Genomic DNA, 144,179 nt, shown 5'->3' with positions numbered 1-144,179 from the left:
AACTCATATATTAGTAAGGGGAAATAAAGGAATAATTTAGATTACTTAGCTATAGAGAAGAAACTGTTTTTGGAATTAAAAGACATGCAATCACGGGGTTAAATTATTCTGAGTTTTTTTCTCAACTTTCTCTGGCTTTCCCTGGTTTTCCTGCCCCTAGCCCTCCTCCTCCCTTTGGGCTCCCTATTCCATCTTCCTTAATTTATATTTCTTTCTAGCATTATCACTTTCTAACTTCCTATGCTACTTACTTATAAATTTGGTTACTTATTTTTTGCCTATCAACAGAATGTAAATCCATGAGGACTGCTGTTTTTTTAAAATATTTTGTTCACTGATGTGTCTAGATAGAGCAGAGCCCAAATGAATAATTTAAAAAATTGATCAGTTCAATATTGTATTTATAATATTTAACATTATTGAAATAGACTCATTTGATGAAGAAAACCCCCTAGACCCTCAGGAGCAGCAAGTCCATGGCACGCACGCCACTGCTCCCCCATCCTACCTTATGGCAGACTTCATAACGTTCACAAAATTCTTTCAGTTCTAATCAAGCACAACATTCTTTCCTATTAAACTTGGGCATAGCTACATAATGCTGGCTAAAAAAGTGTTTTAGACAAACACTACCAATTGAAAAGAGTTTGTACCCATTTGCCATCTAGTTCTAGAAGGAAGATACATACTTCAGGGTTATCTTACCTATAATTGTGGGAGTTTTCATTTATTAATACATTTGCAAAACTTTTATTGGGTACCTACTGGTTTTATTACTCACTTAAACATTCAGGATACGAGTGTTAATATTTATTTAGTGCCAACCATGTGTCAGGCACTGTTCTAGGTTCTGGGGATATGGCTATGTTGTGATGTAAACAAATAATTATGCTATATTATAAATATAATAATAGGTACAAGGTGCTATAGGCACACATTGGTGGGTGTTTGTGGGTAGATGAAGTGAGGAAATGTCAGTGGAAGAAATGATACTTGAGCAAAGTCTTGGAAGATGTAAAATAATTTTTCCGAACAGGCATTTTCATAACAATTTCAATAGGTGATAAAATAAAAGCCATGATTTCATTTATTTAGTCCTTACAATAAACAACCCTTACATAGGCACTTTATCTGTGTTGTCTCATTTAATTCTTACATTAGGGCTCCCTAAGTATTCTATTTTATATATAGTATAATCAGTTACCCATCTAGGATGTGACAGAACAGACTGAAACCCAAGTCTGCTCTTACCCACTGCACCATTCAGCAGAAGAGTAATTAAGAAGAAATAGCAGGATTAAAAACTGAAAATTTTCCTAAAAGGCCTTATGTGTCTTGATAATCTTTGAACTTTATCCCCTAGGCAGTGGGGAGTTATTAAAGATTTAACCGATACTTAATTGAAAACCCAGAGGAGAGTAGTAAAGAAACCGAGAAGAAAAATATTTGAGTGCTTGCTACATGCCAAATAATTCACATTCTTAGTTTATTTTAATTCACAAAACAGCCCTTGTAAATGCCATTTTATAGAAGATAAACTTGAGACTTGCAAAGACCAAATAATTGCCCTATGGTCACACAGCTCAGAAGTGGTAACAGTAGGATTCAAACCTAAGCCTGACTTTAAAGCACCTGCTCTTTAAGGTATGCTCTGATTCTTCCTAAGAAAGTCTAACTGATGAAGGTGGAAAAGTAAGCAAGAGTGAGTAAATGTTTGCCATTTGGCCATTTCTGCTGAATTATAGTTCCAATTAAACTTTCCCAGTTGGTATTAAATGATTGCCACTAAGTATGCTTTTATAGATGAGTTGTCATTAATATACTTTTTAAAAATATAAAAATATTTTCCCCCAATATATTTTTACTTATTGCTTTTAAAGTGATTTTTTAAATTGTACCACCAAACATTATTGATTATCTACTACTATTCTTATAGCAGTACATTTTTCTCACCCTATACAATGACTATTACAAGATGAGTTGATTTTCTCCACAGGTTGGAGAAATAAAATAGGAAAAGACAAACCTTTTCTGTCTTTTCAAGGATAGAAAGAAAAGCCTAACCTATTTGCTACTTGAATTCTTCTTTGTCACCTATGTGATTATTGACAAAGGAATTTATTATAATTTTAAAATTTCTTTACTGAAATATAGTTGACATAACAGTATTATGTAGCTTCAGATGTACTACATAGTGACTTGACATTTACATCCATTATGAAATAATCACCACCATAAATCTAGTAATCATCTGTCCCCATACAAAGTTATTACAATATTATTGACAATATTCCTTATGCTTTATATTACATCCCTGTAATTTATTTATTTTGTAATTGGAGGTTTGTACCTCTTCAGCCCTTTTACCTATTAAGTACCACCACCACCACCCCCACCACTCTTCCCCCGCCCCCGACACACACACCCCTCTGGCAACCAATTGTTTGTTCTCTGTATCTGAGCCTGTTTGTTACCGAACTTTCAGTCAGGCCCCAACAAGGGTCCTCCTACCTGGTGTCGTTCGTGCCAATAGATGGAGACCAAGTTCAGTTCAGAAGCAAAGGAAAGCCTTGTTCTTTGATCAGAAAATCGAGAGGTGTGAGGTCACGCTATACAGCACTTACTCTCCCCAACAGGCCATGGGCAGGGCTGCTTTATACGGATCTCGTGGCCGGGGGTGGGGAGGTGGGAGGGGGCGGGGTTCTTGCAGGGCGGGCACAGCTGCGCTGCTCACCTTCTAGATGGCAGCGCAGAGCACCACGCCTCCGCACGCAGCCCGCGGCCGCCATCTTGAATTGCAGTATCCGTGCAGGCCAGCCAAGCGGAGGCGTCAGGCGCAGCGGCTCCGTGCTGGGAACCCTAATCCAACGTGTGAGGTGCAAGGCCTCTGCACAGGCAAGTGAAACCAGATCATACACAGAATAAGAGGTTAGACCTTATCTTATCACCTAGATTCCGTCCTATGTTTCCTGGGAATTGTTAATGGGCTTTGCTGGTGACAAATCCCTCCTCTGCCTTTTGTCCTGCGCCTCATTCTTTTTTTTTTTTTTTTTTTTGCGGTACGTGGGCCTCTCACCGCTGCGGCCTCTCCCGTCGCGGAGCACAGGCTCCGGAAGCGCAGGCTCAGCGGCCATGGCTCACGGGCCCAGCCGCTCCGCGGCACGTGGGATCCTCCCGAACCGGGGCACGAACCCGCGTCCCCTGCATCGGTAGGCGGACTCTCAACCACTGCGCCACCAGGAAGGCCCGCGCCTCATTCTTGAGGGGCACTGAGGGTGCAGTTTCAACTTGTGTAACTGCTTCCTGCTGAGTGTGGGCACCGTCATACCCCCAGGGAGAGGAGCAGCACTTCTCCCCAGCTGGCTTTAGACATGTTTGATTGTCCCCGGGCCTGAGCCCTGATGGTCCGTATCCCTGAGCACGCACCATTGGTAGTTTTATAGATTCTAACCTTTTGGAGAAAAGGACACCACGCAAATTAAGGTACATGGGCCCACATATCAGCAAGAGAACAATGGTTATTAAGCATCCCAGGAAAGGTAGAAACTAAGTGACACAGGAGAGGGCCTGTTTTACCCTGCTCCACATTTTTCGGCCAGGTTGGGCTGGCTGCTTCTGTTAGCCAAGTTGCTTTTTCCAGGAGCCTGTCTGCACTTTCTCCAATCAGGCCACTTGCATTGATGTAAAAGCAACATGATGTATTTTTGGCCAGTGCACAGATCCCTCCCTGGTCAGCGAATAGATCATCTAGGGCAATTCATTTATCCCAAAATCTCTACTGCTTGGCAAGGCAAAGAGGGTTACTTATCTTTTGTTGTTTTTCGGAAAAGGAGTTTTAGGTCCAAAAGAGATTCACAGGAGTAACCGGGGTGGGGGTGGGTGGGATGTCCATTGCCCCGGGTTGTCTCTCCAAAGGTTGGGGCCTGGATGCCCTCCTCACTCAAGTATGATATACGCATGGAGTGGTCCCCTGCAACTTTAGGGCAGCATGGGTGGTTAGAATCACCAAGTGGGGTCCGTCCTCCTAGGAGTGAGCTGATCTTGCGGGCTGCTGGTTTTCCAGGTTTTTAGGTTCCCTCAGTCTCCTGGCCAGAAGGGGTGTGCGGCCAGGTCAGTGGGTGTAGGTGGCACCTGGTTACCGAATTCCGTGAGAGATTTCATGGTTTCTGCTATGTGAAGGGGCATATTTGAGTTGTTTCATTTCAAGGAGGTTAAGGTGTCCCTCCTCTCAGGCTTGGGGAACGGATCTATCATACATGAATTCAAATGCACTTACCTTTAACTTTACCTTTAGTGCGCTTACCCTTGGGGCCAAGCGCATGCAGAGCAGGGCAATCAGAAGCAATGTAATCCAGCTTTCTTGAGTTTCCTGACATAGCTTGGTTAAGGCCCATTTCAAGTTCTGATTGGATCTCTCCAGTTTCCCTGAGGATTGGGGTCTCCAGGCTGAGTGCAAGGTCCGTTTTATGCTCAGGGCACTCGTTATCCCCTTCCTCACTTGAGACACAAATGCTGGACCATTATCACTTTCTAGGGATCCAGGGAACCCAAACCTGGGGATTATTTCTTTCAGTAATGCCTTAACCACTTCAGCTGCCGTTTCAGTTCTAGCAGGGAATGCTTCTATTCACCCAGAAATGTGTCCACTAGCAGCAAGAGATACGTGAAATTGTCCAGTACTCTCAGCATGACAGTGAAATCCGTCCGCCAGTCTTCTCCAGGATATGTCCCTCTGGTCTGCATGGACCTTATTTGGGGGCCTCTGGGGGGTGTGGTTTTGTTCCTTGTGCAGATGGGGCATGTCTCCATTATCTGACTGATTATACTTTTCATGCCAGGAGTTACCATAACCTCTACTGACTAATTTTATAGGGCTTTCCTTCCATAGTGAATTCCTTGGTGGGTCTCCCTGATGGCTTGGCAACCTACAGTTTGGGGAAAGAAGTGTTGTCCATGTTCATTAACTAGCCACCCATAGCTCCCTAAACTTCTAGTGAAGTCCCATTTTGGGTCTTTGTCTAATTCTTCCTTTGTGTAGATTGGGGAATAATTGAATGGATCTAGCCTTTGAGCTATGAGGGGTAGATGCCAAAATCTATGTATAGGTTTTTGTTTTTTGATTACCATGAGATTTACATATAACAATACATTTATTATATATATATATTTAGGTTGAATACCTTTTAAGTTCAAACACATTCCAACAACCCTACAATTTACCTTCCCCTTTATGTTTAATGTTTTTGATGTCATGTTTTACATTTTTTTTGTTTTGTGTATCCCTTAACTAGTTATTGTGGATATAGATGATTTTACTACTTTTTTCTTTTAACTGTTCTTTTTACTTTATAAGTGGTTGATCTATTATCTTTACTGTATGTTTGCCTTTACCAGTGAGATTTTCCCTTTCATAATTTTTATATTTCAAATTGTGGTCTTTTCTTTTATGCTTAGAGAACTCCCTTTAACATTTCTTATAAAGCCGGTTTAGTAATGCTGAACATTTTTAACTTTTGCTTGTCTGTGTAACTGTCTGTCCTTCAAATCTGAATAATAATCTTGCCAGATAGAGTACTCTTAGTTGTAGTTTTTTTCTTTCACCATTTAGAATATATTGTTCCATTTCCTTATGACCTGCAAAGTTTATGCTGAAAAATCAGTTAATAACCATATGGGAGTTTCCTTATATGTAAATGCTTTTCCCTTGCTGATTTTAAGCTCCTCCATCTTTAATTTTGACCATTTTAATTATAATATATCTTGGTGTGGACCTGTTTGTTTTCATCCTGTTTGGGACTCTTTGTGTTTCCTGGACTTGGATGTCTGTTTTCTTCCCCAGGTTAGAGATGTTTTCAGTTATTATTTCTTCAAATAAGTTCTCTGCCACTTTTTCTCTCTCTTCTCCTTCTGGGACGCCTGTGATGTGAATGTTAGTACACTTGATGTTGTCCCAGAGGTCTCTTAAACTATCCTCATTTAAAAAAATTCTTTTTACTCATTTCTGTTCAGCTTGGGTGATTTCCACTACTCTGTCTTCTAGATCACTGATCAGTTCCTTTGTATCATCTAATTTACTGTTTATTCTTTCCATTGTATTCAGTTATTGTATTTTTCAGCTCTGGTTCTTCTTTATATCAATATTTTCTAACTTTTGTTAAACTTTTCACTGTGTTCCTCTATTCTTATCCTGAGTTCAGTGAGCATCTTTTTGATTATTACCTTGAAATCTTTATTGGATAGATTGCTTATTTCCCCTTTGTTTAGTTCTTCTTCTGAGGTCGTATCTTATTTCTTCATTTGGAACATATTCCTCTGTCTCCTTATTTTGCCCAATTCTTTGTATCTATTTCTAAGTGTTAGGTCAGTGGGTTACATTTCCTGATCACGGAGAAGTGGCCTTATGTAGGAGAGGTCCTATGGGACCCAGCAGCATGCTCCCCTCTTGTCACCAGAGTTATATGCTCTAGGAGTGCTCTTATGTGGGCTGCATGTGCCCTTCTCGTGGTGGGGCCAACTACTGTAGGCACACTGGTTGGCAGGCCTGGCTCCCAGCCCAGTTGACTACAAGAACTTGACTTTATAGTGGCTGCAGGTCCATTAGAAGGTGAGGTAGGCTTTCCATGTGATTGGCTGAATGGATGGGCAGAGGGGTAGGAGGCGCATGTTGGTGCCAGCCTGCTAGAAGTTTGGGCCAGGTCCCCGTGTGACCTGGGAGGGGTATATGGAGCTGGTGCTAGCTAACTGGTGGGTGGGGTTGGGCCCCTGCATAACTGTCTACGTGGCCCAGAGTGCTCTGGGCTGGTGCCCACTTGCTGGCGGGGTAGGTAAGCTCCTGGTGCTAATTAGGCTAGAGGGAGGATTCCAAAATGACTCTTGCCAGTACCAGTGTTATTGCTGTAGAACGAGCTTCCCAAATTGACTGCTGCCTGCATCTCCGTCCTCAGGGGGCGTCCCAGGTGTCTCCTCTCTTTGGGAGAGTCTCCAAGATGAACAAATGGGTCTGACTGAGGCTCCTTTCAGACTACTTCCCCTGCACCAGGATTCAGAACATGTGAAATTTTGTGCACACCCTTCAAGAGCAGTCTTTGTTTCCTGTAGCTGTCTAGCTCTCCTGAACATAAGCCTCACTGGTTTTCAAAGCCAGATGTCTTGGGGGCTTGTCTTCATGGTGAAGGACCTTTATGCTGGGGATTCTGATGTGGGGCTTGGAGCTCTTGCCCCTTGGGGAGGACTTTACAATTGTGATATTCCTCCCATTTGTGGGTTGCTGACTGGGGTCCTGACTATACCACGTCTCTGCCCCTCCTATTCATCTCATTGTGACTATGTCTTTTGTTGTGGAAAATCTTTTCTGTTAGCTTTCAGGTTGTTTTCATAGATAGTTGCTTTGTAAGTAGTTGTAATTTTGGTGTGTCTGTGGGAGAAGGTGTGCTCAGGGTCTTCCTACTCTGCCATCTTGACCGCTGTAACTGTTAATATTTTTTAAAAGTTCAAGGGATTTCTGGTGTTTGTTGGAGTATTTATGGGCCACTTAAAGATCTGTCCCTGAAAAGTCTGAGTTCTATCCTTGCTCAGCAGGTCTACCCCTATGTTTGCAGGCCTGGGGCAAGAGTTCAAATTGAGGTCCACTAATCATAAGTTTAAATACTTAAAAGTTATCAAACTAATAGACTGTTGCATAATATATACTCTGTAACTCCCTTGACAAATATAGCTTCATAATAGTTTGGAAGGCCAGGTTATAATTCTTGGACTCCTTGGTGATATTGTGGCCTGCCCTCCTTCAGTTCCCACCTCCAGTTCCATCCTGCACTGCAGGGACCTTGTGGTTAATTCTATCCTTAGTTTAAACAAAACAAAACAAAAATAGCTGGCTTTGGCCATCTGTTGGTCTTTGGTTTGTAGTCTTCCTTTAGGAGGATAGACCTAGGAAGAATCCCACCCACGTTCTGGAAGAGAGCTTGGGGTCATTTGGGCAAGGAAATCTGGGGTTCTGGGTATCCAGAGTGTGTAGGAGTGGGGACATGGGTTCCAGAAGGGGCATACTCTATTTTTGGGTAGATTCCTTGGCTCTGGAGGAGAACCAGAGTGTGAGGTCTACAGTGTGAGGTCCAGGTCATGGGCCACATCTGCCCTGGCCAAAGAATGGTTCTGCCTTTCAGTTTTGCATGGCAGTTTTGCATGGCCATGACAGAAGCAGACTCTGGCCAGTCACAGGTGCTGGCAGGTGAAGGACAAAGTAGGGTATAGCTAGTACTTTTTCCTACCATATATTACTGAATAACTAAAAAAAAAATTATCTCGATATGAAGTTTCTGGCAAAATTCTCAGCAGGTGTTTGGAACCTCATCACCCTTCCTTCGCACTGACTCTCTTAGCCTGGAGCTCACTCATCAAACTGTGAAATTGCCTGAATTATTCCATTGTTTTGCTCTTCCTTAGCTTCAGTTATCTTGATAATTCAAGAGGATGTAACTCTTTAATCTAGATTTCAGATACTTGCCGTTCAATCTCCTCTATTTTTTTTTTTTTGACTTGGTTTGTTGAATAAGTCTTTGGATTCATGATTTTCTCTAGACTTAGAATTTAAAGGAAGATATTCTTTATCCACTTTTTTAAGTTTCAAGGTATATTTGCCACCATGGAAAAAGACATGTAAATACAGTTACAGAAAAATACATCAAGAGTTATTTTGGATATTATGTTGATTGAGAAAAATAAAATTTTATTTCTCTAATTTAATAATCATTGTTTATTTCATTCATAGAGGAGAAAAAATTAAGTTCTTGTGTGCTAAGTTTAAATATACTTTAAGGCAAAAAATTAATGTATAATATTACATTATATTAATATATATCAGTCTTTAACTTGAAGATAGTTAAAAAGCAAACTTGAAAATATTTGCTTTGCTGTGTAGACTTTTCAACAGTTATTTTTAAAGACTGAGGAATTAAGCACCTGTCATTTTTGCCAGCTGGTGTAGATGTTAAAAATTACTGTCACTCTTCCGCCTGCTACTCTATTTTGCACCTGCTACAACTTGAGTTATGGGCATCTTACACATGGTAATTTAATAAGGGTAGGTCCCATGACAGTGTACTAGATTGTTATCCCATGGGGAGTTAAAGCAGTTTTATGAGGTCTTGAGAGAAAAATATTAAATATGAAGCTTGAGAACAAAAAATTTAGTGCCTTGTAGACATCACGTTTTTCTAATTGAAAAGTGTTAAAGGAGTGTAGAAGATGGGAAATTTAGCCACATATTCCAAAGCAAAAATTACCCTTTTATGATTGGACTGTTTGTACCAGTCAATTTCTCTACATGCTGACATTTATAATTTTTAAAAACACATTTTATTTCCTGATGTAACAACCAAATATAAATATGTATTGAGAGCTACTCTGTTCAGCATGGTATGCATGAGCCACATGTGGCTGTTTATATTAATTAAAATGAGATACAATTAAAAATTCAATTCTGCAGTCACACTAGCCACATTTCAGTCAACAAATGTGGTTAGTGATTACCATACAGAACAGTGTAGATAGAAATTTCCATTTTTACTGAAGGCTCTATTGCATAGTGCTGTGTGAAATATCCAATTTCTGGTCTTAGGCAAACTTAGCCTTAAAGATCTTGAGGCCATAGTAAATTCTCCTTAAAAGAATGATTGTGATGTCCCAACATCATCTTGGCTACAGAAACTTAGGTCAAAGTCAAAGCTGTTGGCTACTGAAATCTGAGTGACCCTTGCTAAAGATAGGAGCATGATGACCTGAAGTGCCCGACATCAGGACAAAATTGTTTCAGGTTCCAAAAATGTATAGGCAGGCAGGTAATTTTCAGAGATTTTGAAATCCCATATATTTTAAGGATATCTTTTTAGAGAGTGGGAGAACTATTTATCATTTCATCTCTTCTAAATATCCAACTACTAACTTGCAAATTCTGCTTCTATTCTAAAGGAAAAGTGATACATGATAGCAATATGATATGATGAAGTGAGTTTACACTATAAACTTGTCTATCAATTAATCTTATCATTTAGAGCATGTATTTAAGATCGGTGCTTTGTGACCACCTAGAGGGGTAGGATAGGGAAGGTGGGAAGGAGACGCAAGAGGGAGGGGATATGGGGATATAGGTATACGTATAGCTAATTCACTTTGTTATACAGCAGAAACTAACACAACTATGTAAAGCAATTATATAATAAAGATGTTAAAAAATAAAAAAGATAGAACCAAGGTTTTGGGGACATGGACATGCAAAGTAGAGGAAATCATAGCAGGAGAGAGAATTTTAATAGACAGGATCTTGAGTTCTTGAGCAAGAGTCTCATTCCCAGAGACGTTTTTTTAAGTAACAGCTGAAAGGTCACTTTAAATTTTATCCTTGAAGACATTCGGTGAGACATATCAAGGGCTTATTAGAATTTTCTAATAGGCCAGACTGTCACTAGAAGTGAAATAGGTCAAGCTATGTATACAGTGATTTACACAAAACTGAAGAAACCTGCTTTCATCTTAAATTGCCGGATAGCTTATATTAAACCATCTCTGATCCTATCTGAATTTCCTCAGTTTTCTATTTTGCATTTTCAATGATATATGATTATCATTATTATTCAGTTATTGTGTAGACTATAATTATTCTCTTAAAATTTTATAATTCATCAATATTCTGTACATTAACAAAAGAATTGGGGTTTTAAAAATAAGTTTCTCTAAGCAAGAAGATAAAAACAGTGCGACTTGAACATTCCAGACTGACCAAAATTATTTATTGATTTATTATTTTAAGGATGTTCTTTGACCCATGGTAGAAAATAAAGAGCAGTGCTTGGATTTGAGATTGTCAGTATTTTATCCTTCTTGTCTAGAGCAGCAGACACTTGGTTTGTGTGATATGAATATAATTCAGAGAGAAACGTAAGGTGTATAAAAATTCAGGGAGTCCTTCAGTCTAAAATGGTCCAAATTGTTTTGTTTTTCTGAATGATGGTAAACAGATTTGGACAGTTAGTCATGGGTGTTCTTAGAATAAGGTTCCAGCCAGTCTTCATAAACAATGCTTGATCTGTAAAGGAAAAAGAGTTAGATGTTGATTGCATCTTTTCAGAAAGGAAATGGGGAAGGAAATAGTGTAAAGTGAAAAAGAAGAAAAAGCACAAAATGAACCATCACTTCCAAGGTAAGGCATTTCCTTGCTGCAAGAACCTGGTTTCAAGTGCTGCACTTTGGACTGTGATAGTATGGTTTTCTAGAGCAGTAATTGTTAAAAACTACTTCAATTTTTCAAAGAATATAGGCTAATGCTTTTATTATTGTTATGTTCCAACTAAATTAATCAGCTATTCTCTGGTTTGTTGAATCTCCACTGCTTAATTATAGTACAGACAAAGATAGGATCTATACGTGAAAGCAAAAACCTCAGAAGTTTTTGCTTGTACACTTTTACAAAAATGCTGTATTTCTAAATAACCCATATCAAGGAGATGGGTTAATATAAATAACTTGTTAGTATTAATATAATATTAATTATATTAATGTGTTCTGGTTAATATAAATAACTTCATTAAGAAGCAATACTAATTATATCCACAGCATATAAGTGAGGCTGTTACATTAAAAAAATACAATATTGAGAAACCCTTATATATTAAAGAGGAAACAGATACCTTGAGAGCTCCATTTAGACAGACATGATGTGCTTGACAAAAGCTGTAGGGATAATACAGTTTAGAGTTAGAACACAGTCAAATTTAATAAGAGAGCAGTATAGTAAGTTAACTCAATTCTAATTATTCCTAGTTATAACTCTAGAGTTTATTTAAACTCTGTATAGCTTACTGTTCTTAATACTGGATTTATGGCTTTTCCCCGATTTTGTAAGTTTAGCTTTCTGAGTACGTGTTATGTTCACATGGTTAAAATTTTTCCTTGAAAGTATGAAAGAGTTTATAAAAAAAAAATGTTCTTCACCACTGTCTCCCAGCTATCTAGTTCCTCTCTTTATAGCAAAGTTGGTAGAGCTATTATGCATGTATAAGAAAATACAAATATATGTTTGTAAAAATCTTTTTTACACAAATGGTGGCATGTTCTACAAACTCTTTTGCACTTGCTTTTCTCACTTCATAATGTATCTTAGAAATATTACCATAATCATAAACAAGGGTGTCCTTGTTCTTTTTTTAGGTCTGTAGGGAAATTCACTGTGAAGATGTACCAAAATCTATTCGATACATCGTACATTGATGGACATTAAGTTGTTCAAATATTTGGCTATCGCGAGCAACACAGTAATGAATAATGAATATGAATAATCATATATCACTCATTTCACTTGAGTGCATGTATGTGTAAAGACTACATCCCTTGAAGTAGATTTGCTGGAATTAATAATTAATACCACATCACCACATAGGGATTTTAATGATTTATATTCCCAACAAGAATGCATGAGATCACCTGTTTCCATACACTGTCCTCAACCTAAAGTGTGGTTAAACTTTTAATTTTGGCAATCAGTATATATAAGTGTAGTGTTAATCTGCATTTCTTTTATTATTAGTGAAGTTCAGCATATTATATTCATATATATTTTTATTTCCTTTCCTATGAATTGTCTGTTCATGTACTTGTTAATTTTTCTATTGGGTTGTGGTCTTTTTATTAATTTGTAACTTTTTTTAAAATTAGGCAAATGAACTTTCTGATGTTGATTGCAGACTTTTTTTTCTGGTTTGCTATTTGTCCTTTGACTTTGTTTCTGGTGGCTTGCCACTTAGATAAAAAAAAGAATGTGGTTGAATTTATTGAAATTTGTAATACCTTCTGGGTTTTGTATCAGTGTTGGAAATGCCTTCCCATTCCAAAAGTTATAAATAATTTTCCATGGGTTTTATACTTTTAGCTTTTACATTCAAATGTTTGACTCATGTGAAATTTATCCTAGTAGGAGATCGAGATCTGCCTTTATTTCCTAAATGACTATACCCTTGTCCAAACAATATTTATTGAATGATTCTTCTTTTATCTAATGTACTTATGGCAGTACCTGAATGTAAAACATAGTTTATAGGAAAAAAGTAAAGTTTAACCAAGATTGTCAGTGAAGATATGCTTGGCTTAGTTTTTTCTTTTCTCCTGTTCTCTTTTCTTCTCTCCTTTCCACTTCTCTTCCCACCCCTCTGCTTTTCTTGTCTTACTTTTTTCCAAGTTGTTAGACTTTATAAGTCCATATTTATATCAAAGCTGTCAACATAGCTTTACTGAGATGTGGTTAGATTAGTTTTTTGGGGGAATGGATAAGTTTTTCAATTTTGTTGCAAAGTTTTAAATTTACAAGTTATATCATGCAACTTTTTTTTTTTTTTTTTTTGCGGTACACGGGCCTCTCACTGCTGTGGCCTCTCCCATTGTGGAGCACAGGCTCTGAACGCGCAGGCCCAGCGGCCATGGCTCACAGGCCCAGCTGCTCCGCAGCATGTGGGATCTCCCAGACCGGGGCACGAACCTGTGTCCCCTGCATCGGCAGGCGGACTCTCAACCGCTGCACAACCAGGGAAGCCCTATATCATGCAACTTTATCTTGCATCTTTATTTTGTGTGGTGTGTTGCTTTTCAGACCCTCTGGGTGAAGCTGCTATAAATTGATGGCAGAAAGACATGTACCACAATGTTCATTGCAGCTCTATTTACAATAACCAGGACATGGAAGCAACCTAAGTGTCCATCAACAGATGAACGCATAAAGAAGATGTGGCATATATATACCATGGAATATTACTCAGCCATAAAAAGAAGCGAAATTGAGGTATTTGTAGTGAGATGGATGGACTTAGAGTCTGTCATACAGAGTGAAGTAAATCAGTTAGAGAAAAACAAATACCATATGCTAACACATATATATGGAATCTAAAAAAAAAAAAGGTTCTGAAGAACCTAGGGGCAGGACAGGAATAAAGACGCAGACATAGAGAATGAACTTGAGGACACGGGGAGTGGAAAAGGTAAGCTGGGACAAAGTGAGAGAATGGCGTGGACATATATACACTACCAAATGTAAAATAGCTAGCTAGTGGGAAGCAGCTGCATAGCACAGGGAGATCAGCTCAGTGCTTAGTGACCACCTAGAGGGGTGGGATAGGGAGGGTGAGAGGGAGACACAAGAGGGAGGAGATATGGGGATATATGTATATGTATAGCTGATTCACTTTGTTATAAAGCAGAAACTAACACATCATTGTAAAGCAATCATACTCCAATAAAGATGTTAAAAAAAATTGGTGGCAGGAAGTAGAGAATTGGCCACTATGAGATAAATTTAATTTAAGCAAGAACACTAGAAAAGGAGATATAAATTTTAGCACCAGGTTTGCCATTAATGATGTGACCTTCACTAAATAGCTAAGTATCTTTGGCCTTCGGATTCCTCATTTTCATAACTGCTTGCTGTAAAGGATTTTGAGATCTCTCCAACTGTAATATTAAAGCATATTAGTATTTAATATTAAAATTTATTCTGACACAAACTCCATCTTACAGAGGTGTTGTGAAGATCTAACAAGAAAAGATAAATGTGAAAACACATTTTAACCTGTATAATAATGCACAGGAATGTTAAAACCCACTGAAGTAAATCTTATGTATATAGTCAGGTCCTTACAAGATATCTTTTTAGAGTTATTATATAACTGATTGATAATAAGTAACATTTGTATGTTCTCTTATTGAATAAGAGAGATAGAGAAGATAAGTTGTTTTAAGCTCAAAAGTTGTCCATCGTCAACCCAATCAGTTCAGAGTTGCTGTAACCACCAGAGCATGTGAGATTGTACCTTCATAGTTGATGCAGCCGTTGGAGTCTTCTTGACCTGCCATCAGGGCTTCCACTTCTTCCTCTTTCATCTTTTCACCTGATGAAACAAAACTCTTTCTTCAAAAAGAAAACCAGAGAATATTTTCAACATTCCACTGTAAGTGATCAGTTTTGGACTCCTGGAGACTATAACCTCTCGGAGGATAGAAACTAAGCCCTTCCTGTTCTCTAGCCAGAAGGTTATCAATAAATTGTTTTTGAATAAATGACTTAAATGCACACTATATACCTGATCATCCAAACTCTATCCTGTAAGAACTACAATGCTGCACATTACTTATTCAATACCAATAATTTAAGTTATCATTTCCCCCAAATAAACTCATTGACATTGAGGTTAATTGATATGGTCATTAACTTTTGACTATTCTTTTTCATTTTCTGTTTGTAGTCTTTCCCCCTACTTATTTTGGTTATAACATGATTGCCCTAATTCATGCTCTTTCCTATATATTCTGTCCTATTAAGTCCACTGAAATGAATATTTCTTACCTAGTGTAGCTAGTACATGACGAAGTTCAGCACCCATAACGGTGCCATTGCCTTCCTTGTCAAAGACACGCAGACCCTCAACAAAGTCTTCATAGGTGCCCTGGTCCTTGTTGTTGGAAATAGATTGCATCATGGGCAGAAATTGTTCAAACTCAATTTTCTTGGCATTCATCTCTGGAAGAAATTGCAGTTTGGAGAGTTATTATCTATCATTAAATGCCATCTCTGAGTCACAAATTAAGCTTGAGAGTTCATTCTAGATCATCTGAAAAATCTTCATACAGCTTAAATTTCAGTTGGTAAATGACTGATGACAAAATGTTTGTAATAGATAATAGCATGAGCTCTGGAGTCGTAGTGCTTAAGCTTTTATCCTCAGCCCACCATTTACAACTGTGTGATCATGGGCAAGTTTCTTTTTTTTAAGTGAGCTATTTATTAATTTATTTATTTAATTTATTTATTTTTGGCTGCCTTGGGTCTTCGGTTGCTGTGTATGGGCTTTCTCTAGTTGCGGTGAGCGGGGGCTACTCTTCGTGCGGTATGTGGGCTTCTCATCCTGGTGGCTTCTCTTGTTGCAGAGCACGGGCTCTAGGCATGGGGGCTTCAGTAGTTGCATCACGGGAGCTCAGTATTTGTGGCTCACGGGCTCTAGAGCGCAGGCTTAAGTTGTGGCGCACTGACTTAGTTGCTCCACAGCATGTGGGATCTTCCTGGACCAGGACTTGAACCCATGTCCCCTGCATTGGCAGGAGGATTCTTAACCACTGCGCCACCAGGGAAGCCCCATGGGCAAGTTCCTTAACCTCTTTGTGCCTCAACTTTTTCATCTCTCAAAAGAGATACCTTGTAGTGGTAGTGTGAGCATTAAATGAGATAATACATGCAAAGTCTCTTACAATATCTGGGACAAACTGAGTGCTCAATCAGTGTTAGCTACTGATTTTATTAGTATTGTCAATTTAATATTTTCTATAAACACTAGGGAAGCAATATAGAAATATACTGATAACAAATCCATTAACATATAAATGTAGCAAAACCTAACTGAACTTTAATATATATTCCACTTTTGTCTGAGCTTTTGTAGAGCCTTCAATTTCTTTAAATTTTAAGTAATTCAGAAAAGAAGCCTGTGAGGAGAGTGTGTGTGTTAAATACTTTGCGATCTCCTGATTTCTCTGCAGTTTTAGAGGCCTGGAGATAAGAATTTTTTTTAGTATCTTCTGACAAGATAAACAGTATTCACAGCAAAAGTATAAAACAGACTATCCTGATGTATACAAATGGATAAAGTTATGTACCCCTAAAATCAAAATTCCCATTCAGCAGTCTTTCCTTATAGTGTAGAAATCTAGTACATTGAGTAATATTAAGAAGATTAAATTTGAATGCTGAATAAATGAACATTTACCTAATAATTCCATTAAAGATTAATGTTTGATAAGTTAGAAGATGGCATTTAAAGATGAATTTGGCTTATTACGCTCTTCCTTTATCTCATGCTCCCAGCTACTTTTTGCATGATTTACTTGGACATTTTCCTCTGAAGAAAATGAAGTTTGAGGAAAATTCCTGCAGACTGATTTAGAGGTAGGTTTTTTGAAATCAAATTTTTTTTCTTTTGTAATAAAGGAAAATGGTCTTTTCTGGAAAAAAAAAAAGATTATTTGCCTTCCCCTCCTTATTTTCCTTATGGCAAGGATAAATAGCCCAAATATCTACTTGAAAAAACTTCAATTTTGTCTCCTTTTTTTTTTTGTTCAGAGTGGTATTTTTCAATAGACTACTATACTTGCCATGTATCATGGGATTGGAAAAAATTTCCTTGTTCCAGACTAATGACTGGATTACTGTATCCAGCAATGACTTCTTCAATTTTGCCTCTTACATATCAGATCACTGACTTTTGCCTTAGGATTTACTTTGGGGGACTGAATGCAGATTTTGGCTTAGGTTTTTAAGTCTTTTTACAGTTCTTAGAAACAGAAAATAGTTTTATTAAGGTGTCATCTGTGTGTTCTTAAATTAGAAAGCTGAGTTTCCTTTAAGATGGTTTTTTTTTTTTGGCCGCACCCCGTGGCAGGCATATGGGATCTTAGTTCCCCGACCAGGGACCGAACCCATGTCCCCTGCATTGGAAACGTGCAGTCTTAACCACTGGACCACCGGGGAAGTACTGTAGGGTATGTTTAGATAACATGGTGATGATGATGATATCAGCATTAGATATCATTTCCTTTCATTAACATGAAATTATATCATGCTTACAAATTCTAAAGGAAGGTTAACTTATTTTATGAGGATAAAAACTAAGACTCTAGATGGCCAAGAGGCACACTTACCATAAAAAGTAAATTAAACCCTATTCTGTGGAACTTCTCTATAAATCTCTCTCTCACATAAACACACACACACACACACACACACACACACACACACACACACATCCCAACTTCTTGGAAAAACATGTGTTTACCTTCATTGCTGGGGTTTCCCAGAACCGCCTTGACCTCTGCATTGGTGGGATTTGTGCCCAGAGCCCGAAGGACATCACCAACCTGGCTTAAGGTGATCTTGCTATCGCCTGTTCTGTCATATAGGAGAAATGCCTCCTTGAATTCTGAAAGAAGCAAGAAACATTAGGATGCTTTTTTCCTACTTCAGACCAATAAATTAATCCAAACTTCATCAAGGATCCAGTTCAAACTCTCCTCTACAGCTTTTGCCAGTCACTTAAGTTTTTATTGTTGGCTCTCCCTTTTCTAAGCTCAACTGACAACTCCCTTCGGACATTTCTTTTGGGGTCTATTTTAAAGCAGGATTTCCAATTTCAAGTCATATGTTCTTATTCATCAGATATGGAAATTGAAACTGCTAGTCATATTTATTCATATCTCCTTCATCTGCCTGGGACACAGGACTGGGTTAAGAAATTCTGAGGCCTTGAGAAATCTTAAGAATTCCTCATAAAATCCCTTATATAATTAACAACGTTAATAAAATTTCAAGAAAACAAATTTTTCAATCGGGGTTGTGTCATGTGAGGTTAAACCAAACTTCTTAACTTATACAGAAAAACCTGCTCTTGAGGTACAAATTGCCTAGGCTCTTCTCTTAACTAGTTTTCTTCAGGAGTAACTTCATTTTTCAGGAAAAAAAGTAGATGAGGCCAATTTCTAAGTTCTGTAGTGTCATTTAACCACTTCAATGTATGACTCTAATAGGCTCCGAGTATAACTGATTCTGAAGACTTATTTGTTTGAATCTATTGCTATGGTGATCACTTTAAACTTTACTCTTTTTTCATATAATAACGTATGATAACATGTTGCTGTATTAGCTTTAGAATGTAAGTACACGTTTTAAATTAAAATTTTATGGAGATAAGTATAGATTCACATGCAATTTTAAGAAAAAATACAGAGATCTCTTAAGTACTCTGTCTAGTTTCCCCCAATAGTACCATTTTACAGAATTACAGTACACTGTCACAACCAGAATATTCACATTGATAGACTCCACCTATTTTACTCAGATTTCCCTAGTTTTACTTGTATTCATGTGTGTATGTAAGCACATATTTTAAAAGTGTTGTCTGTTTTTATCACAATCACTCTATTGTTTACTTTCCCTAAATTTTGTCATTCTCCTTTGATAGAACTGGTTTTGCCTTTCAGGATTACATTAACAAGGAATTAAGAAGTATACACCAAAAAGACAAGAAGAGGTGCTACTATGGATTTAGGGGCAAGTAAAGATATTTTAATTGAACTTTTAAAACTTAACTAAATTAAAATTTCTGGAGAACCTAAAAGTACTGATGGCAGCTTGTTGGAGTTAATACCAACAACATTCAAAAACCCATTTGTGAATGAACTGGTAGAGGTGAAAACATTCTTTTTAGTCCATTAGTGGTCTCAGATCGAGAGATGCTATCTAGATAGATTACTCAGCAAAACATCCTATTTAACTATCCCTTCATCCCCTAATCTAAGATTGCACCAGACATTATGTTAACAATCAACTATAGATCATGTTATCATTCTTTGCTGAAATTTCCGCCTCAAGTTCTATGCAAATTGACATCACAGATCATTTCCCCAACTTAAAAGGCATGCGGCAGGCACTGTGGGGTCATTAGTCAAATATTATATTTTATCTTTCTACGGGACGTGTGAAACTGAACTATCTTTATTACTGGCTCCAGGCTTTCATTCAGATTGCTCGGAGGGTTCACTATTACCCTGGTCAGATCTTGATGTAGAAATAGGGTTTTATGAGCTGTAATAGAATCTCTCTGACATGAACCCTTTTGTTGATTCAAAGGCCAAGGCCAGAAAAATGTTGCTCTTCCTACACCAGATTTTTAAGGCTTAGTTATTCTCTTGAAGAGTCTAAAACATGGGTTAGCAATGACTGCCTACGGGCTGGCTGCCTGTTTTTGTAAATAAAGTTTTATTGGAATACAGACATGCCCATTCATTTATGTATTGTCTATGGCTGTTTTCATACCTCAGTGACAGAACTGAGTTGTTTTTACAGAGACTGTTCTGCCAACAAAGCCTAACATATTTACTATTTAGCTCTCTAAGAAAAAATTTGCCAGCCCTTAGTCTAGAACAACACTGTTCTAGGGCTTTTTGTGATGATTGAAATGTTCTGTATCTGGGCTGCCCAAAAGGGTAGTAGTTACCTTCCACCTGTGGCTTTTGAGCACTAAAATATGACTAGTGCAAAGGAGAAAGTAGACTTTTAAATGCATTTATTTTTACTTAATTACAGGTTAAATTTAAAGAGCCACATGTGGCTAGTGGCAACTCTACTGGACAGCACAGGACTTACACCTTTAGAATGCTATAATTTTCTAGTGTTTTTTTCTTTACCCCAAACTTGTGATACATTCAAGTAGAGCAGCCATGAGAAAAACTCTAATCATTGAAGAAGGAAGCAAACAAAGTATGTCTTTATTTATTTCTTAAAATGTAATATTTCCTTTTAATTTAAAATGCTTACATTTGTTTTCCTGGCACAGGAGAAAACCAGTCCACCACACCGATGTTTACTGAACCTCTATATCTAAAACCTATTTTACAGATGGAGTAATGTGGTTAATGTTCAGCACCAAGTCCTCTGTCTCTGAAAGGGTTTTTAAGTCTTCTATTGCTTGGTGCTACCATAGTTTGGCAGTCATAATGACACATAAATTAGATATTTAAGAGGACTGGGGTACAGTAGCAGATAATGTAGCAGCATCATTAGTTAAAATACATTAAAAATCAAACAAATTAGAGTAGAATTACCAACTGTTTTCAATAAGAAAAATTAGTCCTTTGTAGTATAATTTCAAATGATCATGGGTTCTGAGTCATCAGGTCATCTAATTTGTCTGCATGAAGGCATTAACCATGATGTGGATATATATGAGTCTGTACAATAGCAAATATCCTTTTTTTTCTTAACTGATTTCCAAACATGAGATATTCCAGACACTGAAACAGGCTGAAAAATGTTGAATCCTTTAGATAGAGAACTGAGTATAATTATAATTATGTACCTATGAGTATTATCACAATTATTTATATATTATAAATCATAACATATATACATACTTATCATTATGACCAATATTCAATTTATACAATATTGTATAACTGAAATTTTCTTCCATCCCTTCTATAGATGTATTTTTGTCTCAGTTTATTTAAATATGTGACTCTTTCACTTCATAAGACATTCTGCCCTACACTTTCCAGTGAAACAAGAGTCTTAGGGCACAGGATCTCTTGGATCCAAAGACCTGAAGAAGAAAAAGTGGAAGTCTTAGGGAAACTATTCATATTCTTTTGAATCTCCAGAATTTGAAGTCTTCTAGTTAGAAACTGTTTCTATGAAATAAATTTCTAATTAATTTAAAGTAATATTAGATTTTGACCCTATCACTAATTCTTTGGATCTTCGAGTCAGTCTCAACACCTCTCTGGGAGCCTGTCCTGCATCTCTAAAGATGGACCAGGAGATGGCTAAGGCTCCTCCCACAGTTTTTTGATAAATAATTTTCCCCTCATTTTCTCTGACTGCACATTTTTTCTATATCCACTTCACCTGCTATTTCTCTCAACTCACTATGGTGCCCACTGAAATTATGTGTATTTGGTAATTGGGCAGTTTTAGAATCAATTTTGTTTTCTAAATTGAATAATTTAGACCTGCCAAATCACTCTTTAGGGATTTGATTAACAAATTAGCCATCCAGACTCCACATATTTTGGGGGGGTATATGTATGGTATTACCTACTGTATCAAATTGGTTCTATTTAGAAATCAGTGAATACAAGAAATTATTTTGTGGTATTTAGCTTTTGTTTGCCTAAACTTTTGATTACTGAGAAGGGTTCATGTTGAGAGAATTTATATTTAGAGTGATTGAGAGCATTTCTATTTAGAGTGACAACATCAGTGGGGATAATTAGAAAGAGCTAATCTCATCTCAAGAGAGTTGGTTTTCTCACATGCCATCTTTATGAGTGTGCACATATTATATCGTTTAGACTTACCATCCTGCTGTTGCTGAGAGAACTCGATCTGTTAGAAAGAAATTAACCACAAAGAATATTTTAACCAAACAAAAATGTCCTGATTTTTAAATGTATCCCAGCTCATTCCCTGAGTAATCTTCAAAGTAAGCTGAAACTGTATGCCTACTTTTCAGAGTTCAGGCATAGCTTGGATACTAAGAGGTTGAGCCATGCAGTAACATGTCTTGGAGATGAGTGATATTTCAGAGGCTAAGAAGCGCTCTGCCTGCCTCTGGAATAGAGAAGCTCAATTCACTTACCAGCAATCTGGTCAGCACTGAAGGACTGCAATGGCGAGAGAGAGGAAGAAAGAAAGAAACAACTAGTACTCTTTCAAATGCGTTGACAGAAGAGAGTGCTCTCTGCTCTGAGATTTTTAGGAAGCTATGTAGGTGTCATAGAATAAGAAGGTTGCCTTAGGATACTTTTGAATCTAGGAAAAATAAAAAGCTGTTGCAAAAGATAGTTAGGGAACATCTTTCTATATCTTAATCCATGAGTCAATGATTTAACAAATGCTAAATCGAATTCTTTCTGGAATAATATAATAACCTATGGTGTATTTAACATATGTCTAATATAGACACACTGCATTAAAAAGGTCATTTGAAGTCTTTCTTCTATTTAACCAGTATATTTTTACCCAATGCATGGAAAGTAGTTTATTTAATTTTAGTTATCAGCATCATTGGATTTTTTTTTAAGGTATAGTATTTTGCTATAGTTGCAGGTTTTTCCCTAAATTTAAATATAATAAAACTTATGTGATATAGAAAGTTGGTGAAGCATAAAGTACTGTTTTTGGGAGTAAGACATATTTTTCCAGTTGGCATAATACCTTGAATTAATCTCTCCTGTCCTCAACCCACTTTAATAAAAACCAAAAGTAGATTCTACACACATACTGAATATGTTCTCTCCTCAATTTTATTCCTATCTACTGTCTATATCTGTCTATAAATTACAAGTAGTTTTCTCACAGGACCCACCATGATGGAGCTTCTGGGCTGCAGACAGCGGCGAAGCTGAAGAGTGAGTTGAGGGCTGCTCCAGTCCCTGAGTGGGGGCCTCCCTTGCCGAGGCTGCCTTTTATTTCTGGAGAAGCTGTGACCTCACAGCTAGCATCAGGTTTCAGAGAGAAGTAGGCACTCCCCTTGGAGAGTTTTTTAGCTTTCTTAGGGCAAAGGGAAAGAGGGATCTGTACCCTGAGGTCTATTTTTAGGAAATCAGAACCTAAGAGTGGACAGCCATGGTGAGACCAATGCCTATCAGTACTTTTATGGTCTTTATCCCTGAGATGTTTTCTTGAGCATCTTCCTTTAAGAAACTTCCTATTTGTTCAGTGGCAGAGGAGCTTAGAATTTCTCTAAAGGCTACAGCTGATCCCTTCTCTTGGTGAATTATGGACTTTGCAAACTTCAAGTCAGCAGTTTTGGTATAAATGGAACTTTCTGGATGGGACTGGTTTGGGGTTTCAAATGGCAACTGCTATAGAAGAAACACTCTCCGCAGCTCTGTCCCTTATGGTAAAGTTCAGAGGACTTGAAAGGGGTACATACATTTTGTGTGTTTCTTGGGTCTATCCAAGTGAAAATCTGGTCAGTTTGTGAAATCTCCAATTAAAGACCACTCTTTGTACATTGTATTTTCAGGAGTATAGAGTTTATCTAAGCCAGGAATGGTTTTAATCTCCATTTTCAGCACTCTCCCTCAGTTTTCTTACATTAGGGCCGGGTATTTGCTTTCCCACCTGTTATCTTTATGGTGGCTGACTAGTCATATTTTTTGAATTCATGAAGTTCTTCTAGGAGGGATAGCTGATGGACCATTTTGTGTTCTTTTTCTCTCATTCTGTACATGTTCTTTTAAAATTTAAAAATGTTGCTTATGTTCTTACCAGAATGTGCTGATTCCCTTTCTGCCATGTCAAACATTTTATGACTCAGTCACCAGACTGAGAACCAAAAGAATACAAAGCAGGTGTTGTGAAATGCAAAGTTGTACTTTAGAATTTTAAAGGTATCCATGGCATTGGCTGGTAGTAAGTTTTTATGACAGCTTACCTGAAAATAGGGGACAACGCCCTTCCTAGAATGGTACTGAGAAGAGACCAGTCTAGTCAGAACTAAAGTTCAGACATGTTTATCAGTTTTCTACATATTTAAAGCAGCTCAAAGGCATAAAGAATGTTAGAGATAAATTCTAATTTAAGTACTGTTTCAGCAACTATTTTTAACGGAATGGTCACAAAAAGCATAATCTCCCTCTGCTAGGCAGATGTATACTTTGCAGCTTTTCCCCATGCCATTTGGAAAGAAATCAGCATTTAAACGCATATCATTTTTTGTCCAAAGTTTATAAGTAGTGAAAAAGATCTCATGGAGTCTGAGTCCCAAAATTAGAATTGAAAATATAACTTAAAAAATATTAGTAGTTGGGGCTTCCCTGGTGGCGCAGTGGTTGAGAGTCCGCCTGCCGATGCAGGGGACACGGGTTCGTGCCCCGGTCTGGGAAGGTCCCACATGCCGCGGAGCGGCTGGACCCGTGAGCCATGGCCGCTGAGCCTGCGTGTCCGGAGCCTGTGCTCCGCAATGGGAGAGGCCACAACAGTGAGAGGCCCGCATACCGCAAAAAAAAAAAAAAAAAAAATTAGTAGCCAGGTAGACATATCTTCATGAATAGATTGACATTTTGAGAGGTTGTTGGGAAATGGAAGTTCATAGAAAAAATTTAAATCCTTTGACTCATTAGGGGAAAATGAGAGGGAGGGACAAAGGTAGAAATTTGTCACCTTTGATAGTTGTGTAATTTGGAGTCTCATGATTTCTGATGCAAAAATTAAAGCCATTAGAGCAGACCGTGTTTCTTTGTGTTTTACTCTTGTATTTAGGTATTGTGTCATTAAATTTGAATTGCCCTATAATCAGTATTGAGCACTAGCATATATCTTTGGTAGAATTGATAACTATGGATAATACAAAACAAACTCATCAAAGTTGTCTTACATAATGCCCATCCCATCATATAACCTACATAATGCTCATTTTCATTTTTTTCAGATAGAAAAATGTGTCCTTGAATACATATAAAATACAATCAATTTGTGTCAAATCTGTCAAGTAAACTGGAAAGTCGTTTTAATAGCTGTATTTACGTTATAAATAAGCTATTCATAACCACTTGCCTATTATGTAAAGGTTTATTATTTATTAAAATATAATGGAGGCAGTTAAACTATTTCACTCTAGCTTTTACCTGTATCTTTATCACATAGAGAATGAGAGTGTAGATTTTTTTGTGCTTACTGAGGATCAAAGTAAACATTTAAGCAAGCTATTGACAATGGTAGAGAAGGCTACAGTTTAGTCTAGTCTAGACAATAAGCTATAGTTTAAAAGTAAGAAGACCTAGATATTGTGCCCATAGAATAAGTGGGAGATGCTATTTATTCTCTGGTACACTTTTACAAATGGCCAAAACATTCTCTTGTATCTCTTCCTGGGTGTTATAATGATGAAGTAATCAACCCTTTGAAGATAGGTGTGATATGAATACAAAATGTCAGCTGATTTGGGACTCAGTTTGCTATGTCATCATTTGGTTTGTTTTGAAAATTAGATTTTAAGTCTCTTCTATCTGGAATGTTCTCCTGTCATTTCTGCTTCTTAGAAATTAACTATCCTTCAAAGCCCTTGAAAGAACCTTTACTATTTGCCTAGCTCCTAGGATACTAGGAGCTATCCTTTCTGCCACTGAAATATGTTTTAACCTTCCTGGCTGTAAACTTTTGGGAAGCACAGGCTGTTACTGGAGACCATTTCCCTTGGTCCATGATGTGAACCCAAGTGTGAGCCTCTCCCTCCTGGAATGCTACCCCTGCCTTATACTTAGATTGTATCCCCCATAACTCTATAAAATACCTTGCCTATATTATATGCTCAGCAGAATTTTAATTAAATTAAAATCTTTAGAACAGATGTATAGTAAGTTCCTCCTTCAAACAAGTCTTCTCCTCTAGGATATTATCTTTTAAAAAATTTTTTATTTTATTTTTTTCTTAAGATTTATTTTTTAAAAATTTATTTATTTATTTAACATCTTTATTGGAGTATAATTGCTTTACAATGGTGTGTTAGTTTCTGCTTTATAACAAAGTGAATCAGCTATACATATACATATATCCCCATATCTCCTCCCTCTTGCGTCTCCCTCCCACCCTCCCTACCGCACCCCTCTAGGTGGTCACAAAGCACCAAACTGATCTCCCTGTGCCATGAGGCTGCTTCCCACTAGCTATCTATTTTACATTTGGTAGTGTATATATGTCCATGCCACTCTCTCAATTCGTCCCAGCTTACCCTTCCCCCTCCCTGTGTCCTCAAGTCCATTCTCCACTTCTGCGTCTTTATTCCAGTCCTGCCCCTAGGTTCTTCAGAAACCAGTTTTTTCTTTTTTACATTCCATATATATGTGTTAGCATACGGTATTTGTTTTTCTCTTTCTGACTTACTTCACTCTGTATGACAGACTCTAGGTCCATAGGATATTATCTTCCTTGAGAGAACGGACCTTGTCAGTTCCTTCAAAGAGCTTACATTCTAGAGTAGGGGCACACATTCTTCTTTGGTGCTGTATCTCCAGCACCTAGAACTGCCATGCATATAGTAGGCATGCTCATTTTAAATTATTGATGTATATGCCTTTATATTTCCAGAATCTTTCCTTGGATTTTATATAAATGTTATGATCAGGACTTCTAATTTGCCAACCCCCAATTTGTTTTTTTAAAGGGTGTTTCCATTTTAGCCTAAATACTTATCTTAGACTGTTGGTAAAATAACTGCCTTCCACATTTTTACGATTTATGTACTATTTAGTATTGGATTTAGGTAAGTAGTAGTCAGCAAGGTACTGGTACTAAAAAAGATTTTTATTGCAATGTTTTCAGATTATTTTTCACTTTGTGAAGTACTTTTCTAATAGTAATCATGAGGTTTGGTTAATTGATTAAAGACAAGATAAAATTTCTGGTATATAGAAGGAATTGATTTATAGAAAAATATTAAAATGCATTTAATCAAACAGGCTCTGGAATTGATGTATCTTAAGCTTTAGTATAACAAGAAGAGCTATAATTAAAGACGATCTGGAAGTTATGTGATGTTGAATACTGAGGGCTAATGCCCTAGGAAGGAACATAGACTACAGTCTTTAAAGAACTTCATCATCACTGCTAGATATTACAATAGGGCTAATGACTGGTGAGGCTAAGTAAAGACCTTAATCTAACCAGGGCCAGTTTTCAATCAAGAAAACATTGCTGCATGTTCTTTGATTTAATGCCTGGCAGGGAGAACAAAGACCTGGATGTATGCAAACCCTAACAAAAACTTAATAATTTTCACTCCAATCTTAGAGTTATGAGGAATCATTGTAAAAGGCTAGCAGAAGTACTATTTTGGAACTCTGAGAGTTTTGTGCTTCAGAACAATTCACTTAATTTAAAGGAAATAGATATTTTTATTGCAGTTTTTTATTTCAACAAAGGATATATTTAGGCTGGTGACTCTAATATGGTATAAAAAGGAGAAATTAAGATCAATGAGAATACAGTAGCAGCCCAGGTTGTCTAATACAAGAGAGAATAGATGGTTATATTGGATAAACTGATCTGAATAGAAGAGGAAATGAGTAATTCTGTGGTTAGGATGCCTAGACTAGTCAACTGAATTCAGTCACATTAGAGCAAAGGCTGAATTATTAAAATAATACAATTTAGACCCACAGGAATTAACAAAGAGGTTTAAGTGAATTTTAATAAAAATGTGACCTAAGTCTATACTACTTTGGATTTCTCATCAGCTTTCCCGTGAGAGTTGCACCTGCTCTACTTTGTGCATTTGTTTGTATGCAATTTAATTTAAAAATCCAAGTTGTGTTTACGTTCTTTCCTTCCTCTTTTTATTTTTAAAATAAAAGCATTTGTGAAAAATGCTTTGAAAAATGCTTTGTGTAGGTGTTTTAAGAAATTATAAGTATCTGCTTTTTCCTCCATATCTGGAGTAGAAGTTCTGTTAGTGACAACAGGGATATATGAATATTGATATTACTATTTTGGAGATTTCAGGTCTTTGATATGGTGGAAAGAGACTTAGATGGGGATTGAGGTATTCTGAATTTTGTTCTGGCTCTCCTGTAACAAATCATGTGTCTTTTGATTAAATAACTTCTTTTATCTGGGTTATAGCTTTCTCAAATATGAAATATTAAACTGCATGATTTCTGTGGTTGCTTATGGTTCTATAATGTTGTGAGTTTTCCATCCTTTTGTCAGTAGTATCTATAGCAACTCACTTTTTTTTAATGGAAAAGGGTAATTTGCCTAAAAATTTGGTAAATGATATTATTTTGAAGTAGTTTAGATAAAGAGGAGTTAAGCAAAATAAAATTTCATAACACTGTGTTCAGATGAGTATTTTATAGCTCACTTATATCAGGAGATGGTATATCATTGGGTACTTACTAGGTACAAAGAACCTCACTTGCCACAGTGGAAGGAAGAAGATAAAGTTGAATAAGATGTGGTTTTATCTTTAGGAAAAATTTTCTGCTCTGGCTTCAACTCACTATTATTAATTTATGATCAGAATAACAAAGATTTATCATCCATATAATTTACATTTTAGCCAGTATAACTGAAGCCATTACTACTAGTATATTGCAATTTTTGCCCTCCAGGTTCTGATTTGCGGGGAGAAACAAACCGTAGAAGTTGATGCAGAAACAAACTACGGAAAATCTTATTTTCATAAAAAAACTATTCCAGTATGAAGAGAAGCAGAAGAAAGTGTAGTATCAGCAGACTAAATATAATCCTTTCCACAGTTTCCATGAGTCAGATGGTGCTTAATGCCGGGTAATTATGGAAAGGCTTCTAAAGACAACTTGCCAGGGGGTTCATTTCAGCACTGAAATGTCGAGAGGCTAAATTTGGCACTGTCACTTTGTGGTCTCCTTGTCTTGCACAAATTTCATTATCTTTAAAATTAAAAGTGCTGTTCACTATTAATTGGTGAACATACATATTCCTTTCCAAACTGCCTTTTACATTGCAAAGACATTATCCAGTTACATATTACTTAAAATATAATTTTAGACAGAGTTACAGAATGCCCTTTAATATCTTCCCACTCCACTCCACCTGCTCTCTTCTTTTACAGAGTAGATGTTTCAAAGTGGAAACTTGTTACTGATACCTAGTGATAATCTCACATAAATTTTGGTTTGCTTCTGAGGTTATAATCATGCCACAAATGGATGAATATCGCAATTGGTTGAGATTTTAGTTGTATTAAAAATTAGTCTGTATTAAAAGGCCAGAGTAAAAGAAGACAAACTCTTAAAATTATATAAAGAAAACTTAGAAACAACTTATGTCTTCACTTATTTAGACATATGTCTTCACTTCTAATTAGAAATTGACTATGTCTTCTATTCCTATTTCTTTTCCTCAGATTAGTTAAGATTTAATCATTATACACGTGGCATTATATTTCTATATATGACTCCAAAGAATATTTGTTGAGATTTCCAGTTTAAATCATGCTACTTATTTGTAAACAAAATAGAAACCCATCCCATTCTTAGAATATTAACCTGATGGAAAAATTTGGAGGTCATGTTTGAAATATGTGTATGTTTAATTAAACAAAAGCAAAATTATTTTAAAATACAATAAATTTCACTACATTTAACAATATTAAAAAATACTTTGGTATAGTTTTTTTCAAGCTTTATTGAGATATAATTTACATATAATATTGTATAAGTTTAAGGTGTACAACATGATGATTTAACACATGATAATTTTGATATGTGAAATGATTACCACAGTAAGGTTAGTTGGTTAACATAGCCATCATACTACACAGTTATATATATATATTTTTTTGTGGTGAAAACTTTTAAAATTTATTCTCTTAGCAACTTTCAAGTATACAATATGGTACTGTTAACTATAGTCACTATGTTGTATTTTAGATCCCAGAACTTATTAATCTTATAACTTGCAAGTTTGTACCCTCCGTTCACCTTCACTCTTTTCTTCCATCCCCACCCGACCCTAGCAACTACCAATCTACTCTCATAATAGCATTTTTAACATCCATGTTCCATTTACAACTTGTTACAGGAAGCTGGAGCAAAGTGCCTGGGGGTCTTTCTAGTTTCTTAATATCTCACCTTCCATCTGTAAATGAGAACACCCAACCCGTCAGCAACAGGTGCTAAGATAGGGGGAAGCTGAGGAAAACAAAACAGTAATGAACTGCCAAGGTCAAAAGTCTTGATGACCTAGCTCTGATGTGTGCCTCTCACCTTCTGGCTACCGAAGGGCTGTGAAGGGCAATGTGAGAATCACCCTTATATTGACCACTCTTAACCTCATATCCTTAAGAGCAAAAAAGGTTCCTTTTCACATTCTTGGAAACAGCAACTTCCCTTTTATAAACAGGAGGTAGTTTAGGATATGGTTAACACAATTGACTCTGGATTTGGCCTGCTAGGTTATATCCTAGCTCTGTCACATACTTGTTATTTGATCATGGGCCTGACATTGAACCTCATTTAGGCTCAGCTTCTTTTCTTGCAAAATGAGGCTAAAAACAACCTTAGTGTAATGTTTTGTGGATTAAATAAGATAATAAGGCACAGAGTAAATTCATAATAAATACTGATTATTATATTACAAAAAACTTTATAATTTTCAAAGCCTTTCATGAGCCATGACCTCATTTGATTTTTACAACAATCCTTCTAAGTAGGACTGGGTTTGTATCAGCTTTGTTAGAGATGAGAAAAAATAATTTATAGATTAACACAAAAGGTCCTATACCTGGACAAGGACAAGTCAGGTGTTTCAATGAATACATAATATTTGCCTCCACTGAATACTCATCAGTAAGTAGATGTATTTATTGAGAATACTATATTTCCACCTTATTAACTGAAAGTTTAAATCTTCCCAAGCATATGGTCAATTGTTGCTGTGAGATTTGTTATTTGATGAGTTTCTGTCAATGCATTCTGTACCGTTACCACTTTTTGTAATGTCGCCCGCAGTATCTGGTCAGGGATGACCTGATTGAGTGGTGAATACAACGAGAATTAAAATTTAAGCAGCACAATGACAGACATGATTCAAAGTCCCATCACCTCAGAGCAATCCTGACATATCAGCTAAGGCATGCATCATGCAAAAAATTTGCTTAAACATTGAAGATCTTTTAAAATCTAGGCACATGGTCATCTCATACTTATTTACTTTTGTTATTTCATTTGGTTGCAGTTTTGGGCAACAGGTGTTAATTCTTGTGTTTGTACTTGAAACTAAACTTATGCTGGGTTTTACTTCCCACACTTGGCGATTCTGTCAGGCTTTAGTCTGGGCATTGTTGCTGGAAGTATCAGCTCTCTGAAAGCAAAGAGTGCTTAGAACCACCCAGGACGGTAGCTTTAATGTTCAGATATCAGCAGTATTTGTGTTTTTGAAAAGGATATTCATAGAAAATCCATGGGGCTAGGACATCAGGTAAGCATTCCCTCAGAAAATATAAAAGGTTTTATGTCAGAACAACCAAAGAAATGTTCTAAAGAAATAACCAATAAAGCAGGAAATCAGGTTGAAAAACACATTTAAAAAATTGATAAAACTCATTCATATTGTTTAGAGTTTATGCAGAGTCAAATATGTGGCTAGTAACATAGTATATTATAATATGGAACATAGATATTAATTGGGATAGTATTGAGGGATTAAATACTATGATTGTAATGACTATAATATTACACTAAAATAGTTCCACTTAAACGTCAGCCCTACTCAAAGTGTAAAGAACAGCTAGATTTCCAATCTTATATGATTTATGAAAGAAAGTGTAAAATTCAATTAAGTTTTGTTCTTTATCGAGTTTTCAGAAAGTTAATGAACACATATAACAACTCGATTAATTTCTTTAAAGTTCATTTTCTCTGCTTGAAAAACGTTTATAACTTATATGAGGTAATATATCTAGAAATATCACATGATTAAAAGCATCATAATATGAAATGTTTTAATGCACATTTTAATTAGTCTTCTTACCTATTGGGATGAAATTAGATTTTATAAAGTTCTCAAGTTGCATCACATTCTTTGGCTATGTTATAATATCTATAAATATGCACTGATTTCATATTGTTGAATGCATATCATTAAAGCCATTTAAATTCTTTTGCAAAAATATGCTTCTTTTCTTTGTTCTCTTTCCATTAGGAACGGGCTCTCTGAATGAAAGATAATCTGTTTCTTCTAGATTCATTTAACTTCTCCTTTTTTTGGTTTGTGTCCCTTATCAACATCCATCACATCTTTAATTCTACAATGAAATAGTGAAGATGGAGCATATCCCATCTTTACAGAGACTCTCTAGGAGTATTTCCTTCTTTTGCTTAGCTGTACTAGTTCACACTAGCATTAATTCAAGATATAGATGAAAGGATAAACCAGTTTTCAAGATACAGAAAAGCATCACTTCTCTGCTATGCAGAAGCAATCAGTTTATTTTTTTGGATTTAAAAAGTGATTTTTTGTCTTTTCTTGGAGACTTCTTACCTGCCAAACTAAATTTTTATTTATTTACTTATTCTTACTCTGTTCCTTGGGGAAGAAAATTAATGCCTCTTTTCATTAGTGGGATACTTCTTTTTCTCCTTAAGAAGACACATTTTTTTCTTTCCAAATGCTTGTAGTCCCAGATACAAAGGGATGATATTGTCTTATAAATCACAGTAAATATAAAGAGGAATAGCTTTGACACTGATTCATAAAATGGGGAGTCAAAGAATAGAGGCAATTGGAATTATTGCAGTGGCTATAATCATGCTTATTGTATAATGTAGTCAGTGTGCATCTATAAGATATTATTAACTAGTATTGCTGGAGATGAAAAATTTGATTTCCTCATAATGAACTGTATGCATGCAGTCCTCAAGACAGAAAAACATTTACTGGAAGATATGACATTCATTTTTGTCTCCTAAGTGGATATAAATTAGGAATAGTTCCTGATCAATATTAGATTCTACGACCAACTATTTTCCAAATATGACTTCAGTTACCTACTAACTCAAGAGAAAATGTCTGTCAAGATCTACTTCTACTCTGAAACATAAAATTTCATGTTTAATTGGAATGCTATAAAAATTTGGAATATATTTACTTAATATCATCATATACATCTAAGGGTGATCTGATTCAATATTTATGTCAGGAATATTTTTAAGAATCTACAGTTATACTCAAATAGTCAATGAATTATTTATTTATAGGTTAGCTTGGCTGTTGCAAGTAAACAGCATATTAAATGTCAGCAAGTATTAAGTTAGCAAAATTCAGATTTATTAAGCACAGAACTATTGGCTTAAGTGAAATGATCACCTCCTAGGCACTTTCACCCACTAGTTTTCCATATAAGGCAGGGTTCCCTACATGAAGATTTTCAAACTGTCATTCAGACCAATCAGAGCCCAATGAATGAGGAGATGGTGCACATTTGATGGGTCACATTGCCAAGAGGAAACAGGCACATCCATGGCGTCATTCTTCCAAAAGCGGATAATCTTTTGGCAGTGGAGAACTTTGATCACAGCAAAGTGTTGACATGAAAATCAATCACATTCTCTTTAGTTCAAGATCAGTATGCAAGAGGTCAAAGACATAAGCTCAAAACCGTATAACTAGCAAGTTTTACCATATTTGGGGGGGGTTAGTTTCATTTAGAAGCAACTCACATTCTGAATTAAATAATGTATATATAAATAAACAAGATGACAGTTATAGTCACTGAAACACTTGAGTGCGTAGTTGTCTGCACTGGGATGTCATTTAGTGTGGTATCAAACTTTATTAAGCAAAGCTGGAGGGGGAATTGAATTGCAAAAATCTCTTTTTCATATGAAATAAAGCAGATGTCAAATAAATACATCTCGGACAACTGGGTCATCAGCTGTTTTTAAACTTTTGGAAACAAGTAGGGACTAAAACTTTCCTTTTGATGTAGCTTTAAGGAAGAGATCCAGTTTCCATAGAGATTTTATTAAAAAAAAAAAAGAAACCACTGGTTTAAATGTTTATAAAATTATACATTTTGCACTTTGACAATTTAGGGAAAAAAGGAAACAGAAACAAAAAGTAGAGCAAATACAGGTTCCAAATATAATGCCATACTCATAATAATTTTAGTGAAATTATATGCTACAGTTTATTTACTTTTTAAATCAAGATTCTCTTCTACCCAAATCCACCAGTTTGCTTAGTAATTCCATTCCTCTCAATGAAAAATATGCCCCTCTGAAAGTTCCTAGTGTTCCCTACTGTTGAAAGATGTTTCAGTGACCAAACAGTTCACCCTTTTCATTACCTTAATGGCAGAGAGGTCAATCTTTGCTTCTTTGGGTGGGGCAGGTGCAGGTGCAGGTGCAGGTGCCGGGGCAGGGGCAGGGGCTGGGGCAGCAGCGGCAGCAGGTTTCTTCACGTCCTTCTTTGGTGCCATTGTGTTTAAAAGGATGGGTTTAAAAAAAAAGAGAAGGAGAACCTCCTAAAGAACCTGTCAAACTGATTCTTGGAAGAGGAGTGGTGGTTTGCCTGATCCACAGACTGGTGTCTTGAAGGTGGACCCAGAGCATTAAATGGTATAAGGGCATGCATATATAGTTCACTTAGTGCCTAACAGCATCTTGACACTTGAGGCTGGATTGGACAGTTTGCTAGTCCAGGGGGATGGCATTCCGGCCCAGACTATAAATGGAAACTAAAGGGTCAGGGCTTCATCAATTTTTTTAACTCCTCGTGCGCTGTTCTTCCCCCCTCCCTCTACCTCCGTGTATAAAGGAGAAAGAAGTATGACAAAGCCAGCCAGATTCAGATCCTTTGGTGAAAGTAAAGTAGATTGACTGATCCTTTCTCTTGGTAGAATGACAGTTCTGCTGAAGTTGTAAATCTTTTTTCCCCCCTATGCCTAAGAAACTTTCCTGAAGGATTTGATTTCAACTTGGAATTTTGGCAGAGGCAGTATCACCAGCTTTCACGCAGCTTATTTTCTCATGCCCCTCCTCCCTTGCCATAATTTGCAAGAAAATGTTTGTCAGCAAAGAGGTGATGGTGTTTAAAAATAAAAAGCAGACGTATAAGGAAAGCCCATTAAGTCTTAAAGTGGCTTCCCTTCTACGGAGTACAAACTCTGACTCTCTCTCTCTCTTAAATGGTGGTGAATTGTATGCTAAGAAAAATAATTAAAAACCCCTTCCTGTCACTTAACTTTTTTCTATAATGAAAAATATCAAATGGGATGGAAATAACAGGAAGATTTACCCTCTTGCCAAACACTTTTTCTAAGAGTTAAGTAACTTTCAATCACAGTAGATATTTATCCATTTTACTTCCTAAATGGAACTAAGCCTAATTAGTTATCACCTAAATTTTTTATCCATACTAGGGAGATAAGATAAAATTTTAAATTTACCTAAGTGGCCAGAGAGATAAAGAGAGAAAAGGACTTTATCAGTAGGTGGAAATTTTGGTGAGTAACTTGAAAGTTTTTCCTTTTCTGTCCTTGGCTTTCTCAGTTTGCAAGACTAGACTTTCATATGAAGAAACACGTGATTAGCCAATGTGCTAATCCTGTAATTAGCCAATGCACAACCCTCACTTCTGTTAACTTGTGAGATATATAATTACTGAGTAGTCATTAATCAGTAAAAAACCAACAAACAAAAACAAAACCAAAAAAATCCAGTAGCAAGTTTGGGATTTTTTTTTTTTGCGGTACGCGGGCTTCTCACTGTTGCGGCCTCTCCTGTTGCGGAGCACAGGCTCCGGACACGGACACGCTGGCTCACCGGCCATGGCTCACAGGCCCAGCCGCTCCGCGGCATGTGGGATCCTCCCAGACCGGGGCACGAACCCGCGTCCCCCGCATCGGCAGGTGGACTCCCAACCACTGCGCCACCAGGGAAGCCCCAAGTTTGGGATTTTAAAAGAGCAAATTTACACATTACATATATAAGAATATATAAACATTATATGTATGTTTACTTATACATATAAAGTATACATATATAAGTGTATATGTGTAAACACACACATTATATATTCTAATTGTTGAATATAATTATGTTTAAAGATATAGATTTATTAGCCATTTACTTTTGGTCTGATATAAAAGCATTCCCCAACTTGGGGAAGGTCACTATTCCTCTCCATATATTATAGCTAAGAGGGATTAAGACTCATATGAGCAATCATTCATTAAGTCACCACTGACCCGCAGTTAGTCTGATCTCACACAGTGGCCTGATCTACTGGATTATGTTATCCACATAGGTTCAGGAGAAGCTTTTTTATTAGCTCCCTCCCCCATGCTACCCCACATCAAGGGCTCAATTATTACCTAAATTAGCTGCTCATACTCATTTCTGACATGTAAGACAGTCATGAGAATCAGAACATATTTCACCTAAGCATATTCCTTGTCTCAAATTTAAATAATTAGAATTAAGAAAATAACGCAGTGTTTTATAATAGAAACTGTTTTTGTAAATAGCAGAAATTTGTCCACCAGTTTGTTTTCCTTTGGATTATCAAATGAATTACTGAGTGATGGCTATGCTGTAACTTTAACTCACAGCCTATATTAATACTTTGCTCCATGTGCAGACATCCCTTAATATCTGTGACAGGCTTACAAGTAAAAGAGCTTTATGTCTTCTGAGCAAAACGATTTGAAATTGGAACACTTTATTTCATATTAAGGGGGGGAATGGCTTGATCTCACTGTATGTCTAAATCCTTTGTGTTAGGAAATAATGTACCGTAGGTTTATAAATTCACAGAGGAAAAATATGTTGGTGTAAAGTTTTCTTCTTGAAAAGTGGAAATCACAAAGGTACAGTGCCATTCATATCTTATCGAGGGTACATGCTATCAACATGACATTACTCTTGATATTAACCTTGACCATGAGGCTGAGGTGGTGTTTGACAGGCTCCTCCTCAAAACCCACAACATAGTCTAATCATGTGAAAAACACCAAACTGAAATTGAGGGACATTTTACAAAATTCCTGAGGAGCACTTTAAAAAATAGTCAAGATTATCAAAAACAAGGAAAGTCTAAGAAACTTTCACAGCCTAGAGGAGCCTAAGGAAACATGACGAGTAAATGTGGTATCCGAGTTGGAATCCTAGAATAAAAAAGGGACATTAGGTAGAAACTTGAATAAAGTTTCTAAATAAAGTTGAATAAAGGAAATTTGAATAAAGCATGGACTTCAGCTAATATTAGTGTATCAATATTGGTTCATTAATTATGACAAATGTACCATATTAAAGTAAGATGATAAGAATAGAGGAAACTGGGTGTGGAGTACATGGGATCTCCCCTCAACTTTTCTATAAATCTACAACTATCCTGAAAGAAATAATTTATTTAAAAAACCCATGAACTAAAAGAAGTAAAACTAATCCACCCTGAAGCTTCAAAGAAAGGAGGTGTAAGATCTCATTCCTACTTAGTCAACAATCTTTATGTTTTGGCCAGGCATATTATAGAAGGAAGGTCTAAAGGTGTACACAATTTATAGCACTGAGGCCTTTTTTGAGATGGTTAGTCCTATTGGACACGATATATCACTAAATGTTACTTTGTTAGGTGTTACTAGTTACACACAGAAATTATATGCAGAGAAAGAAGAATTTAGAGCCTATCTGCAACTATGATCCTAAGTAATTTAATATAATAATCAGAATCAAAGTGGAATTTCTCTCTTGACCCTTCCTTTTTGTAGGCCCATGTGACAAGTCTTACTTGTGAGGAGAAAGAAGGGTAACAGCTGAGGAATCATGTTCTTAGTGGCAGCTGATTTGCCCTGTGCTCAGATCTCCAAGTGTTTCTCATGCTTAACTGTACCATTTACTGTATACATTTTTCAGAGTCTTATCAAAGTGCAGGGAATGGCAGAGAAAGGGCAAATTCACTACTGAAGGTGGTTCATCACATTCTACCTTCTAATCCCTTTGTATTTTTTTTTTTTTACTACATGGTCAAGATTCAACACACATCAATCTTTTTCTTAAATGATTGTGTAGGTTTTTAGGTTCTTTTTGGCTAAGATAAAATATTTGTTTTCTATTTGGAAAGTTTGGGCCTGGAAAATGAGAGCAGACAGTATTTCCCCTTCACTTCCTTATCACAACCTAACATGATTATCCACTGACCAGGCAACCACAGGGATTTATTTATCACACATATTGACCACCTATAATACGCTAGGCCCTGTTATAATAGCATTAGACTTACTGGGTGAACAATATGGATTTGGTTCCTGTTCTCTTGGAGTTCTGCTGAAGATTGGGGGCTGTGAAAGACAGTAATCAACAAAATGAAATGATGGCAAATTGTCACAACTGATAGAGAAAGCAAACCAAGTGCTGTGAAAATATTTATTTGAGATGGGGTGGACACCCACTTTAGATCTCTGGGGAGCTACCATTTTAGCTGAAAAGGAGACCCTTTCCTAGTACTTGGTTTATACTTTTAGATTTTCTGAGACTTGGAGCAGAAGAAGTAATGATAGTACAAAACTTGTATTATATGGAATTTAACCATTTGTAAAATGAGTTCAAAATGTAAAATGTATATATCCTTCAAGTCAGCAATTCGAATTCTTGACAATTAGTAATGACTCTCTACCCTGGTTGGATATTAAAATTACTTAGGGAGATTTTACTAAATCCCCATGCTTGGGTTCGACTTTCAGAAATTCTGATCTAACTGGTCAGGTTGGGGAGGGGAGCATGGGCAGCAGTATTTTTTTTTTTTTTTTTTGCGGTACGCGGGCCTCTCACTGCTGTGGCCCCTCCCGTTGCAGAGCACAGGCTCCGGACGCGCAGGCTCAGCGGCCATGGCTCACGGGCCCAGCCGCTCCGCGGCATGTGGGATCTTCCCGGACCGGGGCACGAACCCGTGTCCTCTGCATCGGCAGGCGGACACTCAACCACTGCGCCACCAGGGAAGCCCGAGCAGCAGTATTTTTAAAAGCTCCACAGATGATTCTTATGTAAAGCCAGTTTTGAGAAACATTAGCCATAATGAAACACTCATGCCTATGAGACAGGATCCTGTACAAGGGTGTTACTACAGCATTTTTTCTAATAGGCATTTTTGTTGTGATCTTTTTCCTATCAATGAATGCTGGTTAAAATGACATGGTACATGTGTTTTTTCTATGCAATTCCATGGAATAATGAGGTAGGTAAAAATATACTGATATGGAAAAATCTCTAAGACATGAAAACAGCAAGTTGCAGAATATATATAGTATGACACCATGTATATAAATATACCCACAAAAATCTACATAATTCCATATGCATGTATGAATACAAGTCTAAGTTGGCTACTGTTCAGACAGGCGAGAAAGGAGTTTGGGAACTTCAGAAAGATCCAAGCTGAGTGTCGATCGAGAGATCATAGGGAAAGATTAGGAAAACTACCTCCCATGCTGCCTCAGGACACTGAAGCATGATATCATGATTTAGGACATGAATTTGAAAGACGATGTTACTGTGCTGCTCAAAATGCCCATGGCTGTGTATGTTGCAACAGAAAGGTGATAGTATAAAGGGGCTTGGGATTTGGAAAAAGAAGCTATCAGGACTCACTTTCACATTCTCCCTTGTGGTGCTCTCTCTTTGATGGCACTGTCCCTTCGTCTTTCTTATTTGTGCCCGAGCTGTGGATCTCTGGGACACATACCCAGCACACACACACACACACACACACACACACCCCTATAATGACACACAGACTCACTGACACACACACACACACACACACATACACCTTTCTTCAGTAACCAAGTTACTGAAGAATTAGATCATGCTAAGAGCTTCTTACTATTTATCAAAGGAGATGAGTTTTGAGTGCTTATAAACTATAATATTCTCTAGGAGTGAAAGAGAGAGAGGGAGAGACTTGGGAATTTTGAAGTATTAGAGAATGAGATGATAAAAAGTATTGTAATAAAGGTTGTAGTGAACTAAGTTCTTGGACTCTTGATGTTTTAGAGAAAGAGAAGTGAATGAAATGTAGAAACTGTTGTCTAGGCTGGATTTCTTTAATTGTGTCAACACTCAGTGTTGTGGCTGATTTACATTAGATGCTCAAAGTTTATGATGAATAGATAATTTTGGATAATAACATGTAATTGTATTAATTAAATGAGTTTTATTTGAAACCACAAGGAAAAGCAAGATGATTTTTATAAAGTCAATTTAAATTAAAAATGTGTCAACTAGCAAGTGAATAAATGGCAACAACTTTTTTTTTTTTTTTTTTGCTGTACACGGGCCTTTCACTGTTGTGGCCTCTCCCGTTGCGGAGCACAGGCTCCGGACGCGCAGGCTCAGCGGCCATGGCTCACGGGCCCAGCTGCTCCGCGGCATGTGGGATCTTCCCGGACTGGGGCACGAACCCGTGTCCCCTGCATCGACAGGCGGACTCTCAACCACTGCGCCACCAGGGAAGCCCTGGCAACAACTTTTAATAGAATTTTTAGATTCCTCTGATTGGTACTCCTAATTTGGTACTCCTATTTCTTAGGTATAAGATAAATCATTGCTAAATTCAGAGTCAGATCTTTCCATAAGCCATGGACAGAGAGTAAAGATTTACTCTATTCCTGTTTTGGTGATAATACAGGATACAGAGCCTATTGTTTGTACTGCTATGACTGAACCAGGTTTAGAGCAAGCTGTTCTTGTTAAAAAGGGATTACTCACTTTAGATGTAGAATGGGTAAAAAGATATTACTTATGAATCTTGAAAAATTATAGCCATGCAAATGTGTAGTAGTTCCTTAGTGTCGACTTATTGAAAGCCATGCATTTAGCATATGCTACATCTACCTTATAGACAGCACTGAATAAAGATTGGGGATGCAATCAAATTAGGTTAAAAAAAATATCTGTTGTCTCAGGAAATTTTATCAAACAAACATTTGTTAAATATTCCCATGTTCTGTGCACTGCGCTGGGCACTGCGAATACAGTTGTGACCAAAAACTTGAGCTTATAGTCTGGTGAGGGAGAAAAGCACTAATGAATCATCACCCGAATAAATCTAAAATTACACTGAGATGAGAATTTGAGAGAGTATGTAAATGGGGCTATGAGACCATGAAGTTGGAGAATCTTGAGGGCATAAACGAAGTTCTCCCTGAGGAAAGGATAATCGGGTTCAGAACAGGAAGACAGGAGGTAATAGGTGAAGGAGAGGGGATGAGGATTCTAGCCAATGGGTGCAGCAGTGTATAGGACATCTTAACAAGGGTTGCCATACATAATAAAACAAATAAATATTAAAGCAAATTAGAAAAAATTAAATGGAGGTTAAAATTAAAAAGGGATTGAAAGTGGCTGCATCAGTTGCCCTTCATGACAAATCAAAAAGACATTTAACATGTAAATATTTGCCTTCTTGGTTGAGTCTGTATCTGCAAACTAACTTAGAAATCCCATCTGTCCAGCAAACTGGAATAAAAAGTAGGTGATAGAAAACTCAGAAAAATCTTGAGAATGCAAAGTGTGTAATGGATTTTACACACTATCTTTCCTCTTGTGAGGAAAGGAGGAGAAGGTAGTAGTATTCCAACTTCATAGCTAAGACTTTGAAAAAGATGGACGTTGACCTCGTCAGCTCCAGAAACTCAATGTGTTTTTCTTGCCCCTTACCAATTATTCTGCCCAAATAATTGAGGTTTGTGTGTGTGTGTTCCCTGCAGATATATTTCCTCAAAAGCATAGACACTTATTTTGTATTTCCCCACACTAAAAAGTTTTTAGTAAAGTCTTACTGAATTAGAATGGAATTTGTTGTCATAACCCCTTTATACATTCCTGAAGAAAAGGAGTTGTTAATCAATTGAGTACAGTTGGCTCTCCATATCCATGGGTTCTGAATCCTCGGATTCAACCGTGGATCAAAAATGTTTGAAAAAAAATTCCAGAAAGTTCCAAAAAGCAAAAGTTGAATTTGCTGCATGCCAGCAACAATTTACATAGCATTTACATTGAATTAGGTATTATAAGTAATCTAGAGATGATTTAAAGTATACAAGAGCATGCGCATAGATTACAGGCAAATAACTACATCATTTTATAGAGGGGATTGAGCATCTGCAGATTTTGGTACCTTTGGAGAAGGAGGGGTTCCTGAACCAGTCTCCCTTGGAGACTGAGGGATGACTATGTAGTAAACAATAACTGTGAAAATTTGAAGTTCTCCATATGAAACGTGTTTTTCATTTGTGATAATTATTTTTTGTTTGGTGTGACAAAGTATTAGGTTTAGAAATTTGTCTCAATTTCCTTTGATATATCTCTTTAGGTAAAATATATGTGTGAAGAATTAATGTGTATATGTGTGTGGGTAAAGAGCATGATGTTAATAATCGTTCTTTCTGAGTGGGAAAATTATGAATGAATTTCCTTTTGCTAATCTATACTTTCTGTTTTTCTTCTGTGGTTGCCGTTTGCTTATGTAATAAGTAAATAATAAAATAATTTTAAAAGCCAGCAATAAGGATTAGATATGGGTACAATACTCAGAGTTCATGTAAAAGCCCACTTGTTAAACTTTCACTAAAGGTTCAGGATTTTTTCGCTTAACGCTTATATAGCTAAATTCATGTCTGTGTGATAACTATGTGAAAACTTGCCAGTGACAGGCACTTGGAATAAGTGGGCTTCACACAATTCCATGCCCCAACAGCTACTTCTCTAGATGTTAGCCCTTAGTTGACATATCCACGAAGCCCCAATATTTGCTTACTACAGCTCTTCTATCGCCTACAATTTATTTCCTTGTCTGAGTTTTGTCTATAAATTACAGTCCACATTTGGTGGGTAAGATCTGTATGGAAATCACATCTTCTTATTGTCTTTTCCCACTTAACAAATTGAATAAAAAGTAGAGTTCATGTTTCTGAGTCTCTCAAGCTTTAATGAGTAGCATTTATTAAATCATACACTACTCCAATCACAGTTTGCCCCATCAGGAATAAGACTGTATCTGTGATTTATTTAAGTAATGACTGTGTGGTTCCTATAGCCCAACCTCAAAGCTAAAGCCAGCAGTGAATAGTTGAATTATTTCTCCATGAGAATATTGGCTAGGGAAATCTGGTTTACTTCTAAGGAAGGAAGGAAGGAAAGAAGGAAGGAAGTTACCACTGACAGTTATTTTATTTTCAGAAAGGCTTAAATACAAAATGAGAGAAATTGATAAGGTAAGATCCATCATCTCTTTTTACTGCAAAGTTCTATGGTTTTTGCTTGTTGAACAGCATTATTATTAGTGGCCATCTGCTGAGGATTACTGTGTATTATCTCCATCAAAACTTACAATTCTGAGGTAGGGATATAGCCTACTATCCATTTTTCAGACCAAAAAAACTCAGACAGATAAAGTAATGCACTAGGTACACACAGTAAAAGTGTCAAAAACAGAAATAGAACATGGTTTTGATAATCTAAAGCCTAAGCTCTTAACTATTGCTTCCTGTTGGCCGAGAGAAGAATAATTACATGTGAAAAACTATGTGGATTGCACCTCAGCTGTTCAGTTATGTTAGAATTAAATCTTGCCTTGTAAAAAATGATTGATCTGAACATTATGTTTCAGAAGAGGAGCTCAAAGATGGAAGAGAACTACCAGGGGGCTAGAGATGCCAATGGCAGAGAGACCTTGGGAATACTGGAAACCACAAAGTGGAAGAGAGTACACAATAGTGATAGGATCAGATAGGATCATACTCTTGGCATTTACTATCCAGGGAAAAACATATATACGATCTTTCATTAATGGAATCATTACCCTATGGAACTTGCAAGATGAACTCCTAACAATGTTCAACAAGGTGGATTTGATCTGGTTCCCATCTGCCTCCCCTCACTGCTCTCTTATCTTTGCAGATCAAGCTGTAGTCACACTGACCTTCCCATCTCAGGGCTGTATCCTATTGTACGTAGGCTGTATCCTTTGCCTGGAATACTTTTCCACACACGTTTTCATGTCTGCCTCCTGAGATCATTTAGAGTTCAGTCTAAGTGTTACCTCTTCAGAAAGACTTTCCCCAGTCATGTTATCTTAAGCAGTCCCTATCCCAGTCCATTATTTAGGCCAGCATTTGGTTTTATTTTCCTCATAGCCTTTATAAGTTTCACATTTAAATTTGTCTTCTAATATATTTTAGGAAGTGTGCTCCATGAGATGAGGGACTCATCTGTCTGGTTCTACTCTGAATCTCAAGCTCTCAACTCATAGTAAGTTCAAAACATTTATTTATTTGTTTGTTTGTTTATTTATGCCTGCGTTGGGTCTTCATTGCTGCGCATAGGCGTTGTCTAGTTGCAGTGAGCGGGGGCTACTCTTTGTTGCGGTGCGCGGACTTCTCACTGCAGTGGCTTCTCTTACTGCAGAGCATGAGCTCTAGGTGTGCGGGTTTCAGTAGTTGTGGCACGTGGGCTCTAGAGCGCAGGCTCAGTAGTTGTGACGCACGGGCTTAGTTGCTCCGCGGCATGTGGGATTTCCTGGACCAGGGCTTGAACCCGTGTCCCCTGCATTGGCAGGAGGATTCTCAACCACTGTGCCACCAGGGAAGTCCCAAAATATTTCATTTATTTATTGAATGAATGAATAAATAAATGAGTGGTATGGGTTTTGGTGTTGGTTAATTATAATTAAATGACTCGACAATTTGGAGCTCTAATTTTGAGAGCTAGGAAGAACTTGGATAGCTAGATTAGAAGAATGGCAATGAGTAGATAATTGACTACTAGAACCCATTCTGAGATGATAAAGACTTTGGCATTATTTAGTGGAAGGAAGGGAAAACAGTGGCTTAAAAGCAATTTTAATTATGTAAAATGTTACTGTTATGAGACTGTTCATCAGTGGTTCTTAATATGAGACTAAGTGGGGTGAGTGAAGAGATTTTCTGTTAAAAATGAATAATTTACCAACTGGGGATTATGAGATACTCTAAAAGTGTTCTGAGATGTTGTAAACTGTTTCTTCTTAAGAGTAAATAGGTATTTAAGTGCAAGTATGCTAAAGGATTAGGGGTGGATAATAAAGATAAATTTTTTTTTGATATTTACACTAAGTTTTTAACCAGTGTTATTTATTTAACAGTCAGTAAATCCCACCCTTGTGTAAGTAGAAGCTGGTGGTTTTTTCTCCTTCTGCTCTTAGAGTTACCTTCTTAGAGGTCATGCCACATCCAGGGCAAGCTGGGGTCAGTGCTTAGGAATCCTGTCTTCAGAGGAAGATGGTGAGCTATGTGGAAACGGAGTCAGCGTGATTCTTTACATGGTTAGCATGCTGCTTCCCTTGGAGGTGGGGTGTAATGTTTCTTAAGGAAGGACATTTATAGTGATTAAAATTGCTCAGAGCTTGCTTCATTGTGTAATTCTGATACTGTAGTATGTGATTTCGGTAAGAGGGGAGTATGAAAGGGACAGAAAATCCCAGAGGGTAAGGTCATGGAAGGGCACATGGTATGGATGCTACCTCAAGCAAAGGGGCTGTGGCAGCAGGAGAACACTCGCTGATTGGTCAGACTCCCGGTCAGAAATGCTTTGTGGTTATCTCCTGAGAAGGACAGCTGAGAGCACAAGTGCCCAAGGACAATAACTGTCTGTTAGCTCACTATCATTCTATAGTATTGAGCATAGCTCCAAGAACAAACTGGCCAAAGAGGAGGCATTGGAGAGTTGATGTTTTTCTGGAAGATAAAGTGCAAAGTATCTTCCAGGGCAAAAATATTAAGAAGAAGTTCTAATTATGTGCATACCTTAAAAGCCAGTAATTCTACTCCTATGCACATGCCTTACAACAATGTCTACATATGTGCGTAAACATTCTTAGCAACATTATCAAAATAGCACAAAGCCGAAAACAATTCAGATGTCTAATAACAGTAGGAAGGATAAGTAAGGTGTGGTATATTCATATAATGATACATTACACAGCAATAAGAAGGAACAAACTACAGGTACGTGTAATAACGCAGATCAGTCTCACATAGTGTTGAGTTAAGGAACCCAGATTAAAAAACAGTATGGATAATATGATTCCATTTGTATAAAGTTCAAAACCAAGTGAAAGTAACTGATGGCATTAGAAGATAGGGTGGTGGTTAACTCTGAGAAGAGAGTGGGGAAGTGATGATGAGTAAAGAGGCCAGTGGTTACATGACTATGTTCACTTTGTGGTTATTCATCAACCTGTACACTGAAGATTTTTGCACTGTCCCAAATGTATGTTATAACTTAACAAAAGGCTCAGTAAGGAAAAGAAGTAATACTGCCCTCCAAAGTAAAGTGACAGTAGATGGAATCAAAGGGACTGAGGGACCCTGTTTTCAAGTGTGTTTTAGGGGCTTCAGGTGGCATGTGTGTGGCTGTCTCCATTTTGAGGATGGCCAGCAACTTCAGGGACAGGAATAGCCCGTGGCTGACAGTGCATTTGCTACTTGTCATCCTGGTCAAGGTTTTCTAATTCGTGTCCAGGAGAGTATCCGTATCTCTAGGAGGCCACAGTGTGGCACGTTAAGCATTCTCTAGGGACTGGCAGCCTCAGCCCGTGCATTTGGATGAGTTCTAGAAGAGAGGACAGCACAAAGGGCATGCTGGTCCCACTGTAAACCGGCACCAGGGTCTAAAAAATGCCAGACACCTGTTCCCCTGTAATTAGAAATTTCAACGTGAGATTTCTGGCTTTTTAAGTACCTCATACATTCTTGTATGTCAAATAATTGTGGGCTTTTCTGACATGGGGGAAGTTAGGACCATGAAAGCTGGGAAGAAGGCAAAATGGAGCTGCCGGCTTCTTTCTCAGTTTGTAATGAACTATTTGTAGTCAAGACCAAGCACTCGCGTATTGATTCTCATCAAGTGAGATTCTTTAGAGTGAAAGCATCGCCTGCCCTGGAGGTGAGCCCCATGGGACCGTTCCTGCTGCACTCTTTCAAATGAACAGATTAAACTCCTCATAAGATGCTTCTTCTGACACATCCACACTGTATATATTAAAATCCCCTCAGTGTCCTTTTGGCAGTTAGGATGCTTGTGAGCTTCAGTGCACTGCAGCTTGTGTACCAGCTGGCAAGGTGATCTTTTTTTTTATCCTTCCCTGGAATGTGTAAAGGAAGAATTAGATTGCTGTTTGTTGAAATAGACTGTATATCTCACAAGTCCCATTTCAATAATCTTCTAGAGATGAGAATGAATTTGGGATTGGAAAGGGCATTACTATGTGGCTAGATAAATAGCATGGGGCCCCTCAGCACCTGGCCAGCAAGCAGTGCTACAATGTGACTTCCAGCCTTTACATTTCACAGCCTCTTTCTTCAGCAAACAGTCTGAAAGGTCTTACAGAGAGACAGAATTTTAAGTCTGAACACTCAGGAAAATTGATCTTCAAACTCCAAAGCTGTCACACAATCCCCTGAGAAGTGCCAGGAACTTTTCAAGTAAACTTTTTATGTCTCCAATAATTGTTAAATCCAACATGCCCTAGGTTTCCCCTCAAATTTAGTCTTTTGAGCTGTATACATATTCCTGTACATTTCTCCAGCATTAAGACTGGACTCCACCTTCATAGGGGTATGGAGACCTTCTATAGGGACGTGCATTGATATTGCAAGTCTAGAAATCCAAGATATCCTGGCAGAGGGACAAAGACCTTTGGTTGGGGCTTGGAGGAGTGGGAAATCTGAGTGCTCAAGTTTGATGCGTGGTTTGGTCCCATGTCTTACCTCAGTCTATATTTCTTTAGGTGTGAAGGAGAGGGACCATCTAAAGCAGGCCTTGTGTGTGAGTGGGATTATTTTCATAGTGGAAGAAAAATGAACGAGCTCCTACCTTATCTCATGTTACTGTCCTCCTCACACATTGGACTCTGGTCATTCTGGCTTTTCAGTTCATTCATTATGTCTCTGTACCTCATGACCTTTGGGTATGCTATTCTCTCTTCCTGGATTGACCTTCCCAGTTTTCTTTCAGTGACTATTTTTTCCTGTCCTTTAAGTGTTAGATGTCATCTCCTCAGAGAGGCCTTACCTATCGCACTATGTAAAGTATTTTATTTCCCCCATTCCACATTGCAACACTCCATTTGAGGGACTCCTGGCACTTATCAGAATTTGAGTTATTTATTTACTTGCTTACTGTGCATTTTACCTATTATAATGTAAATTCCATGAGGCAGCATTCATGGCTCTCTTGTTTAGTGTTGTACTTCTCTAACTTAGCATAGTGTCTGACATATATAGTATTATGCACAGTATTTGTTTTTCTTTTTTTACACACACACATTGTATTATATTTTTACAAGAGATAAATGAACTGACACCAGGCATTGTAAATGGATGACCACAACAAAAGCAACAATGATTGCAATTACCAAACACGAAACACACTCATACTGTGTCATAATATTGACATTCGGTCCAGGAATCCTCCACTGTAACAGCTCCTTTACTTTGCAGTGAAAATTGATTTGTATATTTTTTGCCTCTGAGTCCTTCTGGGACTTTTTTTTTTATTCAAACAGAAAGTGACAAAAATTATAATCATCCTCATCAGTTCACTCAGTCCCATGTAATTATTTTTTTTTATCTTGATCTTTTGTTAGCACTTATATGAATTCATCAGTTTTCCATTAGAGTTCTGAAAATGCTTATTCATTCAGTTCAGCAGTATAGTCAGTTACCAGAAACCTGTACTTGTCAGAGTCTTTTTTTTTTAACATCTTTATTGGAGTATAGTTGCTTTACAGTGGTGTGTTAATTTCTGTTTTATAACAAAGTGAACCAGTTATACATACACATATGTTCCCATATCTCTTCCCTCTTCCATCTCCCTCCCTCCCACTCATCTAGGTGGTCACAAAGCACCGAGCTGATCTCCCTGTGCTATGCGGCTGCTTCCCACTAGCTATCTGTTTTACGTTTGGTAGTGTGTATATGTCCATGCCTCTCTCTCGCTTTATCACAGCTTACCCTTCCCCCTCCCCATATCCTCAAGTCTATTCTCTAGTAGGTCTGTGTCTTTATTCCTGTCTTACCCCTAGGTTCTTCATGACATTTTTTTTTTCTTAGATTCCATATGTATGTGTTGGCATACGGTATTTGTCTTTCTCTTTCTGACTTACTTCACTCTGTATGAAAGACTGTAGGTACATCCACCTACTACAAATAACTCAGTTTCGTTTCTTTTTATGGCTGAGTAATATTCCATTGTACATATGTGTCACATCTTCGTTATCCATTCATCTGATAATGGACATTTAGGTTGCTTCCATGTCCTGGCTATTGTAAATAGAGCTGCAATGAACATTTTGGTATGTGACTCGTTTTGAATTATGGCTTTCTCAGGGTATATGCCCAGTAGTGGGATTGCTGGGTCATATGGTAGTTCTATTTGTAGTTTTTTAAGGAACCTCCATACTGTTCTCCATAGTGGCTGAACCAATTCACATTCCCACCAGCAGTGCAAGAGTGTTCCCTTTTCTCCACACCCTCTCCAGCATTTATTGTTTCTAGATTTTTTGATGATGGCCATTCTGAATGGTGTGAGATGATATCTCATTGTAGTTTTGATGTGCATTTCTCTAATGATTAATGATGTTGAGCATTCTTTCATGTGTTTGTTGGCAATCTGTATATCTTCTTTGGAGAAATGTCGTTTAGGTCATCTACCCATTTTTGGATTGGGTTGTTTGTTTTTTTTGTTATTGAGCTGCATGAGCTGCTTGGAAATTTTGGAGATTAATCCTTTGTCATTTAGTTCATTTGCAAATATTTTCTCACATTCTGGGGGTTGTCTTTTGGTCTTCTTTATGGTTTCCTTTGCTGTGCAAAAGCTTTTAAGTTTCATTAGGTCCCATTTGTTTATTTTTGTTTTTATTTCCATTTCTTTAGGAGGTGGGTCAAAAAGGATCTTGCTGTGATTTATGTCATAGAGTGTTCTGCCTATGTTTTCCTCTAAGAGTTCGATAGTTTCTGGCCTTACATTTAGGTCTTTAATCCATTTTGAGCTTATTTTTATGTATGGTGTTAGCGAGTGTTCTAATCTCATCCTTTTACATGTAGCTGTCCAGTTTTCCCAGCACCAGTTATTGAAGAGGCTGTCCTTTCTCCACTGTACATTCCTGCCTGCTTTATCAAAGATAAGGTGACCATATGTGCGTGGAATTATCTCTCGGCTTTCTGTCCTGTTCCATTGATCTATATTTCTGTTTTTGTGCCAGTACTATACTGTTTTGATTACTGTAGCTTTGTAGTATAGTCTGAAGTCAGGGAGCCCGATTCCTCCAGCTCTGTTTTTCTTTTGCAAGATTGCTTTGGCTAATCGGGGTCTTTTGTGTTTCCATACAAATTATGAAATTTTTTGTTCTAGTTCTGTGAAAAATGCCAGTGGTAGTTTGATAGGGATTGCATTGAATCTGTAGATTGCTTTGGGTAGTAGAGTCATTTTCACAATGTTGATTCTTCCAATCCAAGAACATGGTATATCACTCCATCTATTTGTATCATCTTTAATTTCTTTCCTCAGTGTCTTATAGTTTTCTGCATACAGGTCTTTTGTCTCCTTAGGTAGGTTTATTCCTAGATATTTTATTCTTTTTGTTGCAATGGTAAATGGGAGTGTTTTCTTGATTTCACTTTCAGATTTTTCATCCTTAGTGTATAGGAATGCCAGAGATTTCTGTGCATTAATTTTGTATCCTGCTACTTTACTGAATTCATTGATTAGCTCTAGTAGTTTTCTGGTAGCATCTTTAGGATTCTCTATGTATAGTATCATGTCATCTGCAAAGAGTGACAGCTTTACTTCTTTTCCGATTTGGATTCCTTTCATTTCCTTTTCTTCTCTGATTGCTGTGGCTAAAACTTCCAAAACTATGTTGAATAGGAGTGGTGAGAGTGGGCAACCTTGTCTTGTTCCTGATCTTAGTGGAAATGCTTTCAGCTTTTCACCATTGAGGACGATGTTGGCTGTGGGTTTGTCATATATGGCCTTCATTATGTTGAGGAAAGTTCCCTCTATGCCTACTTTCTGCAGGGTTTTTATCATAAATGGATGTTGAATTTTGTCGAAAGCTTTCTCTGCATCTGTTGATATGATCATATGATTTTTCTCCTTCAATTTGTTAATATGATGTATCACGTTGATTGATTTGCATATATTGAAGAATCCTTGCATTCCTGGAATAAACCCCACTTGATCATGGTGTATGATCCTTTTAATGTGCTCTTGGATTGTGTTTGATAGTATTTTGTTGAGGATTTTTGCATCTGTGTTCATCAGTGATATTGGCCTGTAGTTTTCTTTCTTTGTGACATCTTTGTCTGGTTTTGGTATCAGGGTGATGGTGGCCTCGTAGAATGAGTTTGGAAGTGTTCCTCCCTCTCCTATATTTTGGAAGAGTTTGAGAAGGATAGGTGTTAGCTCTTCTCTAAATGTTTGATAGAATTCGCCTGTGAAGCCATCTGGTCCTGGGCTTTTGTTTGTTGGAAGATTTTTAATCACAGTTTCAATTTCACTGCTTGTGATTGGTCTATTCATATTTTCTGTTTCTTCCTGATTCAGTCTTGGCAGATTGTGCATTTCTAAGAATTTGTCCATTTCTTCCAGGTTGTCCATTTTATTGGCATAGAGTTGCTTGTAGTAATCTCGCATGATCTTTTGTATTTCTGCAGTGTCAGTTGTTACTTCTCCTTTTTCATGTCTAATTCTATTGATTTGAGTCCTCTCCCTTTTTTTCTTCTTTTTTTGGGGGGGTGGTATGTGGGCCTCTCATTGTTGTGGCCTCTCCCATTGCGAAGCACAGGCTCTGGACACGCAGGCTCAGCAGCCATGGCTCACGGGCCCAGCCGCTGCGTGGCATGTGGGATCTTCCCGGACCGGGGCTTGAACCCGTGTCCCCTGCATTGGCAGGTGGACTCTCAACCACCGCGCCACCAGGGAAGCCCTCCCTTTTTTTCTTGATGAGTATGGCTTATTGTTTGATGGCTTTTTTCTTGATGGCTTATGGCTTATGGTTTCTCAATTTTGTTTATCTTCTCAAAGAACTGGCTTTTAGTTTTATTGATCTTTGCTATCGTTTCCTTCATTTCTTTTACATTTATTTCTGATCTGATCTTTGTGATTTCTTTCCTTCTGCTAACTTTGGGGATTTTTTGTTCTTCTTTCTCTAATTGCTTTAGGTGCAAGGTTAGGTTGTTTATTCGAGATGTTTCCTGTTTCTTAAAGTAGGATTGTATTGTTATAAACTTCCCTCTTAGAACTGCTTTTGCTGCATCCCATAGGTTTTGGGTTGTCGTGTCTCCATTGTCATTTGTTTCTAGGTATCTTTTGATTTCCTCTTTGATTTCTTCAGTGATCACTTCGTTATTAAGTAGTGTATTGTTTAGCCTCCATGTGTTTGTATTTTTTGCAGATCTTTTCCTGTAATTGATATCTAGTCTCATAGCATTGTGGTCGGAAAAGATACTTGATACAATTCCAGTTTTCTTAAATTTACCAAGGCTTGATTTGTGACCCAAGATATGATCTGTCCTGGAGAATGTTCCGTGAGCACTTGAGAAAAATGTGTATTCTGTTGTTTTTGGATGGAATGTCCTAAAAATATCAATTAAGTCCATCTTGTTTAATGTATCATTTATACTTGTGTTTCCTTATTTATCTTCATTTTGGATGATCTGTCCATGGGTGACAGTGGTGTGTTAAAGTCCCCTACTATGAATGTGTTACTGTCGATTTCCCCTTTTATGGCTGTCTGTGTTTGCCTTATGTATTGAGGTGCTCCTATGTTGGGTGCATAAATATTTACAATTGTTATATCTTCTTCTGGGATTGATCCCTTGATCATTATGTAGTGTCCTTCTTTGTCTCTTGTAATAGTCTTTATTTTAAAGTCTATTTTGTCTGATATGAGAATTGCTATTCCAGCTTTCTTTTGATTTCCATTTGCATGGAATATCTTTTTCCATACCCTCATTTTCAGTCTGTATGTGTCCCTAGGTCTGAAGTGGGTCTCTTGTAGACAGCATATATATGGGTCTTGTTTTTGTATCCATTCAGCCAGTCTGTGTCTTTTGGTAGGAGCATTTAAATTTACATTTAAGGTAACTATTGATATGTATGTTTCTATTCCCATTTTCTTAATTGTTTTGGGTTTGTTATTTTAGGTGTTTTCCTTTTCTTGTGTTTCTTGCCTAGAGAAGTTCCTGTAACATTTGTTGTAAAGCTGGTTTGGTGGTGTTGAACTTGAGAGGCTTTTGCTTGTCTGTAAAGGTTTTAGTTTCTCCATCAATTTTGCATGAGATCCTTGATGGGTAGAGTAATCTTGGTTGTAGGTTTTTCTCCTTCATCACTTTAAATATGTCCTGCCACTCCCTTCTGGTTTGCAGCGTTTCTGCTGAAAGACCAGCTGTTAACCTTATGGGGATTCTCTTGTATATTATTTGTTGTTTTTCCCTTGCTGCTTTTAATATGTTTTCTTTGTATTTAATTTTTGACAGTTTGATTAATATGTGTCTTGGCGTGTTTCTCCTTGGATTTATCCTGTATGGGACTCTTTGTGCTTCCTGGACTTGATTAACTATTTCCTTTCCCATATTAGGGAAGTTTTCAAGTATAATCTCTTCAAATATTTTGGCAGTCCCTTTCTTTTTCTCTTCTTCTTCTGGGACCCCTATAATTCGAATGTTGGTGCATTTAATGTTGTCCCAGAGGTCTCTAAGACTGTCCTCAGTTCTTTTCATTCTGTTTTCTTTATTGTGCTCTGCAGTAGTTATATCCACTATTTTATCTTCCAGGTCACTTATCCATTCTTCTGCCTCAGTTATTCTGCTATTGATCCCTTCTAGAGTATTTTTAATTTCATTTATTGTGTTGTTCATTGTTGCTTGTTTCCTTTTTAGGTCCTTGTTAAATGTTTCTTGCATTTTGTCTATTCTATTTCCAAGATTTTGGATCATCTTTGCTATCATTATTCTGAATTCTTTTTCAGGTAGACTGCCTATTTCCTCTTTATTTGTTAGGTCTGGTGGGTTTTTATCTTGCTCCTTCATCTGCGGTGTGTTTTTCTGTCTTCTCATGTTGCTTATCTTACTGTGTTTGGGGTCTCCTTTTTGCAGGCTGCAGGTTCTTAGTTCCCGTTGTTTTTGGTGTCTTCCCCCAGTGGCTAAATTTGGTTCAGTGGGTTGTGTAGGCTTCCTGGTGGAAGGGACTAGTACCTGTGTTCTGGTGGATGAGGCTGGATCTTGTCTTTCTGGTGGGCAGGTCCACATCTGGTGGTGTGTTTGGGGGTGTCTGTGGCCTTATTATGACTTTAGGCAGCCTCTCTGCTAATGGGTGGGTAGTTTTCCTGTCTTGCTAGTTGTTTGGCATAGGGTGTCCAGCACTGTAGTTTGCTGGTCGTTGAGTGAAGCTGGGTGTTGGTGTTGAGATGGAGATCTCTGGAAGATTTTCGCCATTTGATATTACGTGGAGCTGGGAGGTCGGTTGTGGACCAGCATCCTGAAGTTGGGTGTTCCACATCAGAGGCACAGCACTGACTCCTGGCTGCAGCACCAAGAGCCTTTCATCCACACGGCTCCAAATAAAAGGGAGAACAAGTAGAAAGAAAAAGAAAGAGAGAAAGAGAGAAGGAGAGAAAGAGAGAAAGGGAGGAAGGGAGGAAGGGAGGAAAGGAAAGAAAGAAAGAAAGAAAGAAAGAAAGAAAAATAAAGTAAGATAAAATAAAGTTATTAAAAAAATAATTATTAAGAAAAAAATTTTTTTTTAAATAAAAAAAAAAACCAAAAAAATGGACGGACAGAACCCTAGGACAAATAGTAAAAGCAAAGCTATACATACAAAATCTCACACAGAAGCATACACGTACACAGTCACAAAAGGAGGAAAAGAGGAAAAAATAATATATCTTGCTTTCAAAGTCCACCTCCTCAATTTGGGATGATTCGTTGTCTATTCAGGTATTCCACCGATGCAGGGTACGTCAGATTGTGGAGATTTAATCCGCTGCTCCTGAGGCTGCTGGGAGAGATTTCCCTTTCTCTTCTTTGTTTACACAGCTCCCGGGGTTCAGCTTTGGATTTGGCCCCACCTCTGCGTGTAGGTCGCAGGAGGGCGTCTGTTCTTCGCTCAGACAGGACGGGGTTAAAGTAGCCGCGATTCGGGGGCTCTGGCTCACTCAGGCCGGGGGAGGCCGGGGTACGGATGCGGGGCGGGCCTGCGGCGGCAGAAGCCAGCGTGACGTTGCACCAGCCTGAGGCTCGCCGTGTGTTCTCCCGGGGAAGTTGTCCCTGGCAGTGGCGGGCTGCACAGGCTCCCGGGAAGGGAGGTGTGGAGAGTGACCTGTGCTCGCACACAGGCTTCTTGGTGGCGGCAGCAGCAGCCTTAGCGTCTCATGCCCGTCTCTGGAGTCCGCGCTGTTAGCCGCGGCTCGCGGCCGTCTCTGGAGCTCCTTTAAGCGGCACTCTGAATCCCCTCTCCTCGCGCACCAGGAAACAAAGAGGCAAGAAAAAGTCTCTTGCCTCTTTGGCAGTTCCAGACCTTTTCCTGGACTCCCTCCAGGCTCGTCGTGGTGCACTTACCCCTTAAGGCTGTGTTCACGCCGCCAGTCCTCTCCTTGGGCTCCGACCGAAGCCCGAGCCTCAGCTCCCAGACCCCATACATCCCGGCGGGTGAGCAGACAAGCCTCTTGGGCTGGTGAGTGCTGGTCGGCACCAATCCTCTGTGCGGGAATCTCTCTGCTTTGCCCCCCGCACCCCTGTTGCTGGGCTCTCCTCCACGGCTCCGAAGCTTCCCCCTCCGCCACCCGCAGTCTCCGCCCACGAAGGGGCTTCCTAGTGTGTGGAAACCTTTCCTCCTTCACAGCTCCCTCCCACTGGTGCAGGTCCCGTCCCTATTCTTTGTCTGTGTTTATTCTTTTTTCTTTTGCCCTACCCAGGTACGTGGGGAATTTCTTGCCTTTTGGGAGGTCTGAGGTCTTCTGCCAGCGTTCTGTAGGTGTTCTGTAGGAGTTGTTCCACGTGTAGGTGTATTTCTGATGTATCTGTGGTGAGGAAGGTGATCTCCACGTCTTACTCTTCTGCCATCTTTCCCCTCTCTCCACTTGTCAGAATCTTTTCCAAAAATTCCTTGAAGATGAAACCCTTTTATAGGAACATTTTTGCAAAAGCATCAGAGTACACCCAGAACTGTCTGTAAATGACAAAAGACGTAAAAATGACCACGGTTAAAGATTTGATGAAACTTCATAATAATGCAATTGACAAGGAAATTTAGTTTCTGAGATACACATTTTAAAGTAATAACTAGAATTATGACTTATAACATTATACCAGAACATAGAAAATTTTTAGAAATTTCATGTAATGTCTGAAACATTTATATTAACATATTTCCATACAAATAACTCAAAGTTTAGTATTAGTTGTTTTGTTTGTTTTTTTATACTGCAGGTTCTTGTTAGTCATCAATTTTATACACATCAGTGTGTACATGTCAATCCCAATCGCCCAATTCACCACACCACCATCCCCACTCCACCACGTTTTCCCCCCCTTGGTGTCCATATGTTTGTTTTCTACATCTGTGTCTCAACTTCTGCCCTGCAAAGGGGCTCATCTGTACCACTTTTCTAGGTTCCACATACATGCGTTAATATACGATATTTGTTTTTCTCTTTCTGACTTACTTCACTCTGTATGACAGTCTCTAGATCCGTCCACGTCTCAACAAATGACTTAATTTCGTTCCCTTTTATGGCTGAGTAATATTCCACTGTATATATGTACCACATCTTCTTTATCCATTCGTCTGTCGATGGGCATTAAGCTTGCTTCCATAACCTGGCTATTGTGAATAGTGCTACAATGAACATTGGGGTGCATGTGTCTTTTTGAATTATGGTTTTCTCTGGGTATATGCCCAGTAGTGGGATTGCTGGGTCATATGGTAATTCTATTTTTAGTTTTTTAAGGAACCTCCATACTGTTCTCCATAGTGGCTGTATCAATTTACATTCCCACCAACAGTACAAGAGGGTTCCCTTTTCTCCACACCCTCTCCAGCATTTGTTGTTTGTAGATTTTCTGATGATGCCCATTCTAACTGGTGTGAGGTGATAACTCATTGTAGTTTTGATTTGCATTTCTCTAATAATTAGTGATGTTGAGCAGCTTTTCATGTGCTTCTTGGCCATCTGTATGTCTTCTTTGGAGAAATTTCTATGTAGTTCTTCTGCCCATTTTTGGATTGGGTTGATTGTTTCTTTAATATTGAGCTGCAGGAGATGTTTACATGTTTTGGAGATTAATCCTTTGTCAATTGCTTCATTTGCAAATATTTTTTCCCATTCAGAGGGTTGTCTTTTCATCTTGTTTATGGTTTCCTTTGCTAGGCAAAAGCTTTGAAGTTTCATTAGGTCCCATTTGTTTATTATTGTTTTTATTTCCATTACTCTAGGAGGTGGAGCAAAAAAGGTCTTGCTGTAATTTATGTCAAAGAGTGTTCTTCCTATGTTTTCCTCTAAGAGTTTTATAGTGTCCCGTCTTACATTTAGCTCTCGAATCCATTTTGAGTTTATTTTTGCGTATGGTGTTATAGAGTACTGTAATTTCATTCTTTTACATGTAGCTGTCCAGTTTTCCCAGCACCACTTATTGAAGAGACTCTTTTCTCCATTGTATATCTTTGCCTCCTTTGTCATAGATTAGTGGACCATAGGTGCGTGGGTTTATATCTGGGCTTTCCATCTTGTTCCATTGATCTATGGTTCTGTTTTTGTGCCAGTACCATATTGTCTTGATTACTGTAGCTTTGTAGTATCGTCTGAAGTCAGGGAGTCTGATTCCTACAGCTCCGTTTTTTTCCCTCAAGACTGCTTTGGCTATTTGCGGTCTTTTGTGTCTCCATGCAGATTTTAAGATGATTTGTTCTAGTTCCATAAAAAATGCCATTGGTAATTTGATAGGGATTGCATTGAATCTGTAGATTGCTTTGGGTAGTAGAGTCATTTTCACAATATTGATTCTTCCAATCCAAGAACATGGTATATCTCTCCATCTGTTGGTATCATCTTTAATTTCTTTCCTCAGTGTCTTACAGTTTTCTGCATACAGGTCTTCTGTCTCCCTAGGTAGGTTTATTCCTAGGTATTTTATTATTTTTGTTGCAGTGGTAAATGGAAGTGTTTCCATAATTTCTCTTTCAGATTTTCCATCATTAATGTATAGGAATGCAAGAGATTTCTGTGCATTAATTTTGTATCCTGCAACTTTACCAAATTCATTGATTAGCCCTAGTAGTTTTCTGGTGGCATCTTTAGGATTCTCTATGTATAGTAACATGTCATCTGCAAACAATGACAGTTTTACTTCTTCTTTTCTGATTTGCATAACTTTTATTTCTTTTTCTTCTCTGATTGCCATGGCTAGGACTTGCAAAAGTATGTTGAATAATAGTGGTGAGACTGGACATTCTTGTCTCGTTCCTGATCTTAGAGGAAATGCATTCAATTTTTCACCATTGAGAATGATGTTTGCTGTGGGTTTGTCATATATGGCCTTTATTATGTTGAGGTAGTTTCCCTTGATGCCCACTTTCTGGAGAGTTTTTATCATAAATGGGTGTTGAAATTTGTCAAAAGTTGGTTTGCATCTATTGAGATGATCATATGGTCTTTTTTTTTTTTGCGGTACGCAGGCCCCTTATTGTTGTGTCCTCTCCCATTGCAGAGCATAGGCTCCAGATGCGTAGGCTCAGCGGCCATGGCTCACGGGCCTAGCCTCTCCACGGCATGTGGGATCTTCCCAGACCGGGGCACGAACCCATGTCCCCCGCATTGGCAGGCCGACTCTCAACCACTGTGCCAGCAAGGAAGCCCGATCATATGGTTTTTATTCTTTAGTTTGTTTATATGGTGTATCACATTGATTGATTTGTGTATACTGAAGAATCTTTGCATCCCTGGGACAAATCCCACTTGATCTTGGTGTATGATCCTTTTAATGTGTTGTTGGATTCTGTTTGCTAGTATTTTGTTGAGGATTTTTACATCTAATTTCATCAGTGATATTGGTCTGTAATTTTCTTTTTTTGTAGTATCTTTGTCTGGTTTTTGTATCAGGGTGATGTTGGCCTCATAGAATGAGTTTGGAGTGTTCCTTCCTCTGCAATTTTTGGGAAGAGTTTGAGAAGGATGGGTGTTAGCTCTTCTCTAAATGTTTGATAGAATTCACCTATGAAGCCATCTCGTCCTGGACTTTTGTTTGTTGGAAGATTTTTAATCACAGTTTCAATTTCATTACTTGTGATTGGTCTGTTCATATTTTTTGTTTCTTCCTGGTTTAGTCTTGGAAGCTTGTGCATTTCTAAGAATTTGTCCATTTCTTCCAGGTTGTCCATTTTATTGGCATAGAGTTGCTTGTAGTAGTCTCTTAGGATGCTTTGTACTTCTGCAGTGTCTGTTGTAACTTCTCCTTTTTCATTTCTAATTTTATTGATTTGAGTCCTCTCCCTCTTTTTCTTGATGAGTCTGGCTAATGGTTTATCAATTTTGTTTATCTTCTCAAAGAACCAGCTTTTAGTTTTATTGATCTTTACTCTTGTTTTCTTTGTTTCTATCTCATTTATTTCTGCTCTGATCTTTATGATTTCTTTCCTTCTGCTAACTTTGGGTTTGTTTGTTCTTCTTTCTCTAGTTCCTTTAGGTGTAAGTTTAGATTGTTTACGTGAAATTTCTCTTGTTTCTTGAGGTAGGCTTGTATAGCTATAAACTTCCCTCTTAGAACTGCTTTTGCTGCATCCCATAGGTTTTGGATCATCGTGTTTTCATTGTCATTTGTCTCTAGGAATTTTTTGATTTCCTCCTTGATTTCTTCAATGATCTCTTGGTTATTTAGTAATGTATTTTTTAGCCTCCATGTGTTTGTGTTTTTTACTCTGTAATTCATTTCTAATCTCATAGCATTGTGGTCAGAAAGGATGCTTGATATGATTTCAATTTTCTTAAATTTACTAAGAGTTGATTTGTGACCCAAGATGTGATCTATCCTGGAGAACGTTCTGTGCGCACTTGAGAAGAAAGTGTAATCTGCTGTTTTTGGATGGAATGTCGTATAAATATCAATTAAATCTATCTGCTGAATTGTGTCATTTAAAGCTTTTGTTTCCTTATTTATTTTCATTTTGGATGATATGTCCATTGGTGTAAGTGAGGTGTTAATGTCCCCCACTATTATTATGTTACTGTCGATTTCCTATTTTATAGCTGTTAGCAGTTGCCTTATGTATTGAGGTGTTCTTGTGTTGGGTGCATATATATTTATAATTGTTATAGCTCCTTCTTGGATTGATCCCTTGATCATTATGTAGTGTCCTTCCTTGTCTCTTGTAACATTCTTTATTTTAAAGTCTATTTTATCTGATATGAGTATAGCTACTCCAGCTTTCTTTTAATTTCCATTTGCATGGAATATCTTTTTCCATCCCCTCACTTTCAGTCTGTATGTGTTGCTAGGTCTGAAGTGTGTCTCATGTAGACAGCATATATATGGGTCTTGTTTTTGTATCTATTCAGCAAGCCTGTGTCTTTTGGTTGGAGCATTTAATCCATTCACATTTAAGGTAATTATCAATATGTATGTTCCTATGACCATTTTCTTAATTGTTTTGGGTTTGTTTTTGTAGGTCCTTTTCTCCTCTTGTGTTTCCCACTTAACGAAGTTCCTTTAGCATTTGTTGTAGAGCTGGTTTGTTGGTGCTGAATTTTCTTAGCTTTTGCTTGTCTGTAAAGCTTTTGATTTCTCCATCGAATTCTGAATGAGATCCTTGCGGGATAGAGTAATCTTGGTTGTAGGTTCTTCCCTTTCATCACTTTAAGTATATAATGCCACTCCCTTCTGGCTTGTAGAGTTTCTGCTGAGAAATCAGTTGTTAAGCTTATGGGAGTTCCCTTGTATGGTATTTGTCATTTTTCCCTTGCTGCTTTCATTAATTTTTCTTTGTATTTAATTTTTTCCAATATGATTACCATGTGTCTCTGCATGTTTCTCCTTGGGTTTATCATGTATGGGACTTGCTGCATTTCCGGGACTTGAATGGCTATTTCCTTTCCCATGTTAGGGAAGTTTTCAACTATAATCTCTTCAAATATTTTCTCGGGTCCTCTCTCTCTCTCTTTTCCTTCTGGGACCCCTATAATGCGAATGTTTTTGCATTTAATGTTGTCCCAGAGGTCTGTTAGGCTGTCTTCATTTCTTTTCATTCTTTTTTCTTTAGTCTGTTCCACAGCAGTGAATTCCACCATTCTGTCTTTCAGGTCACATATCTGTTCTTCTGCCTCAGTTATTCTGCTATTGATTCCTTCTAGTGTAGTTTTCATTTCAGTTACTGTATTGTTCATCTCTGTTTGTTTGTTCTTTAATTCTTCTAGGTCTTTGTTAAAAATTTCTTGCATCTTCTTGATCTCTGCCTCCATTCTTTTCCCGAGGTCCTGGATCATCTTCACTATCATTATTCTGAATTCTTTTTCTGGAAGGTTGCCTATCTCCACTTCATTTAGTTGTTTTTCTGGGACTTTATCTTGTTCCTTCTTTTGGTACATAGCCCTCTGCCTTTTCATCTTGTCTGTCTTTCTGTGAATGTGGTTTTTGTTCCACAGGCTGCAGGATTGTAGTTCTTGCTTCTGCTGTCTGCCCTCTGGTGAATGAGGCTATCTAAGAGGTTTGACGGGATGTACTGGTGGTGGGTAGAGCTGACTGCTGCTCTAGTGGGCAGAGCTCAGTAAAACTTTAATCCACTTGACTCTTGATGTGTGGGGCTGGTGGTTTGGCCTGAGGCAACCCAACACTGGAGCCTACCTGGGCTCTTTGGTCGGGCTAGTGACATACAATGAGAGGGCTCACTCCAAGGAGTACTTCCCAGAACTTGTGCTGCCAGTGTCCTTGTCCCCATGGTGAAACAGAGCCACCACCCCCTGCCTCTGCAGGAGACCCTCCAACACTAGCAGGTAGGTCTGGTTCAGTCTCCCCTGGGGTCACTGCTCCTTCCCGTGGGTCCCGATGCACACACTACTTTGTGTGTGCCCTCCAAGTGTGGAGTCTCTGTTTCCCCCAGTCCTGTCAAATTCTTGCAATCAATTCCCACTAGGCTTTAAAGTCTGATTCTCTAGGAATTCCTCCTCCCGTTGCCAGACTCCCAGGTTGGGAAGCCTGACGTGGGGCTCAGAACCTTCACTCCAGTGGGTGGACTTCTGTGGTATAAGTGTTCTCCAATCTGTGAGTCACCCACCCACCAGTTATGGGATTTGATTTTACTGTGATTGCGCCCCTCCTACCATCTCATTGTAGCTTCTCCTTTGCCTTTGGATGTAGGGTATCTTTTTTGGTGAGTTCCAGTGTCTTCCTGTCAATGATTGTCCAGCAGCTCGTTGTGATTCTGGTGTTCTCGCAAGAGGGAGTGAGGGCACGTCCTTCTACTCCACCATCTTGGTTCCTCCCTCAGTATTTGTTGAATAAATAAATGAATAAACTCATTTTAGGTGATACAGTTTTCTTTTTACTGTACAGGGTTTTCCTGAGGCAAGTGTCTTAGATGTTTTTCTCTCATAGAGACTATTAAAGCCCTTTAAATAGAAAAAGTAAAGAGAAACATTTATTACAGTTTTGGAGAAAGGAAGAAAGAGAGTTGGTCTTATTTTCTCTTTCCAACCCTGTATTAGTCATCTGTTGCTGCATCACAAACTACCCCAAAATGTAACAGCCTAAAGCAACAATAAACATTTATCTAGCATAGTTTCCATGGATCAGGAACTCAGGGCCAGGTGAAATGAGTGATTCTGGCTCAGAGACTCTCATGAGGTTGTAATTAAGATGTCATTCAGGGCTGCAGTCATCTGCAAAGGGGCTGGTGGTCCGTGCAGGTGGCTAGCTGGTAGGGGCTGGATGTTGACAGGAGGGCTCAGTTCCCTGGTATGTAGGTTTTTCTGTATGGCTGAATGAGTGTTTTCACAAAATGACTGCTGGCTTCCAGCAGAGCAAGTGATCCAAGACAGCAGGCTGAAGTTGCAGTGTCTTTCATGGCTTAGCCTCAGGTGTCACACACTTTCATTCTCAATATATTATTTGTTACTCACGTCAGTCTATTACTATTTGATATGGGAGGGGACCACGTAAAGTGTGAGTACCAGAAGGCAAGAATCACTGGAGGCCATTTTGGATACTGGCTTCCTCAAATCCCCATGTGGTGGTGTTCTTGGGTTTCTGGGGTTTTTCATCCTGTTTCTCTCCCTCAGTCAGCTAATAGCAACATCGACCCTCTAATAAGGAGATACCTCAGGACACAGAGATAACATCATAGACATCTGTATGCAAGAAAATAACGTTGTTTGTGCTTACTAATTTCAATTTCTGTATGCACAGAGATCTCACTGTGCCTGCACAAAGAAAAAATACATAGAAGGTTCTCCACTAATATAATTTTTTTGAATGAGAGACTGAAAAAACAAAGGGATCTGTTTTTTTCCCTCATGAACCTGAGGTCTGGTTTTGTGCTGTGACTTACATACACAGTTTCCAGCCTTCAGAAATACCATAAATTTTAATCAAAAAGAATTAAACCTGCTATTAAACTTTTAATTTTCAGAGTCTGGGTAGATGCCCATCTGACTTGAAACCCATTCAACACAAACCAGACGATTTCACTTTCACTCATGAGCAGTTTTATCCCGTTCTTCTTCTCTGGTTTTTAAAAACAGTATTTGCATTTTGTGGAGTTTATTCTGACCATTAGATTTAATGACTGATACATAGAATGCATATTTTTAATCCTTTACCTACTTGCCTTAGTTATAATCAATCAACAAAACTAATCTATAAATGTTACCCCTATGGACCCGACTACTGTCATTAAATTTGCATCCTACTTATTTATAAAATGTTTTGGCGATTAAAATAATATCTACATTCCAATAATACCTACCCAAGTTATTTTTCCTTAAAAGGCTCAGAGACTATAAGATCCTTCTTTAGCAATGGAGCATCAAGTGACAGTATTATATCATAAGAATACCATTTATTATGATTCTCATTTAAGTGATTTGGTGGCCAGGCTTTGCTAAAGATAATTTTAGAGCACTGCCAGAAAACTGAAATTAGGAACTCTCATCCAGGGCTTGTGGGAGTATACATTTATGGCATAACTACTTGTAGATCAATTTAACAGTATCTAGTGGAGTTGAAATTATATATTTTCTATGGGCCAGTAATTCCAGTCCTGAGTATACACATTAGTAACACTCAACCACATAAGCGTGAAAATGTGCACGGCAACATTGTTAGAGTGAAAATTTTGAAAGTGTAAAAGGTAAAAGCACAAATGGATGACAACAGAAACCATTACAAACATGAAATATTGATATAATTTATACAACAAAATATACTACAGAAGCAAAAATCAGTAAAATAGTACACATATCAACTTAAGTGAATCTCAGAAACATTACATTGAAAGACAAAAAGCAGGTTGTACAAGCATACATAGTATATGATTCCATTTATACAGCCTAAAACATGTAAACCAATATTATATTATTTATGGTCTAAACAGACAATAAAAATACAACAGTATTAATGAAAATTACAAACCTCAAATTCAATATAGAAATTTTCCTTCTAAGAAGGAGGGGAGGGTAAACAGGATCTGGGGTGGGTAGATAGAGGGATTTAATTGTAGTTATAATGTTTTATTTCTTGAGCTGGATGGTAGGTGAATGAATTTTTGTTTTATTATTTGTCTTTTGCAAAATAATTCATAATTTAAAATATTCAAGAAGTGCTGAAATCTTCTGAGAACCATAAGCTTGGTTGCTTAATGGTGAAAATTGAGATAGAGTTATAACAATGGTCAACATGTGTGCAAACAATATTTTATGTGATTTTTTAAATTGGAGTTTCCATATTTTTATATATACCTCTGCTGCTGCCAATGTTGATTTCTCCTTTTGTCCAATTGATTACTTTTTGTAAAATCAAATGTACCTCTTTCTCACTTTCATCTATAAAAGTGCATTGGTTGCATTAAGTCATTTTTGGCCTAATGTATAGTTTGGCTGTAATACTTGGTTTAAGTATAAAAATTTGAATATTAAAAATTAAGACCTTAAGAAATAAATCTAGGTTCATAAAAGGGAGAATTAGCCTCTTAAAATGTTTTAAACTGCTTCCCCCACATATTCCAAATAATCTTTAAAATATAAACATTTAACAATTATTTGTGCTTTTGCTCTTTCTGTTTGCCTTTCTAGGGTTGCAAGAGGGCTCAGGAAAAGAAAGGGAGGAAACAATGAAGGAAGGGACACTCCGAGGGTTGCTAGCTTTTTTTTCTGTATATGGTAGAGTTGCACTTCTGTCACCTGGCAAGTGCTCAGAGACTTGCAGATTAAATTTCTGCAAGTGCTTTGGAAATTCCCTCATACAGTCTCTGAGCATTCTACCCTTAGTTGGAGAAATATGGGTTTTGACACGTGGCATTGGCTATCCTGGAATGGCTGTACTATTCTAAGTTCTAATAATCATATTTAAATCTCTATGATCTTAAAAAAAACAGCACTTCAGTATCATGAACTGAAATTTCCAGCATCCTAGCTGTCAGCAATATGGCAAACAAACAATCAAAACAAAACCCAAAACCCCACAAATGAAAAACTTAGGGAATAAGGAAAAATAAATCCCAGAATGCAGAGACATAGTTGTCCCAAGTTTTATTAAACGATTGGTTCTCAACCTTGACTGCACATTGGAATTACTTGGGGAGTTGTAAAAAAAAACACTGATGCTTGGTCTCTTTCCCAGAGATTATGATTTATGTAGTATGGATGCAGCCTGGGCAACAGGATTTTAAAGAACCTTCCAAGTGGTTCTAATGTAAAGTTTATGAACTACTGCATTAAATTAATTTTTTTTTTCTCCATGAGAGGGCCTGAAAGTGCAATTCAAAACTTATTGACTCTCAATTCACATATATTACTAACCACCACTTAATCAGTTTATGCAGATTAAAGGTAACTTATTAAATGAATGCTGTTAAGAGCCAGGCCCAATGCACACAGAAATGAGAGCTGGCAGCCAGGATGCATGTAAGGAGAAGTAATGTCCATTTTTCCCTCTTATGTGAGTAGAAGCAGAAACTTATTATTAGAGTCCCTGGGTGTTAAGCACCTGTGAAATGGTATGAATACGTAGCAATGCTTTAGACATAGTGAGCATTGAATACATATTCATTGAATTAACGGGTGAATACATGAATAAAAGAAGGGAACTTTAAATACAAGGAACACTCAGTGAAGGCATCTCGCTGGTGAGAACTAAAATTACCTAGTGATTCTATAACATTTCTAAAACAAAGTTGAAAGTCCCCTATCTCTATTCTGTTTATTCCCTTGGCATTTGTTGAAAGGAACTGTATCCTTGTAATGTTGATTCTCCCTAATCCTAAACAGGATGGAGATTGCTGCTCATCTCAGTTCTGGTTTGAGTTCACCTACCATTCAGTTCCCTCCCAGGACGCTAGAAAAGGGAAGCTCTTCACAGCCAAGATCAAGAGGCTCCCCAAATAAAATTAAGCACTGAACATTCAAGGACATTTCCCGATGAGATATGCTGCTTTTTTTACTTTCTCAGCAGTACCTTAAGTATTGAAAAGAACATTTGATGAATGATAGTTCTGGGGCTTTTTAATTTCCTTACCAGCTCAAGAAGCCTGTTAGGCTTCCCACTCCCCCAGGCTTGTGCCTCTGCCCTCTGCACCAAACTGCTGTAAACTGGTTCATAGAAGATGGACTTTCGCTTTGAGACAGCGGCTAGCTCCCTCCCATCAATTCTGTTAAAGGGGCTTCATCTCAGGATATTTACACCACTTCAGGTTGAATTAAGTTCTCCTTAACCTTCCCAAAGGAGGCAGGAAAATACTCAAGTGCTTCCCTTAACCCTCTGCTAAATCAGTGCTGCACTTGACTGGTTTCCAGTTGACTCATTATGTTAGTATGGGAGAAAAATTTTTTTTCAACTAACATCGAAGAGGATTAGACCAAAAAGAAGTACCTAAGTTTGTCAGACTAATAAGGACAGAGAAAAAAAAAAACAGGAAATAATTTTGGTTGACTATTTTTGCCTTTTATATGAGTCCTAATGTCCTGATTCCAGGTTGCTGTTTTCTTGGGGACTCCAATACAAAAGAGAAGAAAGGCATGGGAAGGGTTTGGGTTTATTTACTTTAACAATAGATTTACTGCCAGTCATTTACCTTTGGGAAAGTCTTATTTTTTATGCTAGGCAAAAGTAAAAATTTTAACATGAAAACAATAGTGGGCAAAAGACTCCATGACTCAAGACTCTTTGGGTTAGTTAATATAGGTTAATAATTTTATTGCTTTTCTGTTTGTAAAACTAACACCTGCTCATTGTAAAACATTTAAATACTGCAGAAGTCCATAATTTAGAAAAGATAAATTTTCCATAATTCCACTCTAAGCAATAATAGTTTAGCATATATTTTTCGCATTTTTCTATGTATAGCCTAACATTAATAATAATAACATGGTATTTTTTATAAAAACAAGATTATATTTTACATATTGTTGTGCAACTTTTTTTGTTTTGTTTCACAATATATCCTAGTTATCTTTTCATCTGGGCTATGCTGTATTGCCAATTTGGGGTCACTTAATACAAAAAATATGTGTTAAGTTTTCATGTCTCAACTGGATTCAAAACCTTATCCTCAGGCACATGCCTGAGAAGGGATTTTGTCATCATAATTGTTTATTTGCATTATAGAAATAATAGCCTAGCTCCATTTGGAAAGGCAGCACAAGCATTTACTGAACATGTACCATATGTTATGTGTAGGGGTGATGCAAAATGAATAAACTGTGTTCCCGTCTACTGCAGGTGACAGACGAGTCTGTCTGTTTTCTTAAAAATATATTTATTTATTTGTTTGGCTGCACTGGGTCTTAGTTGTAGCACCCGGGCTCTTAGTTGTGTCATGTGGGATCTGGTTCCCATGCTCAGAGTGAATTTCTGAGTTATGAGAGTGCCTTTATGTTAGAATATACTTATACTAGAAAATTATTTGTTGTTTATCTGAAATTCTATCTTAACTAAGCGCCCAGGAGTTTTATTTGCTGAATCTCGCAGCCCTACTCACATATAGTTATAGCCTTCTCCAGTTAGTCCGGCTGATTCTCTTCTTTTCCTTTCATTTTCTTTAACACTTCTAGATGCAGCCTCTAACAGTTTAGATGTGCCAGGAGATACTGAGGTTCACTGTGCAAATTTAAAGGGATGTTACTGAGGCTTCTGCATTACGTGCTTGCCTTTAATGTTGTCAGACTCCAACCTTTTTTTTTTTTTAATGGATAACCATGTGTAAATATAAATACCCTCTCAAGAAATTTTGGTTAACATAAGACCCATTGTGGACTTTGAGTTAACCCTATGCCTAATATAGCTGCCATGGGGCACACTGAAAAGGGATACCAATTGTCTGTTTACCGGTACTCATAATGAAAGTCTTTATTCTGTTTCCTTACGTATAAAATTATAAAGTATTTAATCCATATAGGGACTTAAATTATGCATATACTTCTGTATCTCACTTCATACATTCAAAACTGTTTTTTGAGATTTATCCATACTGATACATGTTGCTCTAATCAGTCGTTTTTCATGACTGTATAATATTTCACTGTACAAATACAACATAATTTATTTATCCATTCTCCTGTTGATGCCGTTTGAGCATTCTTGTATGTATGTCTTTGTATACCTGCAAGAGTTTCTTTAAGGTATATAGAATGGACTTGCTAGTCCATAGGATACAGGTATTAACTTTGCTACATATTATTGGATTGATCTCCAAAGACAGAACTTAATTGTACATTCCTATCATATTTGAGAGTTCCTGATGCTACATGTTCTCACTAAAACTTGAAAAAAAGATTAGGCTTTAAAAATATATGTTAATCTGAATGGAATAAATTAATATCCTTACTTTAATTAGCATTTTAATTATTAATGAGGTTGAATATTGCTACTGATACGCTTGTTGGCCATTTAGAGTTACCTGTTGTGAACTGCCTGTATATAACCTTTGCCCATTTTATGACTAGGTTTTTTGTCTTTTTCTTATTCATTTGAATGAGCTCTTTATTCTGAATACAGATAATTTTTATATGGTTTGTAAATATGCTCTCTCTGTAATATATCTTTTTATTTATATGTTGTTATATACAGGTTTTAAATTTTAAAGTTGTCAATTTTATTAATCTTTTCTTTTAGGGCTTGTGCTTTTTGTTTAAGAAATCATTCTAAAGAAATTTTTTCCTAATCCAAGTTCTTTAAGGTATTTTCCCATATTGTCTTCCATATTTCTGTGTTTTTGAGTATGACGTAAAGTAGTGACTTTTTTTTAACATAGGAATAATAAAATGTCTCAAGGCTATGTATTGAACAGTTCTTCTTTTCCCCTACTGGTTTGTAACACTTCCTATAAACAGCGTGTCCATATACCTGATAATCTGTTTCTGGAGTTTCTACTGTGCCCTTTTGGTCTATTTCTCTATGCCTGTGCTAAAATCTCAAGGGACAGTCACTATAGTTGCACAATAACCATGCAACACAGAAGGATGATTTTCCCACTGAGTCCATTTTGGAGAAATATCACATTCAAGTATGTTGATGGTTATGTTTAAATTAAAATACATTTAGTGCTAATTGTATGATCAATAGAAGAAACCAAGCACCTCCTTATTCCCTCCAGTTCTCTCATTTTTATATTGTGAAGAAGAAATTAGACTCTCGGCTATAAGATCTCTTTCTCTACATTCAAGCTTTTCAAAGAGTTCTTAGCATGCTTGAAGTTCACTGCTGATGAACAGCTTGGAATCAGGCTATTAATATTCACAGAACAGGCCTATGCTAAGTGACATGATTGTAAAATATTCTGGAAGCCAACCTTGTAGCGCTTTCTGGTGGCATTAAGTGTTTCCAATAAAATCCCATTAAAGAAGGGAAATTAGTGTCACTAGTAGCAACTTTGTATATTTCATCTTCTCACTATAATTTTATTTAAAAATGAATCTAGTGTACATAAACCTTTCTGTCTTTAAAAGTTGATCACATTTTCTTTATTTAATTTTTTGCCTTTTTTTTTTTTTTTTAACTACTTAGGAGTTTTACACCCACTGTTGGATAACTTTACATTAAAGATACTTACACATATACTTCACTATGAATTTTAACAATTAAGCAGTTTCTACTAGCTTCCCCCTAAGAAAGATGAACATTTAAGTACACATTTACCTTCTCCTCATTTCCTAGAATTTGTTGATGTAATCTGGAATTGTAGACCCAGAGCATTATTTTTTTGATTATGAATCTTCTTCAAAAAACATTTTGATATTAACAATAATTATTTGCCTAATTCTAAAACTCATTTAAAATTTTGTCTTCCTCTTACTCAAATTATTTTTCGTTATTGATCTATTTTAGTTTACTTTTTAAAACAGCTTTAACAGGCTTAACTGGTATACAAGAGACTGAATGTGTTTAAAGTGTACAATTTGTTTATATGCATATATCTACCTATATCTGTATCTGTGACACCATCACCTCAATCAATTTAATAAACACATCCATCACACCTAAGTTTCTTCATGCCCCCTCAAATCTTTATTAGGATTTGAACGGCTCATGTCCTTGAATGAAAATTTCAAAACAAGATTTCTAGCAATTTTACATAACCATACAGCCTTAACATGTGGGTTATAGAAAGTTCATGGATCCCCATTCAAGGTAGACTCCAGTAACAACCTGGAGATTCAGGCAAGATCAGGATTCTTCCCACAGTTACTGCTCGCTCTGTGTCTTCTCATTCCATTTCATCTTCTGATTGAGGGAATTTTAATGAAAACGTCAGGGACAGGAGAAAATTCAATTTTTTCTTCTGGTTGGCTTCCTCCATGACTGTGATAAATAGTGACCAGTGTTGCTTCCCCACAGTTGCTATATTTCCCATGGAATTTACTCAGAATGTCATGTTTTTGGTGGGACTTCCCTCAAGAGGTCATACATGTCATTCATATAGTAAAGAAATGCCTCAGATGTTTCCAGGTTTGGGTAAAGCTGTTGTCAAACTGGATTATGGGTGTCAGAACTTGGATAGACCTGGCAGAAATGTTTAATGAATACTTTTTGAATAAATAATACATGAGTTCCAAGTAGAGGAGGGGAAGAGGGCTAAACCACATCCTAGGGTTTCCTACACTGAGAAAACGCCAGCTCATGAGAAATCCTCAATTCACCTTTGCTGCTTTCCGTGTTGATGGGTTTCTGATTTTAGTGTTTTCTTAATTAATTTCATAATGGTTTTATAGTCAACAGTTGCAGGGTTTTTCTTTAATTAAAATATAAATATCAGTTTATTTAGTAATGTTGCAAATCAAATAAGTAACTCATAATAGGAATTAATATGTACCCAGAATGGTTTAAATGTTTTTAAAATTTAGTGCTCTTAGTAACTAAATTTAATGACAAATGTTTCTAAAAGTCTGAGGGTCTCTTTGAAATCATTAATACTTAACATTTTGCATGGAATTCTCTGGACGCGCATGTTTTCTTTTCAACTGGAGCTTTTGAGGCAGTGCAAAGTTCTCTTTGAAATTCAGTATGGTTGCATTTAATTGAAGGCTATTGTAGAATATAATGGGGCTTAAGCTGGTATTTGTGTAATTAGTCCTGAAACACATCTTGTTGATTGTGTGAAGGATTCAAAGGGAAAGGGACAAAGCTTCAGCTATGGTATTAAAATGAACACCAGCAGAATATTTCTGAACTCTCTTCTCTGAGTCTTTTTATTCTCCATTCCCAGAGATTATGTGAACAATATTCTTTTCTCCTAAGCGGCTCAGAATAAAATGAATGAGGGAAAAAGTCCAAGAAAATGATGCTGGGAAATGTTCATAGCAATAAGACATCTGGAACCAGGAAGACTTTCCAACTAGAAATCTAGATGGCTCAAAAATATAGTGTTTTATCTTAAGCACTCTTCAGTGTGGAGGCCATTAAGTGCCAGATCTCACTGGAATATCTTTTGAGAGCTGTCACCTATTTTTTCATTGTTTTAACAAATGTAATGGTAATGTAATTGCAGAATTTGTAACATTTTGTACTTGCCCTGGCAAGTTTGAGTATGAGTTTTATCAGCAGATATACCAGTTTATTTTTGTTTTTCTCTCTTCTTTCTTGTAACTCTCGCTCAGACAGATTTTAAACGGCAGAAACTATAAATAATTGACAGGAATGAGTGTCTAGGGTGTGTGTGGCACAGCTGTAGGCTGCAGATGCAAACTTGGGTCTTGATGATACTGCATGGCCACTCTTGCTAGAGTACTGAGAAATGCTCCGAGCATACATACAACTTATTAGTCTCTAGGGATTTGTTTCTGGATCCCTCTGAATCCCCCTGGTCTTTTACTTTGTCAGATCTATGTGAGTTTTGATGGCTCCTTTTACTCTTTTAAGATTTGATGCAGGTGAAAAGGACCTGCTTCTATTTTCCTTTTGCCTAGGTCTTTATGAGGCTTTGTAGCTTACCTTTAATTGCTAGAGAAGGAGGTAAGGAAACATACAGAAAAACCAGAGCAATATCCTTAACTCCCCAAACAGAACTGGCCTGAACCTTAAGTTTTCCTTCATCTGGTTCTACCAGGCCTTGTTTGACATCCAAAGTGGGATGGGGGACACTTCCAGGCCCCATTTACCGTACCAGCCAGCTGCAAGGGAGAGAGAGGAGAGATAGAAAGAACACTCTATAAAGGAGAATTCCAGGAGGAACACAGGTCTACTACAAAGTGTTTGCTCTAGTGCCTTTCCAGTAAATCTTCATGATTTACGGGTTCATGTATATGTGTCTTATGACTCCATTTTGCCCAAGGCTTATATCTAAGCTTCTGCTCCTGGGGAGAAGGGTGGAGGAGGGGAGAATGGGATGTCAGTGTTGATCCTTGGAGGGTCACTTTTATTGCTGTTTCAAGAGTCCAGGCTGTGTACTTGAATATGTGATGCAGAACGCATATCAAGCAAATTGTCTGTAATTTAATTTTAAATACTTTAAAACAGAGAATATGATATGCACGTATATAGTTTATTTTAATATGTTCCCTAGGAGCAGGAATGCTCCTTACATCGGTGATTCTTTAGCATTCAAAACTCCAAAGAGTGTGGACTCCAAAGACAGTAAGTCCTTCAAATGTTGCTCTCTGAATCCACGTTAGAGAGTTCATTAACTTGCATGAGGGGAGTTAGAGATGCGTTTTCTTTTTTTTTTTGCGGTATGCGGGCCTCTCACTGCTGTGGCCTCTCCCGTTGCGGAGCACAGGTTCCGGACGCACAGGCTCAGCAGCCATGGCTCACGGGCCCAGCCGCTCCGCGGCATGTGGGATCCTCCCGGACCGGGGCACAAACCCGTGTCCCCTGCATCGGCAGGCGGACTCTCAACCACTGCGCCACCAGGGAAGCCCTAGAGATGCGTTTTCAATGGTGAATTGAGTGGTGTTAAAGATATGTGGTTTGGCTGGAAATATAGAACAGGCATCTCTAGAAAGGGATTTATAAATATGGAAAAATCAACAATTCCACACCCTTTGGAAGGTGCTCTATTCCAAGGACTGAGTTTTTGCTGGTTCCTGCAACTTAACCAGGAATTCAGTTGTTGGCCCTGATCACAAAGTTGATGATCCTTCCTCTAGAGCATCACTGTATCTGCCTTGGGACACCGTTTTGTGCAAGGTGCTCATTCGTGTGCCTGAAGTCCAGTGAGCTGGACTCCACAAAGCTTCCCAGAGCAGGCTGTATGCCCGTACGGATGCCTTTGTGACTGCTCATCAATTGGTGCATGTATGAATGACAGAATTCTGTCTGAGATTTGCTTCTTAGATAATATTCCAACCTAGTAGCCAGGTTACCAGGAGATTTGGCTCTCACCTCTCTCTTTCACTGTTAGACTGACATCTACCGAAAGGACCAACCGATTGTGAATCTTAAATTGGCTTTTGTTTTCCTAATTTTCTTTTTTTATTGAGGAGTGATTTACTTAAAGTGCACAATGAATTTTTACTACCACCTAGATCAAGTTATAGAATACTCTCGACATCTCAGAAGGCCTCCTTATGCCTCCTTGGAAAGCCATTTTGAATGATTTTCAGGTAAAGCTGATTTTCAAGATTTGTTGTCAAGTTTTCTATCTGGTCTCAAATCCTTTGAATTCAAAGGCTCATGAAACTGCTATAGCAGCAGGGATTGGTAATTTCTTGCCATGACTCCAAGGAAGGTAGAAAAGAAGCAGAATGTGAAAGACACAAACAGAAAGATAGTGGGATAAACATAGAATAAGCACTGCTCAGCTTTTCTTTCTCCTCACTCCTTCCAGAAAGGATAAAGAGCTAGCTGTCTGTGCCTTTAACATCGTGCTCTAGAAGGAAGGAAGGAAGGAGGGAGGGAGGGAAGGAAGGAAGGAAGGAAGGAAGGAAGGAAGGAAGGAAGGAGGGAAGGAAGGGAAAAAGAAAGAAAGAAAATTCACGGAGCGCTCACCAGGAGCCTGGGGGCCAGGCATCGTACATTATCTTGTCGAACCCTTACAACGGCCCTATAAAGTGGAAGTCCGTGTCATTGTCCCCATTTTGCATTTGGGGAATCTGAAGTCCCAGAAATGTTAAGCAGTTTGTCCCAAATCACACAACTTGTAAGTATTGGAACCAGGATTGAAATCTTTTCTGCCATTATACCAATCTTCTGCTAGAAATGTAAATGTTATTCCAATGCCAATAGTTCATCTCTAAAATAAAAGATAGACTTATCATTGGTGAAATGACTTGATTGGCATAAGTCTTTCTATAGTCAATAGCATGGGTTCACAGTTTATAGCTAACTAGGCAGATAGGAAGAGGGAGAAAACAAAAGTAATGGCAATTAGTATTGTTTTCTTTTATTCCATATTCACCTGCCTGTATTTTATTTATTTATTTATTTATTTATTTAGGCTGCGTTGGGTCTTCATTGCTGCACATGGTCTTTCTCTAGTTGTGGCGAGCAGGGGCCACTCTTCGTTGTGGTGCGTGGGCTTCTCATTGCGGTGGCTTCTCTTGTTGCAGAGCATGGGTTCTAGGCACGTGGGCTTCAGTAGTTGTAACACATGGGCTCAGTAGTTGTGGCACATGGGCTCAGTAGTTGTGGCTCCCAGGCTCTAGAGCGCAGGCTCAGTAGTTGTAGCGCAGGGGCCCACTTGCTCCACGGCATGTGGGATCTTCTTGGACCAGAGCTTGAACCATGTCCCCTGCATTGGCGGGTGGATTCTTAACCACTGTGCCAACCAGGGAAGTCCCTGTTTTCTTTATATATATTTGAGGGCAATATATGAACTTACAAAGAGAAGCTGTTTCATGTCAGCACTGAATCAACTATTAACTATAGAAGAAGTTTCCTAGTAACCCCAGAACAATGTCATTTGCAGTTTTTTGTGATTTTGGGATTTTTCCTGCTATTAGGAATTCCAAGAGTTATCTACACAGGGAAGTAAAAGGAGAGAGCTGAACCAATTATCTGAAGATACAAATACATATTTATGTGAACTATATAAAATTGTAGTTTTTTGTAGGTCCAAACCAGTAGTTATCGTCAAAGTAATGTGATTCATCTGAATAATACTGCAATGGAGGAAAAACTGTGATTTGTGTAGTAACTGTCTTCAAAGATGAAATTAGGTATTATTCTTAAACTCTAACCTTATACTGTCTCTATAAACAGAGCCAGAGCCAATTTGCCCAAACTTTACATCCCAATCTGCAGAAACACCCTTTAACTCTAAAAATGCACCCAGTGTTCTCTCTCAGGAAGACTTCATAGTTTATTTTTGAAGGGTGATGATCTTAAGCATGTCAAAACAAAGAGATGGCCTCTGTCATGTTGCAGAACAGCTGCACAATTGGTTTGCTGGACCCTGGATGTCCCTCAGGATGAGTATGGCATGTGGTGCTTCTACTTAAGGAAGCTTCTCTCAGTGATAAGGCAGTATGGGCTTCACCAGTGAGAAAGTGCCAGGCCTTAAAATGGGAGCAAGGGGACTTAGGGACTAAAATAAAACTAAACCAAATGGTGGAAACACGCTCAACTCCTTAATTTATCTGATTAGAGCCAACAGGCGCCACCGTGTAGAACATTTGCTCCCATCCCAAATGACATTAAAGCAGCAGTGGAACTATTTCTAGGCTTGGCTCCAGATTGATGGGGGATGAACTAACAGTGGATTTGGTTTCAGCCTGGAGTCATTGTGAAATGGCGACAGACTGCAGTCACTGCAAAAGTCTGTGGGCATCAAGTGTTCCCTGGAGCACATACCTGCCTGGAGGAATTCCGCAGCCCCTAAGGAACATTCCTCTAACTCTAAACTCAACTCCAACTCTTACCCTATATTACTCTGCTTTATTCTCTTAATACAGCTGCATGGTGGCTTAGACTTTAGAGTTTTGCAAAGAGTTTGGTTACTAGGCTAGTTTGGTATATACTAGGCTAGCTTAATATTTAATTGTCCTTTAAAATTGCACTATGTTGTGTAAGGGGTACAAAAAGGGGCAAAGCTGTCTTTTACTATTCTGGGATAGTAGTTACCAGTAAGAGGAAAAAGTAGAAGACTTTGTTCTAGGGAATGTATAGAAATCCTGACAACCCTCCTCTGACCTTCAAAGTACTAAAATCAGTACTTTGTACACCTCCACCCCCAATCAATCTGCCACTAGCTGTGTGTCCTTGAGTTGCTTAACCTCTTTGGGACTGACTGTTCACACATTTGCAAAAGGAAATGTTCAAAAATCTCTAAGGATTTTGAAAGTGCTAACATGCTATGAGTGTATATGTAAAAGTATCTTTAAAGATTAAAGGTTTTGTATAGTGAATTGTTACTGTATAAAAATCTTTCCCAAATTAGTCCTTTCCAAGTCTGCTGTTAGGTGACTAATCAATATCATCAACTCCATTTTACAGAAGTGGGGGTTATTTTTCTAATAATTTAATTGAAATGTTTATTGAGCACCTGTGCTAGGTACAGAAGCTTATCCAGGTTTGTTGGAACTGGATCTTCTATGATTTGGGGGACCCACTTTACAAAAAGGCAATTATAAATACAAACTTAGGTGCAAAAGTGAATATTTATTTAGAGTGAGAAAAGAAATCATAACAAGTTACTGAAGCTTAGAGATTTAAGCCCCTTTCTTCTGAGCTCTCTATAGGCAATTTACCAGAATTGCTTACATAGAAATGCTTCTGAATGAAACCTGGCTTTCCCCCTGACCTAGGTCGGACATTCAACAGCTCCCAGCAACTCTTAGTGCTCAATGGGGCCTGTGCCAGTGAGCAACTCTGAAGTTTAATCTTCATGAAGCTTCAAAGTAGATCTGCCTCTAGTTCTTTAGGGAATCAAGAAACAAAGGGTAGAGTTCCCAGCCTCAAGATAATTGCAGTGGGTTGTAGCCATCAGACTTTCCAAGAAAAGAGCTATCTAGTGTTATTGATGTAACTGGATCAGTTCCACAGGCCAGCGAGAGGATGCAAATCATGGCAGTCATTTATTTTGTTTAAAAATTTGATTTTGAAATAAATTTAGACTCATAGGAAAATTGTAAAAATAGTATGCAGAGCCCCCCATATAGTCTTCATCCACCTCACCTTAATATTGAACCTTACAATATACAATTATTGACCCCGGAAATTAACGCTCTTACAATACTATTAACTAAAGTACAGACTTTCCTTAAAATTTACCTGTTTTTCACCAGATTTTCACCGCTAGTCTATTTCTGTTTTAGGATGCAGTTCAGGATCCCACACATTTACTTGTCCTGTCCCTTTAGTCTCTTCCTATTTGTGACAGTCCTTCAGTCTCTCCCTTACTTTCATGACCTTGACACTTTTGAAGAGTACTGCTCAGGTATTTTGTAGAATGTTCTCAATGTGTGTTGTCTGATGTTTTCTCATAATAAGATTGAGGTTTTATATATATATATTTTTGGCAAGAATACTACAAAAGTGATGTGCTCCTGGGTCATCCTCCAATACAGGCATACCTCATTTTATTGTGCTTTCGCTTTATTGTGATTTGCAGAGAGCGAATTTTTTACAAATTGAAGGTTTGTGGCAACCCTGCATCAAGCAAGTCTATTGGTGCCATTTTTCCAACAGCATCTGCTCACTTCTATTGGTAATCCTCACAGTATTTCACACTTTTAAGTTTTACTATTATCATTGTTACGGTGATCTGTGGTCAGTGAACTTGGATGTTACTACTGTGACTTGCTGAAGGCTCAGATGGCGGTTAGCATTTTTCAGCAATACAGTGTTTTTTAATTAAGGTACGTACATTGTTTTTTTAGACCCAATGCTACTGCACTTAATAGACTCGAGTATGGTGTAAACATAATTTTTATATGTACCGGAAAACCAAAAAAGTCGTGCGATTTGCTTGTGATATTCACCTTATTGCAGTGGCCTGGAACCAAACCCAAAATATCTCCGAATATCTCCGAATATTGTTTCAGCATGTGGCCCTTAGGAGCTGCGGCTCCTGTGTCATGTCAACATTCCTCAACCTTTTTTCAAGCATTTCTTTGCTTCGTGGCACCAAAAGACGTTCCAGGCTCCTCTTGTATTTCCCCTCCCCCGACCCTGGAATCAATCACTTCCACAAGAAGCCCAATATCAGGTGTTTTTGATTAGTATGTTCTTCTTTTTGTTCTTAAAGTCCTGGGTCTTGGATAGGCTGTTTCCTAAAGCAGCGCACATATATGCATTATCAGTCACTAAGAGTGGGCCTATGTATTCCTTTTCTAAGCTGTGATTGTGAAAGAACCTGGAATGTGACTTCTGACCACACTATCTAAAGCCAGGTGTGCTAGCCTCCACAGGGACTTCCTCACAAGACTCTTAAGGCAGTTACTAAAAATAATAGGTCACCCTTTACATTTTCCTTCCCTCATCTCCCATGTCCAGCTGGCTGCCACCCATCATTCTCACAAGTCCATCCCTTCTGCTCAACCTCACTGCTGCTTCTTGGGTCCTAGTCCTTCCCTGGGGCTTCCCTGGGAGCCTCCTAATGATCCTACTGCCTCCAGCCTTTCCTTCCTACCACTCATCTTCCATGTGGAGCATAAAGCGTCTTTCCATTGGCAAATCCAGCCTTTTCTTTCACTATACTGAAGATAAAAGAGGATGGTTTTTCTGAAACTTTCACTGGTGATATGGCCCCCTAATACTGATGGCAGTGGTTTTCAAACTAGTGTACATCAGAATCAGCTGGAGGGCTTGTTAAACTACAGATTGATAGGTTCCACCCCCTAGATTTCAGAGTTAGTCGGCCTGTGATGGGGTCCGACAATGTGCACTTCCAGCAGATTCCCAGGTGATGCTGGTGATGCCAGTTCAGATAACCACTGGCCGACAAGGTAATATCCAAGCTGCGTAACAGGAAACCCAAGACCCTTTCACAGTTACATCCTTGGACTTACCTCCCACCTTACCCTTTCCTTAAACATGCCATTCCTTTTCACATCTTTGCATGGCCCCTGAAGATCTGAATCCCCCTGCCTGGTCTGCCCATGCTTCCTTGTCTTCCATAATTCTCCACATTTTGCCACAACTATCCTGGCTTCCCTTTCTGCAGTTGTCCTTATTCCTCCAGCCTCAGAAGGACTGTCTCTCTTCTGCAGTCTGATGGTACTTGATAATATTTACTGTGAGAATTACAACTTAGTGTTGGATTTGGTTGTTTACTCATTTTTTTTGTGGTACGCGGGCCTCTCACTGCTATGGCCTCTCCCGTTGCGGAGCACAGGCTCCAGACGGGCAGGCTCAGCGGCCATGGCTCATGGGCCCAGCCACTCCATGGCATGTGGGATCTTCCTGGACCGGGGCACGAACCCGTGTCCCCTGCATCGGCAGGCGGACTCTCACACTGCGCCACCAGGGAAGCCCTGTTTACTCATTTGATTCTCCCAGTAGTTTATGAGTTCTCTAAAGGCAGGACAGTGCCAAAGTCAGCTCTTACTCTCTAGCACTCAGCTCTCACAGCATTAGCATAGACTAGGCACTGAATAAATGTTGTTGAATGAAACACAACCTTTTCAAGGATGGTATTATGCTGTTTACAATAAAGAAGGTGATAAAGAGTTTATAAGAACACTTCAAGATTTATTACTGCTACATTACAGGAGAAAAGGGTATTGTAAATAAGAGAGTACCCTAAGATATAGAATTAGCTAAATGACTTAGGCTCTCATCAGTTCTTTAAAACAGGTAATGAGAATCAGTCTAGGCTGGGCTACATGGCACGGAGTGAAACAGAGATTTGGCAATTCTTCTGTGATCAGGATGGGTAATTTAGCCTTCATATCTGACCAGGCTGTTAATTAGCTAAGAAATTGCCAATCCCGCTTTGCGTCCTGTTTTTGCTTAGTCCTCTTAACTGCATCATAACCCATCTACTTAACTATAGAAACAGAGTTCTTAACCAACCCTTGGTGGTCGTTAAATAGATTTGGTGGTCTAAAAACATGGATGGAAAACAATCACATATTAATTTTCACTGAGTTCTAGCTGAAATTAAGCATTTCCCTCCGTTGTTAATGTAGGCAACAAACACAGTTGTGCTTGCACTACCTGAGGCTTTATCATTGATAGAAATCACCCATATTTTTATATTACATGATAGCAGTTATTTCTATTCATCAGTGCTTTAATATTACATTAGTTTTTAGATGAATCACCAGATTTTGCTATTAGATGTCCTAATAAAGAAGCACATGTACTACACCCTATTTAAAATGACTTTGTTATCTGTATGTCAATGTAGTTGATTTCCTTTGTAATCCTACATATCAAAATATTATTTACATATTTAAAACAAAAACCTTGTGTATTTTATTTTATATATTTAAAATGTTATTCTGAGAAGGAATCCATAGCTTTCAAGAGACTGTGCAAGGTGTCCATGACACCAGAAAGGTTAATGCCCCCGTTGTAGAAGGTAAGGTTAGGATTGAATTCTGTTGACATTTACTTTGCAGCATCAATTTGGTAGGAGAATTTTTAAAAAGCAGCAAAAAAAATTCAAGTACACTCTGGTTGCTCACGTTTCCATTCAAGGACTTCATAAAAGAATAGAACGGTTAATGAGTTGTAGCGGAACGTTTTCTTCTATTAGTGTGTACAAACTGCAAGTGAAACATTCTTTGATTTCTTGGGCCACATGCTCACAGTGCAGTAACAGATTAATTTCTAATATGTCTCATCTCATTATAGACCTGTGTAATCGTCTCTTTCAATTTAAATTGAGCTTCAGGGAAGATTAAATGCTTAGGTATTTATTCCAGTTTGTATAAATTTTCTGGACCCATACAAATTAAACTTCCTCTGTCTAAATGACCCTCATCATTCTAATTTAACTAGATAGAGCTTATTTCCTTTTGACAGAGCTTGTCATGTTGAATCTTATCCATGGAGATGAACGGCATGTCAAATAGGTAATAAGTATTCCAGATGTTGCCTTGTCACTTTCCAGCAAAGTTATTAACAAGAGTCAGTTGCTTCCTGCCTTTCTTTATCCTCTAATATTGCTGAGAATATAAACTTCCTTTCTCCCCATTAAGATATGGTAATTTAAAAGTATAGTAACTGGGCTTCTGCAGAGGAAGTTGATTTTTATAAAATTACCTATCTGTTGTGCATGGTACATCAGGGACTCTTAGGGCAATTTGAGGCTTGGTGGGACTGTGGGTGGGAGAGAGTAAAGGGGGTTATGAAGAAAATCGTGACAGAGCTCTGAGTTTGACTCTGTGTGTGTGTGTGTGTGTGTGTGTGTGTGTGTGTGTGTGTGTGTATGCGTATTGGAGGGGACTGAGCATCAAGAAATCCATTTCATTTACTTTTGGCTGAGAATAAGCCAATAAAATAGGAATAGCTACCATAACATCCAGTGGATTAGAATGGACCTGTCCTAGTTAAAGTGAGGCAGGATGCCTGAAGGACTCTTACTCCACCTTGTACCTAATACCTCTGCCCTGTCCCTGTGGCAGCCCTGACAGACATCTAAGTAATGACCACCACAGAAGTCCTTCCGTAGGATTTCATGTATCTGCCCTCAAGGCACTGAAAGGAAGGTGTGGTTAGAGTGTGGAGAGAAGAACACTGGAGGCTGGAAGGGGATAGGAGCCTGGAAAGAGAGTCAGAGGCCAGAAGATAGAAGGCCTGATTCCCAGCCACAATGCTAGATAGAGATAGGCCTTCTAAGGCTCACTAGAAAGGTCTAACTTTCTTAGGTATAAGCAAGTTAGACATTCAGAGCTAAGAAAAGCCTAGTAATACAAATGATAATTATAATAATTTTTTAGTGTCATGGCTTCATCAGTCTCTTTTGGGTTTGATGAATTTTAAGTGAATTTTCCTTCAATTAAAAAAATACAATACTTCTGGCTCCCTTTTCCCGTGCCCTCTCTCCTTTTAAGTAAAATCACGGAAGGACCTTTGTATTTCTTAAAGTATAAGAGTATGGCTTAATATTACTCTCAAGAAAGAAGAGTGATCCAGGTAACTAGTGAAGTGAAATAAAGTCTGATCTTCAGAGTCTCAACCAGCATCATAACCCACATTTATATAATCTTAAATATACAGGCTTGCACTCTCTTCATGTCTCACGATTTTGGCTCTGGTTAACAATAACTTAATATCCAATTTAAACTGCTTTGAACTTTGAAGTGCAAGAAATTTACCATTAAGGCCATGTTTGTTTTAAAGTTAATACTTGCAGCATTTCCAAGATGCCTGAAATACTGTGTAGATTTTTTGACGTAGACACCATTTCCTCAAATGTCAAGAAAAAAATTCTGGCTGCAAGTATTTTCTCCCACCCATCATCTCCATTAATTTTTTAAGTTCATTAACAGTTGAAATTATTAAACTGAGCTCTACTGACATCTGCTGGACAAAATCTTGTTTCTCATTATATTATCAACTCATTAATACTCAGGTTTTACTAACTAGACTGTTACTATTAAATCAGTCTAGCAAAGCTGTACTAAACCAAACAGAAAACGGAACTAAGTTAAACATAAGATCATTAATCAGAATGTAATAAATCTAAGAAAAGGCTTCTAAGTCCATTTCTTTCGCTGGTCGAGCCATATTCAGTTTGGTAAACACGTACTTTCTGAGTGCCCTCTATGTGTCACCCTCTTTATATGCACAGTGGGTTGAGTACTTGGACAGGGCCCTTTGCAAGGAGTGGAGGGTCTGGTGGGGGAAGACATGTATCTAAACAGGTTATTTCAGAAAGTGTTCTATCCAGAGTGCTTCCTCTTTCAGCAGCAAGACAATCATGGGGTTTGTTTGTTCCAAGAACATCTTTGTGGAGGGGATCAACCAGAGCAGTATCATTTTGCCCATTAGGTAATAACACAGTACCTTGGGCCTAGGTATTTTTCATGGGCCTACAGATAGGTGTGTGTGTTCTAAAATACAAGAAAACAGAAAACTGAAACCACTAAATTTTAAATTAAATGTCTACAGTATAATGTTAACCTCATTATTTTTAAATTTAATTTTTCTCAAACTTGACTGTGATCAGAATCACCTGGGGTTGTTAAAGCAGATTGCTTTCTATATCAGCATATCTGACTTAAGTTGGTCTTTGTTGGGTCCTAGAATTTGCATTTCTAACAAGTTCCAGGTTATGCTAATTAACATTGCTGGGCCAGAGACTGCACTTTGGAAACCAACAGTCTGAGAATGTTAATTCACACTTTTTGACTTGAGCACCCTGGTAGTTAGTAACATCATTAACTGAATTAGGAAACTCAGCAGAAGGTCAACTTGAAGAAATGACAGGTAGAAAGATGATAAATTTGGCTTTTTCAAGGAAACGGAAGAAAAGACCATCAAAGCCAGAACTACAGAGGTTCTTTTAACATATTTCAATAATGTGTGAATGAAACTAATTTTTAACTGGGCAGGTGAGAACTGGTGAAAGATAAAACATGCTGTCCATTCACTGAAATAAGTGGTAGAAAATGCATTGGTTATGTGAGTCATCTAATCTTGGATCAATTCCTGGTATAGAACATGCAGGGAATACGATTATGTGAACAAGAGTATCTGACCAGACTCACCTGTATAAGCCTTTCAGTTTAGGAGTTGAGAACTAATGGGTTTTTCCTGTTTCTAATGATGTTTCTAAGCTTCCTGGTTGAGCCCTGTTCTTATGCACGGAAGTATCCCTGTATAGATGACCTCTGTGGCACTACAGACCCACATCACTTCATGAAATTCTCATTTAGGAAACATGGCAAATGACAGATGATGGCAAGTAAGGGTAGATGACGCCTCTGGTGTACATTTACTACTCAGAACACGCTAAGAAAAAAAAATGGAGAAAGGAGTGTGATTGATCTGCTTTTCTATTCAAACACCTTTAACAGTTGGCTGGCTAATCATGGCTCCTTCTAAATTCTAAACAAGGGCAGAAGGGTCTAATTTTCCTCATACAAGCATTGATTCCAGATGACTCAAATTAATTATTTAGTCTAGATTATCTTCCACATGATTCTCATATTACCAGAAGGTTATGACTCTTTGGATTGAAAGATTCCAAATCCTTGGCAATTTTTCCATTAAAATTATAAACACATATTTGTTCCAAGTCCATTTCTTTCACTTGCTACAGTCACTATCACAGAAAACTGATCACCTCAAGACTGTACTCCTTGCCTTGACATTATTTGGAATCGTGTCACATCAGAAATCAGACTCCAATCATTCCAGCTCTTTCATGCTCTTGCTATTAGTGCATGTGCTCTTTGATCACAAACGTCAATTCTCTCAACTCGTCAGCCAACTCCTGAATTTCCTTCCTTCTTCTGTACTGAGTCGGGATTCCATGGTGCATTGTCTAGTCCCGTGGTACTCAAAGGCTCTGTGGCCAGCAGCATGGGCATCGTCTGGGAGCTTGTTAAAAATGCAGACTCCTAGGTCCCATCACACTGGCATTTTAGAATCATTTTAACAAGATTCCCAATGATCTGTATGCATAGATGGTGGTGAAGCCCTGACCGCAATGTTTCTTTATACAAGTTTACGTGACTCTCACACACTATCTTCCCCCTTTGATTACTCACTAAAAGCCAGTCCTGATGAGGTTCCGAATCGCATTGCAATCACTTGTTTATATCTATCGCCTGATTTCAACAGTCTTTTGTTTGAGTCTTTGGCTGAAAGCATGCATCACCTTATCTTCCTAATCCTAGCTAAATGAGGTACCTATCATATTCTAGCAGTACAATTAACATTGTTTGGATTAAAGTTCTTCAAGTTAATTGCTACGTCATGAACCATTTACGAAGATGCGATGTATCACAGATGGATGAACTATCTCTTCAAAAATATTTGCATTTTTACAGGATTCCTAAAGGAAATGGATTTAACCTAAATCATTAACTAACCTAATGCTGGGAGTTTTTGAGAAGTCGTTCAACTAAGCGCAAGCAATTTTGGGGGCAAGTGACTTTTCGTTCTCAGATTTCCCTCCGCCTTGCTCGTCACCAAGGTGGTCCACATGAAAGAACTCTTGAGTGCTTCTGCACTGCCTGAGTGGCTTTTAAGTGCCTTCTCTCTGAAGGAGTACTGAACTCCAGTATCTACAAATACAGCCAGAAAACATGGGTCACAGGAGAGACTTGGATGTACTTGAAATTTGTGGAACAATGGCAAGACTAGCTGGAGAGTTAACTGGGGAGTTAACAGGAATATTAGAAAACATTTCCTTGTAATTGCTTGTCTCTTTACCTGTCTTCTTCACCAGACTCTGAGCTGTCAGAGTGGGGATGTATATCTTATGCACACAGAATCCCCTGCCAGGCGTCTCGCATGCAACATACACATTCATTGAATTTGGGGGATAAAATGGTTCTAAAGCATTGCTCATGGCATTATTAAATAAAATGACATGTCTGCAGCATATAAACAGTGCCAGCACTTCGGATTATAATACCAGCAAGGGGGTGATGTTAATTCCTGAATGCCATATCCTCAGAGAACAATCAATATTAACCATCAACTTTCACCGTGAGCCATATCAGGGTTTTTCCGGTTACAAATACCTTTCTCAATATCCCAGCTCCATTAGAGAAGAGAAATTAGGTAACTGTGACACTACTTTATAAACTGATTTATCAAGAGTCCTGCCTTTCCCTGCACAATGACTAAGTGCCTTACAGAACGTTAGCTGCAGATGTAACGTCACCATGGTTGTAATTTGCATGTGGATGAAGAGTTAACATAATGTAGAAATGTGAAATTAAACTGGTTGGCTATCAGCAGCAGTCCTGCTACCATCCATTCATCTGTCCTTGTGATTTCACCTCTTGGCTGACTGTGTTTGCTGCTTGCTTTCATTGCTCACAGAACTGTCAAGTCAGTCCCAGAGGATGCGCTAGCACACGGCTTCTAGAAAATAGTGTTTGGAAAGCTTACATAATGGGACCAATGAAGCCAACATGCTCTCCACTGTAAAAAAGCCCAGTGTTCTCTTGCCTCGTTAATTGACCCTCAGCTTCAGAAGTAAGAGGGCGAATTTGAATGGGAAACACAATGCGAAAGCAAATTATCAGGGGACTGACTTGTAGATTTTTCTCACTTTAAGTGATGCTTATAAGAGTAGAGAATACATGAGGCTTTATAATGACACTGAATCCACAGTGGGAACTGTCTTGGGAAAGAAGAAATGACACAACAATTATTATTCTATTCAGAGAGTATGAGAAGCAGGGAGGCAAAGGCCTTTTCTAATGCAAAGTTTAGGAAAAAATAAACTACTATAGGTAAGTCGCAGGAGATGAACTACTTCTTCAAGTTTTGTTTGCTCATGAGGTTACAACTGTGGTGCAACTTAAAGTGCTTGTCATTATTTTTCTTCTGGTAGAAGATGAGCCGGGGAATGGTAAACCTGAGAACAGAGCTAGCTGTCCTTACCAATTGAAATGTCATCTTGTGGAGAGTTAGGGAGAATGCTCCAAGCATCACTCTGGGGTTTCTGGGTGGCCTCTACAAAGCACTGTCCTCTCCACACCCCCTTGCCCACATCTAAAGATGTGATGCCATCATCTATACCTTTACTCAAAGGAGCAAAATAAAATTAACTGTGCATTTATCCTTAGTGTTGTGAGTCATTCAAACCATTGACAAGGGGAATGAAAGGCATTTTAATCATATGTACCAGGGGACAAAATGTAATATGGGGATGGAAACAAGTATTTTATAATTTGGCAAATTTTGGTGTGCTAAGTGACACTGAATAGCTGTGTCATGAAAAGAAGAAGTAGTACAGTCATGCCAGGGGATTCAGCAGAACTCCTTTCCAACATCTGCACATACACTTTATAATTATGTCCCATTTAATCTCCCCCTCTAGTCAAAGTTCCTTTCAGAACTGGTCAGCAGGGAAATCGATTTCTAGAATGAGACCTTTAGTTACTAACCTCAGAGTGGATTCTCATATGTATGAGCTGGTTGATATACTGCTTTGCTTGAAGCCTAGTAGATTCTTCCTAATTCTATAATGATCAGATTTTTAAATATTTTCCTCTAATAAATTTTTACCTTCATGAAGTACTTCAAATCTTGTTTGACCCAACAAAGAAGAAAAAGTCAGGGACAAACCCTAGGGAATGAGCGCATAAAGAAAAAGCCATTGAAGAAATATATTTCTTAAGTTTAAACCAAAGCAAACAAGAAGCACGTGACAATATATGGTCCTAATAAAATTTTATTGAGAAGCAGTTAAGTCAAATCCTTTACGGAACACAGAAATACATACAATTCCAGCCCTTTCCAATAAATGGCAATATAACATTGGCGTAGGATCCCTGAATATCCTACTTTGTTTTGTACCTGTAGGAGAGAAACAGTTCTTCTACAGCTTAACAATACAGAAGTGGGGTGCTCTGACCTATTTAGGGGGAGCAGCGGTGAAGTCAGAATTGAGTATGGATAACAAAGGATTATAGATGAGTTCAAGTAGCCAAAGGAGTAGATGAATTAATGTTTACTCTTCACGTTTTGTATTTCAAACTCAGTCAAGAGAAGGCAGGGCATTATAAGATTAGACACCAATTAACCTGAGGACTTATGAGCAAAGTATACCTCTCAAGTTATGCGGGGAAGTTGTAATAAGACAGAAAACGGCCGCTTTTACCTAAAACTCTACCTACCGTGAAGGCTTTTGATGCCAAATAATTGGAAGTGACATCAAAGATGAAAGAGGGTCAAACGACTCTAAGGATTAAAGACTGACTTCTTGATGGGACCAATAGGATTGACGTAAATAACTGATCGTGACGTTCATAGAAACACACGACAGGATAAATGAATACTGCTTGACAAGGTTTTAAGGTTTCACTACCTAGTCTTTACATGGAGATAAAAGATATTTCTGAGTTTTCTGGGAAGCAATTTTGCACAGTTTTTCATCTTGTTCTGTTTTCTAACAAAAAGAAAAATATCTGAGGGAAAAATGATGTAACAGAAATAGAGCTGAAATGATGCCTCTTCCTTTCAAAACTAAGAAACTAGTGTAAAAATTTCAGTTTCTACCATGGTGTTAGGGTATTAGTCTGAGTTTTATAGCCTTTGCCTGAGTTTAAAATCCTATCAAACGTTCTGAGCTCTTAAACATAAATAAAACAAACAATGGCACAAATATAAAATCCTGCCAGTTTAATAACTTACAAAGCTAAAGTAAACAATGAAAACTGACTTGTGTTTGCATTGATAAATTTGTTAAGGGATGGCAGGAGCTAAACAGCGATCCCAATAGGAATAAGAATCTTATTCAAAACGTTCTTCTCCCTGCCTTGATGTCTTCCTGGGGTTAAATTAAGATGTTTGCTGAAGCACTGTGATCAGTCTCCTCTGGTTAAGAGAAAGTGTTTTGTTCTTTTTCCCTTGGTTAGTAACTATAGTAGCTAAAAGTGCAGGTACAGTACAGTAAGACATTTAAACCAAACGGGGTCTATTCTTTCAAGCTGGACACCCATCCAAAGGCAGGTTAGCTTTCCTGTGGATGCTGACACTGTTCATGTGAAATGTTCACGAGAAAGGCACAGCTTGCACACAGCTTGCCAGCAACACTTCAAAATCTGAGAGGCACAAGGTTGTCCCTGACTAGCATGAGTCACAGAGGAATAAGCTAATCCTGGGAACTGAGCAGTGGGCTGTGTTTTAGATCCTACTGTCAGTAGCCTTTAAAGGGTCAGGCAATTGCCAATAATATTAGCTATTTTGGTGCTAAATGGAAAAGAATAGGGGATTGCTATCCACAGGAACCAACATATACTCAGTGGGGATTTGGTTCAAAGTTCCAATAAAAAGAGCATGTTTTTGTGACCGAGAAAGCTGTGAAATAGGCACATTAAAAATTCTTAGAGCCTGTTTTCTTAAAAGCGGCAAAATGTTTCAAAATCAGTCAAAATACATAGAAAAGACAAAACAAGCCTGGGAAAGTCAGCAATGGAAGGAGGAGGAATGGGAGCTGATGAGTCAAAACACTTGTACAGAATTTGAAGCACCAGGGATTCCTCACCTACCTTATCAGTACCCGATCCTGAGGGCTCAGAAATGGATGAGTGTTAAAGCCTAGGCTATGCAAAGGGACAAAAGCCATTTGTTCTAAGAATAATCACTGGATAATACCTTCTCAGGAACCAGCATTTCTATGGAAAGCTTAGCGATTTTGCAATATAGCAGCCCTCCCCCCCTTTTTAAACAAGTAGAATGCTCTACTATTTAGTGAAAAGATCAACATCTAGATAGATAGGAAGGAAAACATCTTATGGCTTGTACCAAGCAGCCAACGCTTTATAAAGCATAGTCATTGCAAAGTAAGTAAAACACAAATCAGAATTTAGAAGGTCAGTCAGAAAGGGTGGACTCAAATCCTAGGTCATAATATATTTACACACAGAAATCTCATTTCCCGATCTTACACTAATCCCAAAGAAGAAACAAATATACATAAGTAGTTCCAAAACATACTAGCTTATTTGGAGAAAACAAACTTTTTGTTAGCTTATCTTGAAATAACTTTCAAATCAGAATTTTCATACAATGACCATCACATTTCAGAAGTTTTCGATAAAGATGTTGGATTATAGAGCCTGGATGCTCTACTAACAAGAAGAGGCAAATTTGAAAGTATGTTTATCTCTAGTTTAAATGAGCATTGTGAATTTGAAAAAGGGTGTTTAGGTCCCTAGCCCAGTTGGCAACTCTTGCAATTTTTGCCCTGGAAGCATATAGTTATATTTTTGTCCCCTTTCATTATCAACCACTTAGAGAAAAGCAAAGTCATAAAACTGTCATAAAAAAAAATACTAAAGGGAAGAGGTGGAGGTCAATATCCAGCGATAAGCATGTATTTATCTACATTTAGTTGTTTTAAACATTTTTAGAACTGTAACAGACGGTTATATTCATAAGCTTTAGTAAGAATACGACTGCCTCCAAGTTCTGAAATATATGCATATATGCCCTCAAAATACTGTACATATATCACCTGTCCTCCCTTTAGGATAAACTGAAGTTAATTTAGATTTCCCTGGATATTTTAAAATAAAAGTAAATAATAAAAAAGGAACTGAATTAAAGACATATTCTGAAAAAAAAAAATCAACTAAATCAAGTACACAGTTTGACTCTATTGTTGCTTTAGCCCAGGTATGATATACAGAAAGGCTCATGCAGTGAGTTGCACTGGGGGGACTTTCCTCTTACAGTTCAAATGCAGGAAACCTGGCTTTCTTGGGCACTAGGAGGTCAGCCAAGAAATAAATTGTTCCAGCCATTCCTGAAGGAAAAGAAAGAGGCACAAGTTATTACACCAAATGATGAATGTATTATAGACTGGCTTCATTTTGCAGCATAAACGACATTATGATATTAACTTAAATGATTTAAATGAAGTGGGCACCTGTTTATATATGTTGCAGCTTGTTAGACAAGATCACGAGTGAGAGGCTCAGCCTCTTTACCCAGGTGGAAGACAGGAGGGAAAGCGGAGCCAGACAAGTTCAAGGCATGGCCCTGCCAGTTACCATATGTGAGCTCCTTCACCGTGGCCCCATTTACCTGTCTGAGCCTCAGGAACCTCATCTGTGACATGAGGAATAATGTATATTTTTGCTGCGATGATTTATGATAAAACATCTGCAAAATGCCCAGCATGTGCCTGGCTCCATAAACAGTAGTCACCATAATAACTACTACTATTGGGTCCATGGTGGTCCATAAAAAAACTGATTTTTAATACTGAGTTATTGTATTAGGAAATAAAGAAGCAGTTTAAGAAATAACTATGAAATTAATTTGTTGACAAAACTCAAATTAAGATACATTAATTACTAAGCAGAGAAGCAGATGCTGATATTATAAGGCAAGTAAGTAACGTGTGAAAAATACCTTCAAAGAGGGAGAAGGGGGTGTCTGGTGTTCTGCATCCGTGTTCTCCATAATCTAAGCACCATTCAGCGAACTGAAAATGAGACCAAGTTAAATTACTGAAGTGATTTCTTCTAGAGACCCCTAAAAGTTGACAGAGATTGTCTCTAACATTTACTCTGAAAAGTCAAAAACTATCTTCAAGGCAGAGAAAGGGGCTGATGCAGAGAAATGGACGGTCTAAAAGAGAGTACGAATGAAGCATGGGAGGAATTTAATGAGCTGTCTGAGCCATCTCCAAGGTTATCAGAGAAGAAAGAGAGGAACAAAACCGCCTTACATCTCCCAGCACTCTTCCAACCCCACCACAAATGCTGCTGAGTAGATTTATGTCCTTTAAAAAAAAAAAAAAAAGCTAATTCAACTGAATAGCTTTTTAAATTTTTATTTTTTGATTAAAAATTTTTTTCTTCCACAGCAAAACATTTAATGACACATGGGTAGTCCAAAGTTCTAAATAACTAACTAAGGCAGTCCTGTTTATAGAACTGCCCCACCAATGCCCTCTTCTCTCATTTTCTTTTCTTTTCCTTTTTAAAAAATTTTTATTGGAGTATGGTTGCTTTACAATGTCGTGTTAGCCTCCACTGCACAACAAAATGAATCAGCCACACACATACAGATATCCCCTCCCTTTTGGACTTCCCTCCCATTTAGGTTACCACAGTGCATTAGGTAGAGTTCCCTGTGCTATACAGCATGTTCCCATCAGTTGTCTATTTTATACATAGTATCAATAATGTATATGTGTCAATTCCAGTCTCCCAATTCCTCCCACCCCCCCTTCCCCCCTTGGTACCCATTTGTTCTCTACGTCTGTGTCTCTATTTCTGCCTTGCAAATACGATCGTCTGTACCATTTTTCTAGATTCCACATATATGCGTTATTATATGATATTTGCTTTTCTCTTTCTGACTTACTTCACTCTGTATGACACTCTCTAGGTCCATCCACATCTCTACAAATGACCAACTGAATAGCTTTTGAAGGTTTTTCTTAAACTGTGTTTGTTCTATAGACTTATGGTGTAAAAACATAAATGAATTAAATCAGATTAACTAGAGACACTTCTACAGCCTCCTGTGCAAAGGTGCGTTCTGTTCAGCGGTTCTGACTCCTACCTTACAGGCCCTGTACAGGTACTTCATGTCCTGCGTGAGGTTGTACAGCGACAGGAAGGCGTAGGCATTCCCTGCAGCGCCGTGGCACAGCCCGTACCCCTTCTTCAGCAAGCCATACTGCCAGATCACATCAGCACACTGATAGGCATCATTGAGATACCGTTCCTCTTTGAACACCTGCAGAGTCAAGGGACATAGTTTTATTACAAGGGATAGAAAAGAAACCTCCACTGACCTTCCTTCCTGATAGGAGAGAAAGGGAGACAGGGTAAGGGAGGAGACAGGGAGGTGCCTCGGCAAGGAAGGGTAGGAATACAGAGACAGAGAGATGTGTTTTATCAGTGGGGACAAATTACAAGAATTCACTAGGTTTTTTTTTTGTTTTTAAATACATAACTGGGCATGACCTTGTCTGCATGGTGTAAGTTTTATATGTATGTATGTTTGCGTGTGCGGGTGTTATTGGTGAAGTAGCCTTATTTACTTGCAACTTGCTGTTATCGTTAGTCAATTTCCAAAGAATAAACACTGTCTTTTCTCTAACAATGATACCCTTCACTACTAGAAAGTTTCTTTATACACTGGAGAAGAAACTGTTTATCAAATTGATTACAAAAACTGATTTGATTATAAAACACTATACTTTTCAGAAAAATAGATACGTCTTAACAATCTATTGTGGCCTCCTATATCTTGATCAAAGGTTTAAAAATATTATTATTATTATTATTATTATTACTTTTGGTCACACTGCATGGCTTGTGGCATCTTAGTTCCCTGACCAGGGATGGAACCTGTGCCCCCTAGAGTGGAAGGATGGAGTCCCAACCACTGGACCGCTTGGGAATTCCTGACATTTTTAATATCTCATTGCAGCAGAGAAGTAGAATAAGACAGTTTAAAAGTTTGTGCATTATATTTAGCTTCCTGAAGGCAAAATCTGATATACTAAACGCTTACGTAGGCCATGAGATGCCAGTCCCTATTTAGAGTCTACAGGTTTGTAATTTGTAGAACGGGCACCAATGAACATAGATATCTTGGTTTACTTCCATTTTTTCCCCCTCAAAGAAAAACCTTTTCTTCTTCGATTATGGCTCTGTCATAGCATGCTTTTTAGAAGTGATACTTGAATTTTTAAAATTATGGTAAAATACAGATATAAAAGTTACCATCTTAACCATTTAAAGTGGACCATTCAGTGGTATTAATTACATTCCCAATGTTGTATAACCATCACCATTATCTATTGCCAAAATTTTTTCAACATTCCAAACAGAAACTTCGTACCCATTAAGCAATAATTCTCACCCTCCCAGCCCCTAGTAACTTTTATTCTACTCTCTATGAATTTGCCTGTTCTAGATACCTCGTGTTAACCATCACATCATATAAGTGGAATCCTACAGTATTTGTCCTTTTGGATATGGCTTACTTCGCTTGGCATAATGTTTACAAGGTTCATGCATGTTGTAGTATGGATCAGAAGTTAATTCTTTTTTATGGCTAAATAATATTCCATTGTATGTATCCACCATATTTTGTCCATCCATTCATCTGTTGATGGACACTTGGATTGTTTCTACTTTCTGGCTACTGTGAATAATGCTGCTGTGGAACACTGCTGTACAAGTATCTGTTTGAAACCTTGTTTCTACTTCTTTTGGGTATATATACCTAGGAGTGGAACTGCTGGATCATATGTTAATTGTGTTTCATTTTTTGAGGAACCGCCAAACTGCTTTCTACAGTAGCTTTACCATTTTACATCCCACCAGCAATGCCCAAGGAGATTCTTTCTATTTTTAATTGAGCTCCTGGGATATTTATCTTGGCTCTGCCACTGATGCTAATCTTGGCTCCTCTACCTGTCCGTGAAGCAGTCCCCTGTTCTATGAAATAATGCGTGCTGTGGTACAGATGGATACTGTGAAAATGAATTATAATCTATACAGCAAAGTGATTTTAGGTCCAACAAATGGTTTGTCTATATATTGTTCAAGAATTATACGGAAAACTAATTTAAATTATAGAATTTTATATTATGTTTTCCAATTTATTTCTAAAAACGAGAAAATTCACGGTACCTTATAGGCCTGAATGAGCATGTAGATTACCCCGGGAGAACCGTGGCACCAGTGGACTAGCAGATCCCGAGTATCGTCCACACAAGGAGGGTAATTGCCGGAAGGGAATTTCAGCTGGCAGACATAGTCTACACTGGGCTTGACCAAACTATGTAACTTCCCATGGCTCACTTGAAGGCTGGGCTAAAAACAAGAAAGGGAATTATCAGTTCTGCGGAAACAAACAGACCTTCCTAAGGCTCAGGGATGAGTTTTAAATAAGAAGGAAAACATGACCAAAATGAACTGGAAGTCATTAAGAGGTTCTGGATTCCATCCAATTTTTTTACCTATTGGTCCAAACTAAAATTAGGCTATCAGTTAATACTTGGAGCCTTATGTACGTATTATTTTTCGATATTTATTGTTATCTATATACATATGAATAATTTTCCAAAGCCAATGCTTAAGAATGTGAGTGTATGAGAAGTTTCCTAAGGTTCTGATACCTTAAATACACTTTAAAGACCACAAAGAGATGCATTAGACAAACCAGGCACAACTTGCATCTAGAGAAGTGATAGGTGATATTTCCAATAGGAGAGGATGCTAACAAGTTGGGAGACCTGGGATCTAGATCCCGCATTGGTGTGACTCTAGATTAAGCCTTTCTGCAAAAGATCTGGGACTGATACCTATGAAGGATTATTTTGATACAACAATGTATGGATTTATAGGACTCGTTGCCATATGGCATATGAGCCTTCATTTTGATACAATTTTTAGTTTCTCCTTTTGGTCCTGGTCTTAATTCAATGCACCTCACACTTCTTTAAACAACAAACTCAGTCTTGTCTTTGCCAGGCAGGGGGCGAGCACCTGAGATGAGAGGGAGGCAGTGCTGTGAAGCACAGGCAGAGGCGGCAGGGAACGAGGAGATACCGACCATAAGGCGCTCACAGATACCGAACACGCAACGAAGTTCTTTAGGGCACATTTAGATTTCACTTTACCCAAAGAATATTGTTCAAGCTCAGTTTAAAACTCTAGAGTTGAATGACTGGATTCTCCTCAAACTTGCAGAAGTTATCCAAAATGGCCTAAAAATAATGTTTTATGTTGATACATAGGCACCTACCAGAATGTACTTTTAGGATTAAAAATTAAATCATTTCAAATAGATAATTATGTGCAAATGGAAAATTCAATACTTGGGTTTCCAGGTTTCTTACTACAACCAACACATGGAGGCAGAGGGTAAGACACCTGATGATCTGCTTCAAAGAAAGGTCATGAGGCCATCCAGTCATTAACATGTGTGATTCTAATTCACCTTGAAACTTCAAGGTTTTTCTTCTTTCCCCAAAACTTTCAAGAATCTATATTTACTTCTGGAAATAGAGAGCCAACAAGGGAGTGTGCCAGAAAAGTAAAGGAATTTAAGTCTGAATTGTCAAAACCCCTAATTATAAAACTCTGAATTGAGAAGTGCAGAATAAATACAAGAGCTGGTCTCCTACTGCCACTAACATTCAGTGACTCTGCATTGAAAAGCAATAATAACCCTGTTTTTCAGCTTTGTTGTCCTTGTTTAGTTATAGGGAGAGGATAGGTCTGATGTTGATTTTGCATTATTATAGCCAGCTACTCAACCAGCTACTGGTATTTATATCCAACCACTCTTGTGGAACATATCAATGAAACACTTTTCTTTATGCCACATTGTACTTTGGGAAGTTGAGGGGGGCACCTTTACCATCATTAAAAATTCAATATTCTTTTCCCATGAATTCTTATTCTTACACAAAGTGCCGATTTCTCCTTAAGGAGAGTTAAACAAGCCCCTGGAAATGATGCTCTCATGAGAAGCCCTCTTCTGACCTCCCTTTCCGGGTTATGCTTGATGCAGTAAACTCTATTTGCCCTTAGTCTACTTGGCTTTGGCTGATGTCCCCCAATAGTTTTAGATCCGAAGAACCGTTGAGCATGGCATATTCAGCTATTTTTCAGGTAAGTTACACAAAATCCACCGAAAAGGCTCCTTAGTTTTGCTCTCTAACTGAGCTTTAGGCAGCATATCCTCCTTTGTTTTCTACTGATTTTGTTCTTACTCCTGAAATTTGTTTCAATGGGTTGTGCCTTATAGTGTGGATAATACTAATTCAAGGCATCTGCTGAGAGAAGAGCAGAGCAGAAGGCACTTCATCTAAAAGAATAGGTCAAAACACTTTAGTCTGCACAAGCGGCGTGAGGTGGGGCAAGTGTGCTCACCTACAAATCAATCATCTCAAAGCACACTGGCTTTTATGTTTACACACTTTAAATGCACTTTCACAAGCACTGTCCCTGTTTACCTAGGCCAGGTGATTACCAGGAGAGTGATGCAGTGGTTGGCAGAATGAAAAAATAGAGCTGAAGCACCTGTCTTCTCACCCTAGATAGTACAGTCACATTCTAGCTCCATCATCATCCCCTCTTACCTGCATCAGGTAGTAATAAATTCCTGCCAGGCCATGAGCGGCCCCCACGTAATATTCTTGGTACCATTCATACAACAGTGGAGTCCTTCCTGTGAAGTTTCTCTTTCTAGCTAGGTCTTCTCCAGAGGTTAAGACTGTTTCACAAATCTGCAGGGAGAAATTGACCAAAATAAGGAAAGAACGAGAATGGCGCCAAGGAACTTTTTGCTAAGAGGCACTGGAGAACATGGCAAATTCGACACCACCTGATGGACATGGACGGGCACAGTTTGCTTCTGTACTCAGAGAAGCACATGGGATTATTCTGCCTAAAAGAGGGAGAGTCTGGAAGATTTTGAACTCTTTCTACTACAGCTCACAAGAATTCACCTGTCAAAGGAAAGCAAAGCTCCTTCAGATACGAGAGGAACACCTGCACCTTGGAGGTGAAATCTGGCCCGTATTTTCCTCTGAATGGCCTCTAAACTCTCAAATGGAGCAGCTGGACTTCTTAGTCCAAGTCACTCTCTATACAGTTTCCAGCAGCACTCCAAGTGAAGCTGCTGGTTCTCTGATCATGCCTGACCTTCAGAGGTTAAGATACACCTTACCTTCCAGCTACCTGGGATGTGCCAACCAGGGAAACAAAACCAATAGTTTAGGCAGGTAGTAGGTGGGATCCTAAAAAGACTCCAAAAAGCACAAAAACGCAGTACCTGCTGAATATGGCTTTGAGGAATCTTTTCCACTCCAAAGTTCTTATTCACAAAGAGAAGAGCACAGATGTAGCCCATTCGTCCATAGAGCATTTCATTTGGAGCATGGGGATCAATCTTATTTAGGTGAATTAGCCTGGGAATAAAAATACATGCTTAAGATAATGTAAAAGGGACCAGGCAGAGATATATACTTAAAAAATGATATGTTTAAAACAACACACACAAATATATATATAGTTATATATATACACATATATGGAATTATTATATTATTTTAAACATATAATAATAAAATATATAAAATATTTAAATATACTTACATATTATAACCTATATATTGTTATACTTTAAATACTAAGAGGGCTGGGCCAGACCACAAAGGGTAATAATCAGGGTTCAAAGATGAACCATCAACTACATTTCTTTTCTTCAGCCCACAATGGAACTGACAAATAAGAAGTCCAAAGAATGAAGGAATACATGAGTGTGGCTGGGACCACCTGCAGCCTCCCTAGCCCCTCAAGGAGGCATGCTCTGAGACCAGCAGTTGCGGTCAGAGAAGCCAAGACCCACTGGCTATTATAACATTCAGTCTGAGGAAAGGACTAAGGCAACACTCAAAGGGCCTATTTCCATAAAATGAAATGCCTGCTGTACCCTAGTTATCCCCTTGCTTATTTCTTAAATATGTCATCTGGCCTAGCTGAAGTGTTTGTATAGCAGCCTGAGTTACCACAAACGGTAGCACATACCGACAGCACAAAGGGATCAGTCGGTCTCCCAGCTATTACTCCTTCTCTTTGGAAATAACCAGGATTACCAGTATCTTATATATTCCTAGAACTATTGTATGCACATATACGAATACATATACTTATTTATAAACATATTTCCCCAAGTGTTTTGTGGCTTTGTTATTTAACAATACATCTCGACAACCATTCCTCTGCATTACATACAGAGTGATCTCATTCTTTATCACAGTTGTACAGTATTCCACTGAATGAATGTATTATAATTTATTAGCTCCCTATTGATAGACTCAGTTAAACTTCTCAAAAAAAAAAAGTTGTTTTCGGTTCTGGTTCCAGGTCAGGTGGAGTAACTAAGCATATGCCAACCTGTCTCTCGCAGTCAGTATGTGTAGCTCCAAAACCTAGAGAGAATGTGTGAAGCTGCTACTGAGAACCCTGAAAACTAACCAGTAGCTGGCAGAATGGGGATGACCAGAATCTGAAGTACTGCCAAATCAGTGGTGAGTTTACCACATTTTCCCCCCTGGCCTGAACTCAGTGCCGCCTGAAACCTGGAAGTGGGCATCAAAGTGCTGACGGAGACAGTCCCGGCAAGAGCCCTTTAGGTTTTTTTTTTGCGGTACGCGGGCCTCTCACTGCTGTGGCCTCTCCCGTTGCGGAGCACAGGCTCCGGGCGCGCAGGCTCAGTGGCCATGGCTCACGGGCCCAGCCGCTCCGTGGCATGTGGGATCTTCCCGGACCGGGGCACGAACCCGTGTCCCCTGCATCGGCAGGCGGACTCTCAACCACTGCGCCGCCAGGGAAGCCCCAGCCCTTTAGTTTTATCTCCAGGAAGGGGAACTCTTAATATCAGAGAGAGTGGGTAAAACACCTCATTTTTCTTTATTTGCATTTTTCTGTTCTTTCACTCCCTAGGCCACAAGCAATCTCATGGTGGCAGCAGAAGCCAAGGCAACAGGAGCCAAAACTCTGAGGGAGGGACCTGTCCTCATTAACTGGAGGGGCTGTGGTCCCAGGGGTGAGGGGGTGAGGGAAGGCCCATTGCCTCACTTCTCCTTCTAGCCTCCCCATCACTTGACTCCCAAGATGCAGGCACATTCGTGGGAACTGTGTGCCTGAGTAGGATAACCAAAGCCTCAGATTTCTATCCAGAGAACCAACAAGGGAAGTACCAGGGAACCAGAAAGTAGGTGGAGCTCACAGAGGGATAAGAGCTCAGGGACGCAACTGTACTTGCAGTCTGAACTCTGAGAATGAACCTTTTTTTTTTTTTTGGTCGGGGGAGGCAGGAAATAGGGAAAATGTCCTTGCTATTCTACATTTTTCATCACATACATTTTTCATGAAATTTTGAAAGCATATCCCAATTATCCTTCAATTATTCTATAAATTCAATGTGAGACCATTTAAATTATTAAAACAATTTAATTTTTTGTGAAACTGGACAAAATGATATTGGTATACTATAAAAGTATGGGGGGTAGAGTCAGGGCATTTCTGGAAAAGAGTAGTAATGAAAGGACATTAGCCTTACCAAAAAAATGACCTTGTCACCGGGTAGTTTATGACACTAAACATGCTATTTAATTGCTATACTTTAAATTTCTCATCTATAAAATGAATGGTCCCTTCTGATTTAAAAATGTATTTTTAAAGTAGTTACGTATAAACGATGCCTGTGTATGTATATTATTTAACTTTATATACTAAGAATGGTTAATAAGCATTTGAAGTATCAAAAATCATATCCCTGGAGTGATTGGTTATATTTGAAGTATTCTAGCAAGGAGTCAACATTCAGAGAGACTTGGCACTTCAAATAACTTTATCAAAATTTACACCAGAGGATTTGATAATAAGTGTAGTAAGGAATGTTAGAAAATGGATCTCACTGGTGGAATGAGTGGTGAAGATGGGTGGGACATCTGGGAGATGGTACGGGCTCTAGCACCGTTTGATGAGTAAGATCTAAGAAGGGTCAAAGGATGATGTGGCTTTCTCTGAGCCACAAGAACAGGGCAGAGGACCAATTGTGTGTGTGTGTGTGTGTGTGTGTGTGTGTGTGTGTGTGTGTGTGTCTTCTTCCTAATGTTTGTACATTTGGTAGAGTTTGGTTAACTGCTTGTGCCTTCATTTACTCAGTGGTAAGGTGATAGCTGAGTAGCTGAGAGGGTATATAGCCCCTACCTCTAATCTCTGGAGGCAACCAATATCTACAAACAAGAAAACAAAAACCTAACAATTGCTACCACCAGGCTATACATCAGTAGGTAGAGAGTCCTAACTCTGAAAGGAAGGTACTTGTGAAAGAGAAAACAATCCTCCTCTCCCAACCCCTCCCTCCCCACTTCCACAAGCCTGTGGTGGGAGGGGAACACTTAGGCTTAAAAATGAAGAAGACATGTTTAAATAAGCAGAATGAGATGATTTTAGTGAGTAAAAAGGGCTTACAGTTATGAAACAATGACTGAGAAAAAGTTATGAAAGCATCCTTAAGGTAACTTACTCCCCAACAGGAAAGAGGGGTTTGAAAAAGCTTGGCTGGTTGCAGTTACTGACAAAGTTAAATTTGTCCATATTATATCTCAACAAATGGAGGCATCTCAATCAAATTGGTTAAATATGCAAATGTTGGCTCATGCATTTTTCTCTATTACAAACACAGGCATTTAACTCACAGTGGAACAGTGGTTATGTTAGGAATAGGGACACAGTGGTCAGAGGTTGCTTTCAATTTGCTTGTAATACCTTGATTGACTTTTTTTCCCCCCAGTGCCAACAGAGTTATCTGGGTGGTTATGGACCATTTTTTTCTACTTCAATACTACACACACACACACACACACACACACACACACACACACAAACAATACCCCTAATATTTTTAAATGACTTAATAACATTTATTAAGAAAAATTCTATTTTTTTCTCACACCAGAACTGGCAGCTCAGTAATGTTAAGAACTTAATAAAATCTGTTACTAGATACAGACTTAACTGTTGTAGTAAACAGAATGAACATCTCAGAGTTTTCATAAGAATTTATTATCGAGTTTTAATATAAATGTATCAAACTGTATAGAATTTAGAGATAGAAAAGCACTCTGGATTTTTGTAAAGGGTATTGAAAGAACTATTCAAAGAGGGAAATGACTATCAATTTTTTAAACAAACTCTGCTCTATGGGAGTTAATAAAAACAATTATTGCATATTGCATTAACTCCAATGATGTTCTCACCTAAATAAAATGTGTTTGAACCACTGAATTAGAAAACACCATTCCTTTATTTGCCAATGCTATGACCTGCATTACCACTAGGTGGCGATATATAACTAGCATACCAATTATTTTGCAACCAAACACATTTGCATCCGGGAAGTTGATAGCAGGTACCTTTCAAATACTCGAAAATAAAGTATTGTTCAGTGCATCTCATTATAATAATACTTAAGAAGGAAGTATTCCATTTTTTCTGTATTTAAATTCATTAAAACTCATTAGTTGCATGTATCTAACCCAATGTTCATAGTGCACTATTTACAATAGCCAAGACATGGAAGCAACCAAGCAACCTAAGAGTCCAGTGACAGATGAATGAATAAAGAAGATGTGGTATATATATACAATGGAATACTACTCAGCCATAAAGAAGAATGAAATAATGCCATTTGCAGCAACATGGCTGGACCTAGAGATTATTATTATAAATGAAGTAAGTCAGACAGAGAAGGACAAATATATGATATCACTTATATATGGAATTAAAAAAATGATAAAATGAACTTATTTACAAAACAGAAACAGTCTCACAGACAGAGAAAACAAACTTATGGTTACCAAAGGGGAAAGGGTGGGGGGAGGGATTAATTAGGAGTTTGGGATCAAAATATACACCCTACTACATATAAAATAGATAATCAACAAGGACCTACTAGGTAGCACAGGGAACTGAACTCAATATCTTATAATAACCTATAATAGAAAAGATTCTAAAAAAGAATATATATATTATATATATATAACTGAATCACTTTATTGTACACCTGAAACACAATATTGTAAATCAACCATATTTCAATAAACGTTAAAAACAAAGTCAGAAAGAGAAAGACAAAGGAAAAAAACTGTTGGTACGTTCCCTAAAAAAATAAAAAATAAAACTTATTAGTTGGATCTGACAATTACTAAAAGCAGGACTTTAAATCCATGTTTTACATGCTATATTCTTAAGATAAAATGAAGAAATGACAGCATTTATCAATCAAATGGTTATTTAATATGTTTTCAGAAACTCTCAAACCTGTATCATTGCAGCTTCATTTATTTGTTTTGCTATGTTGATATTAATAGCAACTGATCTTTAGAAGAGGCAAGTCACTGAGGGAAGAAAAAAGACATATAAAAACAGGATAATTCTGTTCTACTCCTAGCAATATTTCCCCAGGGTGTTACTGGGAGAGTTTTTGCCTTTTGTCATCAAAAGTTTGTAACTTTTTAAAAAGAAGTCCTTTTCTTACTCATCACACTACAAAAGAAACAGGGTATAACATTTTCTGACCAGAAAGCCAAAGTGTTCATCACTCTAAGTGCTGGCCCCAAAGCACGCTATATGCTATAGTCACTTAACTGGGCACAAAACAGGCAATGCTCTTTATTTGTGTAGTGACACCAGCTATCTCTATATAGAAGGAAGGGAGAAAACAGACAGTATAAATCAAGCAGTAGGAAGAACTAGTGCTATTTATTATCTTCCCCAACACTTGCTTCAGACAACTGCAGGACAATTTGAACATGATCGCACACACATGCACACACACTCCTTTTGGGGAGTCACAGACGCCTCCAAGAAAAGTGTAATAAATGTTCTCTCCATGTTGAATGCAGTTTGGGGGTTTTCTATATACCTCTGGAAGCCCTAAGATTCTCAAAATTCCAAAGCGAAGAACCCCTACCTTAGGGAAACTGATTTCTTTGGATTTCAGTTTGTCTAAGGAGTAGACTTTCATTAATCCCAAAGGTCCTTTTGGTTTCTAAAACTCAAGATTATGATTCTGAAAGACCACTATATTACGCAAATACAGGAATGGTAAGATGAAATACTATGCTGGCAGTAGAGCACAACACAGACACCACACGGAGAATATGAGTGTCTGTGATATAAAAGGGCTGTGTGATGTGAGGAAAAAGGTGAGGTGGAAAGTAAAACAAGTAAGTAGGTTTATTAAATAATGGATGACATCAAGTAATGTTGGATTTCCTGAAGTTGAACTGAAAAGACTTAGAAATTTTTCCCTTAAAAGGGAGGAGATGTGAAAGTAATTTACAAATAATTCTTTTTTTCTTTCTGGTCTGCCATGAACTCTAGAAATCTAAAAAATTAAATCTGCATCCACAAACAGGCTATTTCCTATCATATATCCACATTTTATATTTTTAACCTTAGCAAGTCTATAAATAAAATACTGTTGAAATGTAATAAAAAAGATATAAATAAGAAAAACACCTTCAATACCAAGGTATCAAAAAAAAAAGAAATTTTAGTTTACTCTCTTAAGAGTGTTTTATAATAAACCAGTATTAATATATGGTATTATTCCCCAAAGAGTGTTAGAACCACAGGCCTGAAGATGTCCTGAGGAAAAAGGGCTGCCTACATGACAAGCGTGGCAAATTCTGTTCCCTAGAGTCCACTGGGTTTCCCCCAAGTATAAAAGCTACTGAACACTCTGAGCAGTCAGTAAAGGCACATATGTAACTTTGTTTAATTAGCGTTTCCCCACTGTGTCTGAATACACAACTCTTGTTTTCATTTAATGCCTATTAACATTCTTCACATACCAAACTATTACTATTTGGCTGTACATATTTTGAGAGAGGCTGGCATTATAATAATAGACTATAAAGGCCACTACAATTTATTTTTATGAAAGTTAAGAGTGATTCATTGAATGAGACTAGCTTGTGAACCTCTAAAGCAGAGGGATCCTCAACAAATAAAATCAGAAATGATAATGCTATTCTAACAGTAATTTATAAGAATGAATAGTGGGAATCAAAAACCATGGTCAACTCAGAGATGATCACTAATTAAAATGTTGCCAGACCCACTTAAAAAATGGGCTGAACTTTAACAGACACTTCACCAAAGAAGATATACAAATGGCAAAAAAGTATATGAAAAGATGCCCCGAGACGTATGTCATCAGAGAAATGCAAATTAAGCTAACAATGAGATACGAGTACACATCTATTAAAATGGCCAAAATCTGGAACACTGACAACACCAAATGCTGCCAAAGATGTGGAGCAACAGGAACTCTCATTCACTGCTGCTGGGAATGCAAAATAGCACAGCCACTTTTGAAGACAGTTTGTAAGTTTCTCCTAAAACTAAACATAGTCTTACCATACAATCCAGCAATCATGCTCCTTGGTATTTACCAGAAACAGCTGGATTATGTCCACACAAAAACCTGCAAATGGATGTTTTTAACAGCTTTGTTTATAATTGCCGAAACTTGGAAGAAACTAAGGTGTCCTTCAGTAGGTGAATGAATACATAAACTGTGGTACATCCAGACAATGGAATATTGTTCAGCTCTAAAAAAAAAAATGAGCTATCAAGCCATGAAAAGACATGGAGAAATCTAAATGCATATTACTAAGTGAAAGAAGCCAATCTGAAAAGGCTACATACTATACGATTCCAACACTGTGACATTCTGCAAAAGGCAAAACTGTGGAGACAGTAAAAAGACCAATAGTTGCTAGGGGTTAGGAAGAAGAGAGAAGGGATTAATAGGCAGAGCGCAGAAGATTTTTAGGGCAGTGAAACTACTCTGTATGATACTATAATGTTGGATACATGTCATTACACATTTATCCAAACCCATGAAATGTACAATGCCAAGACTGAACTACAGACTTTGGGTGATTATGATGTGTCAATGCAGGTTTATCGATTGCAGCAAGTGTACTCTGGTGGAGGATGTTGATAACAGGGGAGGCTATGCACGTGTGGGTCAGGGGGTGTATGGGAAATCTCTGTACCTTCCTCTCAATTTTGCTGTGAATTGAAAACTGCTCTAAAAAGTCAAGTCTATTAAACAACAAAACAAAGAAATCTCTGCTGTAATTGCAACTATCTGCATGTTAGCATACTTATGGGGAGCCTAACAGCACGGCATGAAGAGTTGCATGGCAGCCAGATTTCTTAGTAGAATTCTGAAAGCGTGTTCAATAAACTCTACTAAAGCAAAAACTGTAGTTTATTTGTACAAAAGTTTCATAATTCTTCATGATTCACAGAATTCTAGTGGGCTGCCCTGATTTACATTAAAAATGAAAATCTGGATTTGCATGTCATTTGCCTGTAAGCAAAGCAGTTTTGACTCTGTTCCCTTCGGAGGCCTCTCTCAGCCCACTGCAGCACGTGCACCATGTTTCTTCAAATTATTGATCCTGGATAGCACCTTGGATTAGTAATCACATGATTAGGCTTTTGATCTCATTTATGCTAAGGAACTGATGTTTGATCTGGAACATTTCAGTGTCATTATATCTTCTTTTTTTTAATTTTTTTAATTAATTAATTAATTTTTTGGCTGTGTTGGGTATTCCTTGCTGCACGTGGGTTTTCTCTAGTTGTGGCGAGTGGGGACTACTCTTGGTTGCAGTGTGCGGGCTTCTCATTGCGGTGGCTTCTTCTGTTGCGGAGCACGGGCTCTAGGGCGTGCGGGCTTCAGTAGTTGTGGCTTGTGGGCTCTAGAGCGCAGGCTCGGTAGTTGTGGCACATGGGCTTAGTTACTCCTCAGCACGTGGGATCTTCCCGGACCAGGACTCAAACCCGTGTCCCCGGCCTTGGCAGGCGAATTCTTAACCACTGCGCCACCAGGGAAGCCCAGTGTCATTATACTTTGCAATAAAACAAGGATTATAATGGTTGTTCCTTAACTACAACTCAGGAATAATGTGATTGATCAAATGACAGCAGTAAGATTTACTGCTCAGAGAAAATTAAATTCAATAAAGTGTTCTTTTGCTAACACACACAGAATTAAGGCATAATGTTTAGATAACAATTCTCAGAAAGAAACATGATTACCGGGTGATGCAGTCTTCTGCCCGCTTCTCATTGTTCATCTTGTGATGCACCACAGCAGCCACTGCCAGGGGACCCCCATCCCCACAAAGGAAGGTGATGGAATGCTTGGTCAAACAGTTCAGACTTTGCTTTACATAGTCATGTGCCTTCTGTAGGTAGGTAGGGTCCCCAAACACATCATAGAGGTGTAAGTAGAGCACAGCAATACCTGAAAAGCAAAAAGAAAATCATGTACAGATGAGGAAAGAGCAGTTGACTGTATTATTTTGGTGTACTGTCTACTCAGCAGTGTTGATTTTTGATAAGCTATAACAAATACGTAAATTATCTGGAAGTTCAGATGACCTTAGTCTAGACTCACCTTTATTACTAAGCAGCTCTAAGAACAGTAGGCAGACACTTCCTTGTTCTCAGTTTCCTCATCATTACAACTCTAAATTAAAATAGGAACTCTGAGAACTCTAAACCCAAGTTTAATATTAATCCTTGTTGCACTCTTGGCTATTGTGCTGATGTATTCTTTTTGATGGTTAAAATGATAGGTAATCAACCTTTGGTAAATAATCACCTATTTATTTTACAAATAATAATTTATGTAATTAATAATAAACAAGAAATGTTTGTTCTTATGAGCTAAAGAAATCCAAAGACTAGGGAATGAAAAACTAGATTTTTCTTTATACAGAAGATCATTTTTTGCATGAGAAGACAGGTAGAGTAACCAAATCCTCTATCCCAGTATTGTTCCAGGCAGGGGATTATAAGAAAACTATTAAGTTATTTGACATCTAAGAAAATATATTCAGTTTCCCAGTTTTTTTTTTTCACTGTCAAGGACCCAGCCACTTGAGGAATTATGCTAACTAGAAAAGCTGCCAATGCCTTTTGCTTTGGGCTTTACTTGATTTGCTTATCCTACTCTTGAAGCCTGCTATATGTAACTGAGGCCTTGTCTGCATGTCCTCATTCCAAATGCCTGCCACAGTAGATTGAGCCTTTCCTCTGAAGCTGACTAGTCTCAGGGCAGACTCAAGGATGTGGGGTAGGGAGCCTGCCTTCCGGCAGCATTTCCAGAAACTCATTTCTCCCCTTAAAGTACATTTTCCATCTCATTTACCAGTTTTAGAAGACACTGAACCTCTGTCTAAATCTAAATTCACAGAGCCAATCTCTTTACGGATTTCAATGCAGTAAAAATGCAGTTTGCAAAATTACTTTTCACTGTACTGAGGACAATTTTAAATTTAGATAGTTTTCTTATCTTGCATGGGTAATTTCCAAAGCTTTGTGCTATAGACAATTCAATTTCACATGTATATTAAGGCCAAATTTTCATTTTCTGCCAAAGTTAATAACCTTGTCTATTCTTTCAGAGTGACTTGGTGTTAGTAATTCTACAAGCTGCTGATCAGATGTACCAATACTTAAGCTTTGTAGACATAAGTGTACAAAACCTGTACGTGGGTAAGAAAACAATTCTGCTTTTCACAAATGATCAATGTCAAGAGCTTCTTCTAGAATTAGGTCCTTAATAGGCTTCATCTCCATCCATACCAGGCATCTGCAGGCAGTCCGTTTAAATTGTTACCCTTTCATTTTGCCCTCCTGTTCCCATCACTGCCTGTACTCCCCTAATTAAGTTATGTAGGCACCGAGGCCAGATAATGACATGACTGAGATCTGAGAAAATAAAAAGTGATTAAATACAAGCCCAATGAAGGTTTTCCTTTTCAGACCTTTGTCTCTTATTATCAGCAATTCCTCTTGGCCTAAACACTTAACAAACAAAACCCATTAAGGTGTGCAATTTTAAGGTTTGATGCATTTCTCATGAAAAGCAGGTAATCATTTCTCAAGTCTCACAATATTTCATTTAGATGAAAATTTTTTTTTTCTTTTTGATCAGCAGAGAATTAGCTTTCCATCACCTCAGGTTCTATTTCTCTCTGTCTTTTCATTCTGGGCCTCTGTGTCTGCATATTTTGATGAAGCAATCTTCTGCAGGTTGTAGTTTACAGTGCCTACCTTCTTCCCTGCTACAAGACACTAAAGGATGAAAAGGGTTTCAAGTGAGGAGTGCTGCTGCCAATCAGAAAAATCCTCCTGGACAACCTATTACAAATCAGCCTAGGTCAGGAAAATAAGACAAAATGCCTAAGTCAAAGACATTTAATGCCTCATCAATATTTTATACCCCAGGTGGCCTAATTTAGTAATAGAAAAAATGGGGGAATTGCCTGTGACCAAATATCTTGAACTTGATTCTTATGATCTTCTAACCTTTGACAATATTCACGCATATAACAACACGTTTGCATAAATACTGAAGGCTGAGCGATAATTGGCAAGGTGGGAAATAAAAACACAACTTCAAGGGCTCTGCAGGGTAAACTCATCCAGTCCTTATGTGTACTCACAACCGTGGCCTCAGTCCATGCTTTTAAAAACTCTTTTCAAAATGTAATTTTTCTCAAAATAAATTTGTTCTTCATGGAAGAAGTCAAACAGTACTATAAGGCTTAATATGCATTTGCAGTCTCCTGCCCCAGTCTATTCCTGTCTCCCAGAAGCAACCGCTTTCAATCATTTTATCTATTTGCTCTAATATCTGCCTCCATATTTCTAATAATATGCTATGTACTTTCTCTTGATTTTTCTTTATCAGTTATTTTTGATTCACATCCCACTCTGGAAGATAAGGATTTAGCTCTTATAATAGACACTGCTAAGTGGTCCCCCCAAATCTATCTCCCTCTTCTCTAAACAATACTGCCCTGGCTTTTAGCTAGGCACATGGCGGCCGAGAACAGTCTCCTTTGCAGATGGGTATGGCCATGTGCATGGGTAAGTTCTGACCAATAAGACACAGTGGGAATAATGGGGGTAAATTCAGAAAATATTCTTGAAGGGAGGGGACCTGCCATTTCTTCCTTCCTGGCTGGAATGCAGATGTGATGGTGTAGCTGGGGCAGCCATTTTAGACCATGACGTGGCAGCTCTGTGATGAGGATGGTAAAGCATCATGATCAAAGAAGCTTAGAACCCGAAGGACTGTGAAGCTGCCACACACCGATTGCCTTACGCAAGACAGAAATTCTGTTGTGTTAAAGCCACTGTTATTTTAGGTGCATTCCCCTTATGCTAGTAAGCCTACTCCTAAAGAATACAGCTCTCTTCAAAGCTGGGGAGGTAGGCTGAAGGTAGACCACACAGGGTCTTGCAAACCAGCTCAGGATTATGGGTTTTATTTGAAAAGCACCATTCAAGAGCATAATTAAATTTGTGTTTTTAAAAGTTCACCGTAATTGAACTGTAGGGTTTGGAAAAGAGTATATGGCACAGTGGATGCAGGAGGAGCAATTTCAGGAGGATAGTTCAGGAGCACAAGCGAGAGACAAGAGTAGCTGCAGCAGAGATGATGTGAGACTGAACTGGAAAGATACTTGTCTTGGAAGGTAAAAGTCAACAGAACCTGGTGGGGAACGACTGAGAGGGAAATATCAAGATGACTCCCAGATGCCTAACTTCAAGAGCTAGATGGGCAATGGTGCCGTCCTCTGAGATGGCAAACACCTCTAGGGGAGGGCCAGGTTTGGGAGGGAAGATTACAGTTGTACCCATTCATAAACTCATCTCCAAATACGATTCCAGTCCCTAAAGGACATTTAATATAATGAGAAGGAATGTTTCTTACTGGCTTCTAGGATAACAACCATCAAAACTGGTCACGAGCCTCAATACAGGATGATGAACGGAGTTTAAACTTTTTAATGTTTTTTTCTTTAATCACAGAATATGTTACTTAATCAAGAATATTCTTGGGCTTAAATCTGAGCAGCAGATAAAATGTCCTTCTGTACTGTTTGCTAAGCAAAAGGTAGACTAATCAAGATTTGCTTCCTTCTTCTACCCCTTTCACCTCTTCTTCTAGACCAGAAAAGATTGAAATGAGATTTAAAATTGATTGAATTTAATTGTAAAAATATGCTCCAAATTGTTTTAGACTTCAGAATTATTTTGTTAAAAAATGGAAGACCACCCTACCTTTTATGAATCTGGATGAAGTTTGACATTTTCATTGATATAAAATTTAAGTTAAATATTCTTCTATTTTTCAGCTGGTCCACTCCATGATAATGACTGTCACAAAGCCATGAAAACTCATGCTTTTGGTCTTAATTTTACTATCTTGTTAGATTTGCTCATATAAATGACTTAAACATTCTGATATATTTAAAAAATAATCCACCTGAAGAGATATGCTGAGAAATCAATAAAGCAAAATCGAATCCATTATTTTCCCATTAATTCTCAAGTCATTAAAGGTGACTTTACAATAAATATTTGGATAATATCCTAATTCTGTTAAGTAATGAGTACCTTCCTTCAGGAACAAGAGATTATTCCTACTCTGGATGATGTCTTACTTTATTTCCCAGAGGGTATAGGAAAGTTGTTAGAGGGATATCATCTCTATTTTACATGCAAAACCAGACAAATTTAAGTAATATCAGTAAAGTACCATTTAGAATTAAGCATGTGAAGTCAGTAATTGTTTTAGAAATGGTATGTTAATTCCGTAGTTATTCACAGCCTTGGAAGCTGACTTGGTGGAGAAGGGACAGACAGGTGGGCAGAGTATCCGCTCTATCCCAGGGGAAAAAAAACACCATCAGGAAGTAGTTACGGGTGGGGTGTGGACTGAAAGCGGAGCTTCATTTGTGGGAAGCCCGAAATGGAGCAAATGCAGAGAGTACTCCCAGCACGTGGAATTATCTGAGCAAATCCTCGTGGACAAGAAGACTAGAGGATGACCTGGTTAGGCTGGACTCCTTGGGGGTTCAAATTATTAAAAACTAGACATAGAAATTTAGATCTGATATTAATTGACTGTCAGTTTATGTAGAGGAGGAGTATTCAAAAACAGCAACTTTCAAAGATAAATTTGGCTACATGTGTTAGTCCAGGTCCTCTAGGATGGGACTGAATATATAGGACTTTATTAGGGACATATATAACATGAAGAGTACTGCAGGGCACCATACCAGCAATTGCATGCTTTGGCTTGGAAGTGACCTCTTCTGGTCCAGGGGTTCCACCCGGAGCCCCTGGACCAGAAGAGGTGGCCTCATCTAACTACAATGAAGTTGAGAGGTCTTGTCCTCCCGGGACCCCAGAAGGAGAGGGACAACCCGATATGGACGAGCACTAGAAGTGTCTAACACGGGGCCTGGCAGGGAGGTGGCAGAAAGAGGGAGCCAGACCTTGGACAGGTCAGGTTTGAGATGTTCATTAGACATCCAAGTGAAGATGTCAAGTAGGCAGCTGGATATATGAGTCTGAGTTCGGGGAAGAGAGGCTGGACAAATGTCCTCCAAAAAATGAGAAAAGAACCTACTAATCTCGTGTGATCTCAGAGGCTGGTAGAAACCCAGATATCTGTTACTTTGACCTTATAACTCCCGGAGCCTGTTTGGTTGCTCAGAACTGCAGTGTCCAATGTGACAGATTCTAACCATAAGTATCTATAGAAACTTAAGTTAGTTAAAGGTAAACAGATTTAAAATTCAGTTTCTCAGTCATACTAGCCACATTTCAAATGCTTGATAGCCACATGTGGCTAGTGGCTGTGTATGGACAGCAAAGAAACTATCCATCACAGCAGAATGGTCTAAGGACAGCACTGTTTTGAACACCAGGGACAGATGTCATTCTTTATAAGAAGTTCAGGATGTCTGGCACTGCCTCACAGCTCATCCCACGAATCTCTTGGTTTTGAAATGTTGAAAACTAATTTACTTGAAAGACAAAAACAAATAAAACTTTGCTGTAACAGGAATATGTCCTGGCTTTCAGTATGGAAGCTCTGAACCACATTTTTTCTATTCTGTTTCCTTCTGTAGCTACAACTCTGGGAAGGGAGGGTAAATTGTTTAGGGACACTTCTAAATCTGCAGTTTCCTTACTCAGCTGCTTATCCCCAGTAGTACTATAAATATAGCCAGCTGTTGAGAAGTAATTAATACGAAGCCTTTGGATTTCTGAGGGATCATTAGTCCTATTCATCTTGACCAATCAAGACCTCGATGCATCTCAAACGTCTATGGAGATGATACAAATCTCCACAGATGTAAGAAGCTCTCAAAGCACTTCTCTGTAATTCTGCATTTTAGAGATGATTCCTTAACATTATTCACTTATTTTACCACCAGCCTACACCGATGTAAAAACCTTTGGTACTTCAGATCTGCAAGTTATTTCCTTGTAGGTTAGGTGCTTTTGAAGACTCTCTTCATGTACTCTGGTGGGAAAAATCATGTTCAGATTACGGGTACTGCTGGAGCCACTAGAGATGTTCAGCTAATGCCCAAGAATGGGTCTTAATAGTTTTGAGTGATACGGAGACAAGAACTTCCTAAAGGCGGGGGCATGGGTTGTTCCAACCTAAGTTTCAAATAAACTGTTCCCTAGTTGAAACTTTAAAGGCTCATTAATTAATTTTTTTTCCTTTCAGATGAATGGAAATATAAAAAATGAAAGTTTTCTCTGATTAACCCCATACAGCATGATCACCTGCTTTTTAAGCAGGTTGGTACTTTCTAGTGTGCTGTTCTGTAACTGTCTAAATTTTGTTTGTGTTTTGAGTGTGTGTGTTGAGTGTGTGTTTCCATTTCTTTAACTAAATGACAGGGTCTTCAGGGCAGGATTCCCATTCCTAGTCACTGTAGTTACTCTCCACAAAGCCTGGATGTAAACACTACACCGACTAGTGCATCCAGTCAGTCTTCAGATTAAAGCCAGGCACAGTGCTGGCTTTCCAAATACTCCAGTACTTTTAATACAGGTAACGTGGGGAGGAAACTAGTTGTGACTCCACACCCTTAATTTAATAATATTGGCCCAAAGAAGCGGAAATGTAAATTAAGAAAGGCAATGAGCACTCTGAAGATGTGTCTTCTTTTCTCTGTTATCTATTTCCAGAGCTAAATAGGAAAAGAGATGAAAATTAAAAAAAAGGAGATATATACTTTCCTCCTTTCTTCCCTCAGTGCCCTACAGTGTACTGCTTTGTAACTGTCAAATTAGGAAGAGCTCCTAGTCTTTTATTCAGACTACCATAATAGGTGATAACTCCTTCGGCATAGTAGTCATTAAGAAGCACGGGTTCACGAATCACTGCCTGGGATTGAAGCCTAGCTCTGCCACTTCCCAGCTGTGAGATCTTACCCCACTTACTAAACCTTTCTGTGCCTGAGCATCTTTATCTATAAAATGAAAATAGCAGTAGCTACTCCACAGTTACTGTAAATCATTCTGATCAGTACAATAGTCCCTAGCACATAGTAACTACTCAATAAATGTCCAAACCCCATTAGACTGTGAATCTCCATGAGTGTTGAATGAGTCACTTTGTCTCATCACTGATGCCTGATCTAAAGGGACAGAAAGTACAGAGGGAACCATATTCTTCCTCTTCCCATTTCCTGCCTCTCTCCTCCCTCACTGGCTCCTCAGACTGGGGAGAATTAGCAAAGTGTTCCCTATATATGTACCATGTTGAGCTTTCTGGGAGTCTTCCCACATCACGCGCTCTCTCTTCTCAATCATGTTTCTCATGTCATAATCCATTCTTTGGCTGTCCAGATGTTCTTTGAGTCTAGGGAGGTAAATTCAAATCGGGTGCAAGAAGAAGGAAGCCCACTTTATGTCCAGGTCTAAACAGTATGCTCTTTACTCAGCTTTACCAGGTGTAAAGTGAATATTACGAGCCCTGTCTCATTTCTGAGTTCATGCTCGATTGCATCAGAGGTTGAAGGGAAAGAGATGTGACTGACTCTTTTACATCCTAAAAGACATGAAATGAGTTGGATTCCCACCCTTTCCCCATTCCACCTAGTTATGTTTGTTATTGTTTTTAGTTTGCTTAGATGGTAGCTAGAGTAGTAACAGGAGGCTACTCTCCATTCATTCATTCATTTGTTCATTCAACAAATATTTATTAAGCACCAACTATGGACCTGGCATTGTATTAACTGCTGAAGTTAATGGAATGAAAATGACAAGACAGGCCTCAGCCTCCTGGTGCTGTCCATAAAAATCAAATGCTTAGATGTCTTCTTTCTGTACCTCTTCCTACTTCTTCTGATCTGTCTACAAACATTCTCATCCTGCTCTGTGCTTCACCCAAGCACACTGGTGATATCGAAACCCTCCAGCTGTTTCAAGCTTGTGTCTCAGCCATTTAAGATTACTGACAGCACAGTGATATCAGCACCATATAAAGTGCAGGCACAAAGAAAGCAGGTGACATTCTTGGTGCACTCATCTGTCTAGCAGTCACTGTGAAGAGCTCTAATAGACCCGGTGTAGGTCCACGCCACTGATGCCTTCTGTTGGTCCTAACAGTTTAGTGCTTCTCATAAAGGTGAAGGACACTTGGTCAGGGCTCAGATTAGACAATGAAATGCTGGCTCTGATGAAGAGCTACTGATAAGAATATCAAATTGCAAAGAAAAGACACCTGGCCAGTGCAATTCCTTTCAAACAAGTCTGGTATCTGCAGAAACTAAGACCCACATGCTAAAGCTGTAGCTCAGAGGCTATACCTTTGGTAGATCAGAGGAACAGCGTCTTGAAACACTTTAATAACTTGCATTTAGAGCGTGAGTTAATATTACTCTAGGGATTATGCTGCATATCCTCTTATTTCAAATGTTATCTAATACTTGAAAAGAGGAAATGTATGCCAATCTTAGCCTCATTAACTTTGTGAGTTGGTTATAGAAGACTGGGTCATGTCTTCTAGAACTAAAGCCCCTAGAGTCCTGTGTATATTTTTTAAGTGTGAGCTGATCATCATTTCTCTTGGGAATTATCACAGTTAAGAGTAGGAAAAAGTGCAGTTAAATGAGGGCTAGCACTTTCCCTCATTCTCTCTTAAAGATACTAGTGAGATCAGCCATCCCTTGGGTTTACTTAACTTTCCTACTTTGTTATCTGTGAGGGAAGCGATCTTTCCTACTAAATGCTTACTTCAAACACGAGAATACTTCATCTGCTCGTTTAATCCTTTATAACAGCAATTCCTCAACAGTGTTTCATGTTTTCCATTTTATAAAGCACTTTAAAATCTTCTCCACCCTAGAACAGATATACTTCAAACAAAACCCAGGTGGCAGGGGGCGTCATGCTCTCTGGTGAGTCCCCAGAGATCCCTGGACACCACCTACCATCACTTAATAGCTGGCCTTTAGATTTGATCTTAAGGGGCTTCCATGCCTGCTATTTTTCTACACTGTCTGCTATATGCACAGGCATAAAGAACCAAATGGCTTCCCTTAGCCCCCAGACTGGGATCACGCAGCAAAGAATTCTTGAAAATCTACCAGGATAGGATTAAGGCTAAAAAAGAACAACTCCATGCTTACTGCTGGTGTATGTCATACATCAATATCATGATGCGCTGCACTTCAGTGTATTAAATTTTATAAAGGAGGACTTCGGTGAAAAGAACTGAGGCTGTTTATTTCAAATATCGCTTATAAACAGTTGCAAGAGCTACTGATTGCTTTCAGACTAGGGGTAATATTTTACTCAAGAGGATCCTCAACATGCCTTTTCAAATACAAGCAATTATGAGGAAAAGCTTCTGTTTTGGCCGAGTTAATTTTCTATCCTGAAACCACATTGAATATATTAAATCAGGATTAGGAAGGGGAAAAACACATTCTATGGAACAATGCTGGAGATTACACTTTTCTAGCTGCCAATGCCCATAAATCTTTCTAGGGTTTCCTCTATGTCCAGTTCCAAACAACTTTTTCCTGTAGACATTTTAATAGTAATTACTGTTGCCTGTCTAACAAGCTATGTTTCCCTCTAGCTTTCCAAATCCCTGTCATGTTTGAGCAGGGCTTATTCTAATTTTTTTTCCTAAAACAGTTAAAATTGACTAGTCATTAGCCATTTCTAAAAAGTTTGCATATCATGAGCATCATCATGTAGGTATCACTCCAATTATTCCATCTTACAGCTTATGTGTAGATCTTCTTCACTTACAAAATGCATGGAGTAAACCAGAATGTAGGAGTGGAAAGTAACACACATACACACACACACTCACACTCTCATGGGGTAAAGAGCAGGGTTCTAAAGCCAGGCTTGCTGCCTTGAATCTTATCTTTGGCACTTACTAGCTGTGTAACCTTGAGCAAGGTACTCAGCTTCGCTTTGCTTCAGACATCTCATCTGTGAAATCAGGATGTGAACAGTATCCACACCACAGAGTTGTTTTGAGATTTAGATGTGTTACTTAATGCAAAGTACTTACATCAGTGCCTGGCATTAACATTAATTACTGGCATACATGCACACACCCCCTGGCTCCTGTCATTCAAATGTCAATCCTATTAACATTTTATTAACAAGAATCATGTTTTAATCTTTACTCCTGTCTTTTCACAGTCAAATGATGACAACACTGCATACTGATGATCCCCATTCCTTTAGGAACCAAAATTCATTCAATCAATGTATTTTATTATTAAAGTATTGAATTCTTGTTTTTTGAACATTAATGTATAGTAATAATTTGTTAACTCTCAGTTACTAACTGAAAAATTGATTATTCATGACACTTCATTCCTGAGTAAGTAACAGAGAGGATTTACGGTAATAACTGCTTCATTTGCCAATACGAGACAGCTGTGGGGTTTTAAAAATTCTTCCCTCCTTTCATTCCTAAGGGTCTCAAGGCATTTTACCTCTCTGCTGTGAATAAAAATAAAGGTAAAAGCCAAGAATACAGCTTATAAAACTGCACTATGACAACCCACATGTATAAATAAATATGCAAGCTTTGGAGAAGATGATGTCTGAATCCTATTAAAAGCTTATGTGAACCACTCTCATCACTCTATTATATCCTCTGGTTCATTTAAAAATAAAAGCCAACATTATTTCAGCTGTAAAATAGTTTGTGAAATGAATGTTAATTTTCTAAAGCAATGATTTGCTTCTCTTAAATTTCAACTTAAACTTGTATGTATCACCCTTACCAATAAAGCATTATAATGTTTTCTAAAGCACATACGACACACAAAGGTGCTCTAGCACACATTCCAATAAGGACCCTGTCACTAATTATCTCAATTTTTTATGGAAAACAAACAAACAGAAAATGGGAAAAAATGACATGAGTCCAGTTTTTCAGTTTGAAGTACATATGTAACATTAAAAACATCTGGGTGCTTCCTCTCTTCAGTAAAACTCTTTCAAGATCAAGTGAGTAACTGAGACAAATCTAGGCATAGCATGAATGAGGTATGATGAAGTTGGGCAGCCTAGCTGTGTAGTTTTCTTTAGAGTCATAAACCGGAAACACAGATGCATTATTATGGGGTGTAGTATGGATTGATAAATGTTTCAAACACATTAAGGACTTTGAACTACAATCCTGCAGCCTGTGGAACAAAAAACACATTCACAGAAACATAGACAAGATGACAAGGCAGAGGGCTATGTACCAGATGAAGGAACAAGATAAAACCCCAGAAAAACAACTAAATGAAGTGGAGATAGGCAATCTTCCAGCAAATGAATTCAGAATAATGATAGTGAAGATGATCTAGGACCTCAGAAAAAGAGTGGAGGCAAATATTGAGAAGATGCAAGAAATGTGTAACAAAGACCGAGAAGAATTAAAGAACAAACAAACAGAGATGAACAATACAATAACTGAAATGAAAAATACACTAGAAGGGGGCTTCCCTGGTGGCTCAGTGGTTGAGAGTCCGCCTGCCAATGCAGGGGACACGGGTTCGTGCCCCGGCCCAGGAAAATCCCACATGCCGCGGAGCAGCTGGGCCCGTGAGCCATGGCTGCTGAGCCTGCACATCCGGAGCCTGTGCTCCGCAACGGGAGAGGCCACAACAGTGAGAGGCCCGCGTACTGAAAAAAAAAAAAAAATACACAAGAAGGAATCAATAGCAGAATAACTGAGGCAGAAGAACGGAAAACTGACCTGGAAGACAAAATAGTGGAATTCACTGCTGCAGAAGAGAATAAAGAAAAAAGAATGAAAAGAAATGAAGAGAGCCTAAGAGACCTCTGGGACAACATTAAACACAACAACATTCACATTATAGGGGTTCCAGAAGGAGAAGAGAGAGAGAAAGGACCAGAGAAAATATGTGAAGAGATTATAGTCAAAAACTTCCCCAACATTGGAAAGGAAATAGCCACCCAAGTCCAGGAAGCACAGTGAGTACAATATAGGATAAACCCAAGGAGAAAAATGTCGAGACACATAGTAATCAAATTGGCAAAAAGTAAAGACAAAGAAAGATTATTGAAAGCAGCAAGGGAAAAATGAAAAATAACATACAAGGGAACTCCCATGAGGTTAACAACTGCTTTCTCAGCAGAAACTCTACAAGCCAGAAGGGAGTGACATGATAAAGTGATGAAAGGGAAGACCTTACAACCAAGATTACTCTACGTGGCAAGGATCTCATTCAGATTATATGGAGAAATCAAAAGTTTTACAGACAAGCAAAAGCTAAGAGAATTCAGCACCACCAAACCAGCTTTACAACAAATGCTAAAGGAACTTCTCTAAGTGGGAAACACAAGAGAAGAAAAGGATCTACAAAAACCAACCCAAAACAATTAAGAAAATGGCCACAGGAACATACATATCATTACCTTAAACATGAACGGATTAAATGCTCCAACCAAAAGACACAGGCTTCCTGAACGGATACAAAAACAAGACCCATATATATGCTGTCTCCAAGAGACCCACTTCAGACCTAGCGACACATACAGACTGAAAGTGAGGGGATGGAAAAACATATTCCATGCAAATGGAAATCAAGAGAAAGCTGGAGTAGCTATACTCATATCAGAAAAAATAGACTTTAAAATAAAGAATGTTACAAGAGACAAGGAAGGACACTACATAATGATCAAGGGATCAATCCAAGAAGACGATATAACAATTATAAATATATATGCACAGAACACAGGAGCACCTCAACACATAAGGCAACTGCTAACAGCTCTAAAAGAGAAAATCAACAGTAACACAATAATAGTGGGGGACTTTAACACCTCACTTACACCAATGGACAGATCATCCAAAATGACAGTAAATAAGGAAACAGAAGCTTTAAATGACACAATAGACCAGATAGATTTAATTGATATTTATAGGATATTCCATCCACAAACAGCAGATTACACTTCCTTCTCAAGTGCGCAAGGGAACGTTCTCCAGGATAGATCACATCTTGGGTCACAAATCAAGCCTCAGTAAATTTAAGAAAATGAAATCATATTAAGCATCTTTTCTGACCACAATGCTTTGAGACTAGAAATGAATTACAAGGAAAAAAATGTAAAAAATACAAACACATGGAGTCTAAACAATACGTTACTAAACACCCAAGAGATCACTGAAGAAATCAAAGAGGAAGTCAAAAAATACCTAGAGACGAATGACAATGAAAACACGATGATCCAATACCTATGGGATGCAGCAAAAGCAGTTCTAAGAGGGAAGTTTATAGCTATAAAAGCCTACGTCAAGAAACAAGAAAAATTTCAAGTAAACAATCTAATCTTACACCTAAAGGAACTAGAGAAAGAAGAACAAACAAAACACAAAGTTAGCAGAAGGAAAGAAATCATAAAGATCAGAGCAGAAATAAATGAAATAGAAACAAAGAAAACAATAGCAAAGATCAATAAAACTAAAAGCTGGTTCTTTGAGAAGATAAACAAAGTTGATAAACCATCAGCCAGACTCATCAAGAAAAAGAGGGAGAGGACTCAAATCAATAAAATTAGAAATGAAAAAGGAGAAGTAACAACTGACCATGCAGAAATACAAAGGATCATGAGAGACTACTACAAGCAACTCTCTATGCCAATAAAATGGACAACTTGTAAGAAATGGACAAATTTTTAGAAAGGTATAACCTTCCAAGACTGAACCAGGAAGAAACAGAAAATATGAACAGACCAATCACAAGTAATGAAATTGAAACTGTGATTAAAAATCTTCCAACAAACAAAAGTCCAGGACCAGATGGCTTCACAGGTGAATTCTATCAAACATTTAGAGAAGAGCTAACACCCATCCTTCTCGAACTCTTCCAAAAAATTGCACAGGAAGGAACACTCCCAAACTCATTCTATGAGGCCACCATCACCCTGATACCAAAACCAGACAAAGATACTACACAAAAAGAAAATGACAGACCAATATCACTGATGAATATAGATGCAAAAATCCTCAACAAAATACTAGCAAACAGAATCCAACAACACATTAAAAGGACCATACAGGGCTTCCCTGGTGGTGCAGTGGTTGAGAGTCTGCCTGCCGATGCAGGGGATACGGGTTCGTGCCCCGGTCCGGGAAGATCCCACATGCCGCAGAGCGGCTAGGCACATGAGCCATGGCCACTGAGCCTACGCATCCGCAGCCTGTGCTCCACAACAGGAAGGGCCACAACAGTGAGAGACCCGCGTACCCACCCCCCCCCCAAAAAAAAAGGATCATACACCATGATCAAGTGGGATTTGTTCCAGGGATGCAAGGATTCTTCAAAATACACAAATCAATCAATGTGATACACCATATTAAGAAACTGAAGAATAAAAACCATATGATCATCTCAAAAGATGCAGAAAAAGCTTCTGACAAAATTCAACACCCATTTATGATAAAAACTCTCCAGAAAGTGGGCATAGAGGGAACCTATCAACATAATAAAGGCCATATACAACAAACCCACAGCAAACATCATTCTCAATGGTGAAAAACTGAAAGCATTTCCTGTAAGATCAGGAACGAGACAAGGATGTCCAGTCTCACCACTATTATTCAACATAGTTTTGGAAGTCCTAGCCACAGCAATCAGAGAAGAAAAAGAAATAAAAGGAATGCAAATTGGAAAAGAAGAAGTAAAACTGTCATAGTTTGCAAATCACATGATACTGTACATACAGAATCCTAAAAGTGCCACCAGAAAACTACTAGAGCTAATCAATGAATTTGGTAAAGTTGCAGGATACAAAAGTAATGCACAGAAATCTCTTGCATTCCTATACACTAATGATGAAAATTGTGAAAGAGAAGTTAAGGAAACACTTCCATTTACCACTGCAACGAAAAGAATAAAATACCTAGGAAAAACCTACCTGGGGAGACAAAAGACCTGTATGCAGAAAACTATAAGACACTGATGAAAGAAATTAAAGATGATACAAACAGATGGAGAGATATACCATGTTCTTGGATTGGAAAGATCAATATTGTGAAAATGACTATACTACCCAAAGCAATCTACAGATTCAATGCAATCCCTATCAAATTACCAATGGCATTTTTTACGGAACTAGAACAAATCATCTTAAAATTTGTATGGAGACACAAAAGACCTTGAATAGCCAAAGTGGCCTTGAGGGAAAAAAGCGGAGCTGTAGGAATCAGACTCCCTGACTTCAGACTATACTATAAAGCTACAGTAATCAAGGCAATATGGTACTGGCACAAAAACAGAAACATAGATCAATGGAACAAGACAGAAAGCCCAGAGATAAACCCACGCACCTATGGTCAACTAATCTATGACAAAGGAGGCAAAGATATACAATGGAGAAAAGACAGTGTCTTTCGTAAGTGGTGCTGGGAAAACTGGACAGCTACATGTAAAAGAATGAAATTAGAACACTCCCTAACACCATACACAAAAATAAACTCAAAATGGATTCAAGACCTAAATGTAAGGCCAGACACTGTAAAACTCTTAGAGGAAAACATAGGAAGAACACTCTTTGACATAAATCACCGCAAGATCTTTTTTGATCCACCTCCTAGAGTAATGGAAATAAAAACAAAAATAAACAAATGGGACCTAATGAAACTTCAAAGCTTTTGCACAGCAAAGGAAACCATAAACAAGATGAAAAGACAACACTCAGAATGGGAGCAAGTATTTGCAAATGAATCAACAGACAAAGGAGTAATCTCCAAAATATATAAACAGCTCATGCAGCTCAATATTAAAGTAACAAATAACCCAATCCAAAAATGGGCAGAAGATCTAAGTAGACATTTCTCCAAAGAAGACATACAGATGGCCAAGAAGCACATGAAAAGCTGCTCAACATCACTAATTATTAGAGAAATGCAAATCAAAACTACAGTGAGGTATCACCTCACTCCAGTTAGAATGGGCATCATCAGAAAATCTAAAAACAACAAATGCTGGAGTGGGTGTGGAGAAAAGGGAACCTTCTTGCCCTGTTGGTGGGAATGTAAATTGATACAGCCACTATTGAGAACAGTATGGAGGTTCCTTAAAAAACTAAAAATAGAATTACCATATGATCCAGCAATCCCACTACTGGGCATATACCCAGAGAAAACCATAATTCAAAAAGACACATGCACCCCAATGTTCATTGCAGCACTACTTACAATAGCTATGGAAGCAACCTAAATGCCCATCGACAGACGAATGGATAAAGAAGTTGTCGTACATATATACAATGGAATATTACTCAGCCATAAAAAGGAACAAAAATGAGTCATTTTTTGAGTCGTGGATGGACCTAGAGACTGTCATACAGAGTGAAGTAAGTCAGAAAGGGAAAAACAAATATCATATATTAACGCATGTATGTGGAACCTAGAAAAGTGGTACAGATGAGCCCCTTTGCAGGGCAGAAGTTGAGACACAGATGTAGAGAACAAACGTATGGACACCAAGGGGGGAAACCACGGTGGGGTGGGGATGGGTGTGCTGAATTGGGCGATTGGGATTGACATGTGTACACTGATGTGTATAAAATTGATGACTAATAAGAACCTGCAGTATAAAAAAGCAAACAAAAAAAACAACTAATACTAAACTTTCTTTGGGTTATTTGTATGGAAATATGTTAATATAAATGTTTCAGATCTTATATGAAATTTCTAAAAGTCTTATATGTTCTGGTATAATGTTATAAGTCATAATTCTAGTTATTACTTAAAATGTATATCTCAGAAAAAACTAAAAACAAAAAACAAATTAAGGACTTTATACCCTGAAAGAAGCAAACAAGACTTGAGAGGAAGCAGAAAGGGGAGGCAGAGAGCCGTTAATCAAGCTGAGAAAACAATAATATTTCCCAGTATCAAATTTAGAACCTGTTGTAGCCCCTTTCTAAATTGAAATTACACTTGGCTCTTCAGGAATTATTTATGATTTGGCATTTCTGTAACACTTCCTTTCTATGGCAGGCTTTATGAAAAGACTATTACTTACTGCAATAAGCAAATGAACTTAAAAATGAATAAGAAATTTTCAGTCAAAATCAAATATCAATTTCCCTAGAAATATAGAGCAGGCATAATATTGCTTAGCAAATTTCAAATATTTATAGACATTGGTAAATTTATCCTTATAAAAATTTCCCCGAAGTGGGCAGAAGCTAGAGATCCTTTGGCAGACGAAAAAATTGTGTGTTGCTGACTAAATACTCTGTGCAAACAGAGGAACAAAAAAGGGTCATTTTTTTTGTTATACAGGACTTATAGCAGAGATTGCTAGGTCTTACCCCCAAATCCATGTTCCTCTTTCCTTTAGTAACTGAACCTCAGGTAAAAGACTACATTCACCATCCTTTCTTGCTAAAGGGTATGAATATGTGACTATGCTCCAGCCAATGCAAAGAAAGTAGAATTGAAATACTGAGTGGGACTTCCAGGAAGTCTTCTTAAAGGGAAGAAATGCATTCATCTTTGCCTCTTTTTACTCCCTGCAGCCTTGAAAGGCCGATGTAATGGCTGTATATACTCGCTATTTGGCCGAGGGTTAGAAGCTAGTGGCTGAGGGATGATGTAGCAGAAAGAAAGGAGCCTGGGTTCCTTTTGACATCCTGAGGCCATCATAGCAGCCCTGGACCCCCTCCCTCTGGCTTTCTTTTACATTAGAGAAAAAAAAAAAAAACTTCTATCTTATTTAAGTCACTGCAATTTTGATTATTTTGGGTATATGCAGCTGAACCCAATCCTATTCCAAAACCAAGCCTATCTGAATCAGCACAAATACCAGACCGTACTTCCATTGGGGAATGAAACTTAACAAAATAAGATGGTAATTTAAGGTTCTAGTTTTAACAATCATGTAGTTTCTCAAATAAACTATGTGTTGTATGCAAAAGCTTTCATTGCATACTGACAACAAATGCTTAATAAACATGAATGCTGAAGAAGAAAATAAAGTTTTAAAGGATTTCTACAATTAGTATTTCCCAAAGTAGTAATATTTTGGACAAGTTAATAACAAGAGCAAATAATAAGTTAATATTTATAGAAATATGACCCTAAATTGGTGAACAAAGTTAAAAATATATAATCCCCTTTTCCTCAAAACTATTACTTTTTGAAAGATAATGAAGGGACTTCTCTGGTGGCGCAGAGATTAAGGATCCGCCTGCCAATGCAGGGGACACGGGTTCGAGCCCTAGTCCGGGAAGATCCCACATGCCACGGAGAAACTAAGCCTGTGTGCCACAACTACTGAGACTGTGTGCCACAACTGCTGAAGCCTGTGGGCCTGAAGCCCGTGCTCCGCAACAAGAGAAGCCACTGCAATGAGAAGCCTACACATTACAACAAAGAGTAGCCCCTGCTCGCCGCAACCAGAGAAAGCCCAGGCGCAGCAATGAAGACCCAACGCAGCCAAAAATAAATAATTAATTAATTAAAAAAAAAAAAGATAATGAGGCACAAAAAGTAACATACAAAGTCACACATAATTATGTAAACACTGCTTTGAGACATAACACCAAGTATTTTTATTTGTTAAGATGTTTGTGAATGTATTTTTGGTAATAGCAGTTATGAATAGATGATTCTTGATAAGATATAATGAGAGGAAAAGGTATTATGATTTTCTGCGGTTGAATCAGCTTTAGTTTCTCATGCAACTCAAGAGTTTTATGCCATTCAGATGGAACACTGCACAGGAAAGCATTTTACTTATCAAAACACTGGAGGAGACTCCATTTTACATGGGAACAATGGCTTTTTAACAGTGCTTGATGGGGAGACATTAGGAACCTTGCCTTGAAAGCCATTAGCAAATTTATCTAGAAAATTTTATGCTACGTCATGAACTAACCAGCAACTGAAGACATCCTAAACTGCTTAGTGTGCCAATTGCCCCTGTGAGCTGCTTTCAGGAGACAGCAATGAGTATCATAGATACTGAAGCATAAAAAGTAGAAGGACATGGGCAATTCAAAGAAAATGATGCCAAAAACTCCATAGTGCCAAAAAAATTTAAACAAACTTGCATTTTACTTTGGAGTAACGTTTTTTCTTTCTATTTCCAAGTAAATTTTAACTTTGTTTCTCAACTAGCCCTGCCAATTGAGGAGCTTTTCCTTACACTGCCAAACTATCAATTCAAACTTGAAATCGATCACCACTTCTTTTTCTCCTAAAGCAAGGTACCTTATAATATATAATAAATAATATAAGCTGACCTGAAGCAGATGAGTCAGAGATTTAAGTCATTCTTTTTTTTTTTTTTTTTTGCGGTACGCGGGCCTCTCACTGTTGTGGCCTTTCCCGTTGCGGAGCACAGGCTCTGGACGCGCAGGCTCAGGGGCCATGGCTCACGGGCCCAGTCACTCCGCGGCATGTGGGATCCTCCCGGACCGGGGCACGAACCCGTGTCCCCTGCATCGGCAGGCGGACTCTCAACCACTGCGCCACCAGGGAAGCTCAAGTCATTCTTTTAACAATCAGTTATGGAATTAAATCTAACCATCTGTCTCAGTTGTCCTGTTTTGTTCAAATCCTCATAATTTAAAATAAAGAACAGTAATGCTCATTAATGAGATTCATCTACCAATTACTGAGCAATTGGAAACAGCAGCTACTCAATAAATGACAGCTGTTGCTATAATGTCTCTTGAAGCAAAATACTTTCATTTTATTCTCACCTTAACATTTCTTGTGTTAAGCTTCTAAAATCTACAAAAATCATAAAACTAAACTATAAAAGGGAGGGTCCAACACTATTGCTTTTATTTTATAAAATACTGACCGTAAACGTCCCTGAGAGATTATCATTTTACTGATTTTATCTGCCTTCCCCATCCTCATAAGAAATCACTTGCCATAACTGAGAGGATTGCTAAGAGACTGCTATTAGTAAATTCCTCTCAGAAAAGCTCTCAAAGTATGCTCTAAAGATGACCATCTACATCAAGACCACCGAGGCTTGCAAACTGCAGATTCCTGGCCTGTTCAAGACTACCGAAGCAGAATCTTGCTGTGAAGCCCAGGAACCTGCATGTTTATGATAAGCATCATTGCCTCAAAATCAAATCCAAACTCCTTAAGCTGAAAACCTATTCCTCCTTGTCTGCTTTTCAGAGTAACTGGGAAACACTAAGTCTCTAAATTGTACTTTCTTCAAATTAGAAAGCTGTCTGTCTCTCTGTATTAGTAAGCTAGCTGCAGTTATTCAACTTTCCTTCTTTGGTTTCTCTCGCTCTCACTTTTTTGGCATTTATGTACTGTTTCCTCCCAAACTTTCTCAACCTCTCAATGACCAGTAAAACAGTGAATGTACACCAGCCAGCAACAACTATACTGGAGGATTAGTTCACGGAATCTATCCTCTACCCTGAGTTCCTGTATGGATCCCTGCTATGTGGTAACGTTAAAAAAAAAAAAAAGACAATTCTGGACATGTTTTATTTTCCATGGGCAAATTCCTCTGTTTCATGCACTGCATTTTGGGAATCTTCCCAACTCTTCCCACTGAAATTCCATCTCTGAATTAACTATGTAATGCTGAACATCAATTTTTCTCCCAAGTATGGCAGCCATCCAAATTTGTGTCAGGCGTGAACTACAGGAATATGCTTACCCTGCCCTAAATTCTGAGCACTGTTAAAAGATCCAGAAGATGCCCAGGTTAGGCTGAGAGCACAGCATTCTCCCCAGAAGCAATTACTCCTGTGCAGATGCAGGAAGCATTTAAGGGTGCAGCATTCAGCCAGACAGCTCTCCTCTACCACGCTTATGCCAGTTCAGCACTTCATACCTGCCCAGCCAGTGTAAACAGTGCTATCCCGAGGGTCTGCTGACTTTAGGCCTCTCTCCATTTGCTGAAGAAGCTCTCGAATCTTATTGTTCAGGCGTTGTGAGAACTCAGTAGTCAGCTGTAGGTATTAAAGGGAAAACAAATATCAAAAAATATGGGGCACTGGGTGTCCTGGACTATAGGCTATTAAAAATAGGAGGGTACTTCATTTCCACTTAAGCTACATTTTTTTTGCCTAAGAGAACTGGACAATTACTTTATTCTTAAACAAGAACAAATTAACAAAACTTAAAAGTACTACTGTGTTTTCTTACTCAAGTTGGGAAATATTTTTGATGTAACTTAAATGTTTTACATAAAATTTTTAGTTAAATACTAAAAAAGGCTGCCAATGATAAACTGGATCATAGTAATTTCCACCTACTAAGAATCATCTATTATTTAAACCAATATTTTTTATTATAATAAAAGTCATTTTATTAAATTAAGCACAAATCAGAAAATGTTTGCTGTTTTCAAGCCATTGGAGTTTTAGTATTCAAGCAGCAGCAATGTTAATCCCCTAAAGAAACATTCTAATTGCTTCTGTTATTTGAAAAATGAAGATACACATTTATAAAAAATCCATTTATTAAAAATGTATAAACATTTTTAAAAAATTGTAGAAGTAGCATAAGAAAAGCAAAAAAACCTCACAGATATCAGGAGCCTTCAGCAGAGTAGAAAGAACATCCGACTAAGTATCAAAAACCCATGCCCAGCACAGTGCCCAGAAGGCTTGGGGCCTCATAAATACTGCTCAATGAATGAGCCCAGCTACATCCTTATCCACTATTAGCTGAGTGACCATGCTCAACCCATAACTCCTTTATGCTTCAGTTGCCTCTGTAAAGTCAGGATAATAATACCTGTCCCACCAATTTCAAAAGGTGCATTGAGGATCAAATGAGATTGTGTCTCTCATGTCGTTTGCATTCAGGGATGTAAATGTTGATAGTTTTACTATTTTAAGCAGTCCAGTGGTCTATAAAGTGTAATAATTTGGATATAGGTTGAAAGCACACTGAGGCTGGGGTGTGGGGTTAGTGACATCCATATAAAGGCCCACATATGTGGCACAAACAGTGAGGCATACCGAATAATTATGTTATTTGTTCTAAAAGTAACTGAAAAGTATTTTGAAAGTTCTGTAGACACTGAATCATGAAGTGTCTTAAAAGAACATTTTAATGTATCCTTCAATATTTTTAGGAATCTGCTGTGATTCTCAGACTTGGATTTCACAAAGCAGTAAAACTGTGAAACAATGTTGGGGAACATTACAAGGATACAAGACATTTCATCACACAAGGACTGTAAAAACAAACCTAACTTACTCCCTGTTAGCATCACAACCTCATTTTTTTAAAAAGGGCATTTAAAAACTGAAAAAAGTAGAAAAAGTGGTATCAGAATTATTAATAATAATAAAAGATATTAAGGTTTACTGATACTCTGAAGAGTATCTCTGATAAGGCAAATCAGACGATTAACCATCTCTGGGTTATTTATTCTAAGCACCACTATGATCCATTATTTCACTATCTGAAGAAGAAACCAGTGTTTGATGGACACACTCCCTTTATTTAACAATGCCTGCCAAGGGGTTAAGATTTCAACAAGCCTTAAAAATACATTTTGTAAGGTAAAATATACTTCAGTATTGATATAAAATGTCTATAAATCTCAACTAGATAGAAGAGTGCATCTACATAAGAACATGTCATATTCTGTTCATAGATCATGGATAATTTATCATCTTGCCTGGCCTTACTGTAAGCAACCAAGAATGATGAGAATGCCTCAGCCTCAAGAAGGGAAGTCACTTTCTATTTGGCACATAATTGCATTTAAGAAAAGTGAGCTGCCTAAGAATACTGATTGCTTGTAGCAGACCACAAAATTATTCAAACCTAGGAATAATTTGAAGAGTGTATAAAAACGCTTTTTTCTGATAGATGCCAGGAAATAGAGCAGTTCCTTATTGAAATCTTTGCATTAACAAATTAAGGAGGACAGATCTTCAGGGTCCAATCCTTGATGTTCAACATTAAACGATTTTAAAACTGGTAGGTTAATTTCTTTCTGGGATGGGTCCAAAACCCATGTGTTGGGCAATAAATTACACTATTATTTTGGGGCCAGAATTCAAATTTATGAACATTTTTTTTCTCCCTTAGAAACAGAGTTAAATTTATAAAAAGCATTTACTTTATAAACAGCCTAAATAGTGAGATACATTTTATTGAAGGCTGCTTTCATTAGGATCCATCCTCAAGTGTTCTCTTTGCCAAGTAAGCATGAAGCAGCAGGTCTTCCTCCAACAAGACAAGACAAATGCTTCAGCTTCAGGATCTGCAGAGCTGGGCAGAATGCAAGTCCAAATAGCCAAAAGGAAGCCATCTGACTTCAAGGTAATGATTACAGGCTTTGTTTAGGGAGTTCAATTCTGGTCTTAAAAGAATCAGATTGATTCTAGCTCCATATACACTTCGGCAGCCTTCTATCTTACAGCTCTTCTCCATCTCTTTCATTCCTCCTACCTGCATTACTCACCCAAGTTAATTTATAAATGACAAGTGTTTTAAGGAAAGAACCAACAGAATCACTGAAAGTTCACTTGGCAGATATGAAATCTCTAAGGCCCTTACATCACATGCAAAATGCTTTTCATATGGCTGATAAGCTTAGAAGAAATAAACTGGTAAAATTTTTAAAAAATGTGTGCACATTTAAAGATATCACTCTTCCAACCTAACTCACTCTTAGGATTTCTCAACTAGGTATTCTTAAAAAGAACTGTATTCCCTCTTAACAACTATATGCAGAGGCATGAGAAAACACAGGCTTCTGGTATCTCACATCCAGGTTCTGTTTCTTACACTGACTTGTGAGGTGCTCACCAGTTAAACTGACCAGTTTTATGTATTTATTTATTTTCCAGTTGTGGGGATGTCCTGGGAAGAGTGGAAATGATACAAAGATTTCAGGGACTATGTCCCAAATCTCTCTTAGCACTTTCAGTTTAAAGATGTCTTCACCCCATTCTGGTTTACTCTCGTCCTTACCCTGTCCATACGCCTGTTCAATCATAAAACAGTAACACGGCACCCGTGAAATGCCATCAGGATTTCTCACCTCTCTTTAAAAAACAAACCAAAAGTGATCAAAAAATTCAAGATTACACAGAAAATTGCAGAGCCGCGAATTTTTATAATTTAGATATCAATGTTTGAGACTGTTTCAATTATTAATTATTGTTGATAATATTAACAGTGCCTCCTTACAGAAGTTCAACATTTTAGAGCGCAAATTGTATATTTTCACATATACTTTATATATTTAAAATATATTTTGTATGTTTATAGTGAAACTCTATTATATTTTTTAAAAAAGGATGCTCATCCCTTTCTTTCAGGCAAAACTGAACTTTCCAAACACTCGGGGCTGGAGGTAGGGGTGCAGGCAGATATTTCCCAAACTCACCCTCCCAGCAGAATCAAAGTAGCCTTCAGCCAGGGATTTGTTATAATCGGCATAAGGATTCGGGAAGGCCCTTTGCGCCATGATGCCAGAAACGAGCCTGCAGAACAGGGGAAAAAGAAAATCTACGTTGAGATACGGGCCTCGGCCGAGTTGCAAAGGCGGCGGCCAGCGCCCCGGGAACACCTTCCTTCCAGTTCCCGGACCACTGCTTGGTCCTGGCGGTCCGAGCGGACCCCGGGCCCACCGCGGCCCAGCCGCTAGGGCGTGGCACCTCCGCAAGAAGGCTGCCAGGGCCCCGAACCCACAGCAAAGAATGCGACCCGTTTCGCACCCCACGTTTGCACTTTCGCGATTCAAAGTAACTACCAGCCCAGGGTCCCTAAGCCCTGCACGGTCTCGGGCCACTCACCCCGCAGCCTCCGGACAAAAACAGAAGGGACGCTTTCACGGCCCACTTCCTGCCAGCTGGACCAATCAGAGCCTTCGCCACTCCGGAGGCCCGCCCCCTTCTCATTTTCACTTGTTAAAGAGACAGAAGTATGGTTTCCAAAGGATGATACAGGGTGATGTAATTCTTGGAGGGCTGGAGTGGGGACGTATCTTAGAATAATGTGCAGCTGTACCCAATATTTCCTACCTTTCTTCTCTTTAAAATTTTTTTTAAAACAGTTAAGTAAACTAATATTAGTCCAGATGATTCATAAGAATTCAATTCAATTTTTTTTTTAATCTGGAGGAGAAAAAATGACTGCTTTGAGATCTGAATATATTCATAGTCCTACCGCTAGAACTGAATAAAATTGGGGAGGATTATGTTTCTCCAGAGACTTGTCAAACTTTTTCTTTCATTTCTTAAAAAACAAACAAACGAAACAAAACACCACCACTACCATCAGCAACAACAGTGACAAAAATCTTTGAAGGTAATTCATGATAATTTAACCTCAAAGGCTCTCGGTGGATGTGAGTGGCCAAGGGCAAGGTATCAAATAGCAATTGCCAAAACTTTAAGGAAAATAACATGAAAACACAAATCACAGCTGTTAAGAACTTTAAGCTCCTCCTTAGTCTAAATTAGACGGTAATACTGTATACCCAAGCCCTTTAAAAACAAGAATGTCCAATAGAGCAGGATAACCAGAGCAATCAATTTCAATGTTTAACAGTCGCTAGTATTTGAAAAATTTTGCTTTCATTTAAATTTAAATCCCACCTGGTACACATTAGGCCCATTCTGTTGCTCAGAGAATTTTGAAGTTCTGTTAAATGGTCAGAGAGAGTCACGTTCTCTTTTCTTTCCTTCTCTCTTGTTTCAAGGAAGGACCCTAGCCCCAAACCTCTTGTTGAAGCTCCATCCCTACCCCACCCCCACCTTGGCCCAAGCTTGTCCCTCTGTGGCTGCCATCCCAAAGTCTACTTCTGACCCTGCTCTGGCTCAATTTGTTCTTTTGAACTGCTGCCCTCTTAGGATACTTTTTAGCTCCTTCACCAAATTCATGAAGGTTTAGTAGAAGCCCTCAGTGCATCTTAAGTTGGACACCCTTCCTATTTTAATAGATGGGTATGTGGAGGAGAAACTCATAAGAGAGAAAAGAATAAGGAGTGAGAGGCATTTTTAATTATTTTTCTTTAATTATTAAAGGCTTACTATCAGTTTATCCTATTCACAATCTTTGAGCAATTAAAATCAGTGATACTGGAAGGGATGCTTTTTTGTTGTGGAAGCTGTCCTGTGTGTGTTTAGCAGCATCCCTGGCTCCTGCCCACTAGATGCCAGTAGCACCTTGCCCCCCTAAGTGGTGACAACTAAAAATGTTTCCATACATTGCCAAATACCAAATATCCCTGGGAGGACAGAGGGACAAAATTGACTCTGGTTGTGAACCACTGAGATACATGGAAGACCATATTCTATCTCAATTTTTCCCTTAATTCCCATTTCCCACCCATTCCTCTCCTCCAGGAGGCAAACACCACAGTATGTATGATTTACATAATCTTTGGAAAATATGTCATGGGTTGTGTAGGTATGCTTTTTTTTTTTTTGCGGTACGCGGGCCTCTCACTGCTGTGGCCTCTCCGGCCGCAGAGCACAGGCTCCGGACGCGCAGGCCCAGCGGCCACGGCTCACGGGCCCAGCCGCTCGGCGGCATGCGGGATCCTCCCGGACCGGGGCACGAACCCATGTCCCCTGCATCGGCAGGCAGACTCTCAACCACTGTGCCACCAGGGAAGCCCGGGTATGCATTTTTAATAAGTGGAGTAGTGCTATAAATAACTTGTGTTTTATATCTATTTGTGTTGCTCTATGTACACTTGGTTGTTTTAGATAACTGCATACTTAATATTTTCGTAGTATGTCTCCACCTCATTTTACTTATCCTTTCCCCCAAGGATGGGCATTGTTTCTAACTTCCACATCACAGATAATACAGTCAGGAATATCCAAGTACATGTTCTAAGAGGATCTGGATGTGACTGTATCTGAGATATATACCAGAAGTAGATTGCTGGATCACAGAACATCCTCATACTTAATTTCCCCAGTACTGTTAGATTGCTTTCCAGAACTACTAGACAAGTTTATATTCTCTCCAATAGTACCTAATAGTTTCTGTCATTCCCATGTCCTCTCCAATACTTGATATTATCTAGTGTTCTATTTTTTGCAATTCTAATGGACAACATGGAATCTCATTGATTGTTAAACTTTAAGTATTTTTGTAGCTAATAGTGTTGAGTTTTTCTTCATATACTCATTAGACATCTGACCTTTCCCTAAGATTTACCTACTATTATCTTTTACCCATTTTTCTTTGGGGATTGTATTATTTTCTTGTTGATATGTAGCAGTTTTTTGTTTTGTTTTTGTTTTTTTGGAGGGAGAGGATATTCTAGCTATCAATCTCCTTTGGCCTTAGATGTTGTACATATCTTCTCATCTGTTAACTTTTTCTAAGGTAACCCTCGTTGAACCACAATTCTTCATTTTGATGAAGGAAAACCCATCCAATTTTAACATTGTAATTTATGGATTTAGCTTCATGTTCAAAAAGTCTTTATCCATTCCTAGGCTGGAAAGATGACTTACATTTTGTTTTATTAGCTTTTTACTGTTTATGTTTAGGTCTTTGTCTGGAGTTTGCTTATGAATATAGTGTAAGGCGTGGATCCACACTTATTTTGGAAGGGTATAGAGTTGTTTTGAAAGTTCAGATACAGTCAAAGCATGACAAGTCCTCTGTTTGTTAATCAGAAAAACCCAAAGATTTGAAAGACTGGAAATCATATAAAATTCATTTCTGTCATTCATTTTGTTTTGTTTTGTTTTAGAAGCAACCCAAAGAATTTCTCCTTGGTTCTGACTCAGAAGAAAAGTGATTGACACTGACATACTTGTATTAGCCTTCTAGGGCAGCCATAACAAAGTACCACCAGATTGGGTGGCTTAAACAACAGAAATTATTGTCTCACAATTCTGAGGTTGGAAATCCAAGATAAGGTGCCGGCAGTCTTGATCTCTTCTGAAGCCTCTCTCCTTTGCTTGCACGTGGTTGTCTTCTTCTGTATCCTAACACGGTCTTCTCTTTGTATGTGTCTGCTACCTAATCTCTTCTTATGAGGACACCAGTCATATTGGATTCGGGCCTACCCTACTGACCTCATTTCACTGTAATTAGCTCCTTGAAAAACCTACATCTTCAAATTTAGCCGTGTGCTGAGGTACTGGGAGTTGGGTTTCAACAAATGAATTTTCGGGGACACAGTGCAGCCCATAATAGTGCTTATGTTTTCACGTATGGCTGTGGTGTCTGCACACATTTGTGGCTAACATAGGTTTGATTGTTGATTATTTTTCAAGGACCATTCCACTTTTGATAAATTTAGAATTTTTTTGAAAAGCATTCTAATGTTCTTTCTCTTAATTTGTGAATCTGTTTTGTGTGAATTCTTAGGAAACAGTCATTGTATTATTGCCTTTAAAAAAGAATACCTCTAGAAATCTGGGAAGGTTTATATTAAACTGAGAAAACATGTACCATCTGTGAGCTCCTTAGTTCTCTTCTAAGACCTTAATTTCAAAATGCTATAATGTGTATTAGGATGAAGGCTAAGTTACAGTTATAAAGAGGCTCAAAAACACAATCACTGACATAATAGAAATTTATTTTTCTCTTACTCAAACATAGCTTTGCTCCATGCAGCCATTTATGATCGCAGGTTACTTCCATCTTGTTGTTTTTCCCTCCAGAGTGCACTATCCTCGTCTGCAAGATCCATGCTGGTCCTAGGCATGTTTCTTCCAGCTTGTGGGAAGGTCAGGAAAATACAGAGAAGTACACATCTGATGCCTTCAACCTCAGAGCAGGAAGTGGAATCCATCGCTTCCCACATTATTCCATTGGTAAGAATCCAGCACGTGGCCACCTCCAGCTGCCTGGGAGGCTGTGGAATGAAGTACCCAGCTATAATGAAAGAAAGGGAAGACTCACTGTGGTGGACAGTTACTGGTCTCTAACGCAGAGTGGAAGCTCTAGTAACTGATACTGTGTCTCCCATCAAAGGGGCAACATGCTTAAATTTCTGTGGTGTTCCCTTTTCCTCTGACCTCCTAGCAACCACATCATCTCTGTTTCCTCCTGCATATTCCCTTGAACTTTCTGGGTCATTGACTTATGGTAGAAGATAGATTGTAAGACTCCATATTCTTTCTTTTTTCTAGAAAATTCTCCTCTCTCAAAACAAAAGAAAATGAAATGCATGCGCAAAATCAGGCATATGGCTATGACTTTTTTTCACTTTTCTCTTAAGTATTACATCTTTGTGGAGAGTACCCTATTTCCGTTTCAGCTCGAAGTATAAAGCAAGCATTATCTAAGTTTGAGTTTAATATCGCCACGCTATTGTTTTAACATCCATCTGGGGCAGTGTAATATTGAAGCAATTTTCTATTTCATTTACAGTACAGAATCCATGGATTGACAGGAGCTATTGCCAGTGGAGGAAACAAGAACCTAAACAGATGTACACCGCATGCACTATGGTACGGTTTTAATTTCCCAGAGAGAGTATTTCATAAGGTACTGATAACATTTCCTCCCTCCCTTGTCAGGACTATTATTAGTATGCTGACAGATTCCTTTCTCTAAATGTACCTGCTGGGTGAGAGCCTCTGTTATGTGAGACAGGTGCACTGGGGTTTTCTTGGGATATTAAGGACTGTGAGTACAGAAAGTTGGTAAAAAGTGTACAAACATTTAAACTGTCTTTTCCTCTCTACACTTAACATTTGAGAAGGGATCTTGATCAACAGTGTTAGTCTATGTCTTTACCAGCAAAATAAAACAGAGGCTTCGCCCTTTATTGCTGAACATATGTACCTGTACTAGTTGTTAAAATTATGCAGCTCCCCATTTCTCTATATGCTTTAGATGCATAATGAAGGTTGCAATGGAAAGTGTCCCTAAGCAGAGCAACCTTCTCACGACAATGAATCATTAATCAGGCGGATTGCATTTGCTTCCTTCGCCACTCAACCATATAGAACCCACCCATGGAATGAGATGATTTATTATCAAAGCCTTGCAAAATGTTTTCCCATTTCAAGGTGTTCTTTTGGCATATCTGGCAGTCCTATTTCCTGGTAGGGGGAAGTAACCAACAGAGAGACATTCTGGCCCATATAGTCCTTCTTTTAAGCTTCAGAATTGCCTCACAGCAGGTATTTTTCAATCATTTAAAAGAGAAGCTTTAAAATTTCCTGACTTGCCTGGTAGCCACGTTATTTGTACCTCGTTTTTCCTTTCTATTTGCCATAAGAGGAGAGAGTTCAAATGGATCGGGGAGTAACTACGTGAGTAGATTCGTTTATAACCTAGAGTCTGCCGTACAGAGGGAAATAAGTCAGAAAGAGAAAGATATCGTATATTAACGCATATATGTAGAATCTAGAAAAATGGTACAGATGCACCTATTTGCAGGGCAGGAATAGAAACACAGACATAGAGAACGGACCGTGTGGACACAGTCAGGGGAAGGGGGGGGCGGGATGAATTGGGAGATTAGGTTTGACATAAATACACTACCATGTGTAAAATGGATAGCTAGTGGGAACCTGCTGGATAGCACAGGGAGCTCAGCTCGGTGCTCTGTGATGACCTAGATGGGGGCGGGGAGGAGGGAGGTCCAAGAGGGAGGGGATATTTGTATACCTATAGCTGATTCACTTCATTGTACAGCAGAAACTAACACACCATTGTAAAGCAATTATACTCTAATAAAGATGTTTAAAAAAAAAGAAAAAAAACAAACACAAAATGTGGGAGGAACTGCTACTTCAGGGCAATATGAACTTTGCCATTGCAACTTACAGACTTAGAAGGAAACTTCAAGAATTCAGCTGGTTCACTCTGCTACTGCCACATGAGATTATCTGGAACTGACCACATTACTGGTCAGCCAGTGGCTTTGGTACAGAGGAGAGGGCCTGCAGACCCAGGGAGGAGCTGGCTCCTTTGCCATCGTCATCCTCTGGGTTGAACCTCAAAGCCTGGATCCATAGCTGCTCTTGGAGGCGGCTGAGAGAGCCAGGAGCAAATTCTCAGGCTGATTTCCTTAACCCTGAGAGACAGGACTTGGAGTCTAAGGAGTTATACAGAACTTTCCCCCCAGGTAATTGCAAGTTCTAGAGCAATCAATGTATTGTGTCACCTTGGAACTTATTAAAAATACAGATTTTCTAACTTCACTGCCAGAGATCTTGATTCAGGAGTTTGGGGTTGATTCTGCGTTTTTAAAAAGAGTTCTCTGTAGGATTCTCTTGCAGACTAAAATTTGAAAAATGCTGGAGAGAGAGAGAGAGAGGGAGAGACTATAAAAACTATGGTGCTAAATGGTAACAAGTAGACTGAACTTTTGTGAATTACCATACTCTCCAATTTATATCTGATGCGTCATAGCCCTTAAATATTTCCTGGGACTACTGTTAAAAACCAGAAAACAACCCCCACCCCCCAGAAAAAAAGAAGAGAAAGGAAAAAGAAATGTCTGTTCGCTCTAAGCTAATACAGCCTGCACTTACAGGCAGCTGTTTCACCCTAGATCCTTCCAGAAAAGGAGCATTCATAACTTCTTTTGACAGCCAATTAGGGTTTTTAACATCCTTATATTTCCAGGAGTTCTGTCTTAGATCTAACCTACATGTCTCTCAAACAGAAGTTTAAACATCTTTTGAGCAAGGTGGAGAACAACTGGTCAGGACAAGTCTTTTTGAAACTTGAGCTTGAGTTTCTTCAGGCAGGATAATTGCATTTTACACCTTTTCATCACGGGGCTATCCTAGAGCTCTTTTTTTTTTTCATTGTTTTAAATTTTTTATCAAACCCATCTATTTAATAATTGTGTTTTATGTCTTCCATAATCACATCAAAACATTAGATCATAAGTTACCTGTGTGGATTTTTACTGAATTGTTATGTATTATTGTTTTCCCCTCAGGGCAAAAGCGTCAAGATTAGATATGATGGCTAGTAGGTGTGGGGCAACACTGGCTCCACTCTCGATGACCCTAGTGGTATATCTACCCACCTTGCCCTGGATCATCTATGGAGATTTTCCCATCGTTGCCGGTCCTGTTCTCCTTTTGCTACCCGAAACCGGAACTCTGCCTTTGCCTGATACCATCCACGATGTGGAAAATAAGTGAGTAAACCTTCTAACCATCCCCTGGGAGGGACTGTGTGCTTTGGCTCTTTGGGTAAGAAAGACAAAACCCCTAGTGCGTCCCTCAGATCACTGGGAAGGCTGAGCCTTGCCTGGGATACTTCCATCTTGGGCCGTTGCCTCCATGAGTGGCAAGGTCATTTCTATCCATTGTGAGTTCCAGTCTAGACTGCAGAAATCCCCTCTGCCCTGTTCTCATTGATAGTTTAGTGATGAAGAGATGATAATTCGCTCTGTTGTGACAGCACATCCTACCTGCCCTCATGGTGGTATTTCATGATCCTCAAATCCATAGGAGCCTGGGATATAAAAGGGAAACAAATGAAATGGCCAGTGAGGCAATAATGTTAGGAAGATCCCATAGAGTTAAAGATTCTCTTTGAAAATATAATAAAGAAATAAATCTTATATATGTGCCTGTAAGATTCAGGCAATTTTGCTGCCATAAGTAATGGAAAGGTAGAGGATAGGGGAAATAAGAAACTGATATTTTAAAATAAGAAAAATGGAATATGCATGATCTAGGGATCCCATAATAAAGTTCCACAAACTGAATGACTTAAACAACAGAAATGTATTGTCTCACAGTTATACAGGCTGGCAGTCTGTTTGCAGGACCATGTATTGTCTCACAGTTACGTAGGCTGGCAGTCTGAGCTTAAGTTGTTTGCAGGACCGTGCTCCCTCTGAAGGCTCTAGGGAAGGGTCTGTTCCAGGTTTCTCCTGACTTCTGGTAGTTCCTTGGCTTGTGGAAGCATAATTCCAGTCTTCACATGGCATCTCCCTGGCATGCCTCTGTGTCCAAATTTTCCCTTTGTTAAATGACACCAGTCATATTGGATTAGGGGCCCACCCTATTCCAGTATGACCTGATGGTAATTAATTATATCCATAACAACAAATGTTTCCAAATACAGCAATCTCATATTCTGAGGTACTGAGAGTTAAGACTTCTACATATGAGTTTTGTGAACGACACCAGTCAACGTGTAACAAGTGGAGAGTTCCCTTAAGATTTTCAGTCCACCTCTTGACTTTCCAAAGGTGTCATTCGCAAGAGGTCTAAAGAGACCAACTGACAATTGGCAACTTCCAAACTGCTTTCTGGGGTCTGCAGAGTCAGCAGAGCCTTTTCCAGCCTAAGTGTCAATCCCATGGATTTTATTGGATTGTAAGAAGCTGATGGTTAGAGGATCAGTTTGTACCTGTGCATGGAGGGCACCCAAATTTATTTTTTCTGTTTTTTAACGTTTGTTTTTATTTGCTAATTGGCTGGTTGAATAGTTGTTTCTGTTTTGTTTTTCCAGCAAAAATTCTCAAGAAAAGTAAGTGAAAAAGATTCCTACATAAAAGTGACAAAATTTTAATGAGATTTTATGAGCTGACTGGTGAGGAAAAGAAAAATATGAAGAAAAAAATGGGAGTTTTCCTTTATATCTACAAACTAGCAAGGAAATATACAAAATATACAAACTAGCAAGAAAATATACTGGAAAATGGAATCTCGTTTATAATTAGTGATTATTTATAGTCATTTGTAATTAGTGGTGTTGAGAATCTTTTCATGCATCGGTTGTCCATCTTGATGACTTCTTTGAAAAAATGTCTGTTTTGCACCTCTGCCCATTTTTTTTTGCCTTTAGTTTCCTTTTATTTATTTATTTTACTCTTTTTCTTTAATAAAGCCCCAAACCATCAAGCTGGGAACCAGGCAGATAGTGCTGAGGGGACCAGGAGGTTGCTGTCACTCATAAACCTGCCAGAGCATTCGGTGTTTTTGACGGGGCTACAAAAAGGCCAAGAAGGACAGATTGGTCCACAGCCCTTTCCTAATAACAACATCTACTGTATACAGGGCCTTTAACGTGTGCTGGGAAGTTTACTTGAGATATTTGCTTTGATACTCGGAACAGTCTTGCGAGTAGTCACTACTATTAACATCCTGCTTTTGCAGGTAAGGAAACCAAGACTTCCAAAGTTAAGACACTTTTCCAAGGTGGCCCTAGACCTTCCAACTGGAGAGCCAGCATGCTCACACATTATCCTTCTCCTTCAACCCAGCTCCAGCCCTCAGTGCTTCCGTCCCTGCCCCCTGCTGACATTAGGGCCCCAGTGCTGCCTGTCAGTTACTCAGACCCTCTCATAACTCCCACCATTCCTTGTAAATTCCTATTTATTCTTCCTGCTCCAAATCTGTGTTCCTCTCACTCTGAATATTTAGAGTTCAAATAACCTGATGCAGATGTATGTGGTGGGAGGTAAAATTTTACACTTGCCTGCAAAAATCACCTATTATCTGTTTCCATATATTTGGTTTATACACAAGTTTGGCCCTGCCTGGATGTATAAGGGCTGGGCCTCTAACATGCCTCCAAATTATACTCTCTGATTCATTTGTTGGTTTTTTTGTTCATTATTCATCCTTTTACTTTTCAAATAGGTATTTCAAGTAGATGTTTGTGGAACGTCTATCGTGTTCTAGGTTTGGGGAATACAAAGCTAAAAGGTGTGGTCTTTGATCTAAAGAATCTCAGTCTAGTAAGAAGAGGAACAAGTAAATAGATGAGTACAACCTACATAAAAGTTATGCTGTAAGATGTGCAGGAAACTGGGAAATCATAGCAGGAGCACCTAACCCAACCTGGGGGAGCCTGGAAGGTTTCCTCGCAGGTGACACCTGAGACGAGTCTAGAAGGAAGTGTAGCAGTGAGCTAAATAAAAGTGAGCAGGGGTGATCATTCTGTACTAGAATGATTTCATTTTCTAGATTATATGTATATGAAATTATATGGTATGTACTCTGCCTCCTTTTCACCTGGCATAATTATTTTGAGATTTATCCATATTGAATATATCAATATCCTTTTTATTGTTCAGTTTTATTCTATTCTGTGGATATACCACAATTTGCTTCTTCATTCACCTCTTCATGAACATTTGGGTTATCTCCAATTATTGTCTATTTACGAATAAAAGTGCTAGAAGCATGTACAAGCCTTTGTAAGGGTATACGCTTTTGCTTCTCTTGGGTAAAAACCTAAGAATGGAATGGCTGGGTAGTACGTAGAGTGTATGTGTGACGTTAAGAAATGAGTGAACTGTTCACCGAAGTGGCTGTACCATTTCTCATTCCCACCATCAGTGTATGAGAGCTCCAGTTCCTCCATATATTCGTTGACACACGGTGTGTTCAGTCCTTTAATTTTAGCCATCCTAGTGGATTTGCAGTAGTATGTCATTATACTTTTAGTTTTCATTCTTCCAGTTACTAACACTGTTAAACATCATTTCATATGCTTACTTGCAAACCATATGTCTATTCTGATGATGTGTCTGTTCAGTTCCTTTGCCCCTCTTTTTATTAGGGTGTTTATTTTCTTAGTAGTTTTGAGAGTTCTTTATATATTCTGTACACAAGTCCTTTATCAGATGTGTGATTTGCAAATGTTTTATCTCAGGCTGTGTCTTGTCTTCTCATTTTCTTAACACTGTCTTTGAAGAGCATCTAATGACTGGTTATTTGGGGGAGTATAAGTGCCCAGAACCCTTGCTTCAATCTGGGATGACTCTGAAGGGACATCTTAGATCCAGAGCTCCCCATGGGATGGGTGAGGGCTTCTATTCTGACTACATTATGGGTCAGCTTCTCCGTCTGCAGTCTGCCTTCTCTCTTCTTCACAGCTCTTATTCCAAAGGATACTCTACAATAACCTCTTACATGCAGGTTTCTCTCTGAGTCAGTTTCCAGGAACCACGCCTAAAGCAGGGCCTGTGACTGTTTTTGCTTGCTTTAAATCCTTACTCTCTAACTGAATCCTACCCTATACACACACAAAAATGTACACTGAAGCACATCTTTGTTTGTCCCTAGTTAAAATTTCTGGAAATCAAGTCTAACTCAAGAATATACATATCCTTCTTCTACCCTCTTTTTTCCTTAAAGAAGCTGTATGTTACTTTCTCAGAAGGATCTACTGAACCACATGCCACTCCGCTTGTCTTTCATGTGGCTCTAGGTGTAGTGCCTCCACCTCCAGACCTCCTGCCTGCTAGCCTGTTGTCACCTTTCTGACCTTAGCCATTTAGATATTCAGCAGAGGGATATGCATTCTTGTGTCTTAAAACTAGCTGTACAAATCATGCATGGACCCTAATATACAACAGATTCAATCTGAGTCATTGGAATTTTGTGGCAGCTCCATAATTTGTATGTGGGAGTGGCTCAGGTAGCTGTCTCATGGGGTGGAACACAGAATGGGGTTGTCTGAACCTGCATTTGCAAAAAACTTTACCTAGGAAAGAAAAAGCGTCTGTTGTGTGTATGAAGGAATGAACGATGAGGAAGTTGATGCAAATTATATTAATGTTCCTCCAAGCCACCTCTTGGCACTGGCATTCTTTGAATGACTTGCTGTCTTTGTGTTTATCTTAGGTGTTGTTTAGGACATTGAGATGCACCACCCCACCTTCCCACCCCCTTTTTAAAAGCAAAGTCTGATTTCTCTTTTTTTGTTTTCTCTTCCCCACAGTTTGTATTTCCTCATTCAAATGTTTGGTGAGTAAATTTACCTTTACACATGTCTGTGTTCCCAGCCATACATATCAATTTGTAAAAAGCCAAATAGAGAACAGTTTAGCACCAGTGAAATGTCAGGAAAATGCCCAGAAGGCACCAATGCAATACTGGAGTTTCAAATTTTGAGAATGGAATTAGGCCATTAAATCAGTTTTCGTGCCTGTGTCAGGGACCATAGGGATATGTCCTAGTTCTTTAAAAAAAAAAAGGAGCAACTGAAACTTAC

At 38.3% G+C, this 144,179-nt stretch overlaps 2 protein-coding genes across 4 annotated transcripts; both read right to left on the bottom strand.

Annotated features, from left to right (window-relative positions):
- Positions 1 to 10,762: 10,762 nt before the first annotated feature.
- MYL1 (myosin light chain 1) lies at positions 10,763 to 34,683 on the bottom strand. Of its 2 annotated transcripts, none has more exons than XM_004327473.3 (7): positions 34,416 to 34,683; positions 21,937 to 21,964; positions 17,859 to 18,002; positions 15,380 to 15,553; positions 14,847 to 14,924; positions 11,682 to 11,724; positions 10,763 to 11,080 (listed from the first exon to the last, which is right to left on the bottom strand). In XM_004327473.3, the coding sequence occupies exons 1-6, from the start codon at positions 34,545 to 34,547 to the stop codon at positions 11,696 to 11,698; spliced, it is 585 nt and encodes a 194-aa protein (XP_004327521.1). In that variant the 5' UTR covers positions 34,548 to 34,683; the 3' UTR covers positions 10,763 to 11,080; positions 11,682 to 11,695. The 2 variants fall into 2 exon arrangements, with proteins under 2 accessions (XP_004327521.1, XP_073663405.1); XM_073807304.1 differs by lacking the exons at positions 21,937 to 21,964; positions 34,416 to 34,683 and adding exons at positions 22,218 to 22,242; positions 22,947 to 23,035.
- Positions 34,684 to 88,034: 53,351 nt separating this feature from the next.
- On the bottom strand, positions 88,035 to 132,083 carry LANCL1 (LanC like glutathione S-transferase 1). 2 transcript variants are annotated; one of them, XM_019938988.3, is made up of 10 exons: positions 132,065 to 132,083; positions 131,656 to 131,752; positions 128,131 to 128,248; positions 107,006 to 107,213; positions 98,142 to 98,277; positions 97,447 to 97,593; positions 94,988 to 95,170; positions 92,901 to 93,077; positions 91,740 to 91,812; positions 88,035 to 91,128 (listed from the first exon to the last, which is right to left on the bottom strand). In XM_019938988.3, the coding sequence occupies exons 2-10, from the start codon at positions 131,734 to 131,736 to the stop codon at positions 91,052 to 91,054; spliced, it is 1,200 nt and encodes a 399-aa protein (XP_019794547.1). In that variant the 5' UTR covers positions 131,737 to 131,752; positions 132,065 to 132,083; the 3' UTR covers positions 88,035 to 91,051. The 2 variants fall into 2 exon arrangements, with proteins under 2 accessions (XP_019794547.1, XP_019794546.1); XM_019938987.3 differs by lacking the exon at positions 132,065 to 132,083 and adding an exon at positions 131,987 to 132,017.
- Between the last annotated feature and the right edge of the window lie 12,096 nt (positions 132,084 to 144,179).

The sequence above is a fragment of the Tursiops truncatus genome, chromosome 7, assembly GCF_011762595.2.
Source record: "Tursiops truncatus isolate mTurTru1 chromosome 7, mTurTru1.mat.Y, whole genome shotgun sequence".
Taxonomy (NCBI): Eukaryota; Metazoa; Chordata; class Mammalia; order Artiodactyla; family Delphinidae; genus Tursiops; species Tursiops truncatus.
Note: the sequence above shows the minus strand (reverse complement) of the source record. Positions and strands in the feature narration are given on the sequence as shown.

What these genes read in the sequence shown, in the direction of transcription:
- MYL1 (XM_004327473.3), bottom strand. Translation starts at nt 34,547, where the DNA reads ATGGCACCAAAGAAGGACGTGAAGAAACCTGCTGCCGCTGCTGCCCCA. An exon ending in TCATGTACTAGCTACACTAG is followed by an intron (nt 14,925 to 15,379) that starts GTAAGAAATATT and finishes TTGTTTCATCAG; the next exon opens with GTGAAAAGATGAAAGAGGAA. An exon ending in CGGCTGCATCAACTATGAAG is followed by an intron (nt 11,725 to 14,846) that starts GTACAATCTCAC and finishes TTATCCCTACAG; the next exon opens with CTTTTGTCAAGCACATCATG.
- LANCL1 (XM_019938988.3), bottom strand. Translation starts at nt 131,736, where the DNA reads ATGGCGCAAAGGGCCTTCCCGAATCCTTATGCCGATTATAACAAATCC. An exon ending in TGTTTACACTGGCTGGGCAG is followed by an intron (nt 107,214 to 128,130) that starts GTATGAAGTGCT and finishes TTTGCTTTTCAG; the next exon opens with GTATTGCTGTGCTCTACTTA. An exon ending in TGCTCATTCAGGCCTATAAG is followed by an intron (nt 93,078 to 94,987) that starts GTACCGTGAATT and finishes TTGACTCTGCAG; the next exon opens with GTGTTCAAAGAGGAACGGTA.